The following is a 144,179-nucleotide window of genomic DNA, read 5'->3' on the forward strand; positions in this document are numbered from 1 at the left end:
CTGAGGAAGCCCCATATTTGGGAGAAACATGACAATCCAGACATACCTGATCCATATGTATCCAACCATGCTTTGACTGCATGAAATGGTCATAAAACATGTTGATTGTACCTTTTAATATGTTTTGATGCATATATTTTATTGACATTTTGTATAAATAAAACTTGTGGTTTTTTAATAATTTGTATTGATGTGGTACTCAGTGTGGCACTTAAAAATCCCCTTTTTCCACATTACCTCCTCCTACTGAGGAGATGTGTGGACCTTCTATTGTCTTCTTTACTACTTCATCCAGAATGCAGACACCCTAAGACAAGAAGTGTGTTAATGGCAGGACCACCAGGTGAAATAAAGGGGAAAAAAGCCTAAAAAACGAAAACTAATACAGCCACCACATCTAAGGATTGGTAAGCTGCAATATATTACATTTTTGTTTTGAGGTTTAAAATAGCTTTATTTTAAATATAATTTGCTCTGATAACCTTCTAAAACATACCAAAACATATCAACCCATAAAACTCATTTATGTAATCCACTTTACAAAAAAAATCTGTATTTTTATCAAGATCTGTCCAAAAAAACGAAAAAGGATGATTTAAATAGCTATTTAAGAATGGACCCTGGGTAAGGGAAAATATTTTTTTTTTTTTTTTTGCGTTTGTGTTCTCATGTAATAAAAAAGGAAATAAATACATTAAAATGAATTTTAGTGCAAACAAATACAATATTATACCCATTTTTTTTTTAGCAAAATATAAAAGATGGGGTTGGGTTGGGTTGTGTATAAATAGATACCAAACAAGTCAAGTCTTAAAGTGATTCACCTTGTAATACAACCCTATCGGTTAAAAATAGAAACGAAGGCAAACGTGTGTGTATAGATATAAAAAAAAAAACATTATAAATACATTGTTTTCCCCTTTCTTTATTAGTGATTACATTCCCTCTGTTCTCAGCTGCATAAGAGCTGGGGGGAGGAGAAGCAACAGCACACTGATCTTCCTAGTGAATGGCTGTGCAGGGGGGGGGGGTGTCAGAACAAGTCTGATCATTGGAGGAGAGCACCCTGAGTTCCCAGTGCAGCTAGAAAACTGACCAAAGTGAGCTCTCCTGCCTAGTGTGGTCAGTTTTTAACAGGAAAGCAGAGGGACTGGCAGGAAAACCAGAGATGTCATACAAAGGAAGCAATATAAATAGAGCAGGATACTTTTTCATACAAGTACATGGTACAGGAGTCACATATTAGGAATATGAAATGCTGGGGTAACAAAAACTTTAAATTTGTGCTTTCCTGTGTCATCACAAAAAAACCTATGGTATCCATAATTCTCCATAAGAAAAGCTCTAAAAGCCTTTACAGGTTATCATAGTGCAGTTAAACATGAACTATGGCCCTAGAATTATTGCTCTCACTCCAACGTTCACAACAATGCCTCACAAATGTCACCCAATTGCAGTTTACATATACATGCTCGCCCTGCGCTGCACTTTTTACATGGGGTAAGTGCAGGGGTGACAGGGGTGCTTTAGAAAAAAAATAGTTTTATGCATTTTATATAATTTTTTTACACTTTATTTTTTCTTTAACTTTTTGCTATCACAAGGTGATACAACCCCTGGCAAAAATTATGGAATCACCAGTCCCTGAGGATGTTCCTTCAGTTGTTTATTGTTGTAGAAAAAAAGCAGATCACAGACATGGCCAAAAACTAAAGGCATTTCAAATGGCAAATTCTGGCTTTAAGAAACACTAAAAGAAATCAAGAAAAATAATTGTGGTGGCCAGTAACAGTTAGATTTATAGAACAAGCACAGGGAATAAATTATGGAATCACTCAATTCTGAGGAAAAAATTATGGAATCGCCCTGTAAATTTTCATTACAAACACTAACACCTGCATCAGATTAAATCTGCTTGTTAGTATGTAGGTAAAGAGGGTAAATCATCACGCAGTGTTGCACAAGATGTTGGTTGTTCACAGTCGGCTGTGTCTAAAACATGGACCAAATACAAACAACATGGGAAGGTGGTTAAAGGCAAGCATACTGGTAGACCAAGGAAGACATCAAAGCGTCAAGACAGAAAACTTAAAGCAATATGCCTTGAAAACAGAAAATGTACAACAAAACAAATGAGGAACAAATGGGAGGAAACTGGAGTCAACATCTGTGACCGAACTGTAAGAAACCGCCTAAAGGAAAAGTGATTTACATACAGAAAAGCTAAAAGAAAGCCATCTATAACACCTAAACACAAAAAAACAAGGTTACAATGGGCTAAGGAAAGGCAATCGTGGACTGTGGATGATTGGATGAAAGTCATATTCAGTGATGAATCTCGAATCTGCATTGGGCAAGGTGATGATGCTGGAACTTGTTTTGGTGCCGTTCCAATGAGATTTATGCAGACTGTCTGAAGAAAACATGCAAATTTCCACAGTCAATTATGATATGGGGCTGCATGTCAGGTAAAGGCACTGGGGAGATGGCTGTCATTAAATCTTCAATAAATCACAGGTTGACATTGAAATTTTGGACACTTTTCTTCTCCCATCTATTGAAAGGATGTTTGGGGATGATGAAATCATTTATCAAGATGATAATGCATCTTGCCATAGAGCAAAAACTGTGAAAAAATTCCTTGAAGAAAGACACATAAGGTCAATGTCATGGCCTGCAAACAGTCCGGATCTCAATCCAATTGAAAATCTGTGGTGGAAGTTAAAGAAAATGGTCCATGACAAGGCTCCAACCTGCAAAGATGATTTGGCAACAGCAATCAGAGAAGGCTGGAGCCAGATTGATGAAGAGTACTGTTTATCACTCATTAAGTCAATGCCTCAGAGACTGCAAGCAGTTATAAAAGCCAGAGGTGGTGCAACAAAGTACTAGTGATGTGTTGGAGTGTTATTTTGTTTGTTTTTCATGATTCCATAATTTTTTCCTCAGAATTGAGTGATTCCATAATTTATTCCCTGTGCTTGTTCTATAAATCTAACTGTTACTGGCCACCACAATTATTTTTCTTGATTTCTTTAATGTTTCTTAAAGCCAGAAAGTTGCCATTTGAAATGCCTTTAGTTTTTGGCCATGTCTGTGATCTGCTTTTTTTCTACAACAATAAACAACTGAAGGAACATCCTCAGGGACTGGTGATTCCATCATTTTTGCCAGGGGTTGTAGCCTGGGCAGGTGACGGATACTCTTTATGGAGATATTGGACCCCCAATGTTTCCCTGCCAACACAGGTTGTGTTTGAATAGCAGCATCCCCGGCTTCACTAGTCGAGAAATGACAGCTGTGACACCAGACGCGATGTGTATTTTTACTCAAAGGAGGGTTCAGAGAACGGATGTTCCCATTGCCGGGACAAGGTCCTCTAGAGCCCAGGGCGAACATGCCAAATCGCGCCCCCCACCCAAAGATGTATGAGCATTATGTGTCGGCAAATACTCCTACCCCCCAAAAAATAAAATAAATTGAGGATCAAACTGAGTCTGCATGCTTATCCTCTGAGCAGAAATTCCCCCTCCTACCAGTACAATTCTGCCGCCCTGCTGAAATTCCCCCTCCCAGCACAAATCTTTGCCCCCCCATCCCCCCTCACCTCACATCCTCTGTCTCCCAGTATGACCCCAGCACAAATACCCCTCCCCCCCAAAAAAAGTCACCCCCTCCTAGCACAAATCCTCTACCCCTCAAATTTCCCCTTCGTGCAAAAATCCTCTCCCCAAACTCCAGATTCCCCCCCCTCCCTGGACAAATTTTACTTCCCCATCCTAGCACAATCCCCCAAACCCCCCCCCTCATAGCACCTATCCTCTTCCACCATCCCTCTTCCCAACACAAATCCCCCTAAATTACCACTCCTAGCACTCCTCTCCAAATCTTTCCTCCTAGAACAATTCTTACCCCCTGCTGCCCCCCAAATTCCCCCTCCCAACATAAATCCCCTCCCCCGAACTCCTTGTGGTGCCCCCCCATCTCACATGATCCCACAGTGCCAAGGGCAGCCGCCCCTCCAGCCCACCCCTTGTCCGGCCCTGGATGTTCCTCCAGATCCTCCTGCTCTCACTAGGGAAGCCATTTCCCATCGATGCCACTGGATCACTTTTATCAGATAACCCTTCACTGGTTCTTAAAGCCAGTGTAGCAGCAGTTGTCAACTTTAACCATTTGTCTACCATAACATTTATAAACGTACCTTGGTAGACAAGTGGTTAAATACACAAATGAATGCAATTTTGTATTTAGTAATAAATATAATTACATTTACTTGTTTAATGTAGGTACCTGAATTTGACTTGGTATTAGCTCTTGTAATTTTATAACATTCAGGCTGAGTGACAGAGGTGCAGGACTGGGAGCCAATTAGGTGTGCCACATGCAAATGATTTGACACATTGATAGGAGGGGAGAACCGAGTGAGGAGTGACCTCGTTACTCTGCTGCTGCTCCTTCACTGACCATTTAGCGGACTGGGTATGGAGAAAGGATACCACTGTATTCCTCAAACGTACATAAGGCCATCCACCTGACTCTGCTGTCTGGCAGGCTGTGTAAATCTTAGGACTGTATGGACAAAAATACAAATCCTTTGCCAGGTAAAACAACTCCCATATATATACGAGGGGTCTTCAAAAAGTTTCCCCACTTTTATATTTTCGTTTGAAAACAGTGAGCGGGGGAGGACCCAGATAGCAAGGATAATTTGTCACAAGTTTGTGATATCCCAGATAGCAAGCAATTGAGCTGCACGTTTGAAAATGACTTGCTAAGCTATTGCTAGACTTGTCAGGCTTCACAAGTTTGTTGCACAATTGCAGCAAGTCAGCAAGTCCACATTGCATGACTCCTGATCAACTTTCTTTGCAAACATTCTGCAAGTCTGCTGCAAGTTCTGGTTCAGTTATGTTGTGAAATAGTCATCCCACTACAGGGGTCACTGTGGCTGATTTTTATGCTATAGACTTGCAGAGCTCTTGCTGTAGACTCACAACTGCAACTTTGCCCTTGCTAGAGACTTGCCATGCAAATTTGCTACAAATTGGAAGTGTCAACTAGAACTTGTGCTTCAAGTGCTCTGCAAGTGCACAACTTGCCAGTGAAAATGTGCAGCAAGTTAACAACACTTACAATTCAACACTGTCACAAATTTGTGGCACGTTTTCTGGGATTGTTGAATTGTAAGTGTTGTTAACTTACTGCACATTTTCAATGGCAAGAGCACTTGAAGCACAAGTTCTAGTTGGCACTTTTCCAATTTGTAGCAAATTTGCAGGGCAAGTCTCTAGCAAGGGCAAAGTTGCAGTTATGAGTCTACAGCAAGAGCTCTGCAAGTCACAGTGACCCCTGTGGTGGGATGACTATTGCACAACAATTGTGCAACAAACGTGTGAAGCCTGGCAAGTCTAGCAATAGCTTAGCAAGTCATTTTTAAACTTGCAGCTCAATAGCTTGCTATCTGGGGAGTAGTAATTGGTTGTGTCTGAGAATATCATGTGACAAGTCTGTCTGGCAAGTTGGCTAACCTTAAAGTTTAGTATAATGCCCTGTACACACAGTCGGACATTGATCGGACATTCCGACAACAAAATCCATGGATTTTTTCCGACGGATGTTGGCTCAAACTTGTCTTGCATACACACGGTCACACAAAGTTGTCGGAAAATCCGATCATTCTGAACGCGGTGACGTAAAACACGTACGTCGGGACTATAAACCGGGCAGTGGCCAATAGCTTTCATCTCTTTATTTATTCTGAGCATGCGTGGCACTTTGTCCGTCGGATTTGTGTACACACGATCGGAATTTCCGACAACGGATTTTGTTGTCGGAAAATTTTATAGCAAGCTCTCAAACTTTGTGTGTCGGAAAATCCGATGGAAAATGTGTGATGGAGCCCACACACGGTCGGAATTTCCGACAACAAGGTCCTATCACACATTTTCCGTCGGAAAATCCGACCGTGTGTACAGGGCATAAGAGTTGTAATTTGTTTTTGATATTCTTAATTAAATTGTTTTTTAAAAAGTGTGGAAAATGTTTGAAAAACCCTTGTACTTAAAGCGTTACTAAACCCAGGACCCTGCATTCACTATATCTGGTCTCCCACAGTACACAGAACATGGAAATGCAATTATTTTAGTAAATATAAACTGCTAAATACCTTTTCTCATCAGCAGTATATAGCAATTTTATGACTTCTATTAGGTCCTAGTAAAGCTTGTAGGAGTTTTCATTCTCCCCTGATCCTGTGTCTGGACAATGCTGATTGGCCCTGTGCTGATCACATGCACTCTCTAGCAATACACACCAAACTGAGCATGTGCAGCTTGTCCCCAAGCGACGGTTCTGCCGGCCTGAGAACCTGTCGAGGTCGGAGGTAGAGGGGAAGCATTTCGCCACTAAGGGACCAACCACCTTTACTAGGGACCACAGTGAGTAGCTAAAGCAAGTACCAGAGCAAAATTCTTACCCGTTGGGGATGGTGAAGAATCTGGAAACTTTAGCAAGTGTCAAGCCAAGGACCCAACCAGCGGAGGTGACGCTTGCAGAGCAGCCTTGTGGGTCAAGCCAGGGACAGAGCAGGCCAGTGGGGTGAAGCTTGATAAATATCTGGAGTGCCAAGCCAGGGACCCAGCAGAGAAGCGGGGGTGACGCTTGAGAAAGATACTACAGTGAAGCTTGGAAGAGCTCAAAGGATTCAGTGGCTAGTGAATCATCTAGTCTAATGAGAGACTGGGAGCTCAGTGGGCTGAAGAACTACAAGAAGTGATTGTAGTGGAAGTGAAGGAACTGTTACACTTTGTTAGAAACTGTTAAAGACTATTGCCATAGGAGACAGCATTCCTACACATACAGATGTGGCGTCTTGCTGGATGCCTTTCCCTGCATGGCTGTGCTCCTGTAGAAGTCGCGGAGTCTGCTAATTGACATTGCAACTTCCCAAGGGTGTCCTGGCCTTAACCCTCTCTCCGAAAGTTCTGTTAAGAGAAATAAAATCTCTTTGCATTCAAGAAGTGTCTGGCGCCCATGAATCTACCTTACATTACACCCACTATGCGTTGCAACCCACCATATACAGAAGGATGTCAGCTATCTCTGGCACTGGAGGTCCTCATTAGACTGAAGGAGGCTTGGGACCTTGCTACGTATGCATTAAGGTGAAAAAACTTCTGTGCTGCAGCTGCCCCTAGAGCCTCCCCTTTTTCTTACCCGAACCTGTCCATTCCCGCGACAAGCATGAGCTGAGCAGCTCCAGCCGATATCTTGTCCTCATGGATAGATTGATAGTGGCAGGGGCCATTGGCTTCCGCTGCTGTCAATCAAATCCAGTGACACGAGAGAGGGAGGCGGGGCGAGTCCTGCTGTCTGTGTCAATGGACTGGTGAGCGCGCCCGCACAGGTGCCCCCATGGTAAAGGGGCTCTCCATGCGGGCACCCGATGGGGAGGAGCCAGGACCCCAGAAGAGGAGGATCAGGGCTGCTCTGTGCAAAACCCTTGCACAGAGCAGGTAAATATAACATGTTTGTTATTTAAAAAAAAAAAAAAAAAACCTTTACAATCGCTTTAATTCAAACCATTTAGTAAATTATACTTGCTATAATCTAAGGCCTCTATTGCTGTGGGGCAATAAAAACAGGCAGCTGAGCTGCAGCAAATTTAACGTGGCATGTTGAGTTGACAGGCGTCACTGCCTGTCAAACGTGACCATTCAAGTCAATGGGACTGCGCTGAAATGTTTGGCTCGCGCTTGTGGAGCATTACTCATATTAAAAATTGCCATATGTCAAAAAAAAAAAGCAAATAAATCAGGCATTCAGAAGATGGTAAGATTGCCACCTGAACGCCTGACTGCGTTTCAGAGAATGGGCAAGTGTGAACCTGTGTTTATTATATAAAGGTAAATGCACCTGTTATGATATAAAAATGGATGTATATTTCACTAATAGGCCCATTTATTCAAAAGTAAATAGTAAGCTCTGGTCCCCCATATATCTCGGTCGTGAGTGCTGCTGATTTGGAAAATTAGTCCAATTTGCTCTTCATTAAAGTCATTTGGGAAGCTGACATCAATTGTACCATTGTTGTTTCTCAGATCCATAGCTATTGAACACGACAGGCACTCAATAATAATGCAATTAGTCTCTAACCAGTGTATTATCCGCTATAGCCTGTCTCCACCAATCCAGGGAAAATGTTTTGCTTACAGTAAACAGACGTAATATTTTTTTTTTTTTTTTTAAGCCTATTTGAATTCATTCATTTTTCCAGCAGCCGAGGTGGAATTCGTGTTTATGTTGTGTCCTTGTTGTCTATCTTTTTCTCTGCTCAGTGAATTGCATGGCATAACTCGAATTGAAGCAGTACATCTCTTTAAACAATGCCTGCCTTATTCCATTTGTAATGGAGTTGGAGTGAGAAAATGTAATTGTGTGTTAAACACGAGGCAGCCATACATGAAGATAAGCAGAGCAGACTGACTGGATATGGTAATTCGCGGACTGAAATGCAAAATCTGGGGATAGTCCTGTGATGAATGATTTCTGGAGATAACACAAAGTAGAATAATAAAAAAAAAAAATAGTTTATTAATTTGAATTTTTATGCATCGCTGAGCAACTATTACAGAAGAAAAGGACTACAAACACTAACTTTGCTTATGACGTTATTCAGAATTTTATGCAATTAAAAAAAAAAAAAAAATGAGTCCAAGAAGAACACCAAGCAAATCTTGTGGGAAACATAAAAATGCCTGGCCTGCTTAGTCCTCATTCATAGATACATTAAATAATTGCTAAACACACACAGGGTATATATATATATATATATATATATATATATATATATATATATATACAGTATCTCACAAAAGTGAGTACACCCCTCACCTTTTTGTAAATATTTTATTCTATCTTTTGATGTGACAACACTGAAGAAATAACACTTTGCTACAATGTAAAGTAGTGAGTGTATAGCTTGTATAAAGGTGTAAATTTGCTGTCCCCTCAAAATAACTCAACACACAGCCATTAATGTCTAAACTGCTGGCAACAAAAGTGAGTACACCCCTACAGTGAAAGTTCAAATTGGGCCCAAAGTGTCAATATTTTGTGTGGCTATCATAATTTTCCAGCACTGTCTTAACCCTCTTGGGCATGGAGTTCACTAGAGCTTCACAGGTTGCCGCTGGAGTCCTCTTCCACTCCTCCATGATGACATCACAGAGCTGGATGTTAGAGACCTTGCACTCCTCCGCCTTCTGTTTGAGGATGCCCCACAGATACTTAAATAGGGTTTAGGTCTGGAGACATGCTTGGCCAGCCCATCACCTTTACCCTCAGCTTCTTTAGCAAGGCAGTGGTCGTCTTGGAAGTGTGTTTGGGGTCCTTATCATGTTGGAATACTACCCTGCGGCCCAGTCTCTGAAGGGAGGGGATCATGCTCTGCTTCAGTATGTCACAGTACATGTTGGCATTCATGGTTCCCTCAATGGACTATAGCTCCCCATTGCCGGCAGCACTCATGCAGCCCCAGACCATGACACTCCCACCACCATGATTGACTGTAGGCAAGACACACTTGTCTTTGTACTCCTTATCTGGTTGCCGCCACACATGATTGACACCATCTGAACCAAATAAGTTTATCTTGGTCTCATCAGACCACAGGACATGGTTCTAGTAATCTATGTCCTTAGCCTGCTTGTCTTCAGCAAATTGTTTGCAGGCTTTCTTGTGCATCATCTTTAGAAGAGGCCTCCTTCTGGGATGACAGCCATGCAGACCAATTTGATGCAGTGTGCGGCGTATGGTCTGAGCACTGACAGGTTGACCCCCCACCCCTTCAACCTTTGCAGTAATGCTGGCAACACTCATACCTCTATTTCCCAAAGACAACCTCTGAATATGAGGCTGAGCACATGCACTCAACTTCTTTGGTCGACCATGGCAAGGCCTGTTCTGAGTGGAACCTGTCCTGTTAAACCGCTGTATGGTCTTGGCCACCGTGCTGCAGCTCAGTTTCAGGGTCTTGGCAATCTTCTTATAGCCTAGGCCATCTTTATGTAGAGCAACAATTCTTTTTTTCAGATCCCCAAAGAGTTCTTTGCCATGAGGTGCCGTGTTGAACTTCCAGTGACCAGTATGAGAGAGTGAGAGCGATAACACCAAATTTAACACACCTGCTCCCCATTCACACCTGAGACCTTGTAACACTAACGAGTCACATGACGCCAGGGGAGGGAAAATGGCTACCCAATTTGGTCATTTTCACTTAGGGGTGTACTCACTTTTGTTGCCAGCGGTTTAGATATTAATGGCTGTGTGTTGAGTTATTTTGAGGGGACAGCAAATTTACACTGTTATACAAGCTGTACACTCACTACTTTACATTGTAGCAAAGTGTCATTTCTTCAGTGTTGTCACATGAAAAGATAGAATAATATATTTACAAAAATGTGAGGGGTGTACTCACTTTTGTGAGATACTGTACATACACTCACCGACCACTTTATTAGGTACACCTGGCTAGTATCGGGTTGGACCCACTTTTGCCTTCAGAACTGCCTTAATTCTTTGTGGCATAGGTTCTGAAAAATTTCCTCAGAGATTTTGGTCCATAGTGACATGATAGCATCACGCAGTTGCTGCAGATTTTTTGGCCGCACATCCATGATGCAAATCTCCTGTTCCACCACATCCCAAAGGTGCTCTTTTTGATTGAGATTTGGTGACTGTGGAGGACATTGGAGTACAGTGATCTCATTGTCATGTTCAAGAAACCAGTTTGAGAGGATTTGAGCTTTGTGACATGGTGCATTATCCTGCTGGAAGGAGCCATCAGAAGATGAGTACACTGTAGTCATAAAGGGATGGACATGGTCAGCAACAGTACTCAGGTAGGCCGTAGCATTTAAATGATGCTCAACTGGTACTAAGGGACCCAAAAGTGTGTCAGACAGAAAGGCAGAATAGATCCATGCTTTCATGTTGTTTACACAATATTCTGACCCTACTATCTGAATGTCGCAGCTGAAATTGAGACATCAGACCAGGCAACGTTTTTCCAATGTTCTATTGTGCAATTTTGGTGAGCCTGTGTGAATTGTAGCTTCAGTTTCCTGTTCTTAGCTGACAGGAGTGGCACCCGATGTGGTCTTCTGCTGCTGTAGCCCATCTGCTTCAAGGTTCCATGTTTTGTGTGTTCAGAGGTGGTATTCTGCATACCTTGGTTGTAACAAGTGGTTATTTGAGTTACTGTTGCCTTTCTATCATCTTGAACCAATCTGCCCATTCTACTCTGACCTCTGACAGCAACAAGGCATTTTCTTCCACATAACTGCCGCTCACTGGATATTTTCTCTTTTTCTAACTGTGCGTGAAAATCCCAGTAAATCAGCAGTTTTTTAAATACTCAGACCAGCCCATCTGGCATCAACAACCATGCCACGTTCAAAGTCTCTTAAATCTCCTTTCTTTCCCATTCTGATGCTCATTTTGAACCTCAGCAAGTTGTCTTCACCACATCTAGTTGCCTAAATGCTTCGAGCTGTTGCCATGTGATTGACTGATTAGCAATTTGTGTTATCAAGCAGTTGAACAGGTGTACCTAATAAAGTGGCCGGTGAGTGTATATTGTACTGTATATACTGTATATATCCCGTCTCTGCAAATGGTTGTAATCGATGCTGTGCTTCTTTTTAATGTATGCTGTGTTTCCTGCTTAGTAGCAGCACTGCACAGACATTGTGCTTCTCTTATCATATTAAAGTATATGTATGGACAATATAAATGTTCATATGTCGCAGAGCATGCCCAGGGTCTCTTTAGAGGCGACGGCGTGGACCTACTTTGCCGGAAGGACGTCAATAGACATCCTCCTGTGCCCGAACAGCCTGCGCACCCCCTGCAGGGCGCGTGCGGCGCGCTCTTTGATCAGCGAGCCTATGAGACTCGGCTGATCACAGATCGGAGTAAGGGGTCGATCCCTGTGATCATGTGATGTAAACAGAGCCGGTAATTGGCTATTTTTTCTCCTCGCGCTCACCGGCGGCTCGCAGAGGGACATTGGTCCCGATCAAGGTGAGCTGCCACCAGCTCATCTGTGCCCACCTGTGCCACCTGCCAGTGCCACCTAACAGTGCACAACAGTGCCACCTATCAGTGTCACCAATCAGTGCCTCATCAACAGTGCTGCCCATCAGTGTTACCTACCAGTGCCCATCAGTGCCACCTATCAGTGCCACCTATCAGTGCCCATCAGTGCAATCTATCAGTGGTACCTATCAGTAACACATATCAGTGCCCATCAGTGCCACCCATCAGTCGCCATCAGTGCCGCCTTCTCTGTCCCCATCAGTGCCTCCTTATCTGTGTCTATCAGTGCTGCCTTAACTGTGCCTATCAGTGCCCATCAGTGCAGCCTATCAGTGCCCACCAGTGCAGCCTATTAGTGCCCATCAGTGCTGCCTCATCAGCGCATATCCATGAAGGAGAAAAATTACCTGTTTGCAAAATTTTATAACAAATTATGAAACATGATTTTTTTTTCAAAATTTTCCTTTTTTTTTTTTTTTTTGTTTGTTTAGCAAAAAATAAAAACCCCAGCTGTGATTAATACCAGCAAAAGAAAGCTATATTTGTGTGAAAAAAATAATAAAAATTTCATTAGGATACAGTGCTGTATGACCGCGTATTTGTCATTCAAAGTGCGTCAGCGCTGAAAGCTGAAAATTGGTCTGGGTAGGAGGGGGGTTTAAGTGCCCAGTAAGCAAAAGGTTAAACTGACCTTAACATTTAACAGAAAGGAAATGTATAGTGGTTTTGGGTTAATTTCATTAGCATTTTTTATTGTTTAAACTGATCTTTTATATTTTTTGTAAGATATAAATAATCTTTGTTTTGCAAATCAACATTTGTAGGATGCAACCATAATACAGGATTCCCAGAGCACTATGGGTTTTCTAAAGCAAAAGCACAGCAGATAGTGTTTCCTTTAAGACACCCTTTCTCCAAATGAGTCTCTATAGGAAGCAATCTGAAGGGAGGAAGATGTGGATGAATCTTTGCTATGCCTCATTTATACTGTATGTTTTCTATATATTTTAGCCTTATATATTGAGCTCTGTGTTTTATTTTTCAACAGAGGAGATAAGCAGAGCTCCATCTGTTGGATGCATATAAAAATACAAAACATTTATATGCAATATTTCATATTTTAAACATTCTTTTTCCTCCTGATCATAATAAATAAATGTATATAAAACCAGTATCGCTTCCCAATAACCTTTGCCTAACACTAAATAAGACCCAAAGTACTTACCCTATCTGGTGGAACTATCTTTGTATGTCAAAATTTACTAGCCTTTCGCTGAGCTCTCTAGTTATTCATAGAATAAAATTTAAGTTGGCAGCAAGCATGTTTTTGTACGCATGCGTTTGAGGAGATTATGGCCTCATGAATATTAATGAGAATTCAGTTTAATCTAATTTTTTGGGATTTATAGTTTAATTACAGAAAAGGAAAAAAAATCTATGGTGAAGATTATACATAAAATATATTACCCCATGACCCCTATTACTATATATTTAAGGGTCATGGTGAAGCTGAAAGTATTTTACTATATGTAATCAAAAATATAACAGAATGTGAGGTTTATAAAGTAGTGAAAATTATTTTAATATGCATTTTTAAAAAAGGAAATATCTTGAAAATTATTGTCACAGCCAAACATAATTAAATCAAAGATGGTAATATTTTTAACATATTTTTCCGACACATTTAAAGGCCCTAAAAAAGACATTGATGGAAGAAAAACCAGTGCTTCTACCTCTAAGCTTGTTCCAGGTAAGTGACCCACTAAAGAATTTAAGATGACAGACCAAGAACATGTTCCACAAAAACAATTCAGCAATGATTCCCTTTCCTCCAAAATTTTCTTTAAAAAAATAGAAAACAAAAACCTGACCAATCCCAAAGAAGTTATCTGGCATAATATAATGGAAAAAAAGGCCAAATCCACACCCAAAAACACATGAGTGTCTGCGTTAAGCTAAACTCCAGGCAAAGAGCAGAAAATATAGATGAGAGCTGTTTTATCTGTCAAAATATTTGTGTTCCTGTTCACCCAGTCTTGTGACCCAGGCATCCCTACCAAACAGTATGGCCAGGTCAGTGGACTCACTTTGCTCTTTACTGTAGTTAAATCAGGGCTATACTTACTTTTTTGTCCAGTGATGTGCCATCCACAAGCTTGGTTACCAGCTCCAGCATCTTCAACCCATCATGTATCATCTTGATTGACCATTCCAGGATGGTGTAATGTCTGGCATACGCACAGGAGTTCATTTCTCCCAGCACCTGTCCCATGCTGGGATTGTCACTTTTTCTGTGAAAAGGAAGTATAGCTCTTCTGCAATAAAAAACCTTCCTGGTTTCAATTTGTTTTTAAAACAAGCTATAGTTTGCTTTATCCACTTGCAGACCATGCTATAGCCGAATGAGGCTACAGCGCGGTCGGCTAGTTCTGGGAGGCCGTCACATGATGGCGTGCGCTCTGTGATTACAGTGTCTGGAGGGCACTGCTGATCATAGATTGAGGTAAAGAGCCAACCAGCAGGTCTTTACTACATGATCAGCTCTGTCCAATCACAGCTGATTACAGTGTAAATATACTTGCCAGTTATCGGCACTCCTTTCCTCATGCTGACAGCATGAGGAGAGGAGAAGAGGGACGTTAATAGACTTCTCTAAAAAGGACATCTACACTGAGAATCAGTGCCCACCAGTGTTGCCTATCAGTGCCCACCAGTGTTGGCTATCAGTGCCCACCAGTGCTGCCAATCTGTGCCCACCAGTGCTACCAATTAGTGCCCACCAGTGCTGCCTATCAGTGTCCACTAGTGCTACCAATCAGTGCCCACCAGTGCTGGCAATCTTTGCCCACCCCTGTTACCAATAAGTGCCCACCAGTGCTGCCAATAAGTGCCCACCAGTACTACCAATAATTGGCTACCAGTGCTGCCAATAAGTGCCCATCAGTGCTGCCAATCAATGCCCATCAGTGCCTCATCAGTGTCACCTATCACTGCCGCCTATCAGTGCCCATCAGTGCTGCCTATCAGTGCCCATCAGTGCCACCTATCAGTGCCCACCAGTGCCGTCTCATCAGCGCCCATCAATGCCCATCAATGCTGCCTGGTCATAGCCCACCAGTGCAGCCTATCAGTGCCCATCAGTGCAGCCCCATCAGTGTACATGAGTGAAGGAGAAAAATTACCTGTTTGCAAAATTTTATAACAAACTATGAAAAAAGTCTATGGGACATGAACATGAAAAAACAAAAGAGCTCATTTTAAAAGCTTATATGCAAGTAATTGTCATAAAAAGTGTCTGTTGCTGGGTTTTTTGGGGGGGGGGTTTCGGTCCATCGGGTGGAGTGAGATGATCTACATTGCGGGACATTTTAATTTTTTTATTTTTTAATAAAGGGTTTGTCCCAAAGTGTCTCCTGTCAATTTGACTTTTTTTTGTGAATTGGTAGGGGTACAATGTACCTGTACCCATTACCAATTCAGATAATGGGGCCGGGATCTGGGGGTTCCCTTGTTAAAGGGGGCTTCCAGATTCCGATAAGCCCCCTGCCCATAGACCCCCACCACAACCACCGGGTAAGGGTTGTTGGGATGAGGCCTTTGTCCCCATCAACATGGGGACAAGGTGCTTTGGGGGTGACTCCAAAGCATCCCCCCCATGTTGAGGGCATGTGGCCTGGTACAGTTCTTTTCCTGCGGCCTGCCAGGTTGCGTGCTCGGATAAGGGTCTGGTATGGATTTTGGGGGGGACCCCTACGCCATTTTTAAAAAAATTTTGGTGCAGGGTTCCCCTTAATATCCATACCAGACCTGAAGAGCCTGGTATGGATTTTGGGGAGACCCCCACGCAATTTTTTTTTCTTTGTTTTGGGGTTTCCCTTAATATTCATACCAGACCCAAAGGGCCTGGTAATGGACTAGGGGGGAACCCATGCCGTTTTTTTCAATGAGTTTTATCTGTATTGCCGAGACCCGACAATTCACTACAGCCATGATCAGTTTTAAATGACTTTTTTCCTTTAGAAATGTCATTTTGCTGTGGTATTGTTCTAAACATGGGAAAAATGCGCCACTTTACAGGCATACTATAGACACACCCCCCAGGTACAATATTTAAAGGAATATTTCATTTTTATTGTTTCACTTTAAGCATTATTAAAATCACTGCTCCCGAAAAAAACGACCATTTTTAAAACTTTATTTTGCATTGATACATGTCCCCTGGGGCAGGACCCGGGTCCCCTAACACTTTTTATGGCAATAACTTGCATATAAGCCTTTAATATGAGCACTTCTGATTTTTATGTTCGTGTACCATAGACTTTAATGGTGTTTGTCCAAATTTTTTGCCTGTTCGCATGTTCTGGTGCGAACAGAACCGAGGGGTGTTCAGCTCATTCTTATCCAGGAGGGGAGGAAGCTGGCAGCACTATGCAATGTAGTACAACTTGGTTGGCTACTGCCCCTCCTGCTACCATTCTGAGTCTTACTGTGCAGGGGAACAACAGATTCAAGTATTTGTGATAGTTATATATAAAATTACATGTATTGATGTTTTTAAAGTACAACTAAAGGCTTCTGTATGACATCAGAGTTATTATATAATGGGCAAGCCTCATAAAGTAAACAAAAAGCTTCCTTTACCTTCCCTGGCTGAACCAAATACTCCTCTCTTTGTGTCTCATATTCTCTCCCTCCCAGACACTGCAGCTCACAGTTGGAGTTGTTTAGGAACAAAGTCAGTGCTGTCAATTCAGAAAGCAGTGGGCAGGACTAGGTGTGGCCAGGTGCCGATTGACAAGCTACAGGCTTGTGATTCAACAGTGACAATGCTAATAGTCACACCCCCTGCCACATTTTTATTCCACCGTCGTGCAAGCAGGTACAGCCTACATGGGAGTGGCAACTCTGCTCTGAATTTAGGAGCAGTGAAGTATCGTCACCACACCATCACAGGAAGTGGATTTCAGTGGCAGGATCAACAATTATTTGTGAGACTTTGTAGGGAGACTAATGCCATGTACACACGAGCTGACTTTTCAGCGTCAAAGGTCCGACAGTCTTTCCGACGGACTTTCAACGAAGTTCTGATGGAGTTCCGCTGAAACTGACTTGCCTACACACGATCACACCAAAGTCCGACCGTCTAGAACGCGGTGACGTACAACAGGTCTGATGGGACTATAAAACGGAAGTTCAATTGCAAGTGCGCTACCCCTTGGCCCCTTCTGCTAATCTCGTGTTTACCTTGTGTTACTAGAAGTTTGGTAAGAGACGTTTCGTACTTTTCAGACTGTTTTTTCAGATCGTTTAACTGTTGATCAGTTTGTGCTTGTAGGGTTTGTATCTGCTTTTCAGTGCGTGTAGTCAGTTCGCATTGGTTTATTCAGTGCGTTCTTGTCCGCTCATTGCTGATTTTCAGCTCGCTCTTCACAGGCCTTGCTGTTCTTCAGTGTGTTCTGTTTAAGTTCGTTCTGACCAGCCGACTGTTTTGAAGCCATGTTGCGTGTACGTACTCGTCGTAGAGTTCATGCTTTGCTTGGGCTTGGTGTTGTATTTAATTCTTCGACCCAAGCCCAGCCCATGAACAGGGTGGGGAGGAGTTCATGGACCAAGCATTGGTTGCTCCAGCGTGACCAATTCTCTCACATGTCTTTGCTTCGTGAGATCCATGAGAATAATCCTGACGATTTCAGGAACTTTCTCAGGATGACGGACCATGTTTTTCACCATTTGTTGGCTTTGCTGACCCCTTATATCAGCAGGCAGGATACCTGCATGAGGCAAGCCATCACACCGGAGCAGAGGCTAGTCGCTACGTTGCGGTACTTGGCGACTGGGAGAAGCCTGCAGGACCTCAAGTTCTCGACAGGCATCTCCTACCAGGCTCTGGGGATCATTATCCCAGAGACCTGTTCTGACATCATTCAGGTCCTGCAGAAGGACTATATTGAGGTAAGATTTATCCTTTAACATCACATTTTATTGTATTTAATGTTTGCTAATGTATTGTATTTCTTTCCTCAATCCCTAATTACCATGGTTGCTAAATGCTGTGAATGTCCCCTTTGTCCTCATGCATGCTGTAATCTTTTAATGCTCCTTTTTTGTCCTTCATGCATATTTGCCTTCACTAACCTCCCCAGCATGCAATGGGCCCATATCCACCTAGTCTAGTCACTTAACAATGTATTTTGTCAGCTCCATTTTAGTGCTTTACCCTAAACACCCCCTTAAAATGTTTCCAAATGGTATGTGTGTCCTTAAATTAATTTAGAAGCCCCCCTTATATTTTATTCTTTAAATAATAATTAAAATAAATGTTATACTGATGTTGGGCAAGAATGTTTTTTGTGTAATGTGCTTGCAATGTTATGTGCAAAAGTACTTATATTTTTTTTTTTGTTTCACTCCCCAGTTTCCTTCAGCGCCACAGGAATGGCAGACTGTGGCATCCAATTTTGCCACCCGTTGGGACTTTCCCAACTGTGGAGGGGCTATAGATGGGAAGAAGGTCCACATCGTGCCACCACGAAAATTCGGGGTCATACTATTTTAATTATAAGGGGTTTCATAGTATTGTGTTAATGGCGGTGGTGTCGGCACAATATGAATTTTTGTATGTGGACGTGGGGAAGAATAGCCGGATGTTGGATGGAGGAGTCTTCACCCAGACGGAGTTCTACCAGTGTCTCCAGAGTGGTGGCCTGGGATTGCCACCTGATGCGGATAACGTGGAAGGACGTTGCAGATGAAGCCTTCGGTCTGGGCGAGCACCTGATGAGGCCATTCCCCCAAAGGACCCTCACCCCAGAGAGGAGGGTTTTTAACTACCGGCTGACCAGAGCAAGAAGAGTTGTGGAGAATGCCTTTGGGATAATAGCCAGCCAGTTCCGCCTGTTTCTGACAGCAATCCATACTACATCCTGCACAATTTTTTAAGAAAAAATGCAAGAAATTATATTGCATCAGTTGGGCCTGAGGCCGGACTTACAGACAATCATCTGATGGCCTGGATACTGGCCGTACTGGCTTGGCCCCCCAAAGCGCCTGTGAAGTTAAGGAGAAATATGTTAATTATTTTACGGGTAGGGGGGCCATTGCAATGCCAGACAATGTCTGATTTTTATCAATAAAAAAATAATGATCAGATAAAATCTCGAAATGTATTTATTGCCTGCTTTTCTTTTTGTCTGTCTCCTAGGTCCTCCTAGTGCACTTGTAGTGCCAAGTGGATTTTCCTTTAGTAAATAAGCTCCACTGTCACTGTAAACACAAAATTACCTACAAAACTGGTATTGAGCATTGAAAGAAGAAGCCACACATTGTTGATTAGCAAACTTTTTAATCTGTGCACATTCACATGTGCGTTTATACATTTTTTTTAAATATATATTTCTTTTTTAACAATATATATATATATTTTTTTTAACAAACAGGCATGTTTTAAAACATAACATACACACAACTCTGGAACTTACAAAGTAAAATCAGATGGGGTGATGTCACTCCTGTAAAAGCCACATTTTGAAGATGCACAAAAATTGGGATTCCAAATGGGTAATGTCAACATGTGCTATCTCCCATCATGGGAGATCAATGGACGTGTTTTGTGGATGCAATCCCTTCCTCTCACCTACTAGCATTATGAGGAAGGGGTTGCACCCACAAAACACGTACATTGAGAACCCCTGATTGCAGATAGCACATATTGACACACGGTGTGCATCTTCAAAATTTGGCTTTTAAAAAACTTAAAATCCCAGAATGTGGGCATCTAAAAAGGAAATGAAGAACATGATCAATTTCGTTTTAGGGACAAAGGGATTAAATTCTCCCCAAAACATGATCATGTTCTTCATTTCCTGCTGCATGTTGTCCAGCTGATTGTGCATGATGTCCAGGCTGTTGCGCATGGCATCAATTCCCCATTCCAGGCCATGATCTGGCCAATCAGTCTTTGGGCGCTGTCGGTGGAAAATGGTTCCGCAGCTTCCCCTTCATTAACCAGCAGATCACCTAAAATTGATGAAAAAACGTGTATTAGAAATATGCAGGCATACACAGATTACCTGAAGCTGGGGTGTCAGACACTCACCTGGTGGGGTGCACCTCTCGCCCACTTCCTCCACCTCTCCTTCGTCCACATCCTCGGGTGGGGGGGGGGGGGGGGGGGGGGGGGGGGGGGGGGGCAGGGGCTTAGTTGCCATTCAGGCTGTCAAGGTCGGGAGTCCCTGGGATCCTGTTGTCTGAGTCTTTTCTCCTCTATGAGAATGAAACCAAAGGTATACTTAGCACACAGATATTTGAGTTCAGAAACAGGAAATATGAAACATTGCTTTGAAGTGGTGTACAATTGTCTTTTTGGGAAGAGATCTAAGTTGAAGACATGGTTAAAATTCCCTTTTTTACCAAGCTGGAATACTTACCTTTTTTGGCCAAGTTGGAGACACCCCAAGTATCCACTGGAACACTGTGTGGGTTACCCTAAAAAATGTACTCTTGTGTCCCACACTAGTGCTCCTGATTCCAGATGTGTAAATAGCTGCTGAGTGTCCTCTCCTTACATTCCACTGAATCAAGTTTGCAATTCATTCAAGTTTAAAGACATCTAGACAACAATGTCCTAAACTTCTTTTAATAAGACAAATTAGCAAGACCAAAATGTAGTTAAAACCCTGTATCAACTAAATACATCGTATATATTGTCAAACGATGCTCCTTCGAACGATGTTTCCTACTAACGATGTTTCCTACGAATGAATACTGTGTCCACGAACATGAAAGTAGCCATTTAAAACTGTACAACAGTAAAGAAAAGCACATGGAGCAGCATGCAAGTTAATAATCAGAATAGGAACACACGACAAGTACTTACTATTTTAAGCCCTTTCTTTATTCTTCTGTACTGATCCGGCTCCCTCAGTTTAAGGTCGGACCAGCGTTTATTGGTCTTTGGAGCGGCGTACCCCAAAATTCTGCTCCAGAGTCTTCACAACTTTGGACATGATTTTGACCTTGCGCAAATTTGCTGGGTGTACGGTCCATGCTTCCCATCATAATCGTTCCTCCACAAGATGTCCACCATCTCCACCATCTCTTCAAAGGCCATATTGGAGGCCTTAAATCTCCTCTTCCCAGATCGGGACGTTTCGGGCTCCGGGCTTTCTTCGCTACTGGAGTAAGTTCCAAACACCTGATGTGTCTCCGCCATGTTGCTCCTAACTGCGCACTGTAGAGAGAAGGGGCGGCGAATATTTGTAAAAAAAAGAATGTCAAGGACGGGCGACGCAGGCGGAGTTTCATGCATGCGCAGTGTATATAAAGCTAACACGAATGTGCCGTACGTACGTTCTGTGCGTAGAGGAAGGGCGGGGAATATTCGTGAAAAAGAACGTCAGGGGCAGGCGACGCAGGCGGAGTTTCATCGCATGCGCAGTGTATATAAAGCTAACACGAATGTGCCGTACGTACGTTCTGTGCGCGGGAGGAAAGAGGAACTGAAGTTGCGAGCGTCCGAAACGAAGGTAAATTTTATTAACTTTGGAACATCAGTGCCTATACTGCTTAAAGATTGAGGCCTATGTTGGGACAAAATTATAAGAGTTTAGGCTAACATAAGTGTTTTTGTCTTGTGTATTGTCTTACAAAAAAAAAATGAATAATGAGTTTAAGGACCCTGAATTCATGTCCAATTTTTTGACAAGTACAGGGAGATGAGGAATCTGTGGGAGGTCAAACACAATGCATTCTACAATAAACCAGTAAGGAAGGAAACGCTGAGAGACTTCTGGCATTTGTGCAGACTTTGATCCAGGAGCAACCATGAAGATTTTGGAATGTAAAATTGGGATCTTGAGGAATATGTATAGGAGGGAGCATAACAAGATCCAGGCTTCCCAGAGATCAGGAGCATCAGCAGATAAACGAAAAAATGGATATGGTGGGACTTCATATGAGGATAGGGGCCGTACAGATCCCATCCTCCATCCCGTTAAGTTTAAAGGAGAATTGGGGGCCGGGACTTTGAGTGAAGCACACGGATGCAATAGAGAAGTAAATTGGAAAATGTTTTTTTATTTGAGTCAATTCATAGAACAAAGGTTGGGGGTATACAATTCATTACATAATGTATATCGATACTTGAAGGTCAGTCATCACACATAAATACATTGTCCAACCAGAGTTTAAAACAGTATTTTACAAATATACCGGTCACGTAATAGCATGATTAATTGCATTGTAGGAAATACTCATAAAAATAGCTAGTGCATTAAAGCGTCAATGGAAATACTAGTTAAGGTAAGGTAAGTAGGAAAAATGATATAAAAACATACATCTTGACTCTATTAGGAAATATAAGGCAGTATTATACAGTTGCACAGGTCACATAAGTACGTGATTAATTGCAGTGTAAGTAATACTAAAAACGGAAATATGATGCATTATATCATCACTTGAGAATAAAGGTGAAAATAAGCATGGTAGAGAGGAACGGCCATAGTGAATTCATGAATATGTTGTTATAATGGTAGTTGTTAGCTCTACGCGTTTTGGGACCTTAAAGTAACTTGTCAGGAGTAAGACCGTAATAATCATCTAGAAATAGAGATAAGGACATATTGGTAATCTGAAAAATTAATGGGCAAATGCAGAAAATGTGAAAAACCCCCACACATCCATACATTTGTCCCACAAACTTACATGAGTGTGTCCGCACAAAGGGGAGAGCACAGCCGCGTGAGTCATACCGGCCAAAGATGCCACATCACGGAGCTGAGGGGGCATGTCCGGGCAGCACAAAACCATCAGGGGCAACATCCCAACAACATATTCATGAATTCACTATGGCCTTTCCTCTCTACCAAGCTTATTTTCTCCTTTATTCTCAAGTGATGCTTTAATGCATCATATCTCCGTTTTTAGTATTACTTACACTGCAATTAATCACGTACTTATGTGACCTGTGCAACTGTATAATACTGACTTATATTTCCTAATAGAGTCAAGATGTATGTTTTTATATCATTTTTCTTACTTATCTTACCTTAACTAGTATTTCTATTGACGCTTTAATGCGCTAGCTATTTTTATGAGTATTTCCTACAATGCAATTAATCATGTTATTACATGACCGGTGTATTTGTAAAATACTGTTTTAAACTCTGGTTGGACAATGTATTTATGTGTGATGACTGACCTTCAAGTATCGATATATATTATGTAATGAATTGTATACCCCCAACCTTTGTTCTATGAATTGACTCAAATAAAAAAACATTTTCCAATTTACTTCTCTATTGCATCCGTGTGCTTCACTCAAAGTCCAGCCCCCCAATTCTTCCTTAGAGCATCAGCAGATGATGTGTATGTACCCAGGCTGTGGTACTTCGAAAAACTGCATTTTCTTGACGACCAGACTGAAGCCAGGGAATCCCTTTCAACCCTTCCCTCCACTCTTCCCTGCAGTCTTCCCTCCACCCTCCCCTCCACCCCAGCAGAGGCTGACGAGGAACAAACTGGGCCTTCCATCCTAGAAGAACCGGATGTGTCCAGCTGGAGCCAGGTATATTATTTTTAGATATATTTAGTGTCCTAATATTTATGATGTTAACTAGATGTTATAATTGATTACCTATTAAGGATTTTATCCAAAAAAGTATGTATACATATCAATTGACAGTAGTGTCCAAAAATGTTTGTCACCAGCTTGAAAAAATGCTGGGGTCAGAATGATACTCTTTTATATGTATTAACATTGAATTTGCAAGTCATGAGCTGAAAATTGTGTGTGATTGATGAACCAAAAACTAAAACTATGTCCCTTTTTTTATACACAGGATGATCTCAGCCAGGTTGAGGGTCTGGAAAGTGGCAGGAAGGAAGAGGCCGAGCCCAGTGACAGCCAAGAGGTGGGCGGGCCCAGTGACAGCCAGGAGGTGGGCGGGCCCAGTGTCAGCCAGGAGGTGGCCGGGCCCAGTAGGAGCCTCACCCAATCGCAGGTGCCTCCCCTCCGCCTTCATACAAAAAGGCCCAGGAAGGGGACGGTGACAGAGGAGGCATCACTGTGCCTCATTAGAGAAGCTACGGATGTCCTCAGGAGCCCCCCGAAGCTGAAGCCTATGGCTGCTATATAGCCAGCAGGTTGCTCGAATTGGAGAAGGGCCAACGCCTCCTCTGTGAAAGAATTATTTGTGATGCCCTTCACAAGGGACTGAGGGGCGAGTTAACTGCCAACAGCCAAATATATGAGCAAGCCCCTCCTCCTCCTCCTGCCACAAGTCCACTACCAGAGCCACAGCCTCCAAGGAAGGCTGCAGGGAAGGCTGCAGGGCAGCGTGGAGGGAAGGCTGCAGGGCAGCGTGGAGGGAAGGCTGCAACGAATAGAAGAAAGTGATGACCTGGGTTCAGTCTGGTCTGACAGAAGATGCAGGCTGGTGTAGTACCACAGCCTGGGAACATATATGTCATCTGCTGCTGGTCTTGATCTCTGGGATTCCTGGACCAGATTGTGCTCCCTATTATATGGGCTCAAGATCCCAATTTTCTTTTCCACAGACTTGATGTGTGCCCTGGGGCCAAAAGGCTTCACAAATTCCAAAAGTTTCTCTAGCGTTGCCTTCATCTTTATTTTGTTAACCAGAATAAATGGATATGTTATTTTCTGAAAATACTTGCCTATGTGTTTTTATTCAAATAGATTTCTAAAAGACAATGTCAAATTAACAAGGGACACTAACCTCCTTGAGGTTCCACAAAAACCATAAATATAATGTTATTGTGTTAACTTGACACACAAAAAAATAAAACATTATTAATGTTATTGTGGTAACTTGACACACAAAAAAAAAAAAAAATATGGAGATCACTAGAAAATAATTTTTAAATAATCATAAAAAAAGATCTTGATGAAATCAAAAGTAATAAAAGATGACTCAAAAAATAAATTTGTAAACATTATTATGGAGATCGGGCTTTTAAAAAATACAATATCATTCATGAGATCAGGAGAAATAATCCAGAAATCTGTTTGTGAGAACTCTGTCTGAGTATGAGCAGCAAAACAACTTCGTTCTTCTAGCATTATAAAGAAGACAATAATGTGCTTAAACGATCACAGAATTTGCAGCGTGAGGATTGTGCTAGCTCCAATACGAACAATAGTTTTACCAGACCGAGCGCTTCCGTTGCGTACTTGCTGCAGAGCATGCGTCGTTTTTCGTCCGTCAGACCAGCATACAGACGAGCGGATTTCTCGATAGGAACTGGGTCCAGCGGAGTTCCGGCGGAAAGAGTTGAAACATGTTCCAAATCTAAAGTCCGTCTGATTTTCGTCAGAAAAGGTCTGCTGAAGGTCCAATGAAGCCACACACGGTCGGATTGTCCGACGGATTCGTTCCGTCGGACCAGTCCGGACGAAAATTCCGGTCGTGTGTACACAAAAAAATCACAAAGAGTACCGCGCTGTCAAAAAAAAACGTGAAAAAGCAGCCAACACAACAATGTAAATAAAATGGTAAAAAAAATTAAAAAAAAAGAGGGGGGGGTGCAGCGCTATAAACAAATAAATACCAAGAATGTAATTGTCAACAATGATGTCACAATAAAAGAAGTGAAATAATATGTGAACAGTGACATAAATATACAGTAAATAAAGTGACATGACCAGTATAAAGATCAATAAAAATAAATGTCCATATGTGATGAAAAGGGACCACATATAATAGTAAATCCCTGTGATGAGTGATCCAAAATAAGCATGTGACGATCATTAAAATCTTGAGCAGACATCAATTATCTCCTTTCCAAGCACTTGTATTCCTATTGGCAAATTTAAGTGTAATACTTATCATTCTATCTGGAATAAATATCCTATACAGTATTACGCTATGTGCCCTATCTCTTTCCTTTATCTATGGTTTGGCTCACTTGCATCTGCATGTAAGCTGTGTCTACTCTGCTGAATTCAACGGAACGTCCATCCAGTTGCTGTATTCCATACATTGAATTGGTGCCTCATTGGTTACCTTCCAAGCTTGATTGGCTTGTCAGGTATACACCTGTACAAGTCCAATCTTTCTGGTAAGAGACTAGTACTTTCGGTGGTGGTCTTTTCATGGTTATTCACCATTCACTTTGATGTCTGCTCAAGATTTTAATGATCGTCACATACTTGTTTTGGATCACTCACCACAGGGATTTACCATTATATGTGGTCCCTTTTCATCACATATGGACATTTATTTTTATTGGTCTTTATACTGGTCATGTCACTTTATTTACTGTATATTTATGTCACTGTTCACATATTATTTCACTTCTTTTATTGTGACATCATTGTCGACAATTACATTCTTGGTATTTATTTGTTTATAGCGCTGCACCCCCCTCCTTTTTTTTCGGTCGTGTGTACACGGCATTAGAGAAAACTATAAGAGCAGATGTACTTATAATGAAGTGCTGAAAATTCTACATTAATGAAATAATTGATGAAATAGCGTTTGTTCATTCCCGTCTGAAGTTTAATTTTAAACTTCACATTGTATTAAAACAATAGACACTTCCCCAGTAATCATTTTATTATTATTGTTTAAAATGACATCAGTATTTTATTGTTTTAGTATTTTACATTAACAAATAAATTTCGCATTGGTGTTCTTATGGTGGTGAGAAAAATTGGTCTTCAAACTTCCCTGAAGTTAGAATGCAGATTGAAATGCATATATAATCACCAGCACCTATTTTTCTATTCATGTAGAGGTCCCTGGTATATGTGCCGTGGTGTCAGTCAAACTGGGATAATTTGAAAAAGTGGGTGAAGGCAGAAGCATGCAGCATGTAAACCGTCAAAAGGAAGAAAGAAATGACATTTTAATGATCAGTCCACCAAAAGATAATAATTTAGTTCTAAAGCTTAAAATCTTCATATATTACGGAGTCTATTTATCAATGCTTTCACCCAAGATTCATACAACTCTTACCCAAGATTCACCCATTTTCACATTCGTAGAATTCATAGGATTCGATTTAACAAAATGGGTGAATGGGTGAAAGTTGTGTAAATATTGATAAATAGACCACCGTATATCTTAAAGTGGAGTTCCAGGCATTTTTTACTCTACAACCCCCCCCCCCCCCCCCGTTCATGATCAGTTTCTGACACCTATTTGGACTTTTTAACATTTTTTTTGCAGCAATGTAAATACCTTATATCTATGCTGAATTCTCCACTTCCGCTGTACCTCGCCACAGTCCATATGAGTGTCATCAATCCCAGGAGTCAATAGGCATCCGCCACTTGTAGCATCATGCTGCACTTTGTACTATATGCACATGCCCAAGATCTGGAGGCACATGCTGGGTAGCCAGCAGCGCTGTATCTAGGAAGGAGAAACAAATGGGCTTCAGATGCCCCAGTGAGCGTGCTCACTGGGGACAACAAAGTGATTTAAAATACATACATGTGATACATATACCATTATGAATAGCATTAGGTGCGACCATCACAGGGGTTATTTAAAAAAAAAAAAAAAACAAGCTGGAACTCCGCTTTAAAGGGGTTGTAAAGGTAAAAATTTTTTCACCTTAATGCATTCTATGCATTAAGGTGAAAAAACTTCTGACAATACCGCCGCCCCCAGCCCCCCCCCGTTTTACTTACCTGACGCCTCGAAAGTCAGCTTCTCGTTCCCGAATCTATTCCTCCGCTCACCCTGGCCGCTGATTGGCTACAGTGGATGGATTGGAAGCAGCGCAGCCATTGGCTCGCGCTGCTGTCAATCACATCCAATGACGCGGCGCGCTGGGGGGCGGGGCCGAGTGATACAGTGAGCGGCTATAGCTGCCGGCTGTATCACGGGAGCGCGCCCGCAAGCACTAACCACCATGCGAGGGAGCTCGCATTAAGGTGGTTAATGCTTGCGGGGAGGAGCTGAAACAGCCGCCGAGGGACCCCAGAAGACCAGGTTCGGGGCCATTCTGTGCAGAACGAGCTGCACAGTGAAGGTAAGTATAACATGTTTGTTATTTTTTAAAAAAAAAAATTTTACCTTTACAACCCCTTTAAATACTCCACAAGTAAGGTCTCGTTCAACTAATTCTGTTCCATTGTTCCCACCCTCTTTTGCATATACCAACACATTTTGCATTTTGTTAATCCTACAAAATAAATTAAAATAAAAATAACAACAAGGATAATGGGACCCATAATAAAGGCCACAACAAGTGTGCAGACCCCGAAATCCAAGGACAGATATTTTATATAGAGTTTTAGAGATCTAAGAAACTATATAGCGGCTTAACACTGTCATACCTAAAATTAAATATCACTTCTGGGTGAACTGAAATGTAAACATTTTAAGGTAAATATGGATTGCTCAATGAATGTGCTACAGATTGAAAATGTAAAAAAAAAAAAAAAAAAAAAGCTAAATGCAGGTTTTAACAGGGTTCTCCACTTTGGGTAATGCACAGCAGCAGGCAATCCTTCTTGATCAGTTATTGGGACTTCAGTAGCCCTGAAGCTCTTGAAGGATTGGGCTGATGTTATTATTCCTTGTTGCTGAAGAACTGGAAATCGTAAAAATAACAATAATTAAATATATTTACTGAAAACAGTATTTTCTGCATTTAAGGATCTGATTCAGTTCATCTGGGACCAAAGAGATTTCCACTCTCTATCTGCCTTATGAATATTTGCAAATGAGTCTGTTACCCGCAAAGCAGTAACAGGTTCTTGTGTTGTAGGAAATAAAAAGTGTCACAATATTTGTGCACTGCAACAAACACAGGGGAGCAGCAATCATTACTATAATTCACAGAGGAAAAATTACATACACTATAAAAATTAAGCTGTAAGGAAAGTAACGAAAACAGATGAGCAGATTTTTAAAAATCTGTTTTGCCCATTATGTTTTTGCGATCTGATAGAAGGGGTTGGACTCCACTGGCTTTTTTTTCCAGATTTTATATATTTTTTCCTTTTTTAGTAAAAAAATACAAGCCCACAACACCAAACATATGGGCAAGTATGGCCAAGGCAAGAGTGACCTAAAGAAACTCTGCTGTGAACTTTAAAGAATGAATTTCTCCACAGTACCTGCAGCTACAAAGTTCAGAGAAGACTTGTTTAAAATTTAATTATAAAATATGTGGCGCTACTCTATCAATCAGTACCAAACAGGCAATTAAAATCCTAGCCGTAATCATCTAAGACAAAGAATAAAGTTGACAAAGTTGACTCCAAGATACTGATTCCTACCAAGAAAAAATTATAATGAACTTGGGACTACTGACTCCACACAGGAGTCCATCAAAGAAAACATCAGTGCCAAAATATGAAAATAAATAAGTGAATATCAACCATTAAAGTGCCCAGTGTAAAGTGAAATAAATAATGTATAAGCCACCCCGCCTAAAAGGGAAGTGCCAATACTAAACGAAACTGTAAATAAGAAGTGATAACTTCCCAAGATGGCTAAAAAGCAAATAATCCCTGGTACTGAGAAAAATACCAAATAACTCTTAAGAGTGTATCACATAAAAGAGCAGCTAAAAATCAAATGATCCCTGGTGCTAATAAAATTACCAAATAAATCATACAAGTGAAACACATAAAAATATGTACAGCAGACTGTCATAATGTGCATAAAATATGATGCGTGCAGAGATTCTGTATCAATATGAATCCACAAAATCAAAATAAAATTCAAACAGTGATAATAGTGCAGTCATGTCATTATAAATGCACTAATGCGCTATAGATAAATAACTAGTAGATATAAGGACAGACAATCCCACAGCAGAGATGCCGTCCCAAAAGTGACAATAGTGCAATTCAGTCCATGTATAAAAATGTGCAACTGTGATGAGTGGTGTCCACAAGGAACGAACTTTGAATAAAGTGCAAAGTGTGCAGTGACTGGTGCTCTTCTTCTATAAAAGTTCTGGTGCACACAGCAAGTGTTTCCCCCAGCCTCTCACCTCCAGCAGCGGCCCCCAGTGGGCCAAGTAGAGCGGATAGATGATCTTGGAGAGGGTTTCTTAGAGCGATGTCAGATCTGTCTCTGTGAATCTCCTCCCGCCGCTCCCAGTAATCCCAGCAGTAGTAGTTAGGAACAAAGGAGAGGTCTCATGGTGTAGTAATTACGAACAACTTTTATTAGCAAACGTAGTAACTTACATGTAAAAACACAGCGATCAATAGATGTAGTGAGCTTCCGGGTCCGGCCGTCCCAGAGAAGCGTCGGCACCTGACTCCTCCTACCCTGACCTCAGGTGCCGACGCTTCTCGGGGACGGCCAAACCCGGAAGCTCACTACATCTATTGATCGCTGTGTTTTTACATGTAAGTTACTACGTTTGCTAATAAAAGTTGTTCGTAATTACTACACCATGAGACCTCTCCTTTGTTCCTAACTACTACTGCTGGGATTACTGGGAGCGGCGGGAGGAGATTCACAGAGACAGATCTGACATCGCTCTAAGAAACCCTCTCCAAGATCATCTATCCGCTCTACTTGGCCCACTGGGGGCCGCTGCTGGAGGTGAGAGGCTGGGGGAAACACTTGCTGTGTGCACCAGAACTTTTATAGAAGAAGAGCACCAGTCACTGCACACTTTGCACTTTATTCAAAGTTCGTTCCTTGTGGACACCACTCATCACAGTTGCACATTTTTATACATGGACTGAATTGCACTATTGTCACTTTTGGGACGGCATCTCTGCTGTGGGATTGTCTGTCCTTATATCTACTAGTTATTTATCTATAGCGCATTAGTGCATTTATAATGACATGACTGCACTATTATCACTGTTTGAATTTTATTTTGATTTTGTGGATTCATATTGATACAGAATCTCTGCACGCATCATATTTTATGCACATTATGACAGTCTGCTGTACATATTTTTATGTGTTTCACTTGTATGATTTATTTGGTAATTTTATTAGCACCAGGGATCATTTGATTTTTAGCTGCTCTTTTATGTGATACACTCTTAAGAGTTATTTGGTATTTTTCTCAGTACCAGGGATTATTTGCTTTTTAGCCATCTTGGGAAGTTATCACTTCTTATTTACAGTTTCGTTTAGTATTGGCACTTCCCTTTTAGGCGGGGTGGCTTATACATTATTTATTTCACTTTACACTGGGCACTTTAATGGTTGATATTCACTTATTTATTTTCATATTTTGGCACTGATGTTTTCTTTGATGGACTCCTGTGTGGAGTTAGTAGTCCCAAGTTCATTATAATTTTTTCTTGGTAGGAATCAGTATCTTGGAGTCAACTTTGTCAACTTTATTCTTTGTCTTAGATGATTACGGCTAGGATTTTAATTGCCTGTTTGGTACTGATTGATAGAGTAGCGCCACATATTTTATAATTATCTTTTGTCTTTCTGGGGGAACTGAGTGGACCTATCTATGTTGGCAGCTCTCTACCGGGTACCTCACTGATAGTTTCAGATTTTCGTGTATATTGTGGTTTTTTGCGCATTAGTCCTTACACATTTATTTTTGTTTAAAATTGCATTTGCTTCCTTGTTAGAGCTGAACTCCTGATATAATCTTAATTGCTAATCTACAAATTGCACCAATGTAAGTATACATATCTCATACCTGAGGGGCAGTTGGGGAAACTGATAATCACTGTCAGCTCTACTGCAATGATAGTTGCAAACTTCCATGGGTTGCTCGGTCGGCACCAGGGCCGGTGCTAGACTATTTTGCTCCCTAGGCAAGATCAGTTACTTGCACCCCCCCAAAAAAAAAACTGTACGCATCGCCTGCCTTCCTGCACATAATGCCACCCCTTGAATCCTATACCCCCCCTTCCTGTACACACTGTCCCCCTTTAACCCTACCCCCCTTCCTGTACACACTGTCCCCCTTTAACCCTACACCCCCTTCCTGTACACACTGCGCCCCCTTCATGCACACACTGGCTTCCTTTAATGCTACACCCCCCTTCTATACACACTACCCCCCTTTAATCCTATACTCCCTTCCTGTACACACTGTCCCCCTTTAACCTTACACCCCCCTTCCTGTACACACTGCGCCCCCTTCCTGCACACACTGGCCTCCTTTTATGCTACACCCCCGTTCCTATACACACTACCCCCTTTAACCTTGGGGGGGTAGTGTGTATACTGCCCTGTATAGACCAGTGTTTCTCAACTCCAGTCCTCAAGGTGCCCCAACAGGTCATGTTTTCAGGCTTCCCATTATTTTGCACAGGTGATTTGATCAGTTTCACTGCCTTAGTAATTACCACAGCCGTTTCATCTGAGGGAAATCCTGAAAACATGACCTGTTGTTGTACATACTGTACAGTAGCGTGCAAGTGGTTGATCAAATCCAAATCAAATCAAATGCAGGTACTTACACTGATTAATGATGTAATAATTATTACAGAATTATATTTTTCTATTGTTTGAGAGTATATTCTTTGTCTTGTTACATGATTGTTGGATGATTTCAATTTTGTTCAGGCACATATAAAATATCAATAGATGCAGTTTTAAGATTAAATATATCATTCAATGGCACCATGTACCATACATGGTGGACCTGCCCCAAAGTCCCGCAGTTCTGGATCAGAGTATTCACGCTTATCCACACTGTGACCAATGTCAATTTAACCAAGACTACCAAGGTAGCGCTCCCAAACGAGTTGGTCACAGATATACCCAAGCACATCTAGACTCTAATTTATTTTATGTTTCTGGCACCAAAAATGAAGATTGCCATGGTGGGGAAGAGCTCAGTGGTTCTACTGACTGCAGCCAAGAATAAACTCTCATGGATTATGATCAATGAGAAATTAGCTGGCATCTTTTTAGAGAAACAATCAAAATTTGAGAAGATCTGGGGACCTTGGCTTTGATACAGTAAAGGTGGCAGGACTTGAATCCCGGTCCTGAAGGAGGGTCCACCAACAGGGACACAGCTTCTCTACTCTAATTGCTTCTGCTCTTTCTCCCCTCCCACCCCCTGCCTTTTTTTTTTCTTTCCGTATCTTTCTCCTTGACTTCTGTTTTGAAGATTGTTTATAAGGTGCAGTTACACAACTCAAACTCGGGGCTGTAATCACCCATTCATACAGATGTTATAACACTTTATTTTTTGCTTACTTTATGGTGCTGCTATCAAAAACACAGTTTATGCCCCATTTGAGTGAACAAGACAAATGCAATGCTAGGGGCGGGGGCTTTGGAACTTTAGATTTCATACAATTTGCATAACTTGACATTGTATGACATTTTTACACATGTGACTCATGTGATTTAGTGCCTTACTCAGGACTATCTCTTCCTTATATGTTTGTGCTTTTCCAAAACAATACATGCATTTTTAAGCTTTTTTTTTTTTTTTTTCATTGAGCTTACATAATATTTGTTACAGGGTGCTCATATAAAATAAACCAAGATAACAGATAAGCAGTGTGAGCCTTTCTCAGCCAGGGTTCCATGGACTCTCAGGGTTCTTCTTGAGGTTGTTAGGGGTTCTTTGAACTGATAACTCACCTACATTGACCACCGATTCTTATTATTATTATTATTATACAGGATTTATATAGCGCCAACAGTTTACGTAGCGCTTTACAACTTGGGGGTAGACAGTACAAATATAATACACTTTAATACAGTAGGAATCAGATGGCCCCGCTCCTTAGAGCTTACAATCTAAGAGGGAAGGTCAAGAGATACAAGAGGTAATGATGTGCTGATTGAGAAGATAAATGTACAGTTGTTAGGTGGGGGCCAGATAGGCTTCTCTGAAGAATACCAATACAGAGGGGTATTTTTTCACCAATTTAAGGAGTGAATTCTACACAGACCACAAATGTTAGGGGACATTTCTTTTTAACATACCATAATTCACTTCATATCAAGTGATTTACCGAAAATATTTTGTCGTATACAGCAGGTGGTGTTAAAAAAAAATGATTTGCCCTGGATGTCAAATACTGTAGCTATACCACATTCTTTATTCTCTTGTTTAGAACGTTCTACGACTTACTGATTACACAAATGTACCAATGCTGTAGATATAATTGTTTTTAGCGGGGGGATTCCCCAAGATCTGAAAAATATTTCAAAACCATGTAATGCATTTTTAACTACAACAGAAACAAAAAATATCTGAATTTGTCTTGGTGTTTCTAAATGGTGGGATTGGTTGCTGTGGAACGCTGTATAGTCAAACCATTCTTTACCTTACTCTTTACTCACAGAGGTCAAACAAACTCAAATCTCCTACCTCTTTTATTTGTTTACTAATTTAATTTGCCTTATCACTGTGTGATTTTCTCAGTTATCGGGAAATTCCCTTTTAAATGGTCTCATGTTTTATTCATCTTGCGATTGTTCTCTTAGATATAGCCTTACTGCCGTGATGGCAGGCCTGTTAGCTTTTGTAATGTGTTGTTCTTCCTTTTTTCTTATCCTTTATTTGGAAAGATCACACCAGGTGACTGCTGCTACAATCAAGGCCGTTGATAGCCACCTTCAGGGTGGACCTTGCTGAGCTGTTCAAAACACGAATCAGGTTATTTTAGTTGATATGATTAATTATGTGTCTAATTAATCCCTTTGCTATTAGCCAGGCCTAGCTTTTCCTCTGGCTGCATTGTAAATAGCCTGGATCTTTGTTCAGGTCTTAGTGGTCAGCTCCCAGCTCAGGGGAGCAGAGGCATCTGATGCCTCTAATACCCAAGATCCACTAACAGGCCAGAAATCTAGAGGATATGCAGGTGGGATTATGTTTCTCTGACATTTGCTGGCCAATTTTCAAAGCTGCCATACCCACTGAGTCATGTTTAATTTGTATTACAGCACTCATTCAAATACTCTGATTGTATTGAAACTGATGTAGATCTTGGCATTTTGCTAGTCGTTTGAACCATGGTCTTATATTTAGTGTCTGCCCTGCCATTTTCCACTGGGAAAGAAGCCTTTGTCAGTCTTTGTTTGCATACCTTTGTTTGAGGTTTATTTTATACATGACAAGCTTTAAGCAAGTATAATTTTTTTCAGCATCATGGCATTTTCATGCCGCAGTGAATCCAGTCTTATGAAACATCTAATGCTCTAACTGGCTATTGAATAATCCAGCCTAATGAACATTCTAATGACCTGGTTGGCTGCAGATTCATTTAATCCAATAAATAGTCTTCTACTGTGATTGGCTGCACGCAAAGTTAGCCTACTGAACATTTAGCCTTGGTTCACACGGGTGCAGCTTTTAAATCACACTACTTCAGCGTGATTTTGAAGCTGCACATCAGTGTGATTTGCACTGGCGATTTCATTGCGGCTTCCGACTTGTGATTTTTTTTTTAAAATTATTTATTTATCATTTTTCATAACAATACATTTCCCGCAAGGGATATTTCATAATACGAATCCACATTGGTATATAAAAATAAAATGATTATCCCCCACACCCTCCTGACCCCCGCCCCCCCCTCCCCCCTACCCACCCCACCCTGTAGGACCCTGCTCACAGAGGGCACCTTCCATCCTGGTCTCTCAGCTATGCAAAAAAGTACCTGCCTAATTATGCCAGACTAATAATCTCCTTTTAGATAGCTCCAAGTCCTTTTAAACTTAATCCATACTGCCCATCCATTCCGACTTGTGATTTAAAGTGATTGTAAAGTTTTATTTTTTTTTTTTCTATAAAAATAACAAACATGTTATACTTACCGGCTCTGTTGCAGTGGATTTGCACAGAGCAGCCCAGATCCTCCTCTTCTCGTGTCCCTCTTCTGTACTCTGGGCCCCTCCCTCCTGTTTAGTGCCCCCACAGCAAGTAGCTTGCTGTGGGGGCACTGGAGTCGAGTCACAGCTCCCGGTGTCCATTCAGATAAGAAGCTGCGGTTCGGCCCTGCCCCCTCTCTCTCCTGATTGGCTAGTGGACTTTGAGTGACAGCAGCGGGAGCCAATGGTGCCATTGCTGTGTCTCAGCCAAACAGGAGGGAGAGTCCTGGACTGCCGAGACACTTGTGGACCAGATGGGGCTCTGGTAAGTATTAGGGGCGCCGAGGGGGGGAGGGTCTGCTGCACACAGAAGGCTTTTTATCCTAATGCATAGAATTAAGATAAAAAAAAACTTCTGACTTTACAACCTTTTTAACCACTTCAGCTCCAGAAGATTTACCCCCTTCATAACCAGGCCATTTTTTGTGATACGGCACTGCGCTACTTTAACTTACAATTGTGCAGTTATGCGACACTGTACACAAATAAAATGTATGTTTTTTTTTTTTCCACAAACAGAGCTTTCTTTTGGTGGTATTTAATCACCTCTGCGGTTTTTATTTTTTGCGCTATAAACCAAAAAAAAAACATTTTTTTACTGTTTGCTATAAAACATATCCAATAAAAAAAAAAAAAGAATGTAACAATTAAAATGTCTTCATCATTTTAGGCCAATATGTATTCTGCTACATATTTTTAACAAAAAAATCCCAATAAGCGTATATTGATTGGTTTGCACAAAACTTATAGCGCCTACAAACTATGGGATATATTTATGGAATGTTTGTTTATTTATTTATTTTTTACTAGTAATGGCGGCGGTCAGTGACTTAAATGAGGACTGTGATATTGCGGGGGACAAATCAGACACTAACTAACACTTTTGACACTTTTTTGTGACACTAATACAGTGATCAGTGCTAAAAATATGCACTGTCACTGTACTAATGACACTGACTGGGAAGGGGTTAGACATCGGGTGGTGTCAAATGGTTAACTGTGTGCCTAGCTAGTGTTGTAGTGTAGTGTGGGAGCTGCTTTTACTTGGGAAAGGCATAGATCCCTGTCTCTGCTTTGCAGGAACACAGGATCCATGCCTTTCTTTCTGACAGAATGGCAATCTGCCTTGTTTACATAGGCAGACTGCCATTCTGCCTGTGTAATGAATGATCAGCGGGTACATTGGGTCTGCGGGACCCGCTGGTCAGGCTCCTGCTGTGTATAATCACAGCGGGAGTGAGACGCCGGAGGTGCTCACTCTCGCCTGCTACCCGGGTGTGCAGGATCACGTATACAATGCTGTGAAAAAGTATTTGCCCCCTTTTTTTTTTTTTTTTTTTTACATATTTCTCACACTTAAATGACTCAGATCATCAAACAAATTTTATTATTACACAAAGATAACCCGAGTAAATACAAAATGCAGTTTTTAAATGATGGTTTCATTTATTAAGGCAAAAAAGCTGCCCAAACCTGCCTGGCTTTATGTGATAAAGTAATTGCCCCCTAAACCTAATAACTGGTTGTGCCACCCTTGGCGGCAACAACTGCAATCAAGTGTTTCCAATAACTGGCAATGAGTCTTTCACATTGCTGTGGAGCAATTTTGGCCCACTCTTTGCAGAATTGTTTTAATTCAGCCACATTGGAGGGTTTTCCAGCATGAACGGCCTGTGTAAGGTCATAATACAGCATCCCAATTGGATTTAAGTCCAGGCTTTGACTAGGCCACTCTAAAACCTACATTTTGCTTTGCTTAAAACATTTGGAGGTGGACTTGCTGTTGTGTTTCGGATCATTGTCCTGCCGCATAACCCAAGTGCACTTGAGCTTGAGGTCACGAACTGATGGCTGGACATTCTCCTTTAGGATTTTCTGTTAGAGCTCAGAATTCATGGTTCCATCAGTTATGGTAAGTCATCAAGGTCCTGAAGCTGCAAAGCAGCCTCAGATCATCACGTTACCACCACCATGTCTAACTGTTGGTATGATGTTCTTGTCATGAAATGCTGTATTAGTTTTATTATAAAAAGTGATCAAGTGTTGCGCAAAGAAACTTGATGATCCTCCACTGCGCTTATGTGTAAGTAATAACTGCAGCTGCCAACTTAAAAAAGAAATCAATATCACAATATTCCAAAATAAATAAATGAAATAGTGGCGCTATATATATACTCAAATAAATCTTAAACCTAAATAATAGTGATTAATAATGAAAAAACCATGTGATCAAAATGTCAACATTACATCAAAATTCCTCTATAAAATGAGAAACCATCTAGGTGACTGTATAAAACAAACAAAATAGAGTTCCATATAATCAAAACAAGTCAAATGAAACCCTGTGATAAAAAATATATATAAAGGGTCCAAAATTCAAAAGTAACAATTAATGAAATTCAAGCTGCAAGCAATTGATGAAAAAAAGAGTGCACACTGAAAAGGTGAATGTGCAACAAATCTCCAACTGCTATACAGGTACGCCTTCACCACACCGGTTGTGACTGTGGATCCCCCTAGTGAAGCCGCACTCACCAGATATTTATGCCTTGCATTGTCATGCGCGGCACATAAGCTTTATGTAGGGCCCCCCAAGGGGTGACACAAGCTGGAGCACGTTGGACTCAGGACAGAAGGACTTCCTTAACAAGCTAGGCTTTTCATCAGATAAGGTGATAATATCATGTAAAAGAGAAAATGCCTCCAATAGCGTAATACTGCTTAAAAACGTTTATTGGATACACCATGCAAAGTCTTCTCTCATTATACTCACATTAAACCAGATATATAAACGCAAGAGTAAGATATTCTGTGCAGTGAAAAGTAGCAGTGTACGAAGGGTCATGGCGGACCCGGGATGCTGTAAAAGGCTTCTCACCCCTCTTCTCGATGGATCCATGGCTTCACTAGGGGGATCCACAGTCACAACCGGTGTGGTGAAGGCGTACCTGTATAGCAGTTGGAGATTTGTTGCACATTCACCTTTTCAGTGTGCACTCTTTTTTTCATCAATTGCTCACAGCCTGAATTTCATTAATTGTTACTTTTGAGTTTCGGACTCTTTATATATATTTTTTATCACAGGGTTTAATATCATGTCATTTGACTTGTTTTGATTATATGGAACTCTATTTCTCATTTTATAGAGGAATTTTGATGTAATATTGACATTTTGATCACGTGGTTTTTTCATTATTAATCACTATTATTTAGGTTTAAGAATTATTTGAGTATATATATAGCGCCACTATTTCATTTATTTATTTTGGAATATTGTGATATATATTAGTTTTATGCCAGATGTAACGGGATGCACACCTTGCAAAAAGTTAAATCTTTGTCTCTTCAGTCCACAGAATATTTGCCTAAAAGTCTTGGGGATAATCAAGATACATTTTGGTAAATGTGAGATGAGCCTTTGTGTTCTTTTTGGTCAACAGTGGCTTTGGCCTTGGAACTCTCCCATGGATGCCATTTTTGCCCAGTCTCTTTCTTATTGTTGAATCATGAACGCTGATCTTACCTGAGGCAATCGAGGCCTGCAGTTCTTTAGATGTTGTTGTAGGTTCTTTTATGACCTCCTGGATAAGTCGCCGTTGTGCTCTTGGAGTAACTTTGGTTGCCACTCCTGATAAGGTTCACCACTGTTCCAAGTTATCTTCGTTTGTGGATAATGGCTTTCACCGTGGTTCGCTGGCGTCCCAAAGCCTTAGAAATGGCTTTGTAATTCTTTCCAGACTGATACATGTCAATGACTTTGTTTCTCATCTGTTCTTGAATTCCTTTAGATCACGGAATGATGTGTTGCTTTTTGAGATCTTTTAGCAGGCTTAACTTTGTCAGACGGCTTCTATTTAAGTAATTTTTTTCATTCGACAGGTCTGGCAGTAATCAGGCCTGAGTGTGGCAAGTGAAATTTAACTCAAGTTTCCAAAACAATGTGGTTAATCACAGTTCATTCATGACTCAGCATGGGAGGGGGCAATTACTTTTTCACATAGGGCCAGGCAGGTTTGAACAGCTTTTTTTCCCTTAATAAATGAAATAATCATTTAAAAACTGCATATTGGATTTACTCAGGTTATCGCTGTGTAATATTAAAATTTGTTTGATGTTCCGAATCATTTAAGTGTAAGAAATATGCAAAAAATAAAAAATAAAAATCAGGAAGGGGGCAAATACTTTTTCACAGCACTGTATAATATATATATATATATATATATATATATATATATATATATATATATATATATATATATATATATGTGATCCTGCGCAGCGCAGCTGGCCTGTAGCAGTAAAACTGCTAAAGGGCGCTCGGCAAGTGGTTAACAGAAGTCTATGCAAGTCACAATTAAATCATTAAAAAGTAGTGCAAGGACCTTTTTCATAATCGCTGCATTGCCGGCAGTAGGGCGAGGCTTGTCATGCGATTTGGAACTGTCAAATCGCATTTCAAGTCACACCAGTGTGAGTGGGGGCTTAGAGCTTTTGATTGGCTACAGATTGATTTGTGTATCACTTTGATGCCATCTGTAAGTAACATCATACTGGCTATGCAATGACACCATCAAAGAAGAATGAATTTATTTGATTAGCAAACTGTTATAAATAAGAGAAGTGCTCAGATCAGAGAGGTCATTATGACCCGCTCACATAGTCTAATAGGCATCTTAGAACATAATGCACGGACTCCATGCATGTTTTCATTAAATACAACTCTTACATTACATTAAAGGAAGCAAGCTCAAGAAAACACAACTCACTGAAAATTGAATTCGCTCAGATAGCTTTGAGAAAGGAACCACATATTTCATAGTGTTTTAAAAGTAATATTCTGTATTCTGGGGCCGTGAAATAGGGCACTACATTGACTTGAAAAGAAATAAAAAGCAATCTCTCGGTGGAGAAGTGGTGTTTTCAATTCATGTCCCGTATCACTCTTGTGTGATGACCACTAACAGTGTAATTGAACTGAATTGTCCTTTTTACAAGCTCCGAGATGTGTATTGTAGAAAGCTGGTGCAGGGAGGGATTAGATACATTGATCCTGGTGGAAATTGGTGAGTGTACGGAATCATCTTTATGGTGCCCAGGGGTTTTAGATTTATACCACAAAGCAAGGAAGGAGAGTATGGAATGCATGCATTGCTCTTATTGAAGGTTCTTATTAATTTTGTAAAAATTATGTTAGGTCCAACCTAGTACCATTACTTGCTTCATTACCTGTACATTTAAAGCAGAACTAAAGGCAAAACTTTTTTATTTTTATTTTGGATAGTGTAAAAGAAGGTTATAACCCTTGTCAGTTTATTTTTTGCCATCTGTGGGAGATTTACCTTCACTTCCTGTCCCATAGCCATAACAGGAAGTGAGAAAATCTCTGCCAACTAACTGCTTCCGGACCCCCTTCTAGCAGTTTTACTGCTAGAGGGTGGCACCTGTGCACCGGATCACACATATGCATGTGATCCGGCACTTCCAGGTATCTGGCAGGTCGCTTCCGCTGCCGTTATACACAGAGTAAGCCAATCATCAGGTGCATGGTACCCAATGTCCATCGGCGCCTGCCGATCATCAAGGAGAGAGACAGAACTGCAATCTGCCTATGTAAACAAGGCAGCTCGCCATTCTGACAGGGGGAAGAGATGGAATTTGTATCCCTGCAAAGCACAGATTAAATTCCATCTCTTCCCCTAGTAAAAGCACCTCTCACAGTTCCCATAAACACTGGTTAGGCACACAGTTAACCCTTTGATTGCCCCTGATGTTTAACCCCTTCCCAGCCAGTGTCATTAGTACAGTGATAGTGCATTTTTAGCACTGATCACTGTATTAGTATCACTGGTCCCCAAAAAGTGTCCAAAGTGTCAGTTAGTGTCAGAATGGCTGCTGCAATGTCGCAGTCCCGCTATAAGTTGCTGATCGCTGCCATAACTAGTAAAAAATAAATAAGAAATAGATAAAAATATTGCATAGTTTGTAGACAGTATAACTTTTGCGTAAACCAATCAATATATGGTTATTGGGATTTTTTTTACCAAAAATATGTAGCAGAATACATATTGACCTACATTTATGAAAAAATTGGATTTTTAAAATTTTTTATTGGATATGTTTTATAGCAGAAAGTAAAAAATATTGTTCTTTTTTTAAAATTGTTTTTTTTTTTTTGTTTATAGTGCAAAAAATAGAAACCACAGAGGTGATCAAATACCACCAAATGGAATCGAAGAAATACACAAACTGGAACAAAAACATAAACAAAATTAGGGTACAGATCAGGAATGTTTCCACCAACTGATAGTAAAGAGAGAGGAACTCAAAGATAGTATGGAACAAGACACTAGTAGATCTTTTAATGTATCTGCGAGAATGAGGTATCTCTGGGGTAACAAGTCTAGTAAGCACTTAGCTAGGATGTTGAAAAAGAGAAGAGAAGTGAACTTCATTGAAAAAATCCAAAATAAAAAGGGGGAATTAATTTTTACGGATAAGGGAATAGCGGAAGAGTTTAGGAAATACTATGAAGCCCTTTATGCAGTTAGACAGAAAGGACAAAAAAGTCAAGGAGAGGATGGGAAGATAGAAGAATTCCTGGATAAAGCAGGACTACCCAATCTGACTGAAAGCGATAGAGAAGTTTTGGATAGGCCTATTACCGAAGAGGAAATATTTACTGCACTAAAAGATTCTGCCCCAGGAAAAAGCCCGGGTCCAGACGGGTTTGTTATATATTACCTTAAAAAATTCAAAGAGTTCTTAGTTCTGAAGTTATGTCAGTAATGGAATGGCCTAGGCATTAAATGGGATATGGGTCGAGAAGCATTGCCGGCATCATTAACGTTGATTCTAAAAGAGGGTAAAAATAGAACGCTCTGCTCCAGTTATAGGCATATTGCCTTATTGAATGCAGATACTAAGTTGTACGCCAAGGTCTTAGCAAGAAGGCTGAAGAAAAAAAATACTACTCTGGTCCATCTGGACCAAGTGGGGTTTGTTCCTGGAAGAGACGGGAGGGATAACGGAGTTAGGGCATTGCTCCTAATGAAATCTATCATTTCTGAAGGGTCCCCAGGGTTATTCCTGTCAGTGGATGCTGAGAAAGCTTTCGACAGGGTAGACTGGGGACTCATGATAAAAACTTTGGAAAAATTTGGAATTGGTTCACAGTGGATTAAATGGGCAAATGTTCTATATAAGCACCCAACGGCGACCGCTAAAGTAAATTGGGTCGCGTCTCGACCATTTACCATGGAAAATGGAACTAGACAGGGGTGCCGTTGTTGCCCCTCTTGTTCGTACTGACTCTGGAACCCCTATTGGCCTATATCCGAAATAATCCGAATATCAGTGGGATACACATTGGGACTGAGGAGCACAAGCTTGGGGCGTTTGCGATGTCCTTTTCTTCATTACTAAACCAAAGATAACGATTCCAAATTTGCTTGAGACTTTAAAAAAATATGGTGAAATCTCAAATTTTAAAATCAATCTCAGCCAATCTGAAATCTTAAATGTGAACATAGCCAAATATACTGTATATATATGATATATATAATATGGGACAAGATTCACGAACAAAATAGTTGGGATTATAATTCACCCTTGATATATTTGAAGGACAATGAATTTTTTGAACCGGGGATAAGGGAGGTGGGAGGGAATTGGATAAAAAAAGGGAACGCACAACTGAAAGATATTATTAAGAAGGGCAAAATAATCACTTATCAAGATCTTAAAATGAACACAGATTTAATGACGATAGATGCATGGCGGTACATCCAGCTCACTCAATTTGTCGGAAAACTCCCAAAGCCAGTTAGAGGAGAAGAAGACTATAGGCCATTGGAGCAACTATGTATGGGAGAAAAATCAAGAAACAATATTTTGCGACTTTACAAATTACAATTGCATAGAGAGGGGCTGGATGTTCCGCCTTACGTCAAGAAATGGGAAAATGAACTGGGATTACACTGTAACAATCACATATTATTAAAAATTTGGAAATTGATACATTGTGTCTCAGTCGATTCTAAGATGACTGAGACAAATTATAAATGTTTAGCGAGGTGGTATGCAACTCCGGATAAGATAAGTAAGTTCCAACCGGACCAGTCAGAGGACTGTTGGAGAGGCTGCAAGGTTCCAGGAACTATGGACCACATATGATGGGATTGCCCCATAATTAAGGAATACTGGAAAGGAACTATACAGCTAATAAAAGAAATCACTAATAAAGAGATTTCGGAAGATCCGTGGACATGTTTGTTCCATGGGACAGCAGAATCAATCAAACAATATAAAACATCCATTGCCCCGATCTTGTTAAACGCAGCTCTAGGGCAGATACCAAAAAAATGCCAAGAAAAAGAAGGTCCCAAAATCCGGGACTGGATTTTTTGTGTGAATGATATATATAACATGGAGAGTTTGGACGATAGAGGTATAGAACCAGATGAAGAGCGTGAACGCAAGGATGAATGGGAGAACTGGCAAGCATTTAAAAGGAGTTAAGGAGATTACCAGTTAAGTGTAAGAGGGAGAAGAACAGGAACTAGAAAGGAAGAAACCTTTGCCTAGTCTAGTTTGTAAATTATAAGCGAGGTGAGGGAGGGGGATGGGTGTATTTTTCTCAAGGGGGGGATAAGTATGTGATAACATATTGATTTGTCTCTGATCTGTTTTTAGATTACTTGATTATTTTTGTATGTAAAAAATATAAAATAAAGATTAGAAGAAAAAAAAATACCTTCTCTTTGAGCTCTACACTGCCAGCTTCCTGTGGCAGTGATTGGATTCGCAAGGGAAGGATAGAAAGCACACTCCTAGCCTAAAGTTGCCCCTCGCATGAGGAGTGAATGGCGTGAATGGCTTCTGTGCAAGTTATTTAAGGGAGCAAAACAGTTTTAAGCAGGGTTTTATGAAAGGGTTCTGTTTATAGATATTTCACTAAACTTTGGGCTTAAGTCAGACATGCTTTTGACAGAATGACTTCAAAGTGTGGAGTGCTGCTTGTATGGTCCTCCACACACAAACTGAGATAAAGCAAATACTAAAACTTCTGGTACTTGGTAGCCACTTGGTTTAGAGTGTTTTTTGGGCAAAAATATATATGCAGTAAATCCCTGCAACACGTGGAGATGTTTCAGCGTTTTGCCTCTTTAAAACTGCTACAAGTACCATTTACGTAATGTTTTTTTTTGTGGGGGGGGGGGGGGGGGGACTGCTAGGTAATTTCTAGCAAAAATGAAGGATATCATGCTGAATTATTGATAAATGTCTGATTTATTCACTTCCTACGTTTTTGGATATTTCACTTATCTGGTTATGTCAATACATACCTCATGCTGAATTTTCTGCTGTATGGTATGTAAACTTTATTAAATACAAAATGTTTGGAAGTAGTGGTAAATACTTTCTACATGTAGCTCTATAACTTCAATTTCAGATTATTTCATACGGTTTTATTTCTTCTCACAATACCACCAAATTAAATCTCTATTTGTGGGAAAAAGGACATAAATGTTATTTAGGTACAGGGTCGCATGACTGCGCAATTGTCAGTTAAAGTAGCGCAGCACCATATCACAAAAAATGGTCTGGTCATGAAGGGGGGGTAAATCTCCCGGAGGTCAAGTGGTTAAAGGATATCTTTGGGGACTCCCAGGCCACCAGAACTAGTGTCCCCATTGGAAGATTTACCCTCTATTACTTTCCTGGGGACAACTAAAAATGTGGGGCTTCTTTTACTTTCACTTTCAATGATAATGCTAAACAGGACAAATAGAGATATGATATAGAGAGCGAATTTCCCTAACAGGGACACAAACTGCAATAAAAACTGACAGGTGTTCTAATCCTTCTGCACTTTTTCCAAAACAAAAAAAAGTTTTGCCTTTAGTTATACATTAAGCTCCACTTCATTGTATGTTATTTTTAAAATGATTGGTAATGTAACCATGTCACTACTGGCATAGGGCCAGGGCCATTTTTAATATTTATTTGACCCTGGGCAAACATTTTTTTGCCCCCCCAAGCCCCCACTCTGAGACATACAATAAATAGTAGCTAGGCTCAAAAACAGTTCACTGCAGCAGATCAGGCAGCAATTGATTGCCAGAGGTTAGGGCACACATTAAGGCTCAGTGATTAGTTGCTAGAGCACATCATTTCTGCTTGCTGATTGGTTGTTAGAGGTTACTGCATATTTTTACTGCTCTCTGGTTGCTAGAGGTTACTGCACATCCTTACCACTCACTGATTGGTAGCTAGAGGTTATTGCACATTATTACTGCTCACTGATTGGTTGCTAGAGGTTACTGGACATCATTACCACTCACCAATTGGTTGATAGAGGTTACTGCACATCATTACCCCTCACCAATTGGTTGCTAGAGGTTACTGCACATCATTATTGTTGCTCACTACTTGGGTGCTAGAAATTACAGTAGATCATTACTGTTCACTGATTTGTTTCTAAAGGTTCCTGCACATCTTTACCACTCACTGGTGCGCGAGGTTACAGCCCACTGGTTGGTTGCTGGAGGTTACAGCACATCATTACAGTGCAGGGTTGAGGGGTGAGCTGTGTACGGAGTGCAGGGTTGAGGGGTGCGCTATGTATGGGGTGCAGGGTTGAGGGGTGCGCTGTGTATGGAGTGTAGGGTTGAGGGGTGCACTGTGTATGGAGTGGAGGATTGAGGGGTGCGCTGTGTGTGGAGTGCAGGGTAGAGGGGTGCGCCGTGTATGGAGTGCAGGGTTGAGGGGTGTGCCACGTATGGAGTACAGGGGGGTTGTGCTGTGTGTGGAGTTCAGGGTTGAGGGGTGCGCTGTGTACTTCCCCCCCTCAAGTACAAAGCTCTCTTCCCCAGTTCAGAGACCCCCCCCAGTTCCTCTCCCACCACCTAGAAAATTTCAGAAGTTTCAGAGAGTGGAGCTGCAGAATAGTACTCAGTGTGTCCGTGCAGGCTGCCAGTCAGGAGGAGCTTCTCTCTGTGTAGAATTACCCACCCCCTCCCTCCTCTGCTCTCCTATAGGGTTTGGTGCTTGTGTAGATTCCCCACCCCATCCTCCTCTGCTCTCCTATAGGGTTTGGCGCTTGTGTAGATTCCTCGCCCCATCCTCCTCTGCTCTCCTATAGGGTTAGGTGCTTGTGTAGATTCCCCACCCCATCCTCCTCTGCTCTCCTATAGGGTTTGGCGCTTGTGTAGATTCCTCGCCCCATCCTCTTCTGCTCTCCTATAGAGTTTGGTGCTTGTGTAGATTCCCCACCCAATCCTCCTCTGCTCTCCTATAGAGTTTGGTGTTTGTGTATTTTCCCCACCCCATCCTCCTCTGCTCTCTTATAGGGTTTGGCGCTTGTGTAGATTCCTCGCCCCATCCTCTTCTGCTCTCCTATAGAGTTTGGTGCTTGTGTAGATTCCCCGCCCCATCCTCCTCTGCTCTCCTATAGAGTTTGGTGCTTGTGTAGATTCCCCGCCCCATCCTCCTCTGCTCTCCTATAGGGTTTGGCGCTTGTGTAGATTCCCCGCCCATCCTCCTCTGCTCTCCTATAAAGTTTGGTGCCTGTGTAGATTCCCCGCCCCATCCTCCTCTGCTCTCCTATAGGGTTTGGCACTTGTGTAGATTCCCCGCCCCATCCTCCTCTGCTCTCCTGTTGAGTTTGGCACTTGTGTGGATTTCCTGCCCCTTCCTCCTTTGCTCTCCTATAGAGATCGATGTATAGAGAAGGTAGGAGTTTGAGCGGCTGCTGGGAAAGGAGCGCTGTCACTTGTAAATACAGATACAGCGCTTCTGTATTTACGGAACTGAGCAGCGCCAGAGGTGGCTGAACTCCGGCTGAAATAAAACCATGGCGGGTACCGCGGGATCAAAGGACTGGGCCATGGGCAGCTGCCCCTTTTGCCCCGTGGTAAAGACTGCCCTGCACAGAGCCCAAGGAGTACCTGTAGTTTACTTATTTCTCCCATAAAGTGGTTTAAAATTAGCGGCCAGGCATAACCAGGTTGTGATCCTCAGGTCTACCAAACTGGAAACAGCTGATGACCAGCCAATCGAAGCACCAAAGTCAAGGGAGACAGGTATTATAATCAGATTGAGGCCAGAGATCAAGGTGAGCAAAAGAAAGGTGCTGTCAGGAATATCCAAGGGCAGGATGGCATGCAAAGAGTACCAATCAACATAAAAAACAACTTAAAGCGTTTGCTCAGGCTCTGATACAATACACAGAACAAACTTTAAATTAGCTGTTTGGGAGATGTGTCAGACATATTGACAACCTATTTGAATTAAATTGAAAAGGGGTATGGCGCTCCCTATGGGGTTGAATGGGTTAATGTATGGGGGGGGTTTAGGTTATGTTATATCCCCAGGTGATTTCCCCCACTATGATCCTAGTAGAAGTACCTAATACCAGCAGGAAAAATTAGTTACCAAAATTATAGGTCTATAATTATATATATATAAAACAGAAAAAGTAAATAAATGATTAGACAAGGAGCTGTCTTCAATGGTAGTTCGAACAAACCCTATAAGTAAGGGATGTGTGCTGAGGCCCCTACAGCTGTGATAGGTCTGCACCATATACCACTACAAAGTGAAGTGGCTATAACATATAAATGTAAAACATATATGTGCTCTACTAGTGCAAATAGTATCCAAAGCATATAATAAACTCTGCCTAAACAGTGCAAATAAATGTATAAATATAAATGTATTGCAAAGAAATACACATCATAATCAAAGTCCAGTGATCAAATAATTGCATCTCGAACTAGTTAGTGCAGAAAAGAATCAATTAAAAATTTTTTTGTGATTATAGTCCTTAGAGTGAAAAAACTGTTCAAACCCAGTATTCCAAGCAATTTTCTTAGCAAAAGAAAACCGTGACTTGAGTGCTCTCAGATAGTTCCTGTGACTTTTGTGCTCCCCCTTATGGGTCCCCACTCACCGAATCCAACAGCCCCAGAAGGGGCAACCAGCGTAGGGTATCTCAATCACGATCTCCTCTCCACACCAATCGTGTAGGGCATTCGGGATGGTTTCCGTGCTGTTGGTTTTCCCAATGGCTTCCCGGATCCACCAGCCCCAGACGGGGCAGACTGCATGGGGTATTACGATCCCAATCTCCTCTCCACCACAGTCCTACTGAGCATCCGGGTAATTTCCTTACTATTGAGTTAAGGTGTTCACAATGGCTCCCTCATAGAAAGAAAAAAAAACTGTTTAGGCAGAGTTTACTATATGCTTTGGATACTATTTGCACTAGTAGAGCACATATATGTTTTACATTTATATGTTATAGCCACTTCACTTTGTGGTGGTATATGGTGCAGACCTATCACAGCTGTAGGGGCCTCAGCACACATCCCTTACTTATAGGGTTTGTTCGAACTACCATTGAAGACAGTTCCTTGTCTAATCATTTATTTACTTTTGCTGTTATATATATATATATAATTATAGACCTATAATTTTGGTAACTAATTTTTCCTGCTGGTATTAGGTACCTCTACTAGGATCATAGTGGGGGAAATCACTTGGGGATATAACATAACCTAAACCCCCCCCATACATTAACCCATTCAACCCCATAGGGAGCGCCATACCCCTTTTCAATTTAATTCAAATAATCAGCAGAGAATCCTTAGGGAAGCTCCTTTAGGGGGGCAGCATACCTAAACGATTGTTCTAAGCGCAGCTTTCACATTTATTTTACTTTAGCTCTCACCTTAGGTGGGATCTTTTAGCTTGCAGCTATGGACATTTTCGGGTATATGGGAAATAGGAATATCGATCTGGGTGGCATTTTTAGTCAGGAGACAGTGACTAATACACAAGATATGAATAGTTTGATGAAGAAATTAAGACATACCATGGAGAAGCAGCTCAGAGTTTGGTGGGCCACCCTGGAAACCTATATTACAGCAAAAATGACACCAAGGAGACTAAGGTGGGACCTGGACCCCAATGATGGTATCAATGATCCAGCGTTGATGGATGAATGGTACACCTTCCTCAATGGGTGTGAAAATTAGCTTTTACACAAAATCCTAAAGAGAAGACATTTTAAACTTAAAGGGATTGAAGCTAACATTACTGATATCAAAAACCAACTATTACCCTTTACCAACCAGACTGAATATAAAAACAAAGAGAAGGAGCTCCAGGAAATAATAAAAAAATACGACACCCAAATACAAGTAAAAAAACAGAAAAAATATAAAAGGGACCTGATTGACTATCAGGGTATGAATGTTTACAAATGGCAAACCATGAGTGGTGACCCAGGTCTATTAGAGGAGGAATTGGAGGTGGATGATAGCCCCGACACATCGATGGAGATGGAGGGACCGATCAACAACACACCACAACAGATAGTAAGAACTAATGTAAAGTTCCCATATAGGTCACAACAAACCACACCATATGGACATACGGTAAGACCCAGAACTCACAGTGGCAACTATCAAGAAAGACATGAACACAGAGCCCCTCAAACACCTGGATATAGCATACCCACGAGAAACAGATACTCCCCATTAAGGGAAAATGTGAGGGCCCAATATAGAAACAACTATGAAGACACCCCAGGACCGCAATATAGAAGGGACCGAGGACCCCATAGGGATTTTCCCAGGCCCTGGGGAAGAGACAAACCACCAGGGAGATGGAGGGCAAGGCCTCCCTACAGTTTACCGAGTGGAGAGGACCACATATGGAGCGAGGAGACCCCCGAGAAGATCAAGACAGAATGAGGGAAGAGAACCAAACATACAGGGAACAGGAACACCCCAGGAGGTACGGAGGAGACATAAGACACGGGATGGGACTCGAAGAAAGAAGAAGACGACCAGAGGAAACAGAGGAGGGAAGAAGAAAGCGAAGACGAGAATATTAGGGAAGGGTATTTTTAACCTTAGTGATGTCCAATTCTCTGAAGATGAGATGAAAATTCTTGACTTAGGACTCAAATTCGCCCCTGAAAAACATTTGGATAAATTCGAAACATATATTGATTTGAAAAAGTTTATAAGGAAACTCAACCTCAAAAAACATTTCCTCACAAAAATAGACACAAGAACGAGGAGAGAAGTAATATATGAGCAAACAAGGTTGAAAAACAACTCCACCTTTAAACCTAAAACATCTGGGAATCAATGTATGGAAGCATTCCAAAAAATGGTGGAAGATGACTTGAGAAAGCTAGAAAAACGGAGCAACCACAAAACAAGAAATGTCTGGAAAACAATAAAGTCTCTGAGTAAAAGAAAGGAGGTGGTTATAAGACCTGCAGATAAAGGGGGAGGGCTAGTAATATTAAATAAGAAAGATTATGAGGAGGAGATGGGGAACCTGCTTCAGGTAGAGAACACCTATAACAAACTTAGGAAGAACCCTAAACGTGCATATCAAAAGAAACTTAGAACCTACGTGAATAAAGGAAAACAGATTGGGATTCTAAACACCAAAGAAGCAGAATACCTGGTTTCAAGCTCCACGAAAACTCCAGGGATTTATTATACACCTAAAATTCACAAAAGATTACACAAGCCACCCGGGAGACATATAATTAGTGGCATTAATTCAGTGTTCTCTAGGCTGGGAGAATATCTCGATATATTCCTCAAACCACTAGTTAAGATGGGTAAATCCTATTTACGTGATAGTGCCCAACTCTTAGAAGAACTACAGCAAATAGATGGAGCACAAAACTATCTGCTAGCCACCATTGACGTAAACTCGCTATACACTAGCATTGTGCAACAGGATGGTCTGTTGGGTGTGGAAAAAGCCCTTCATGAGCTCACCAGCATGAGACAAGAACAGATCGAATTCATACTTGAAGGCCTTGAGTTAGTGATGTCCTGTAACTATTTTTGGTACGACCAAAATTACTACGTTCAAACTAAGGGAGTCGCTATGGGCGCAAGGTATGCACCAAGCGTGGCCAACTTACTTATGAACATGTGGGAAGAGGAATACATCTACGCTAGGGATATACCACAAGTGAAACTATACCGTAGGTACATAGACGACTTAATTATATTCTGGGAAGGAACACCTGAGACCTTCGAAAGCTTTCTGCAAGAGCTGAATAACAACAGATATGGATTAACCTTTACAGGAAAATGGGATTCCCAAAGGATTGAATATCTTGACCTTGAAATATTCAAGAAGAATGATGGCCTGTATACAAAAACCTTCTTCAAGGCAACAGATAGAAATGGGTATATCCCTATCACTAGTTGTCATCACCCCAGTGGAAGGGTAATATCCCCAAAGGTCAGTTAACGAGACTACGGAGGAACTGCGTAACCACGGAAGATTATCTAGAACAAGCTGACATCTTAGTAGAGCGGTTCCATGAAAAAGGATATAATCTAGATTTGCTGAATAAGTTGAAGAGGGATATAGCAAACGTAGATCGGAAGAATTTACTAACAAAACCCAAAAAGAAGAAAAAGAATGCAGAACTGATGTTCATCACAGGGTTCAACTCCCAATATAAAGAGCTCAAGCAGATCCTGAAGAAATATTGGCCTATCCTAAAAGAGGACAGAACACTAGCAGGTATATTACCCAAGAAGCCTAGGATAGTATATCGAAAAGCGCCCACTCTGCGACACCTCTTAGTGCACAATGTTATTAACCCCCCCAAAGATGACTCGGATTTTTCCAGACATGAAAGGGTTCTATAAGTGCCAAAAATGCCTACCATGTAGGGTCAGTAAAAGGCAGCCCCGGAAAAGGGAAACTTTTAAATCAAGAACAGACCACAAACAATATCAGATCAGGGAACTTATCACCTGTCAAAGCACGCACGTGACTTATGTCATCGAGCGCCCGTGCCAAATGCAATACGTGGGCAGAACCACCCGACCCCTATATGTGAGAATACGTGAACATATTAAAAACATTAGAAAAGGGTTCCCAAAACACCATCTTTCTCGCCATTTCGATGCAGTACACAACCGGGACCCTACGGGACTGATCTTTTATGGGATTGACTGCGTGAGGGACCATTGGCGAGGGGGTAACAAAACCACACTTATATCACAGAATGAAACCGCATGGATATACAGGCTGGGGTCCCTTGCTCCAAGGGGCCTCAACCTGGATATCGACTTAAACTGCTTTCTGGCTAACCCTTGAGGTGCATGGATATATATACTTTAAAGCGGGGGTGTGTTAGCATGGCAACACCCCCATCTATTTCCCTTCTCCCATGGATATAAGGTGCAAGGTAATGCACACACAGCCTCTTACCTACCTCCATCCAGATTATAGGGGTAACCCCAACCCTTTTACCAGAGTTTTTCGGACATAATGCCCACACCCTAAGTTGCTTTATACCTCCTAATATTTGCATTACACATAACCTTTGTATATCTCTACTAATTTTATAAATTCACCCTAGAATTATTGTTGCTGGCAGTGACCCGTAACAATATGGGTGACACCATCCCTCCATTAGAGATCTGAAACAGAACCTATATAGGGGCTTTTTTAGGATATAGAAACTGGGATTCCATATTAGCCCATGTGTACATAAACTGCTTATGACCTATATATGGCAATCCCCTATAAGGGTACCAATTGAGAAACCGCCCAAGCTCTCTGATGAACCATAGTTGGGGACCCATCAGGGGAAAAAAATCTCCCCCCCAGTAGGATTTATAACAGGATAACTCCCAATGCTGCACTACTGTTTTAAGACCTAGAGTCCTAACCGTCTGTAGATTATCATAAAGTACAGAAACTTATAGCAAATGGGGCCAGTGGGGGAGTACAGAAGGGGCTTGAGAGGAAGGTCTAATGCGGTCCTATTTATGTCTATGTAATTTTTTTATTTTTTTATATAATTTTATATATATTTTTTATATATTTTTCTATTTTTTTCTATTTTTTATATATTTTTCATATATATTTTTTCTATTTTTTATTTTATTTTTAATTGATTTAGGAATAACGGATTTATTATTGTGGTGGCAATATAGCCTTTTAACCATAAGCTGGGCTCACAATACAAGCCATACGGTGTCTGTAAGAAATGTTGATGGAATCACCTCTGCTGACACTTCAGATAAGGTGGGAGTGCCACTCCGCCTCGTCACGAGATGATTGGACACCTTAGGTAAAGGGGGTGTGACTAGATCGGCGGCTCCCTACTAATGGACGTAGCGCGTGGCGTGCTGGCACCGTCGCTGAAGACGTCAATGACGAAACGCGTACGACGGTGCCACGCACGCTACGTCACTTCCGGGTACGGACCCTGTTTGGAACGCAGGTGGAGCGCAAACAGCTCCAACCAGCGGTACGCATCTATTCCATTACGGGCCTGTTCTCAGGCACATATCTGTACCCTGTGGTAGCAAACTGCTGCATTTTTTAATCTATTTAGTTTATCTTTTGTTTTTAATGTTAACTCCTTTGAATGCTGATGGAGTTTTTTTTAATAAAAAGTTCTTATACTTACTACACCATGGGAGCCTCCTATTTTTTCTTTCTATGAGGGAGCCATTGTGAACACCTTAACTCAATAGTAAGGAAAATACCCGGATGCTCAGTAGGACTGTGGTGGAGAGGAGATTGGGATAGTAATACCCCATGCAGTCTGCCCCGTCTGGGGCTGGTGGATCCGGGAAGCCATTGGGAAAACCAACAGCACGGAAACCATCCCAAATGCCCTACATGATTGGTGTGGAGAGGAGATCGTGATTGAGATACCCTACGCTGGTTGCCCCTTCTGGGGCTGTTGGATTCGGTGAGTGGGGACCCATAAGGGGGAGCACAAAAGTCACAGGAACTATCTGAGAGCACTCAAGTCACGGTTTTCTTTTGCTAAGAAAATTGCTTGGAACACTGGGTTTGAACAGTTTTTTCACTCTAAGGACTATAATCACAAAAAATTTTTAATTGATTCTTTTCTGCACTAACTAGTTCGAGATGCAATTATTTGATCACTGGACTTTGATTATGATGTGTATTTCTTTGCAATACATTTATATTTATACATTTATTTGCACTGTTTAGGCAGAGTTTATTATATGCTTTGGGTACTATTTGCACTAGTAGAGCACATATATGTTTTACATTTATATGTTATAGCCACTTCACTTTGTGGTGGTATATGGTGCAGACCTATCACAGCTGTAGGGGCCTCAGCACACATCCCTTACTTATAGGGTTTGTTCGAACTACCATTGAAGACAGCTCCTTGTCTAATCATTTATTTACTTTTGCTGTTATATATATATAATTATAGAGCTATAATTTTGGTAACTAATTTTTCCTGCTGGTATTAGGTACCTCTACTAGGATCATAGTGGGGGAAATCACCTGGGGATATAACATAACCTAAACCCCCCCCATACATTAACCCATTCAACCCCATAGGGAGCGCCATACCCCTTTTCAATTTAATTCAAATAATCAGCGGAGAATCCTTAGGGAAGCTCCTTTAGGGGGGCAGCATACCTAAACGATTGTTCTAAGCGCAGCTTTCACATTTATTTTATATTGACAACCTACCTGCATGCAATGTATTCACCCAGTTCCAGTTTCCTAGGAAAGGGGACCAGAGAAGAAACAGGGGAACTATCATTTTCCTACAAAAGATACGTGGGAGCTGCAAACTTATTACATTGATATTCTGAAGGGAAGAGGAACATATTACATAGAAAACTGAAGAAAGGAATGAATGGTAATACAGCAATTCTCCTAACATATAAACAAACCTCACACCAGGTTGTCTTTTTGAAATTCTTTGCTGCATCTGTGAGGGTGGATATGGCAGAGATTATTTCAATCTGGCAGGGGTTACCATATGAAAGCATAGTCAAGAGTATCGAACTTTTTCTTTTAAATAAAGTAGGGAATGCATACAATTCTTGTCATATATTCATAAATATCGGTGGAAAAAGTCATTTGATCGTTACAAAATTCCCAAAAAGTGCTATTCCACCACAGTGCGAAGAAATGTCAGTGTTCTAATGCTCTCCTCCACCAGTGTGCTCTGGCCACTCACCTCACATTACGACCCCTGTTTCACCAGCGGGTCATAATCAGCTGTTTCCCTCAGGGAAAAATATAGGATTTGTATAACGTGCTGTCCCTCCCTATCTCCTGCTGCCTCCTGCTGGCTCCCTAAACTTCAGGTGCACTCGGAGATATATGATATATAAAGAGGAACAAAATACAGGATCTAGTGCGCTCTGTTTGATAAAAGGTTTAATTTCAATAATGGTATAGGAGTGCACGCACAAATAGATCACTTAAGCAGTGCTAGCTTTAAAACACATGTCATAAAATCCTCACTTATCAAGATGGCCGCGGGATGAAGTCAGACAAGCAGGCTTCACCTCCTATACGCATTACATTTCTGGGCGTAGACTTTGTAAAACCCTACTGATGAAGTCTACGCCCAGAGACGTAACGTGTATAGGGGGTGAAGCATGCACTTATCGAGATGACTGCGGGAGGACAGCAGACAAGCAGGCTTTGCCCCCTATACATGTTACATTTCTGGGCGTAGACTTCATAGACCCCTACTGATGAAGTCTACGCATATAGGAGCGAAGCCTGCTTGTCTGACATTATCCCGTGGCTATCTCGGAAAGTCAGGATTTTATGATATGTGTTTTAAAGCCAGCACTGCTCAAGTGAGCTATGTGTAAGTGTTCTCTTATACCCTTCTTATTGAAATTAAACCTTTTATCAAACGGAGAGCGCTAGATCCTGTATTTTGTTCCTCTTTATATATTATATAATATCCCTGCGTGCACCTGAGGTTCAGGGAGTCGGCAGGAAGCAGTAGGAGATACTGAGGAACAGCACATTATACAGATCCTATATTTTTCCCCGAGGGGAACAACTGATTATGACCTGCTGGTGAAACAGGGGTCGTAATGTTAGGTGTGCGGCCAGAGCACACTGGTGGAGGAGTGCACTAGAACACTGTGGATTTCATTTCTTCACATTGTGGTGGAATAGCACTTTATGGGAATTTTGTAAAGATCAAAGGACTTTTTCCACTGATATTTATGAATATATGAACATTTTGTAGTTTTTTTTATTACTTATTATATTGGCATATCACCAATGTCACAGGATTCGGTACTTTATAATATATTGATTAATTGTATATTATTATATTATTATTATTATTATTATTATTATACAGGATTTATATAGCCCCAACAGTTTATGCAGCGCTTTACAATATAAAAGGGAGACAATACAGTTATAATACAATAAAATACAAGAGGCTTAAGATGGCCCTGTTCAGAAGAGCTTACAATCTAATAGGGTGGGGCAGGTGGTACAAAAGGTTGTAACTGTGGGGAATGAGCTGTTGGAAGTGGTAAGAGATTAGTTGGAGACGTGATAGGCTTTCCTGAAGAGATGAGTTTTCAGGGATCGCCTGAAGGTAGCAAGAGTAGGGGATACCTGGATAGATGGAGGTAGGGAGTTCCAGAGGATGGGAGAGGCTCTGGAAAAATCCTGGAGATGAGCATGGGAGGAGGAGATGAGAGAGCTTGAAAGCAGGTCTTAAGAAGAGCGGAGAGGTCGATTTGGGTGATATTTGGAGACAAGATTGGTGATGTAACTCAGGGCAGAGTTGTGAATGGCTTTGTATGTTGTGGTTAGTATTTTGAATTTAATTCGCTGGATGATTGGGAGCCAGTGTAGGGATTGGAGTAGAGGATTGGCAGACACTGAGCGGTTGGTGAGGTGGATAAGTCTGGCAGCAGCATTCATGATAGACTGAAGAGGGGATAGCCTATGGAGAGGTAGGCCACTGAGAAGGGAGTTGCAATAGTCAAGGCGAGACTATATAATCCTGCACTGTATGTAGATAGTTTATTAATGCACAGATATACATTGTAGGCAGTTAAGTAGCGCAGCACCAGTTTTTGGGGTTTTAGTTTCAAGTAAGGGTAGTAAAAGCACTTTTTGCAGTGGCAGCAGCAACTTTAGTTTAGTATAGTGTAGTGGCGCTGATTGAAATTTGATTATTGATTCATTATCTAATAATATTTAATTAACCGCTTGCCAAACAGCCGCTGCAGTTATACTGTGGCAGGATGGCTTGGCTGTGCAAATCGCCATAGGTGTATGTCGGGCTCGTACACGGCGATCTGTGTGTGCGCGAGCTCCCATTGACTAGCGGGGGAGCCATTCAGCGAGCGTTCCCCGCAGTGACAGAACGGGGATCTGCCTGTGTAAACAAGGCAAATCTCCATTCTGGCAGGGGAGATCACACAGATCCTGTCTTTCTGCTATGCTGAGCCCTTCCCCTATGCAGTTAGAACACACAGTGAGGGAACACAGTTAACCCCTTGATCGCCCCTGATGTTAACCACTTCCCTGCCACTGTCATTACTACAATAACAGTGCATATTTTTTAGCACTGATTACTGTAGTAATGTCACTGGTTCCCAAAAAAGTGTCCAAAATGTCCATTAGGTGTCCGATCTGTTCACCGCAATGTCACAGTCCTGCTAAAAATCCCTGATCACCGCCATTATTAGTAAAAGAGAAATAAATAATAAAAATGCCATAAATCTATCCCCTATTTTGTAGACGCTATAAATTTTGCGCAAACTAATCAATATACACTTATTGGGATTTTTTATCAAAAATATGTAGAAGAATACATATTGGTCTAAATTGATGAATATGTTTTTTTTTTTTTTTTTTGTTTTTTGTTTTTGGAAATGTTTTATAGCAGATAGTGGAAAAAAAACATTTTTTTTTTCAAAATTGTCGCTCCTTTTTTGTTTATATATAAAAAAAAAAAAACGCAGAGGTGATCAAATACCAACAAAAGAAAGATCTATCTGTGGGAAAAAAAGGACATCCATTTTGTTTGGGTACAGCGTCGCACGACTGCGCAATTGTCTGTTAAAGCGGCGCAGTTCTGTATCGCAAAAAATGGCCTGGTCATTAAGGGGGTAAATCCTTCCTGGGCTGAAGTGGTTAAAAGAGCTAATTCTGCACATTTTGTGAAGCTCACCTGTAGGTCGGTGCAGTCTTCTTTTTCCACTGTAGGTGGAGGTCAATCGTAGCGACATTGCAGAGGGAGAGGAAGTCAAGAGGAACTGTTTGGATGCTGGCATCACATGCAGCTCTGGCAGCCATCTTGGGTCAGACAGAGACTATTTAAGATGCTGGCAGCCAGGCTTGGAACGCATTTTGCATCTGGCTGGAGTAGGGACAGGTTATTTGTCTGGCAGGGAAAGTGCTTAGCATCAAGGAGAGGCTCCAGAGGATTGGGGAAAGTGCAGAGACTAGCCAACCTATCTGGAAGCCTCTGAGGCTATCTGAGACCTACTTCTATGGACACATCGCTGTTACATGCGAGTGCTCCCAGTTGGGTTGCCTTCCCACCAGGCCTGTTCTGTACTGACGAATTTCAGTTATAATAGATTTCTGTTTCTCTGCACTGGGAGTGTTTTCTGCAGCTGCACTACACTGCACCTACCCACACACAGTGCTGGTCTAACTCTTTCTTGAAATTTTTATTTTAGCCCAGTGGATGCTGTAGTGCTAGTGACTAGGCATGGTTGGATTGTTTGGTGTGCATTCCTACAATCTAAAAAACAGGGGTTCTAACCCATCCCCATGCTATCCAAAATAAAGATTTGTTTTAGATACACTTTTATATTTGGCTGAACTCAAAAGTGCCAGCTCCAGAATTTATTTATTTACAGAACATATAAGGAATATATGGACCAGAGCATAGCACTAGTAACTCTAATTTGTAATTATAATATGCTAGGGAGCTGGACAGAGGCCAGAGGAGGCAGCAACTTGGATGCCTGTGTGACATCGAGCGCTCATCGACGCACTGCAGCAGGAATGATCCCACTGGCGTCTGTTGGGGTTTTCCCCCTGTTCCTGGCATTTCTGATGTTTTCATTCGGGTGACTCCAGTGTGCGGATTTTGGACATCTCTGAGTGCCCCCCCCCCAGCTACTTCAGGCATGGAGAGGTGAGACATGGATTCACCCACTTATCAATCCTGCATCCTTTTTTGCTTTTTTGCTTATTTGTTTCTACACCTGTATTCATCTGACTAAATATAAATGAATGTGCAATTTATCATGGATTTGAATGAATCATCATTATTTATTTATTTGTGTACTTATGGTGGAGTTTTTTGTTTTGGATACTTTGGATATAGGGTTATGACATGGATTTTGTTGTTTTTACATTAGTGCGGAAAAAAAAAAAAAAATATATATATATATACTGTATATATATATATATATATATATATATATATATATATTGGTTTCTATGGAGAAGTGAGCCTGATTTTGCACTTTTCAGCTTTAGTAAATAAACCCCATTGTGTACTTAAAAGTGGGGTATGCCTCTATATATATATATATATATATATATATATATATATATATATATATAATTAAATTTCTTATTAATAGTTACTAATCAGCAATTTTTTGCATAAGCAGTTTCACGGTGATACAAAATAATTTTTTTTTAGTTTGTTTTCCCACCCCTTTGAGGGCGTGGCTTTTTGGCATGCAATTTTCAATTCTACCATTCCCTATAAAAGCACTTGCCCATGGTGTACGAGACTAGCCTAGCTCTGAGGAAGGGGGTTCACCCCCCCCCCCCCCAAGCGTGTTAGCTGTACCCCATATTCTGTGCATATCCATGCACTGTGTTTATGGCCTTTTGTCAGTTGCATTTTGTGAGTCGCCACTTTTATGCAAAAATTTCTTATTATTAAATTATCTCTGATAATGCACTAGGTGCGCACGCCTTCCATTTCAGTTTTTCTTGCACTCTGCATCATGTGCAAGGAAAATAAAAATAAAAAAACAGCATTTTTGCCTGCACACAATTGAATAATTAAAGTTAGCAAATCTTCTGCTCATTTACTAAGCTCTGGAGCAACTGCACTTTGCAAAGTGCACAGTCTGCTTGCCTTTAGTAAATCAACCCCATAAGCTTTTGGCAGCATTTAGTGGCAGGAGAGTTTTGAGGCAGAAAAAAAAAAACACAGCCAGTGCGTCCAGAAGCAGCAGCAGAGTTTTGGCAAAAAAAAAACACTTATCGCTGCTAAACGCACCTAAACTCACCTAAACGCTAGGCGCGTTTAGCACGTCATCGTTTATTCATTTTAAAAGCCAGAATAAATTAGAATTCTGGCCAAAGAAATAAATAAACTCGCAAACACTGCTAAACTCTGCTAGTTTGAAAAAACACAAGTTAGTTGAGTTTTTAACTCTGATTTTCCCCTTTCAGGAGAAACAGCATTTTACAATAAACCACTGTCAATGAGACTTTAAAGATATTTATGGCTGATTGAGAAAAAAAATCAGTCGGCATTGTTAACATTCCTAGTGGCTTATGGTATCGCTGTAGCATCCAGTCCAAAAATGATCACTAGAAATGATTACCGTACATTATGTTTAAAGCCTATGGCTAATAAATGCCAAGATCTCTTTTAATTATCGGGAAAATGTCACTTGTTTCAATGACAGTGCATTTCCTTTAACACTACTTATTCTCACCTAATGAATTCTAGTGAAGGTATTGAAGTTTTAACTATAAAAATGCAACATATTTAACTGCTTCAGCCCCGGAAGATTTTACCCCCTTCTTGACCACAGCACTTTTTGCGATTCGGCACTGCGTCGCTTTAACTGACAATTGCGCGGTCGTGCAACGTTGCACCCAAACAAAATTGACGTCCCTTTTTTCCCACAAATAGAGCTTTCTTTTGGTGGTATTTGATCACCTCTGTGGTTTTTATTTTTTGGGCTATAAACAAAAAAAAGAGTGACAATTTTAAATAAAAAGCAATGTTTTTTACTTTTTGCTATAATAAATATCCCCCAAAAATATATAAAAAATCTATTTTTTTCCTCAGTTTAGGCCGATATGTATTCTTCTACATATTTTTGGTAAAAAAATCGCAATAAGCGTATATTGATTGGTTTGCGCAAAAGTTAGAGCGTCTACAAAATAGGGGATAGTTTGATGGCATTTTTATAAAAAAAATTTTTATTAGTAATGGCGGCAATCTGCGATTTTTATCATGACTACGACATTATGACGGACACATCGGACACTTTTGACACTATTTTGGGAGTATTGTAATTTAAAAATGCACTGATTACTGTGCCATTGACACTGGCAGAGAAGGGGTTAACCACTAGGGGGCAATCAAGCGGTTAAGTGTGTCCTAGGGAGTGATTCTAACTGTGGGGGGGATGGGCTTCAACTCACATGACAGCGATCACTGCTCCCGATGACAGGGAGCAGTGATCTCTGTCAAGTCACAAGGCAGAACGGGGAAATGCTTTGTTTACATAGGCACTTTCCCATTCTGCAGCTCCATGACACAATCGCCGGGAGATGCTGCGCCCGCTAGCCCCACCATTTAAAGGGGACGTACAGGTACACCCATTTTTGTAAATATTTTATTCTATCTTTTCATGTGACAACAGTGGAGAAATGACACTTTGCTACAATGTAAAATAGTGAGTGTACAGATTGTATAACAATGTAAATTTGCTGTCTTCTCAAAATAACTCAACACACAGCCATTAATGTCTAAACTGCTGGCAACAAAAGTGAGTACACCCCTAAGTAAAAATGTCCAAATTGGACCCAATTAGCCATTTTCCCTCCTCGGTGTCATGTGACTCGTTAGTGTTACAAGTTCTCAGGTGTGAATGGGGAGCGGGTGTGTTAAATTTGGTGTTATTGCTCTCACTCTCTCATACTGGTCACTGGAAGTTCAACATGGCACCTCATGGCGAAGAACTCTCTCAGGATCTGAAAACAATAATTGTTGCTCTACATAAAGATGGCCTAGGCTACAAGAAGATTGCCAAGACCCTGAAACTGAGCTGCAGCACAGCGGCCAAGACCATGCAGTGTGAGCTTGGCAGAAGAAAAGGTCACGTACCTGAAGTTCTGTTAGCTAGATGGGACACCCTGCTACATAAGCCCCTCATGTGTATGGTATAGAGTGGAAACACTTACAGAATAGCCAAGTAATCACCACAATTGACTGATGACAAAAAAGGTCCTAACTCTGTGCTAAAAGCTAACTACTATAATGGCAGTTCATCTGCTAAGTGGAACACACAGCACCACTCCTCCCTAGACCTTCTTTCCCAAAATTACATAGTATAGAAATAAAAATATATATATGTACTGTGTGTGTGTGTGTGTGTGTGTGTGTGTGTGTGTATATATATATATATATATATATATATCATGTGACATGTGTCATGTGATCGCTCTTACTCTTCATACTGGTCACTGGAAGTTCAACATGGCACCTCATGGCAAAAAAACGCTCTGACAATCTGAAAAAAAAGAATTGTTGCTCTACAGAAAGATGGCCTAGGCTATAAGAAGACTGCCAAGACCCTGAAACTGAGCTGCAGCACGGTGGCCAAGACCATACAGCGGTTTAACAGGACAGGTTCCACTCAGAACAGGCCTTGTCATGGTCGACCAAAGAAGTTGAGTGCACGTGCTCAGCATCATATCCAGAGGTTGTCTTTGGGAAATAGACCTATGAGTGTTGCAAGCATTGCTGCAGAGGTTAAAGGGGTGGGGGGGATCAGCCTGTCAGTGCTCAGACCACTGCATCAAATTGGTCTGCATGGCTGTTGTCCCAGAAGGAAGCCTCTTCTAAAGATGATGCACAAGAAAGGCTGCAAACAGTTTGCTGAAGAAAAGCAGACTAAGGACACAAATTACTGGAACGGTGTCCGTGAACCTGTGGTCTGATGAGACCAAGATAAACTTTTTTGGTTCAGATAGTGTCAAGCGTGTGTGGCCGCAACCAAGCGAGGAGTACAAAGACAAGTGTGTCTTGCCTACAGTCAAGCATGGTGGTGCGAGTGTCATAGTCTGGGGCTGCATGAGTGCTGTTGGCAATGGGGAGCTACACTTCATTGAGGGAACCATGAATGCCAACATGCACTGTGACATACTGAAGTAAAGCATGATCCCCTCCCTTCAGGGCAGTATTCCAACATGATAACGACCCCAAACACACCTCCAAGATGACTACTGCCTTGCTTAAGAAGATGAGGGTAAAGGTGATGGACTGGCCAAGCATGTCTCCAGACCTAAACCCTATTGAGCATCTGTGGGGCATCCTCAAACAGAAAATGGAGGAGTGAAAGGTCTCTAACATCCACCAGCTCTGTGATGTCGTCATGGGGGAGTGGAAGAGGATTCCATTGGCAACCTGTGAAGCTCTGGTGAACGCCATGCCCAAGAGGGTTAAGGCAGTGCTGGAAAATAGTGGTGGCCACACAAAATGGCCTGTCTGTCCATCCTGCTTTGCACATGGGGACAATGAAGTCCTGCTGCCCATAAACAGGGAGCAGGTGAAAGTGTATAGGGTCTGCTAATTCCTTACCCCATAGGCTAACTGAGTGAATAAACTCCCTCAAACCCCACCCCCCATCCTTTCCTTTCTCTCTTATTTGTATCTTGGTTTCTCTTCAAACCACATATTTACCCCCACAGTGAATCCGGCCTTTTCCTGCAGTAATCTGTTGTTTGGCAGCATACAGCAGGTCCTGTTCCACCATCTTGGTCCTCTTCAGCTGGCTGCCTTCTCCGACAGCAGGTAGCTAGCTCCAGTGACACATCTGGCACATCCTCCCCACCAACACCACTTCAGCCTCCTGGGAGAAGTACTGTAAGTATTTGAGGAGGCTGCAGGCTGAACACGTCATTCTAGGCAAGGCAGCAATGGTGGCACAGGGCAGGGCAAAAAATAGATGGCAAAAAAAAATTATCCACAATTCTGCTTGCAGTGGAAGGGGTATTTAAACAGAACAAATTTTGGGGGGTTAAGCTCCACTTTAACCTTTGCTGTGTTGTACTTGTAAAGGCTTCTGTAATATTGAGACTGCTAGTTTCCATCCTGACGGAGAGGAAACCTTTCTTGCTCCAGTCACAAAGTGTGCTTGTTTGTGGTAAAGTGTATGTCCTGGCAAAACTTTTTTTTTTTAACTTTGGATTAATTAGAGAAAGGTTAGAATCCATGTCAGGTTTATACTCGTGTCTAAGAGTATATTATATAGATTTCCCCTCAATTCTTATCCTTTCACTAGACAGTAGGTGAGGCCAATTCTGCAACAGGGACCCATCCAGCAATAAAAAGCTTAGAGGGGTGTTAGCCATTTGTTTATGTCTTTGATACTGCTGCAAATTTAACATCAGTTCTTGGCTTGTGAAACTGTTTTTATCAGAACAGGAAGTGGAAAAAACTTCTTTAATGACAGGTGTTCCCCTCTCTATTTAATACCAAAAAAATATAAAAAATAAAAAATAAAAATTGCCGCATGTACACTTTAGGTGCAGTAATTTTGAACAGACGTAGAGCATTCATCTTTTGCTGACCTAAGGACTTTAAACTGAAATCTGATTGGCTTTTATTAGGTTACTGCACTCTGCCCTGCTTTATTATATCAGCCTAAATATGGTTAAATTTGAACTCCCATATGAATGATCTTTGGTGTTTTTGTATAGGCCATGGAAGAATGATGATATGGATTTTGAAACTAGATTCTGTTTTATTATGCCGTAAATAGATTGCATTTAGATAGATCTTTAGCAGTGCATGTTTTTTTTTCCTTGTATATAATTGTAAGAAATCAGTCAATACTTTACTAAATACAATACACACAACGGCATTGTGTATACATGAGCTGATTTTGAAAAAAGGTAGGGTCAAAGCAGTAATTGATAATGATTATCGATCACTAAGTAATGTCAAGGGCTTTTACCAACATCCATAGTCCTTTACTTCCTTGTATAAAAAATAAGGAGTAAATTGAAATAAGTTCTGTCCAGGGATGGTTTAAGTCATTGATGGTAATAGGCAGAATGTGCACCATTATTTGCACAGGCTGGACCGATGGACAGACAACAAAATAAAACTTAAGTCTGGGCACCATCATTTTATTAGCTTTATAGAGGATATTATCTATTTACCTTTGCCGAGTAGTTACTGCATGCTGGCTTTCCACATACAGCCATACAGGATGGCTTTTATATACTTTGGATAGTACAGTTTTCCCTGTACTTTTGCCTCCCATGCTGACTTCAGAGCTGAAGGTATGAAAGACATGGTGTTATATACCTGCCCATCTACTCTTAATCTTTCACAAAGCACATGCCTACTGTGTGATGTGAATACCTCGCTCTATCTTACCCCCCCCCATAGGGATGTGTAAGTAGTTTTAAATAGACAGAGTAAATCAGAAACCATGTCGCTCTGGGAATCCTTTGTCATGTAGGATACAAAGCATATATATATATATATATACTATATTGTCAAAAGTATTGGGCCGCCTGCCTTTACACGCACATGAATTTTAATGGCATCCCAGACTTAGACCGTAGGGTTCAATATTGAGTTGGCCCATCCTTTGCAGCTACAACAGCTTCAACTCCTCTGGAAAGGCTCTCCACAAGGTTTAGGAGTGTGTTTATGGGAATGTTTGACCAGAAGCGCATTTGTGAGATCAGGCACTGATTTTGGACGAGAAGGCCTGGCTCGCAGTCTCTGCTCTAATTCATCCCAAAGGTGTTCTATCGGGTTGAGGTCAGAACTCTGTGCAGACTAGTCAAGTTCCTCCACCCCAAACTCCATCCATCCATGTCTTTATGGATCTTGATTTTTGCACATGTGTGCCGTCATGTTGGAACAGGAAGAGGCCATCGCCAAACTGTTCCCACAAAGTTGGGAGCATAAAATTGTCCAAAATGTCATGGTATGCTGACGCTGTAATACCCCGTACACACGATCGGACATTGATTGGACATTCCGACAACAAAATCCATGGATTTTTTCTGACGAATGTTGGCTCAAACTTGTTTTGCATACACACTGTCGCACAAAGTTGTCGGAATTTCCGATCGCCAAGAACACGGTCAAGTACACCACGTACGACGAGACTATAAAAGGGCAGTTCAGAACCAAGCGCAGCACCCTTTGGGCTCCTTTTGCTAATCTCGTGTTAGTAAAAGTTTGGTGAGAGACGATTCGCGTTTTTTCAGACTCGTGGTTTTCAGATCGTTTTCTGCTGTTCAGTTTGTGCTTGTGGGTTTGTATCTTTTCTTCAGTGCGTGCAGCGAGTACAATTGACCTGTCATTGTGTTCGTTCGTTGATTTTCAGGCCGCTCTTCACAGGCCTTGCTGTTCTTCAGTGCGTTCTGTTACTTCGTTCTGAGCAGCCGACCGTTTTCTAGCCATGTTGCGTATACGTACTCCTCATAGAGTTCGTGCTGTGCGGGGGCTTGGTGTTGGGGTCCTTACCTTGACACAAGTCCAGTCCATGAACAGGGTGGGGAGGAGTTCATGGACCAAGAATTGGTTGCTCCAGCGTGACCAGTTCTGTCATATGCCTTTGCTCCGTGAGATCCGTGAGAATAATCCTGATGATTTCAGGAACTTTCTCCAGATGACGGACCCCGTATTTCACCGTTTGTTGGCTTTGCTGACCCCCTATATCAGCAGGCAGGATACCTGCATGAGGCAAGCCATCACTCCGGAGCAGAGGTTCGTCGCCACCCTGTGGTATTTCGACGGGGAGAAGCCTGCAGGACCTTAAGTTCTCGACAGGCATCTCCCCCCAGGCTCTGGGGATCATTATCCCAGAGACCTGTTCTGCCATCATTCAGGTCCTGCAGAAGGAGTATATTAAGGTAAGATTTTTATCCTTTACCATCACATTTTATTGTATAGAATGTTTGTTAATATATTGTATTTCTTTCCTCATTCCCTAATTACCATGATTGTAATATGCTGTGAATGTCCCCTTTGTCTTCATGCATGCTGGATTTTTATGTAATTTTTTTTTGTCCTTCATACATATTTTCCTTCACTTACCTCCCCAGCATGCTCTCCTGGCCCTATATTCACCTCGTGTAGTCACTTAACAATGTATTTTGTCAGATCCATAGTAGTGCTTTACCCTAAACACCCCCTAAAATGTATACATTTGTGATGTGTGCTTCAAATTCAGGCAGAGTGCCATAGGCTTTTTTTTTGGTCTCCCAAAATAATTTGGAACCCTCCCTCCCCCCAACTGCTTACTCAGCTGATACCAATCCTCTATCTGCTGACTTTGCCAAACCCATACACACTATACCCACCTCTTTTGTGGTCAGATTTATGAATGAATTCCCCAAAGCATATAGTGCAAGGGCCTGCCTGAATACTTTCAAATGGTACTGTTTAAAGTTTTTGTATCCTATTATTATCTTGATAGGTAATAACAGAATGTAAAAATGTGCTCAAATGTGTACAGTGTGTATTTATATATTTGTATTATGACACTTCTTACCTGTCCAGTGGGCTGCCAATAGTGTAAAGTAAGGAGGGGCTGGCCAAAGTAATTGTCAGAGAGGATCATGGTACAGGACGATTGCTGGGCACTCTGGAGTGTGCAAACGCGCGCCTGGGCGCGTCGGCGCGCGCGTGCACGCGATGTTTGGCGCCGGTCACTCTATTTAAGGTGCTGGGATTCTGTGCTCCGTGCTGTCCGATCATCAGCTTCCTGTTCCCGTACTTCCTGTTTGCCTGTGTGCTAGACTGATCTCTCTGTGACCCGGCTTGTTTACTGGACTCTTCCCTGCTATCCGCCTGCATCTGACCCCGGCCTGCCTCCGACTTTGAACCTGCCTGACCCCTTGTACCGTGCCGACCGCCTGCTGCCAAACCTGCCTGTGACCTGGACTTTGAATCTGCCTGCTCCTCTTGTACCGTGCTGACCGCCTGCTGCCAACTTTGCTAGTGACCGGATCTGCCTGCTCTGCTCCTGCTCTGTACCTGTTAGCTGATCTTCAGACTACCAATTATCTCCTACCAGCTTGCATCAGGATTTTGGGCCTTATCCCTGCAAATTACCCGCCAGGCTCTCATACCACTCTGTGCTCCCGTGCCTTCTGTTTGCTCTATCAGGGGCCGGGAACCAGATACGTACGGGAGGCCTTCCCCTGCTATATCGGGTTCGTCAGTCAGGTATGTGTAAGTCTGACAGTATCGGACAGCCATGTCTGAGCCCGAGCAGGGGACCTCTCCCATGGAGGAACTATGCAGACACCTGGCGGGCCTCACACAGGCTGTGAAGAGCCTTCAAGAGGGTTATACCAGACTGGAGGAACGAGTTCAGGTGTTGTCCTCACCAGCTAACCCGCAAGTTGTTTCCGCTGCTGGACTCTCATCCGCACCCTCAGTGGTTATGTTACCCCCCGAACCCAGGGTCCCTACACCCGAAAGGTTTACCGGCGAACGCAATAAATATCGAGCATTTTGCAACGCCTGCAAACTTTACTTTGCCTTGCAACCACGCACCTTTTCCTTAGAAGCAACCAAGGTGGGTTTTGTCATCTCCCTTCTATCTGGAGAACCACAGACCTGGGCCCACCGCCTTCTGGAGCAAAAATCAACCTTTTTGGATAGCTTGGATACTTTCTTTACCGCAATGTCTCAATTGTATGAGGATCCTAAGTTAAAAGCCACTGCTGAATCCGCTTTACACGCCTTACAACAAGGGCACAGGCCCGCAGAAGACTATGTTCTGGAATTTAGGCGTTGGAGTTCGGATACGGACTGGAATGATGCGGCCCTGCGTTATCAATTCCGTTTGGGGTTATCCGATTCACTCAAAGACGAACTGGCACAGGTTGGTGTACCCCAAACTCTGGAAGACCTTATTAACCTGTCTGTGCAGATTGATCGGCACTTGAGAGAGCGTCGTTCTGAGAGGTCTGTCAACCAGTTCCGTCCCACTTGGGTCCTCCCCAAGGTCCCTAGTGCTACCAGCTCTGTAGGCCAAAGTCTTCATGCACCAGCTACCTCAGCCATTGATACTCTGAACTGATGCAACTGGGGCTTCTCCGCCCATCCCTCACCCCCGAAGAACGACAGCGCCGACGAGTCAATATTTTATGCATGTATTGCGGAGAATCGGGTCACTACGTGAGATCTTGCCCAAATAAGACACGTAAGTCTCTTTCAGCTACTTCTAAGTTTGCACCTGCCTTGCCTAACCTTGCTAACCATCTGGCTCTCTCCATTATCCTCCAGCTTCCAGGACAGGATCTGCCCACCTCGGTCATTATTGATTCATGAGCTTGCAGTTGCTTCATTGATCTCACCTTTGCGGCCCATCACCGCATCCCTCTCTGATCAAAGTCGCAGGGACTTGCTGTCCACCTCGCTGATGGTTCCACCCTTAGCTCTGGTCCGGTCACCCAGGAAACCATCCCACTGCTGGCTATCATGAACACCTGTCATCAGGAATTTCTCCGACTGGACGCCATTTCTTCACCACTCTTCCCTATTATTCTAGGAATGCCTTGGTTGCAGGCTCATAACCCTAGCATTGATTGGGTTTCTGGGGAAATCAAGTTCCTTTCCAGTTACTGCCAACAGCACTGTTTGTACAGCACTCCTGCGAAACCCAGTCAACTCTTGTGTCTGGACACCGACATGGAATCGCAGCAGGCGATTCCCGCTCCTTACCGGGACTTCTCCGATGTCTTTAGTAAAAAAGGGGCAGAGACTCTTCCCCCCCATAGACCTTACGACTGTCCTATAGAGCTGTTGCCTGGATCTGAAGTTCCCTTAAGGAGAATATTCCCTTTAACAGAGCAGGAGCTGGATACCCTCAAGGTGTATATCGATGAAAATCTTAAGAGAGGCTTTATCCGTCCTTCCACATCACCAGCCGGAGCCGGCATCTTCTTTGTCGAGAAAAAGGATCACTCGCTACGACCCTGCATCGATTACAGAGAACTCAATAAAGTGACCATCAAAAATCGCTATCCTTTACCTCTCGTGCCAGAGCTGTTTCAAAGGTTGGGTCCAACGCTTTGTCGGCTTCGCCAATTTTTATCGGAAATTTATAAGGGGTTTTTCTGCTATAATCGCCCCCATCACAGAACTGACGAAACAAGGGAATCAATTCTGTTGGTCCCCTCAGGCACAATCGGCCTTTGAAAAGCTCAAGGAACTTTTTACCTCCGCTTCTATCCTGAAGCACCCAGACCCTGCCTTACCGTTTGTCCTTGAAGTGGATGCATCGGAGGTCGCGGTAGGGGCAGTACTTTCTCAGCGGCAAGGCGCCAAGGCTCTCCTTCACCCCGTAGCCTTCTTCTCACGAAAACTCTCCAATGCGGAATAAAATTATGATGTAGGAGATCGGGAGCTGTTGGCCATTAAAGCTGCACTTGAAGAGTGGCGCTACTTATTGGAGGGGGCCGCTCACCCCATTTTAGTCTACACGGACCATAAAAATCTAGAGTATCTGAGAACGACCAAGAGATTGAGACCACGGCAGGCAAGGTGGGCCCTGTTCTTCTCTAGATTTCAATTCCACATTACGTATAGACCAGGCACCAAGAACATCAAACCGGATGCATTATCCCGTATGTTTCATGACTCCAGGGAGTCTTTGCCTCCAGACACCATTCTCCCTGCTGGAAATTTCCTCCTTCTTCAGGGGGATCTCATATCCCGGATTAAACAGGCCTCAAGGAGTTGGTCCCCTTCTGTGGAAGTCAATGTAAGCTTGCAAGACGGCCTGTTCTGATACAAGGACAAAATCATGGTCCCAGAGGACCTGAGAATTGCAGTACTGGAACTCTGCCACGACCACAAGTTGGCTGGGCATTTTGGTGTTTTGAAGACAACAGAGCTGGTACAACGTACCTTTTGGTGGCACCAGCTGGTAAGCGATTGCAAGAGTTTTGTGGAGTCTTGTACCACCTGTGCTCGGAGCAAGAATAGCCGAGCGAAGGCCTGGGGCCTATTAAAACCCTTACCCGTGCCGGAAAGGCCATGGAAAATGATTTTGATGGACTTCATCGTTGAGCTCCCGCTGGCAGAAGGCTACTCTACCATCTTCGTCATTGTAGACAGACTGTCCAAAATGGCCCACTTCCTACCCATGAAGGGTACCCCTTCAGCTTTGGAGACTGCAAAAATATTCATTAAGTAAATTGTGCATCTACACAGAGTTCCCTCAAGTATAGTATCTGATCGTGGGGTTCAGTTTACTTCCAGGTTTTGGAAAGCTCTCTGTAGGTCTCTTGAGATAGAATTGGCCTTCTCGTCTGCCTATCATCCCCAGACGAATGGGCAGACGGAGAGAACTAATCAGACTCTATAACAGTACCTTCAATGCTTTTCTGCTTTCTCACAAAACGACTGGGTCTCTCTTCTGCCTATTGCCGAGTTTGCCTACAACAACTCTGTGCACCTCGGCCATCAAACAAACACCATTTTTTGCAAACTATGGTTTTCATCCATCCTTTTTGACCGGCTCCTTACCTGAATGTGCGATTCCCGCAGTCTCCGAAACTATGAACTTCTTCATCAACAACAACAAATTATTGCAGGAAACCATGGCTAGAACCCAGGAATACAATAAAAGGATGTATGACAGGAAGAATGGAGGAGAACTGTTGTTAGAACCTGGCAATCAGGTCTGGCTGTCTACCAGTAACTTAAGGATGGCTTGTCCCTCGAGGAAGTTGGGTCCTAGGTTCATGGGTCCCTTTTCAGTCAAGAGGAAGATCAATGATGTGACCTATGAGCTGGACTTACCTAATTCACTGAAGATCCATCCGGTCTTTCATGTGTCCCTGCTTAAACCCGTTACCCCTAATTCCTTTTTGGGTCGCAATACTGGCCCGCCTGAACCCGTAATTATCAACAACGAGGAAGAGTTTGAGGTGGAGGCAATTTTGGATTGCAGGAAGAGACACAACCAAATCCAATACTTAATCAAGTGGAGGGGGTATGGACCAGAAGATAATTCTTGGGAACCAGAAGTTAACTTGCACGCTGAAGAACTCTTAAGGGATTTTCGGAGCACTCATGCGGATAGGCTGGCCTGGCTGGGCATCCGGAGGCTGCCCTTAAGGAGGGGGCACTGTCAGAGAGGATCTCAGTACAGGACGATTGCTGGGCACTCTGGAATGCGCGGGCGCGTGCCTGGGCGTGTCGGCGCGCGCGTGCACACAATGTTTGGCACCGGTCGCTCTATTTAAGGTGCTGGGATTCTGTGCTCGGTGCTGTCCGATCATCAGCTTCTTGTTCCCGTACTTCCTGTTTGCCTGGTTGCTAGTCTGATCTCTCTGTGACCCGGCTTGTTTACTGGACTCTTCCCTGCTATCCGCCTGCATCTGACCCCAGCCTGCTTCCGACTTTGAACCTGCCTGACCCCTTATACCATGCCGACCGCCTGCTGCCAAACCTGCCTATGACCTGGACTTTGAATCTGCCTGCTCCTTTTGTACCGTGCTGACCGCCTGCTGCCAACTTTGCTAGTGAGCGGATCTGCCTGCTCTGCTCCTGCTCTGCACCTGTTAGCTGATCTTCAGTCTACCAATTATCTCCTACCAGCTTGCATCAGGATCTTGGGCCTTATCCCTGCAAATCACCCGGCAGGCTCTCATACCACTCTGTGCTCCCGTGCCTTCTGTTTGCTCTATCAGGGGCCGGGAAAAAGATATGTACGGGAGGCCTTCCCCTGCTATATCGGGTTCGTCAGTCAGGTACGTGTAAGTCTGACAGTAATACACATTATTTAGGCATTCATCTTTCAATGAAGTGGAGAGGGTTACCTGTCCAAAACATTTCCGTTCCCCCCATACAATTTATAAAATGGCCCATGAGGGGGGGAGGAATCTGATAGGTGGACCTTATACCTTTGTCTTTAAATACTCGCTAAAATAAATGTTATACTGATGTTGGCCAATAATGTTTGTGTCTAATCTGCTTTCCATGTTTATGTGCAAAATGATAAATTTTTTTTTCTGGTTTTACTCCACAGTCTCCTTCCAACCCACAGGAATGGCAGACTGTGGCCTCCCACTTTGCCCAGCGGTGGGACTTTCCTAACTGCAGAGGGGCAATTGATGGGAAACACGTCCACATCGTCCCACCACCCAACTCGGGGTCATACTATTATAATTATAGGGGGTTCAATAGTATTGTGATGTTGGCGGTGGTGTCGGCTACTTATGAGTTCCTGTATGTGGACGTGGGGAAGAATGGCCGGATGTCAGATGGTGGAGTCATCGCCCAGACGGAGTTCTACAGGAGTCTCCAGAATAGCAGCTTGGACTTGCCACCTCCAGAAGACAATGTGGAAGGACTCCCATTCGTCTTCGTTGTGGATGAAGCATTTGCGCTGGGGGACTATCTTATGCGGCCATTCCCGATGAGGACCCTCACCCCAGACCAAAGGGTTTTTAATTACCGGCTGGCCAGAGCCAGAAGATTGGTGGAGAACACATTTGGAATCATGGCCAGCCGGTTCCGCCTATCTCTTACACTCATACACATGGTGGAGTATAAACTGAATCATATCATCCTGGCATGCTGTGTTCTCCACAACTTTTTAAGGTGAAATTCTGCCAACTATGCTGCCTCAGTTGGGCCTGAGGCCGGAATTCCTGTAAATGAACCAAACCTGACGGCGCTTGAGGCTGGGCGTCCTGGCTTGCCCCTCCTGAGTGCCCGCGAGGTCCATCTAAGATACCTTGAATACTTTGTGGGTAGGGGGGTCATCAATATGCTAGACAATGTCTGAGCATTTTTTTAAATAAAAAAAATTAGTTTACCTATTAAAATATTTGCTGACATTTACTGCTTGTGTTTCTTTTAGCTGACCCTGACTGAAATGTGTGTAGTCCTGAAAATGGCGTGATTGCATAACATTAGAAAGCACTGTTGTGTGTTATTTACTAAAGGAAAATACACTTTGCACTACAAGTGCACTTGAGACTGCACTGAAACTGCACTTGTAGTGCAAAGTGGATTTGCCCTTAGGAAATAACACCTATTGTCACAGAAAACACCAGTTTTTCCACAAAAAAAGTTTTGGAGCATTGAAAGAAGAATCCACACATTCTTGATTATCAATCTTTTTAATACAAGCACAGTCACATGTGCATTTATAAAAGGTTTTTAAAAAAAACCAACATGTTTGTTGTATAACAATTTTTTGGGTCACATTAATAAAAGTAAAAATGTCCATTTAAGGTAAAACAGGCATGTTTAAAACCAACAAGAAATACACAAATCTGGAACTTACAAAGTTCAACTTTGATAGAAATGGAAGGCAATATCAGACATGAGTATTTATAAACTGTATTTGATATTGCGTTCAGATGGGGTGAATTCACCCCTGGAAAAGCCAAATTTTGAAGATGCGCACAAATTGCAGAATGTCAACATGTGCTAGCTGCCATCATGGGGGATCAAGGGACGTGTTTTGGGGGTGCAACCCCTTCCTCTCAGCTACTTTATTATTGAGGAAGGGGTTGCACCCACAAAACACGTCCATTGATCTCTCGTGATGGAAGAGAGCACATGTTGACACACTGTGTGCATCTTCAAAATTTGGCTTTTCGAGAATATGTCAAAAAAGGTGCAAAAAAATGTTTCAATTAAAAAAAAAAAAAAAGTCAGGGATTTGGAGGTGTTTTAAACTCTCCCTAAAACATCAATGATCTTCTTCATTTTGTTTTGAACATCATTGATGTTTTTCTGGATGTTTTCCAAGTCCCTATTACACCCCATGATCTCCCCGATCAGGATCTGGGCACTCTCACTGGTGAAATGTCCTTCATCCACAACATCACCTAAAAATATAGAAACAAAAACACACCATGTATTATAAATATGCCGGCATCCATCTCTTACCTCAGCCTGTAGTCACAGACACTCACCTGTTGTGGTGACTATTTTGATTACGTCTCCCTCCTCCTCCTCCTGTTGGCTTTGGGGAATTTCTCCTTCTTCATGAGGTGGGGGTCTGTTGTCTCTTCTGATGAGTGGTGTCCTCTGAGTCTTTTCTCCCCTATTTAAAAAAAAATAGGTATGCTTAGCACACAGATATTTGATGGCACAAATAGGAATATGAAACATTGCTTGAAAGTGGGGTACAATTGTCTATTTTGGCAGAGTTCCAAGATGAAGAATTATTTTTTCCTTTGTCAAGCTTGAATACTTACCTGTTTTGTACAAGCTTCACAGATGTAGACAAAATGGATGGCTTCAATGACCACAACTTCCTCCCCCTGTTCATAGACAAATACAGGGAGCTGCCCTGTCTGTGGCAGATCAAACACCCCCAACACAACAATAAATAAAAGAGGCAGGCAGCTCTGGAGAAACTGCTGGCATTGGTGAAGCCGGTGGTCCCCACGGCAATCATCCTCTATTTAAAAGCCAAAATTGGTGGCCTGAGGAGCACTTATCTTAGGGAGCGCAAGAAGGTCCAGGTTTCCCAGAGATCAGGAGCTGCAGCAGATGACGTTTATGTCCCCAGGCTGTGGTACTATGAGAGACTGCAATTTCTGTCAGACCACACTGAAGTCAGGGAATCCATCTCAACCCTTCCTTCCACTCTTCCTTCCACCCTATCTTCCACCCCAGCTGAGGCTTCCGATGTCCAACCTGGGACTTCCAGCCAGGAAGAAGTGGAGGAGCCCAGCTGGAGCCAGGTATAGCATTCTTCTACAGATGTCTGGTCAATAAATAAATGATGTTTACTAGATGTTATTATTGATCACTAATTGCTGATTTAATAAAGTGTTTTACATATCAATAGACAGTAGTGGGCAAAAATAATTAAAATAAAATAAATAAATAAATAATTGGGACAAGAATGAAAAATGCTGGGCTCAGAATGATAGTCTGTTATATTTCTTAACAATCAATTTGCAATAGTCATGATATGAAAATTGTGTGTGATTGATGAAGAAAACTAAAACGATGTCCCTTTTTCATACACCGGAAGACCTCAGCCAGGAGGTGGCTGTGGAATGTGGCACACAGGAGGAGGCTGTGGAATGTGGCAGCCAGGAGGAGGTGGGGGTTAGTGGCTGCTAGGAGGAGGCGGGGCTAAGTGGCAGCCAGGAGAAGGCCGGGCCCAGTAGGAGCCTGACAGAATTGCAGGTCCCTCCCCTCCGCCTTCCAGACAAAAAACCCAGGAAGGGGAGTAACGTGCAGGATTCAGCACTCAGGCTGATTCAGGAGGCTTCTACGTCCCTGAGAGCCCCCCCCCCACTCCTGAAGAGGCCTTTGCCTGCATGGCTGCCACAAAACTGCAGGCATGCAGGAGGGTCAACGTCTCATGTGTGAGGACATTCCTTATAAAGCCTTAACTAAGGGGGTGAGGGGCGAAATCACACCCAATACCCACCTGTGTGAGTTGGACCATCCTCCTCCTCCTGCCACAACTCCACCACCAGAGCCACAGCATGGAAGGAAGCGTCCAAGGAAGACCAGAGAGTGATGACCTGGGTTCAGTCTGGTCTGACAAAAGATGCAGGCTCTTGTATGACCACAGCCTGAGGACATACATGTCATCTGCTGCTGTTCATGATTCTCTTGGACTTCTGGACCAGATTGAACTCCCTTAGATATGGACTCCTCAGGCCACCAATTTTGGCAGGAAATAATTGATGTGTGCCCTGGGGGCCAAAGGCTTCACCAATTTCGGATGTTTCTTCAGCGTTGCCTCCCTCTTTGTTTGTTTCGGATCCCTTAATAAAGGTTTTTTGGTTTCAATTATACTCGCCTATGTGTTTTTTCCTTCAAAAAGGACAGTTTGTTTGTGAGGAGGCAGGTACATTTCAAAAATACAATGTGAAATTAACAAGGGACACCAACACCAAGCAATCTCCTTAAGATTAAATAATACAAGATTATAATGGTGTTGTGGTAACTTGACACACAAAACGCACCCAAAAATATTTGGGAGTAAAAACAAAAAAAAAATCAGGCTTGAAAAAAATACAAACCAAAAAAAATAAAACATATATCTTTTTTTGTCAGATGTGACAAATCAAAATATATTGATGAAATCCTGCTAAATAATAAAGAAAGAAGTTTGTGATAACTCTGTGTGAATATGAGCAGCAAAACTACTTCATTCTTCTCGCATTATAAAGAAAAACAGAGTGCGCTGCATTAATTAATTAATTTAAAACATTGCAGCCTGACGAAAGTGCTATATCCATTCCGAACGCTAAGTTTACCAGACCGAGCAGTTCCATCTTGGAATTTCTTCTGAGCATGCATTGTGCGTCGGAATTGTCCACACACGGTCGGAATTGACGCGATCGGATTTTGTTGTCGGAAAATTTTATAGCTTGCTCTCAAACTTTGTGTGTCGGAAAATCCGATGGAAAAAGTCCGATGGAGCCCACACACGGTCGGACTTTCCGACAACACGATCCGATCGGACATTTTCCGTCGGAAAATCCGACTGTGTGTACAGGGCATAAGAGTTCCCTTCATTGGAACTAAGGGGCCAAGCCCAACCCCTGAAAAACAACCCCACACCATAATTACCCCTCCACCAAATGATTTGGACAAATGTACAAACAGTTACTAGAGGAAAAGCCAACCAATCAACATAGCATGATACTTTGGTACTTTTTAAAGTGCAAAACCTAAACTCCTTCCTACCACCTCACCAATTCATTATTTTTAAATACCTACTGAGGAACTTCTACACCCACCTAAGTCCACCGACCATGTTGCTCACAGGCACTGCTTCCTCAGACACCTCAGAGTTTATGGTTGAGCTTGAAGCCACAGATGTCACAGAGTGCACGCTTTCCACAAGTCAAATGATGAACTCTTCTGTATCTTGAATACCATGACAGGACAATAGAAGAACATAGGATGCCCAGCAGAACCTACCATGAGTCCAAGGCGGCTTGATTGTGTGCCCTTAGGGGATTGCATAATGCTGAGCAACAGCAACATTCAACTTAGAAGACCAGCAACCGGTGGGAGCAGTTGCTCTTTGGGGGACAGCATTTATTACATTTTTAAGTGAATTTTGGACTTATTGTTTAATTTTGAATTTATTTGATATTATCTGAAATGCAGCAGAAACTATGGCAGCGGGATCTCGCTGCTTGAGAGCACTTATAATGAAAATACCACTTTTAGGTAGACTAAGAGCTCATTTACACCAGCTCCATTGAGCAGCATTGCTTAAAGCAGTCCCAACACTAAGACAAGACAAAAAGCCATGTTATGTATAGGACTTGATCACAACAACATGCTGCGTTTTGTGTGCATTGTGATAAAATATTGCAGGTATCATTTCATCACAGGACTTTACAATGTGCAGCAATGTGTCAAATTACGCTGTATCATATAGAGTTAACATAGAAGGGAAAAAAAGAAAAAGTGAGTACTTCAATGTTGTTATACCAACACATTGCAGCGCATGTTCGCATCTCACACCAGCTTACATACGTTATGTGCCATGCATTATGCGCTATGTGGTATAAACAAGCCCTGACCCTTCAAGTTAATCTAAGGATTAGGTAACATTTTAGTGGTTAGTTTAGAGGAGAGTATACTGGAAGGATCAACATTAGAATCAGGTTAGGTCAGGTAGATTTAGACTTTTTTTAAGCTTTTGTCCCTCAATAAAAAACTTTCAAATTAAAAACTACATTTTGCCAGATTCATAGTTCCTGAAATAGGCACCAGAAGAAAAACACAATGGGGTTGATTTACCAAAGGAATAGAGCATTTTCACTTTGTAAAATTGAATTTTCATTTATCTTAGCAAATGAGTTAAATCTAAGAGAAAATTCACTTTTCAAAGGATACCCATCATATGCAAGGAAAATATACATTTTTGCTGATTTTAAATAACAGACATTTAAAGTCAGCAGAACTTCACCTCATTCACTAAGCTAAGTGCAAATTTACTTTGAAAAGTGAATATTCTTTATGACTTTTTTAAATCAACTTCAATGTCATTAGTAATATATGTGACTATTATAAGCAATCTGATAATTGAAGATACATAGTGCTGGCACTCACATGACAAATATGTAAGAACTAAGCAGACAGTTTATTAAAATGAGCATACATATAAATAGACATAAAAATGGGTATAAATAAGTGTGGAACATGCAGAAGAGAACAATTTAATTGTTTGATAAGAAGTCACAGTTTTGGGCCTTTCATCTTATATGATTTATGTAACTGTAGAGTACATTTATATGGAAGCAAAATCTTTTGCCATAAATTTCCCTCAACCAGGACCCCAGGCTCCACTGTACTAGCAATTGCAGGAAATCAGGCAAAAGCATCATCGTTTCTTCTTTATTTTTTTTGGTGAATGAGTAGAGGTACAGTGTACTCCATACTCATTCATATAGGAAGGGACCAGGATTCCGATCAGCTCCCCACCCGCAGACCCCTACAACCACTGGCCAGAATTGTGGGGAAGAGACCCTTGTCCTTATCAACATGGGGACAAGGTGCTTGGGGGGGTGCAGAGCCCCCTGCCCCAAAGCACCCCCCCACGTTGAGGGCATGTTGCCTGGTATGGTTCAAAAGGGGGGGCTCACTCGTACCCCCCTTTTCAGGCCTGTAGGCTGCATGCTGGATAAGGGTCTGGTATGGGTTTTGCGGGGGACCCCACAACATTTTTTTTTCTTTGGTGTGTAAAAAAAAATCTGTACGAGAACTGAAATGCCTGGTATGGATTGGGGGGACTTTCATGCAGATTTTTTTTTTTTTAAGGTTTTTTTGATGCCGGCATTCTTTTGTTTACATTCAGTAAATGATGAGTCATTGGTCATAAGGACGTGAAGACCGCCCGCTCTTTAACAACTGGCTATTCACAGTTTGTTAAAGAGGAAAAAAAATGCGAAACACATGCAAAAATGCATCAAAAGCATGTGTTCAATAGCGCAAAATGCACCCGAAAACCGCAACCACATAGATGTGAACCTAGCCTTACTGTTATTAAATGTAAACTTTTAAAGTTTGTGTTTGTTCGTTCATTCGCTTCATAGCACCAAATTAAAAAGCTTTGTACCAGAAAAATTATTATAGTGTCTTTACAAAAGGAACAAATTGCAGAATAAATGTTGCACTGTTAATGAGTTATATGAGCTTTTAATGAGCTTTTTTAGTTCCCAAAAGGAAGAACATATTTTGCTTATAATAATTTTATTGAAAACCTGATTCTGTCTTAACATGCTTATTAAGACTAAATTACACTGGTTTAATCATCCAGTTTGGTTTTCTATGAACCAAAATATGGTAACCCTAAGACCTGTGAACAATGACTGTAATTTCTGCACACTATGCCAGCCACTGTATGTGTGGATGTACAATCTCAATCTTTCCCAGCTTTAGGTATGCACTTTGGCACTACCTTGGGTTCCAGGAGACCTTGTCCTGCATTAATAATGAGCACCCATAAAGGGTGCTGGCATGTTGGCATGTTTCTTTTCTACATGGACAATGGGAGGATTTGGTGCCACTGCTACCAGCAAGGAGCAAGGTGAGTGTAATGCAAAAGGGGTTACTTTACTGTTACACTGTAAAATCCAATTAGTAAAGCTTACATTAAAACAGCATGCAAACCAATTGCCTCAAAAAAAAAAAAAAAAAAAGTAAACTAGAATAGAAATTGTATTTTCTACTTACAAATGCTCATTGAGTGTGGTGCACTTACACTTTAGTATAAACAACTAACAAAAAAATAGTGTATAGTACTTGGAAATTTTAATTTAGGTGAACGCTTAACTCAGCATGGAGTACTCAGATTTGCCATTTCAAATAACAAAATCATTTCAAGTTAAGTTTACTTTGTATTGTATTCCAAATGGCACATTTACTTGGGTTGGGCTAACTAATGTGATATTTTCTGCAACTCTGAGCCCGGGTTCACACCACAACGGGCTGCGGATCGCACAGGAGCGCTGTGCGTCCCTGTTCACCGTTTCAGGGACGAATCAGGGCCGATTCTATGCCTGAATTCGGCCCTGAAACGCAGCCAAAGACGCACAGCGTTTTTGTGCAGTGCGCACCGCAGCCGCCCCGGAGATATGTGAACTGGCTCCATAGGGAACCAGAAGTGACTAAATCCTCATCACTTACGGTTTCTGATGTCAGAGAAGAGAGAAAGGAACTTGACGCATTGGTTCTGGGATGGAAGGGCCCAGGAAAGGTGGTGGCAGTGGGGGGGGTCCCTTTTGCCACCTGTTAAAGTGATTGAGGGTAGTATGCACATTCAAATCACTTTTACATTGTGGATAATCTTTTGCTGAAAAAAAAACAGTACAGGGATCATGGTTGTAGCTGCAACCATGACCCCAGTATAACAACCTCAATACAAGGTCATATATATACGTATGGTGATATTGGGGTGGTTAAGGCCTCATGCACACAGGATGTTTCTTTTCCCCCCCTGGACACCTTTGCTCCTGGCAGAAAAAAATGCTTAAAAAATGTGCCTAAAGCCATGTTTTGCCCTTCTGTTTGGGCATGCAAAGCATTTGGCCGTTTATTGATTTCATTGGCCAGAATATTCATTTATTCCAGTCATTGTAATAAATGCATGCTCAAGCATGCTCATGTTTAGGCTCCATTCACACCTGAGCTTATCGATTTACTGGCGTTTTCGGGCATTTTTTAAAGCTTTTTTTCAGCTTTTTACAAGCCTTTTTAAAGTATTTTAAAAGCGTATTACAGGCGTTTTACAGCTCCTTGCATTTTTGTTTAACCAATAGAAAAGCACTAGGGGGAGGAGTGGGAGAGGTGGAGAGCTGCTTTTTGAGCAGAAAACGAGTGACAAAATGCTCGTAAAATGCTCAAGTCAGGCGTTTCTATTGAAGTCTATGGGGTCAAAAACAGCTATAATCTGCCAAAAAGAAGTTTTTTTAAGAAACCAGCATTTTGCGACAGAACGCTCAAATATGAACAGGGGCCACTGAAATGAATGTGGTTTGGCTTGTTGAGTGTTTTAGAGCTTCAAGCAGAAAATCGCTCAGGTGTGCCTAAAAGTTCCTCTCGTGAATGCACAAGTGATGGTTTTTTTCAGCCTCTAAGGCTGGATTCACACCTATGCAGTTTTAGTGCTTTTTGCATTTTGCAGATTTGCACTACAGTCCATCCAACATGGTTTTCTATGGAACACGTTCTGTAGTGCAAATCTGCAAAATGCAAAAAGCACTAAAAATGTATAGGTGTGAATCCAGCCTTAACGCTTCTTTTTTAATATGCCCTTAATTTCCAATGTGTGCATGGCCACCTAGGCTAATATAGAGATGTGTTTACAGGATGAAAAAAAAAATCTGTAAATATGGCGTTTTTAAGTGTGAATGAGGCCTAAGGGTTAAGGCTGAGGTTAGGTTTTGAGAGGTTAAGTCTTCATTTTTGAGCAGAGAGCTATGAGTTGAGAGGAGAATCCAACAACGTCCAGTATTCTCCATTGGAGAACCAAAGTACTATGGGGTTGATTTACTAAAACTGGGGGGTGAAAAAAATGGTGCAGCTGTGCATGGTAGCCAATCGGATTCTAACTTCAGCTTATTCAATTAAGCTTCAACAAAAAAAATGGAAGCTGATTGGTTTCTATGTAGAGCTGCACCAGATTTTGTTTTAGTAAATCAACCCCTATGTCTTTCCAATGCTTTTTTAGATTAAAAAAAATAGCTGGATTTAAATATTTTTACCACTGTGTATTTATGTTTTTTAAACCACTATGTATAATCTGTAATAATATAGAGTATGTACATAGGTATATGGAGGGAACCATATTTTCCCATTACATACTCCAGCTCTGCTTCCTGCATTGCAACACAACTGCTTTACTGCTCTTTTTTACAATGCAAATCTTTGAATCAGCTAACCTAATGAAAACCATGCACTACTTTTGTATCTTAGGTTGTACCGAAACAACTGCTAAGCAGAGAGGAAGAATGACTAAACTAATTACCTCTAGCAGCCACTTGATGAAGCTCCAAGGCTGTAATTCTTATCTTTCCAATTGGGAATGAATTTATATATGAAGCAGTGACAAGAAACTCTACACCTTCAGAAACAATTTAACAGTGGGATAGGCTCTATCCTGATAGGTTCTATTTAGGTCTACATTTGTCCCAGACTTCAAGCATATTATTCACCATACCTTTGTCAAAAATTTGCCAAAGATAGACTTGATTTGCATTTGCCAATATTCACAATCTGAAACATTTATGGGACAGCTTTATAAATCTGGTGAATGTGAATGCATCTATTGTAGCAAATGTGCTCAGAAACACCCATCTTTTTTAATCAGAACCAAGGGTTTGTGTAGACAGGAAAAAAGAGTAGTATGAAATTAGATGCATTTGTTCCCTCTGAGGAGCTTCTAAACCCGTTTTTTTCCGCTGATTTTAAACCCTATAGATTTACATGGGGAGCAATTCTGATTCAAACAAATGCTATAGTACAATAGTACAGCTTCTATGAATAGAAAGGGGGGGGGCATATTTGGTACTCTTGACAAGTGCATATGAAAGGTCCAGTGGCTATATAAACCCAAAGAGCACTGGAAAATGACAGTTGTGGGGATATAGGGGAGAAGCAGACTTCAGATTTCAATTAGGACAGCCAGCACAAGGGACATTTCTCATTAAATGTAAGTACTGTCCCTTGTGCTGATTTCACACAAATTTTAGGTAGGGGCTTGCTGCTAAGGCAAATACAAAAGGAATCAACCCATCCAGTTTCTATCCTAAAGCAATTAAGAGTTGAGATCACAGTGGTCTCACAAGAGAAACAATTCATGTGGGAATTATGAAGATTTTTTTTTTCAGCTCCATTTACATGATACACAAATAACATAAAATTACAGATTAAAAAAAAAGACAATGATGAGACACAGACCTAATTTTTAAATAGGGAAAATACAGTATCTAAATATGTGAGCATAATTGAGACGTCTGTGTGAGACACATCTGTCTTGAAGGTGGAGATATTTTAAAATGGTTTGCATGTAGAAACGTTGCTCTGTTCATAAGCAAATATAACCACATTCCAGATCACAGGTAGTAGATATAGTAGTAGATATGATATTCTGTAAATGAGCCTAATTGTAAGTGTGTTTTTCTTGTTTGTACCATGGTTCACTGCGTTTTTCAACATACAGTACATGCCAGCAATTTCCCATTTCTTCTATAAATACATAGATGAAGAGACATCTTCGCTGTCTAGCCAGAGGTGGGAAAAAACACTCTAATTTGTTTAGATGCTTACTTTGGTAAACACAAGGCGAAAATAGCAGTAATAATTACAACAGGAAACCTTGAGAACACTCAGTGTAGCATTTCTCATCTTGTATAATATGAAGAGGAAAGGGCATTTATTTTTATTGTCAGTGTTAGTCAAGGATTCTTGCACACATCAAGTTTTACGCCCTCGCTGAGCATGCACCACCTCCCTCCCTCCTGTCCTACTTAGTGTTCCACTCCTCTTTTCTCCGCTCTTTTTAAATATTACACCCTCTTCTGGGTGACCCCTTCTCTCTGCTCTCCAAATTGCATACCTCCACTGTGGTCCCTTCTCTTCAACGCTGCTTTTTTGCTTGTCCACTCTACCTCTTAGTGTCTCTGCTACCTTGTTTTTTGGCCATTCTTCTCCAGACTTATTTTATCACACTTGTTCATAAAGTGAGAGTAAACTCCCATGTGTGATTTTTACCTATAGGCATAAAAAGGCTTACCTATAGGTACTATAAATATCTCCTAAATCAGCACCGTTTAGGAGATATTTACTTTACTTTACTTAGATGCAGCCAGTGACGTCACCAGCGCATACCCGTGCCGTTCCTTCAAGGCCATGCCATAAACAGTGACTCCCATGCACATGCACAGGACTGACATAATTGCCAGCCCGGCCAATCAGATAGCTGAAGCCTGCAAACCCAGAAAGAAGACTGGGTGAAGATGGAAGCGCCTTCAGCAGTGACAGCGTGCCACTGGTGGGCTTAGTTTCCAGGTAAGTCTGTCATAATGTAATAGTATTCGATGCAAACTAGCACATTACGACTTAAACTGCCAGGGCCAGATTTTTTTTTTTTTTTCGATGCGGTTTACGAACACTTTAATATACTCGCTCTCCTGTTCTGTATCTGTTCTTTGTAACATCCCTTATAATCTCTTCACTTTCCACCTCACTGTCACTGGCCACTCAGAGCTCTCCTTTTATGTATCCCCTATTCCCTTTCTACCAATGTTTTCTGCACCCCGTGTTCCTTCTCTCCAAAATTCCTAGTGCCTGTGCTCTGTTTCTTGGTATCCATGAATTCTCTCCTCGTCCACTGCTCTCCTTATTCATCCCATGTAGGAGGCAGGTCTTCTGACCAAGACTTTTAGTAAATGAGGATGCTGACGGCACAGGTATATGAAGGAAGTGTCATAAGAGGCTTCATTAATGTCAGAGGCAATGCACAGCTCATCTACAGAAGCCTCTTATCACTATAGTGGAGCTAGACCATTAAAGACAAAAGAAATATCATCCGACATATCCATGTGTTGGAGTTCACTTAGTGCTAAACTCTGTCCATTACTGTTAAACCCCATGCATAATTACCAATTATAGTTTGGCTTGTGCAAAAAGCATTCATACAAGTAGAAAAATGGTATGAACTTTTGTTCTTGCACACAAGAGAGAGGAACGGTTGTTTTACATAATGCTCTCCTGCACACACCATCAGGTCTTGCCTCCCATGGAACTTCACCCTCAGTTCTTATTCTCCACTCACCATTAATTCCCATATCCCCCTTAACTACTGTCACCCATGTATCTACCCTATCAACTCCCAGTCCTGCTTCCCCTCAGCTCCCTTTCTATGCACCACCATGAAAAAGCTCTTCACAGCTAGACTCTCTTTTGTTATATAGACTATGCTATGCAGTCACATGTTACCCTTGATTAAGCCACATAGACATTGCTGTGAAGAGGCCATGTTTCTGCAACTTTCATATTTTTGTGCAGCTTTCATTATTTGTTTTGCATGATTGCTGTTAACTTTGCACCTGTTCAGTAAACTGCAAGTTACAGTTACTCTGTGGCTGATCCTTCCGCTGATTACCTATTCTGTTAAACCACTAGCTAATTCACTTTTTTTTTCTCTGGACACCCCCTGCATGTGGTTTTTAACTGGGAAAGTCCTGATGTGAAAACTTCAGTTGAGAGAGAGAGAGAGCATCAGTGTAGCAACCTCTTTGCAGGAAGCAAATTCTGCCTTTTTGTAAATACAGAGTATTAATATGTTGATGCAATCTGTAAATATAACTTTTTAAAGTGAACCAAGCATCTAGCTATATTTTCCCATGATACGTGCATGCATGCTCTGTAATGTATAGGTAGAACATAAGAGATTACAGTACTTACTGACAATGCCCTTATCTGCTTCTCTCTCCAGAAGAATGCAGCCATCTTTCATCAGGAATCATGAGGATCAGCATCTACTACTTGGACTGAGCTGCTGCCAAGGAGGATACACTACCATTTACACCCTACTGCCTCTGCAATTCACAAACATCTGATCAAGATCAGTCCCCTGCTACTTTTCTTTTAATGTGAGCCATAGTAGTATAAACACTTAGATGGATATTCCAATTCCTAGCAGGTAAATGTGAGTTTCCAAGGAGGGCATTATTTAAACCTAGTACAAAATAGCAGCAGTGGCCGGTACATAAGGGGCGCCGCCCCCCTAATTTCCATGCGGAGTGCCGGACTCATAGTTTTTTGGTTTTTTTTGGATGCAAATGATTAGAGACTGAGGCTCTAATTGGCTTCAAAAAGGTTGGGATCGGGACACAGAGCACTGCGCCCAAAACCCACCCACGTGACATTAGTAAATCAATATTCGCTATTGTCTTCCGGCTTCTCCTCCAAGCCAATCAGGACAGAAGACTGACCTTAAGACCGGATTAGCCAGGAAAAGAAGCCGGGGAAGCCACGACCATGGATGAGGTAAATGCGGACCTGGCGGGGGTTTTGTTTGGCGCCCCCTATAAAATTGAGCACCAACCACCACTGCACACTAGTAGTTTTTTTTCTTTCATATAACCCAGCAGGGCTGAACCAAAGAAAAACTGACAGCTCAGAAGTAACCGCTGTACTAACTCTGACGTTAGTACATCGATCTCCCCTGCTGTTCTATTTTTTTTTTTTTTTTTTTACAGGATGACGCCCCCCAGTCAGAATACTTTGGTCAGTGACTGAGAGTGCTGATTGGGAGCCAATTGGCAGACCTTTTTTGGTCAAGCCCCTTCGACAGAAGCCGGCCGAACACACGACTACTTGACCGTACGACCGACTGCAGTACACATGGGCCAAATGTCAGCCGGTTTCTATTGAATCGGCTGATGCCGTCCAACATTCGGCCCGTGTGTACTAGGCTTTAGACAGAGATGGGCTAGACTGCTGGAACAAAAGCCCCGTACACATGGGTAGAATGTCGGGAGACATTTGCCAGTACAAAAAATACCAACCGACATTCTGCCTGTGTGTATGTCGGTCTGTCGGATGAGCATGCAGGAAAACCACTCTGAGCGCTGATCAGAGTGTTCTGGCTGGGGGGGGGTGTCCTCCTGTCAGAACACAACAGCTTAGCGGGGAAGATTGCTGAACTAACCTTGCATGGTTAGTACAGCGGCTCCCGACCGGAGCTGTCACTTTTTTCGTGCAACATTCGGGGTTGAACGGAAAAAAAAACTGTAGTGTGTACTGGGCTGCAGACCACAGTAGGTGAATACATTGCTCCCTTCAAATAAACTATTACAGTTCTACTTAGTTTTTTTTTTTTGCTATCTGCAGAGACAATAGCAGATAAAGCTGTACTCATAGTAGAGGTATTTGTAAAGCCCAGTACAAACTACAGTTTTTTTTTTTCGTGCAACCTACTGTGGTCTGCAGCCCCCAGGCTTCTGTTTACTTCCCGCTTTGCCCCAAAAGCTCCCTGTGCAGTTTTCCTTTAAATGCAGAGTGTGCAATGGTTAGTAAAAGCAACAACATTTTGGCATTGGCTTTAGTTCCTTCCGTCCAAGATTTTTCAAACATTTTTATTTTCTGAAGAGTGTGTGCAAAAAGTGGATCTGGTTAAAAAGTGATTCACATGCACTGAACTTTGAGTTTTGCTTACCGTATTCTGTTAATGGACCACTAAACCTAAAACCTTCTTACACAAATAAGAAAGAACTTGCAAATCTCTAGATAAAATATGGCCATATAATAATGGTGCGGAAAGCTGTGGAAAAGTAAAATGTTTTACAACAATAACCCAAATTAATACTTACCAAAACTATCCATTTTTTCCCTTTCCCCATTTTATAGTCTGCAATTGCAAATAATATTAGATCTTTAGCCTATGGGCATCAAGAATTTATGGTAGAATGCGTCATCATATTTCTGACGACAGATCAATTTTGCAGCAGAGAAAAAAGTATCTTTGTGAACTTGTGCATGTGATTTTTTTTTTTTTTTTTAGCCTGTCTCCATTTCTGCTATAAAATCCTTCCTCCAGATTTCCTTGTCTGCCAATTGATAGAAAGGTTAAGTGAAAAACAGACACGTTGGCCTCAGAATTAATAAATGTATGTTTTTTAATCCATCTTTGTTTTGACCTTTAGAGCTCTTTATGGTATTTGTGTGTAAGAAAAAAAACAATTATATTTTTGATTGTTTTTTTTCAAAAATGGTTTAGAGATAAACCTGCCATTCTTAGATTTTATTTTTCTAATCTTCTATAAAAATTCAGTCATATGCAAGACAGTTTACATTCAGCCAAGTGGTAACTACTTCAATACCGGGCATTTTCACCCCCTTCCTGCTCAGGCCAATTTTCAGATCTCAGCGCTGTCATGCTTTGAATGACAATTGCGTGGTCAAATTTTTTTTCATTTATTTCACACAAAGAGAGTTTTGTTTTGGTGGTATTTAATTACCACTGTTTTTTTTATTTCTTGCTAAATCATTTTAAAAAGTACCAAAAAATTTGAATAAAAGCGTTTTTCTTTGTTTATGTTATAACAACTTGCAAGTAAATAATCTGTATTCATAATTTTAGGCCAGAATATATTCTGCTACACTTCTTTAGTAAAAATAACCCAAATCAGTTTATATTATTTAGTCTGTAGGAATGTTATAGAGTCCACAAACTATGGTATATACTGTATATCTGAAAATCGATCAATCCTGATGTGCTGACACATCTCAATTCCTGAGGCCCAAAAATGCCAGGACAGTACAAATATCCCCCAAATTACCCCTTTTTGAGAAGTAGACAGTCCAAGGTATTTCGTAAGAGGCATGTTTTGAAGTTGTAACTTTTTCAAAAAAAAATGTTTTTTTCAAATTATTTTTTTTTTCATACTGTCAAAATTGCATTACAGCGTCATCATATAACTGGTGTGACTGTGATCAGGGAACCTGACTATGTAATCTACGTGATCAGGGACACAGTATGTAAAAAAAAAAAAGATATAGATATAGATATAATTTTTGTTCAATTGTTTTCTTTTTTTTTCATTTTTTTTGTTTACATTTTTTTTACATACTGTGACCAGAGCAATACAGTGTTCTTAGTAACACTGAACTGCTCTGGGGAGGTGATCAGGATTTATTTTTTCTTTACACACTATGATTGATTGTTTTAAGCAACCGTTTTTTTCTGAATGAAATCCATTCATCATGATTGGCCCTGTCTGTACCATGGGATCACTGTGACCAATCATAGAGATCAACACAATAGTACACAATGACGGACATGAATGGAAGCCATGCATTGTATACCATTGCCATGTGATCTGATGTGATTGGTCACAGTGATTACATGATACCGGCAGTGGCCGGGTACACTGAACTGTTATCCTATGTGTCCAGTGGACACAGTAGGTGACAAATTGCTCCACATCGCGGCCTGCGGGGTGCATGCGAAGCGCAAACCTTGCATGACGTTGTATGACGTCCACCCAGAACGAGAGAGCTCCCGTCTGGACGTCATTTTACTATAGTGTGGGCAGAAAGTGGTTAATAGGGGTTGTAAAACTGTTTGAATTTTACATGTAATGAACGGGCAATGATAGCATTTTTTGCTGTATTACTTAAAGCATATCTAAACCCAAGAAACCAACAATTTTGGTTGTCACCCTAGGACAGGAAGCGTGTTTGGCATACAAAACACCTCCTTTTCTTTTATCTACAACAAAGGAAGAAGGTGTTTTATAGTCATCACAGAGAGCACTGGGAAAAAAAATAATAGTCAGCAGAGAGTACAAAAGTTTGAGCTCACCAGATTTCTGCCAGCATCAGTGGGTATTTTTACACTTATTGAACAGATATAACAAATCACTTTCAATAGCATACAGTATTTAACAGACCAAAATGAAGCAAATAGGGGAAGTTCATTGTTAGAGTTTGTGTATACTTTTATCAACAAAGACCTATCTACTCTGGGAAGCCCATCCTCTATAGCTACAAGAGTACTTCAGTTCCAGGAGGATGGCCACCATGTGTACTTCGGCCTTGGACCCTTCTAGCTGTTCACCTGTGTTACCAGAGCTACACTGAACATTATTGAGAGGCTCTCTGCTTTATTGGGATAATCTGTCTGCAAAAATAGAGCATGCATGGACATGACTCCATCAGGTGGCGACTCTGTTAAGTGGTTTTTCAGTTCTGAGTCGTGTAACTTAAAACCAGTGTTAATTTTGGCAACAAATTTCGATATTTTTGGCCAACAAAACAGTGGAATTTTGTCTGAAGGGCATTGGCCCAAATTTGTCTTTCATACACACGGCAAACAATTACGAATGTAGTGACGTACTAGACGTACTACGTGGTTTTTCAGCTCTTTAGCGCCACCCTATGGGCTCCTTCTGCTAATTTTGTGTTAGAAGAAGTTGGTGTGGATTCACGCTTTTCATTTCGCACTTTTCAGTTCGCGCTTTTCAGTTCGTTTCTGATCGGCCGTTCGTCAACCAGACATGTTGCAGAATCGGAAGAGATTACATGTTATATATTATTGGCCTTGGAGTTATTGCTTTGATATTATTTTTTTGGTTGAATAATTATTTTATTTGGTATATTTTCTATATTTTTGGATACATAGAAAGCACTTTTTGGTTAAGTTCTATTGGCAGATAGCATGTCTAATTTTATTTATTTTATTTTTTAATTCACAATCAAAAAATTGTGGAGAATAATACTTGGCTATGTGTTTTACTTCAAATAACAGTTTGGGAGTAGGCAGTTACATTTTAAAAAATACAATGTAAAATGAACAAGGGACACCAACATAATTGTACCTTTGATCTTAAAAACTACGGGATAATGGTGTTGTGGTAACTTGCCCAAATAAAAAAAAAAAAAGCATAATAATATTATTCTTGATATCACTAGAAAAAAAAAAGTATTTGAAAATTCGTTTGCAATAACGCCATCAGTATCACCATCAAAGCAGCTTCATTATTATCCCATTAAAGAAGAGAATTGTGCGCTGCATTTCGAGATTTCATAATTTGCAGCGTCACAAATGTTAATTCGCCATTACAAACGCTAGTTTACAAGACCGACCGCTTCTGTCTCCTCCTTGCTTCCGAGCATGCGTGTTTGTACTTTGGACTTTTGTCCGACGGACTTGTGTACACACACTCGGACAATCCGACAATACACATTTGTCCACGGAAAATTTTAAAACCTGTTAGCCAACATTTGTCCGCAGAAAATCTGACAACAATTGTCTGATGGAGCGTACACACGGTCGGATTTTCCGCCAACAGCCTGTCATCACACAATTCCCGTCGGAAAGTCCGATCGTGTGTACACGGCTTTAGTCTTAGGACTAAAATGGCATTTTAGTTTTAGTCCCATTTTAATCTTCTGCAAGTGTTTTAGTTTTAGTCGTATTTAGTCAACTAAATCTCCAGTACATTTTAGTCGACTAAAAAGCCAGCACATTTTAGTTGGCTAAAATCATCTTAGTCTACTAAAATCTAATGGGTGTAGTTACATGTAATGCATTATTTAAGCATTTCTCTGCAATTTCCAAACTCCTTATATACTCCTGGAGTGAAAAATCAAATAGGTTATTATTTATGGTATTAAGGTTTGAACATGCACTACAAACACAGATTTAGCCGTTATATAAGGTCTTTAAGGTAAACCAAGTTTTGTTACAAGAATATTGCTTTTTCGGCAGAAGTGTAATGTTATAATAAAAAAATTAAAATAAAAACTCTTTTGCGTGATGATGTCACCATGCAGTGCACTTATACATGAACTTGTCTGCTTTAAGAAGATATATAATGTTGGGGGGGGGTTATATAATCTTTAGGCCTAAATTCATTTTTTAAGCATAGGTGCAAAAACAGCTCTGGTAGTGGTCAAGCTGTGTAGCCTGTTGACAAGGAGCAGGCCTCCTTCAGGCGGCCTCTATATATCAGTATTAGTCGTGAGTGTGTGGCAGACAGAGTATGAGAGGGTTAACTACACAGCCAAGCCCCCACCATCCTAATAGAACATCCCCCTTCAGGTTGCAGATAACAGAAATTGATAGTCTAAGCTTCCGCGGACAGCCTCCTATCTACAAATGTCGGGCTCCATCCAGAGGAAGTAGGAGCTCCGTGGAAACCAGAAGTTCTAAGAGTAAACTCACATTTCATTTAATTTTCGTTCGTTAACGAAAACGGAATTGATTTTCGTCATAGATTTCGTCAGTGGATGAAAATGTGGTGTACTTTTCGTTTTGTTTTCGTCATTGTAAAAATGCAGCTGCTGAAAATTATGACAAAAACATTTTTGTTGACAAAATGAACACTGCTTGAAAGGCATTTTAGGTCACATGCCCAGCAGCAACAATGCATTGTGGGTGTTATTTACTTTGACTGATTCGACCCACTGCTGTCAGTGCCCCGGTCACTGCCTATACAGCGTTAGGTCATATTGAGATCAAATAGCTCATAACTACAGTGTGAAATGACACACACACTTTGTAATCTCATTCTCTACCATCACTACCTCTCTAATGCCTGCCCATGTATAGCATAACTAAAGTAACAATTGAGTTCTATTTTAAAGAACCATTACAATTGAAATAAACTCAGCTAAAACAATATAATCAATTAAGCTACTTTACGAGGCTTCCTCTCCAATTAACCATCAAAGCCGCCATTTGAGTAGGGCTAAGCATGCAACCCCCTTCTCCCCCACCAAACCCCAACGTCATAGTCTTTGGATGTAGTGATTGGTTGCTGAGGAAAGGAGCACTGCATTTTGGGAGGCAGCATGTAGTGCACTGCTGAGTTTTTCCCATGGCTCCGGTGGTTGGGGAAGGGTGATTCTGGGAAACTAAGAGCAAATATTTTGCAGGGGATACAGATTGTGTTCTCCCTGTGATGTTTACATTGTAAGCTATTATTAACAAGGTTTTCTGATCCCTTTTGTATTGAGTTGTATTGTAACTGTACAGTCTATCTCCATTTTGTAAAGTGCTGTGCAAAGTGTTGGCAATATATAACATAGCTCCTAACTGTCCCTGATTTCGAGGGGCTGTCCCTGATTTGGAGTAATGTCTCTTTGTCCCTCTTTCCTCCTCATGTGTCCCTCATGTTGGTCTGATCTCTATACTTGTATATAAAATGCACTATTTATATCTCAAAAAGTGATTCCCAGTGCTAAACCTTTCATCCAATTTCTAAATTGCTGCATTTGTAAATGTCAAAAGCCAATATAAAAGAATAGTAGTGGTAAAAAAGCACTTGTGGATATAATTAACCTTTTTTTTTGTTACTTCTCCTTTAAGGGGTGTGTCAGGGGGCGTGTCCTATGCCTACATACGTTTGCTAGTAGGTGTCCCTCATTCCCATCTCAAAATGTTGGGACATATGATATAATGATAATGATAATAATAATACGCAATGTATATGTAAACCTTAAAAACTAACAACTCTTCTTTGATTCATTTGGTCCATAAAATATACAGTTGAAAGTGTTTTGTTGTATCTGTTCAATAAGTACAATAAAATACCTATTGATCCTGCCTGAAATTAGCTGACAACTTCCTGTGCTGTCCAGCTCTGCTGCACTGTATCATTGTTCCTAATTTTATTTGTGGACTACAGAACAACTGCCCTCTATGTTATGGATAAAATGAGAGGGGGAGGCGTTCTGTATTCCTTACACACTTCCTGTCCTGGGGGACAATGCTACTCTCCTAATAGATGCAGTGCACTGAGTGAGTGCTGTTCTGGGACAGAAATTGCGTTACTGGCAGGATCACCAGGTGAAAACAAAGGAAAAAGGCCTAAAATAAACCTAATGCAGGTAGCCTAAGGACTAGTAAACTATAATATATCACATTTTTGTTCCTGGGTTTAAATGCACTTTATGTTTGCCACATGCACATTTCTTTTTAGTATTGTGTATTTATTCTATCTTTCCAACTGTTTGGAAGTATTTTTTATGCCTTGCTACATGTTTTTGGATTTGCTTCAATTTTGTTCAAAATAAATACATTTTTCATTTAACTAATTTTTTATTCCTTAAAGAATGAATAATAAAAAATAAAAAATAGCAATATGGGTAGGTGACAATGACAAGAAAAAGGCACCAACATCCCTGTAAGCAAATGTGAAAGAGGGAGATTTTTGGCGGGGTTTTAAGGGTGCCAACAAAGGAAAAACAAGTAATTTCAATCCATAATAGGTGTAAAAAGTTAGAAGATTTTTATTGTTACATACAGAACATGATAAAAGGTTTGGTATAAGTTATGTGCACATGTACAAAGATACATCTAGAATTCAAAACAGATGACAAAATATAATCACTCAGAGATAGCATTGAAGTGATTGTCCCGACATGTTTCGCCACTCTGGGCTCATCAGGGGATGTTTTAAGGACAATTAGATGTAACACTGCATAAAACCTAAACAAAATTATAACCATTGTATGGACTAGGAGTAAAGTACAGAAAATTGAAATAAAAATGATAATGGTACAATGGAATAAGCTGTCGACTACCATGCCCATTACCTGGGTGAGCGATCGATGATGGGCATGGTAGTCGATTGCTTATTCCATTGTACCATTATAATTTTTCTTTCAATTTTCTGTACTGTACCCCTAGTCCATACAATGGTTTTAATTTTGTTTTGATTTTATGCAGTGTTACATCTAATTGTCCTTAAAACATCCCCTGATGAGCCCAGAGTGGCGAAACATGTCGGGACAATCACTCCAATGCTATCTCTGAGTGATTATATTTTGTCATCTGTTTTGAATTCTAGATGTATCTTTGTACTTGTGCACATAACTTATACCAAACCTTTTATCATGTTCTGTATGTAACAATAAAAATCTTCTATTTTTTTTACACTTATTATGGATTGAAATTACTTGTTTCTCCCTTGTTGGCACCCTTAAAATCCCGCCAAAAATCTCCCTCTTTTACAAATCTTAAGAAGTTGTAGCTTCATGTTGAATTTGACCTCAGAAAAATTGGTAAAAGTGATGTAGTCATGTTCATAGAGCTTCTATATTTTGCAGCTTGAGTCAGTCTCAGGAACATGATGCCAGCCGATTTAATGATGATTAGGTTAATGTTCAGGCACATAATTATGCGCACATTTCCAAGGGCATAAAAGATGGACTGCACATCCATTATTTTGACCACATGTTGGCTTGCATGCGCATTTACTGCCGCCAAGTGGGCTATTTAAACCTGAACTCCGAGCTAGTTCTTTGCTGAATGCTCTTCAGTCTTGATCCATGTAATCCAGTTCCTGATACGCATCTTGATGCTGTTACTGACCAGGCTTCTCCTCTGACCTTGTTTTGGACTATCCTTGTCTCTTCATTTTCACTGCCACTGCTACTGACCTTGGACTACTGACTACGCTTTTGCCTAATAAATCTGTACCTTGCTGTTCAATAGTTGCCAACTTCAGCCTGTTCCTGACTCTGATTCTGCTTACGTCCTGGTGACCTTCCACCCAGCCATCATTCGATCAGGTTTGGAACCTGACTCCAACTTTAACTGGACTTGGCATATCCACAGTGCAGCGCTAGCTCTACTTCTGATCATCAGATACTAGCGCTCCCAGCTTCCTGCTCACAATGTCTACAGCTTGACACTTGTGTCTTTCCTTCGCCCCTTCAGACACCGTCTCAATGTCCAGAGGGGCTAGGATGGGATGGAAACTATGCAAGAAGCCACCCTCCTCATCTCAGGTTCTGCATACAAGTATGTGACAGTCATACTGAAAAACACTACTTCAGTAAAACAGTTCAGAAAACAGCTACTTGCAATTATCCTAATAAATAGTGCCCCTCTCAGTGAAGTCCAGAGTAGCTCTGGTAACACAGATGAACAACTAAAGGGATCCAAGGCCCAAGGAAACATGGCGGCCACCCTACTGGAACTGAAGTAGTGTGGTAGCAATTATGGATGGGCTCCCCACAGTAGCTGGGTCTTACAGAAAAGCAGCATGCTATTAAGCTTCTGCTCATCTGCCCAAACATAAGCCTTGACATTGGAGGGCCTCTCCCCTGGCTTAAGAATCCTTGTCTAGCTATCTCTGCCTTATCAGGTGTGGCCACTCTGAATGCTGAGGTAGGGAAGATGAGGAATAATTTCTAGATAAATAGGCTTGCATCTGCATCTATATGTGGTAAGTAAATAGGCACTTGACTACAGTGATACCGTGAAAACATGATGTTCTCAGATTATTCTGAAACTATCCTAAGTCTCAAGTAATGACAAGGAAGAAGCCCATTGAAAGCAGCAGACATTTGCCACCCAATCAACAGTGTGCAGAAAGAAAGTAGGACGCAAAGAGGACTTCTCGCAAGAAATAGTGGCCAGTGGGCAGCATGTGCTAGAAACATTTCATGGAGCAGCATTTTGATCCTCTTGTGGGAACACCCATCCTTAACCACGCAGGTCTCCTTTTCTTGCCCACCTGGACTTGGATGATGCCTGGAGATCACCATGTGAGTGCTATTGTGATGCCCTGGGCATTCTCCAAAATCCAATATTAGCTGCATGGAATAAGGAGTGACATTTATTACATAGACTTCATTCTGCTCTGCTGTTTCTTCTGATCCATGCAAACATTAAGGAAAGATTAAGTTCCATATATATGCCCCAACTATTTACACTATTTCCTAGGTGCGGTGTCTAATGCGGAAAGAGTTACAATTCTATTATCTGGTGAGATTCATTGGGTTTCATATCTACTGTAAAGAATTCTTTGGGAGGAGGCTTAGGTCCCCTATGGGCAGAACCAAGGGCACCAAGAGCTGGCATAGTCACTCTTGTGGCCTCCCTATGTCAGGCCACCCTGACATAGGAATTGTGGTAGTGCAAAGGCAGCATTTTGGAGTACCTGACAGTGATTGGAGAGGCTGAAGAGTGGGAGATCCTTTGTAAATGAAGATAGTACAGAGTTAAACTCATATCCACTGTATCTTGTTTTGTGTGCTACAAACAGACTTTCTATGTGGCTGAGTTTTTCTTAGCACTAATCACCTTTCCAGAACCACAGATGCCCCATTTATGCTAACCCCTAGCATTATAAATAGTGGGTTTAACTGGCCCTAGACACTCATCATAAAACCTTGTGATCTCTTAAAAATAAAATCCAGGCAGATATTAGAAAAACAATTGTTGTTGTAATGTATTTAGTTTTAGAATGCATGGTAGCCAATCAGCTTCTAATTTCAGCTTTTTCAATTAAGCCTTGACAAAAAAAAAATAAACCTGAAAGCTGATTGGTTTCTATGCAGAGCTGCACCAGATTTTGCACGATTCAGTTTTAGTAAATCGGCTCTAATAAATTGTTAAAAAAATTTGTTTTAAATGCAAGTAGTGTCAATATTTGAATTTGATTTGGTATCAGCCTCTTGCAGCCCCTGTACAGCAGAGTTCAGAGAGGGGGAGCGAAAACCAGCACTGGAGCATGCTGACAGAATAAAAGAACAGAGAGAGAGAGAAAGATGAGCCCTTAATGTGCTGCTTCTCCTTTCATTGTCCAGTCAAAGGGTGGGGGTGAGAAGGAGAGCTGTAAGTGAAAGTGGAACTGCAGCAGAGAAAGATCACTTCCTCTCCCCTTTCAGGCAGAACTGTGTAGTGTGGCAGGGCTTTGTAAATCTCTAGATAAACAATATTACAAATACATTGGCGCTTGACAGGTAAAAAAAAAAAAAAAAAAAAAAAAAAAAAAGCTCCCTAATCTGTATATCATTTGTATATTTACAGTAGCTGTTTGTTTGCTGGAAGTGTATATTTGACTATTCTAGAGCAAAATAAAAAAAGATATAGCATGTGTTACCATTGACCAAATAAAAAAATCGTTACTAACTACATTCTATAGACTATTAAATACTATTTTTGTTTTTCTATGAACCTATTTTTTTTCCTTTCAATAACTCCAAGTTGAAATAGTATGGTGAGTTGGGAGCTGAAATTACAAATGAACTACTTAAATCTGACTTAATCGAAGTAGCCTTTATCTGACATGCCCGTATGCGGAATTTTAATATCTTAAATGTTTAAAAGGGTATATTCTGTTCTTACACTGGGTGAAATTAAAAAGAAACCGTAAAATCACCAAGATGAAGTGCATTCTGGTTAATAAATTTCAAATGAACAATGACTGCCTTGCTGCAAAGCAATATTATTTCTTACCTTGGGGCATTAATAAAGACTGGTGGTTTTGAGGAGGGGAAAAACAATATTATCTATTAAAATTCTCAGCCGTGTTTCAATATTAAAAGGATGTGTGATGAATTTCTAGTGTTAGTTAGACAGGGTCATGGATTAATTTCATTTTTTTTTTCTTGGTCAGCATTCTGTCGATAATTAATCAAAAGCAGAATTTCTTAATGAAACACTTCTCATAAGGTGATAATTAGTAGGAAGGAGACACCCTACAGATAGTAACTGCTAGCTGTCTGATTACTAGAATGGAATCTGATTTTTTCTTTTTTTTTTTTTTGGTCGAGGGAATTAGTTAAAGAAGCGACTTTTGTTTTGGAAATAGATCTTGCGTGTGTGTCTCGTATCTAATCACATCGCTATCAGAAATAGCAGCAGGAGCCAGCCTAAGTCCATTCCATGAAATTACACTAATGACTGAGCATGGCTGCTAAACACAGAGTGCGTCTCGCCAGTTTGTTTTGGCCGAGGGAAAGGGGGAAAAACACAAATATGTGTAAAGCTGGTCATATACAACTCAATATTAGCAAGAGATGCAACCAACGGAACTCATGTTTTTTTATACTTGGTCTAACTTTCAAGAATATCAAAATTAAGATTAAAAGAGCACCCATTTACCCACCATGCTCAGTTGCAGGGCCAGAGCCCTTTAACTCCGTTTCTCACAACTCTCTTGGTTCCTAAACACACCCTGGGAAGATACGTTTCTCTGCTTCCTTCCTTCAGGAACTCTGATGAGCTTTGCAGATGAGGCAAAGGTAGTTGGACAGTGATCTGCAATTGATGGGAGGCTCTCAACTGTCGGAGTCGGCGTGCAGACAGCCAGACCAGAGTCTAATAGCAAGTAGTCTCTCTGGAAGACCCAGTTACCATGGAGAAGACATCCCTGGTTGCTACCAGAGTAATGGAATTCCAGTGGGGAGGCAAATTTTCTTTGGGTCTCAGGTACCTGAAATTTACACATAGGGTAGCACCCTGTACACGCGATCGGACATTGATCGGATATTCCGACAACAAAATCCATGGATGTTGGCTCAAACTTGTTTTGCATACACATGGTGGCACAAAGTTGTCGGAAAATCCGATCGTTCTGAACGCGGTGACGTAAAACACGTACGTCGGGACTATAAACGAGGAAGTAGCTTTTGTCTCTTAATTTATTCTGAGCACGCGTGGCACTTTGTGCGTCGGAATTGTCCACACACGTTCGGAATTTACGCAAACGGATTTTGTTGTCGGAAAATCTTATAGCCTGCTCTCAAACTTTGTGTGTCGGAAACTCCGATGGAAAAAGTCTGATGGAGCCCACACACGGTCAGAATTTCCGACAACAAGCTCCGATCGCACAAATTCCGTCGGAGAGTCCGACCGTGTGTACAGGGCAAAACTATGAAAACCTCCAAATATGTGTGTTAGTTAATGGTACCTTCTCTCCGGGTGCCAGGTTCAGATGACCTCCCACTCGTCACAAACTCTGCACATGGATATATAGAAAGAACCCGCACTCTGGAATCCGTCCAAATTCTTTATTCAATAATCACCAAGTACAGAGTAACTGCTAACATGTTTCGGCAAAGAGCCTTGTCACAGAATAGTTACCCACATAACCAGCACCAACATATATACAAAAAGAGACTCAAACCACTCCCATTCATTAGTCAATGCAATTAGCTATAGATGAGAATCACCATTGTATAGAGACTCTCTGAAGGTAAAAAACTTTTTTTGCATAGATTTAAAACGCATTTATACATTCACACAATAAACAAGAACAAGCAATGATAATAATTATCATAGATTATCGTACATGAATTCTGTGATTTAAAAATCTGAATAAAAACCAACTATTTGTGGGTCAAAACTAATATTTCAGGAAAATAACTGATTCATAGTGAGAGATATTGTGGGGAAATTAGGGCATATAAAAATAGATGCAAAAATGATGCATCCAACCTATTAGATGTGGTTATTAACGTAAATATACATCAACATCATATCAAAAATTCATGTCGGCATTGTCGTTTTTAAGTTAAAAATCCACCAAACTTCTCTCTCTAATAGCTTGCGGTGGATGTCTCCCCCTCTAGGTGGATTTTTTACTCTCTCTAGGTCATAAAAGGTGAAGAAGGACATATTACCATGGTGCACATATTTAAAATGTTTAGATACATTCGATAAACACTTATCATTCTGATATGAAGCTCCATGAAAGTGATTGTGCAGCCCACTTACTGCAGACTGCACAAAGTGCACTCTATTGCATAAACTACATTGGAGGAACCACAGTTTATGTAGTCCTGCAGAAAAAAACTCCTTCCCTGTAGCACGATTGTACTGTCTTCGATTTTGTTGGTATGTTTGTGAAAGAAACAACATGTGTGCCACAGGCATATGATCCATTGGCACTTAACCATGTCCTCTCCACACCTTTGGACAAAAACAAGCTGGGTGATAGCATTCCTCCCAAAGTTTTAGCCTGATGGCTAGAAAATCTACACCCTCTCTTTAGGAATAGAGAAAGATCACTATCCATGGACAAGATAGGTAGATGTTTTTTAATGATATCCTTAATTTGATTAAACTCTCTTGAATAGGTTGTAACAAAAGTAAGAATATCTTGGCCATCAGATTTGCCTTTTTTATGGGATGTGTGTTTTAATAACGTCTCAGGTACTTCCAACTGTTTGTCTGTGTTACCAGAGCTACCTTGGCCTTCACTGTAACACTGTTCAAGAAGAAGATCACAAGGAGTTGTGTTCTGTGCTGTTTTACTGAAGTGGCGATTTTAAGCATGACTCTACATATATAGTCTTAAAGCAACTATACTATGCAGCCATACAGTATATTGCCTTGGTTGAGTCTGTTTTTGTTATTCTGCAGTGTATGCATGCTCTTTGCTATTGTGACCTTATTTTGCATTTTTGATTCTAACTTTGCAACCTGTTTAATAAACTGCAGGTTACATTTACTCTCTGTCTTATCATTCAGACAATTACCCATTCTGTTACACATAGGGGTTGATTTACTGAAGCCAAATAGACTGTGCACTTTGTAAAGTGCAGTTGCACCTTGCAAGAGCAGTTGCCTAGAGCTTAGTAAATGAGGTAAAGCTTCACTTTGCAAACAAGACTTAATCACGTGCAAGGGAAATAAAAAAAACATAATTTTTGCTTGCACATGATTGGATGATGGAAGTCAACAGAGCTTATGCTCATTTACTAAGCTCTGGAGCAACTGCTCTTGCAGAGTGCAACTGCACTTGCAAAGTGCACAGTCTATTTGCCTTTAGTAAATCAACCCCCAGAGTCTAAAAACAGGATGAGCCATGTGAGACAATAGTGATGGGTGTGGTGTGACAGTGGTGCCCGGTAGTACTACTCCAGATGAAAACAGAAGAAAACCTACTGCCTCTGCATTAATGACCCCTTATTCCTGCTGGATTCTTGCCACAACTATTGCCTGTGTACCCAGGGCCAGGTCGGACTTGAGTAATTGGGTTAAAAGATTGTGGGGCCTGATTTGATCAAATGGGATCCTGCCCACTCAGCAGGCAGAACTAGCCATTAATGCCTTAGAGGGTGATTGCACCACCCAGCAGAAGACCAGGATTCCATTGACAAGATAGTTAACCACTTAGAAGTGGTGGAAAGTAAAGACCAACATTGGGGGACCTTAGGGCCCATTTCATTGCTAGAAAACAGAGAGTAGAAGAATCTATTCAGAAATCTGCAGGCCCAGACCCCTTTAACTCTTTTTCCCACAACTCCCTGGTTTCCTGGAGAGGCCTAGAGAAGATACATTTCTCTGCTTCCCTCTCTTAGCAGTTCAGAGAGGCCAACCTGATAAGACAGAGTTAGCTGGACAAGGGATCTGAGCCAGATGGGAGGCCCTCCACTGTCAAAACTTACATGCAGGCCAGAGCTTAATAACATGCAGCACCTTCCAAAGACCGTACTGTGTACTATCTCTGATCCTTACCAAAGTACTGCTGTGGGATTGATAGCACTTCATCCAGGAGCCTTGGATCTTTTGGATAGCCTTTCACCTGTGTTATCAAAGCTTCCCTGAGTCTCATTATGAGGGACATTGTTTATGAGGACAGTTGTGGGTAGCTGTGATGTATGGTATTTTACTGTAGTAGTGTTTGGAAGGCATTACTTTCCTTCTACAGTGTAACCCACCCTGTAAGCAGATAGAGTTTTTGCCCAATTTTAAGGCATGTGAGTGTGTGAAACTGGCCTTCAGCAGGAAATAATTCAATATGTAGAAGAAGGCTGTGAGTGTATTGTCCCCTTTGGGGGAGAGGCCTAGTCTGAAGTTGTTACTTTGACCCTGCAATGGGAACTAAGGAGAAGCTGAGGAAATGTAATGGTAATTGTGAGTGCCACATTGTCCCCTTCTTCCACTTTGGTGGACATTGTTAGAGAACCACCGTTGTTTGGGATCACGTGTCATTCTTCAAATTTGTGATTGCATAGGCTCTATGCAATCAGGCAAATTTACTGAACTTCAAAGCTGAATAATGAAAAATGCAACCTAGATCAGACCCTCTGTCTGTTTTTTTTTTTGTTTTTCATTCTGTATCCCCACCGGGAAGACCAGGAATCTTTGTCTTGGTGACCAATGGCTCCAGGACTGAAAGTGGGAGAAAATTCTAAATGTTTGCATTTTTATTAGAACAGCACTAGAGGAGAAATCTTCTAATGGTGGGTCATGTTTTGGTGGTAACTAGAGAGGGTAAGAATACATCCTTTCACTTTGGAGAGATTTTCTCTCACTTTTTGTTGTATGTACCAAACAGAGAGTGAAGGGAAATCATCAATTGCAGACAGACAACAAAAAAACTAAAATAAAGACCAACTCTAAACAGAATGAAAAAAAAAGATATACCTTGAATATACAATGATCAAAATTATAAACGCAACACTTTTGTGTTTGCCCCTATTTATCATGAGCTGAACGCAAAGATCTACGACTTTTTCCATGTACACAAAAGGCCTTTTTCTCTCAAATATTGTTCAACAAAACAGCTCCCCCACACATAAAGAATTATTTAGTCTCCCAGTATTCCCTGCCCACACCACTCAGACGCAAGTAAGTGATAATAGTGTGGAAAGGGCTAAGTGGTCCTCCAGTTACATCTTTTTTATGGATCTCATTGGATTTAGGCTCCATTTGCACGGGCATTTTGCGCCACTACGAATCCCAGCTACAAGCCAGTAGTTTCCTGCAGTGATCACGGCTGCATACAGCTGTCAAGCCCAGCTGCAGGAATCAGTAGATTCTTGCTGATGGAATTTTCATAGTGGAAAAACACCCATGCGAATGGATGGCAGGAGATTCAACCTGAACCCAACTCAGAAATGGCAGTTTTGGATGGACTTAGCCATGAAAAAAATGTATAGGTCAAGATATATTGCTGTTCTATTACCAGTGGTGGCAGCCCCACCCGGTCGGTTGGTCACCAGCCCCACACTTACCGCATCTAGGTCACCTGCTGCGCTTCCTCCGGGCGATGACCGGCAGCTTTCCCTGTGTCTCCTTCTCAGCATCACGGAGGCTTCTGCCGTGCGTCTCCTCCCTCCCACTCCTAGGCGGCCAATAGGATCACTTTTCCTCTTGGCCAATCGGGTGCCGGGTTTCAGGACCCGCTTCCTGATTGACCGGGAGGAGAATCAGGAAGACAATAGCCAATAGCCCCTGGCTCTAATCACGTGCTTCAAAAAAAAAAAAATCCAATTGGAATCCATGCTTCCGGTGCCCCACAAGTAGATTAGGGGGCCAGACGCATGGAAAGGGGGGGCAGCTCCCCTGAGCCCTGCATTACGGGCCACCACTGGCTAGTATGCATTTTGGAGACTAATATAATTCACCAAGAAGTTGTGATAACATTAAGAAATTTCAGAAGCCACTAGTAGAGATAGGCAAGTTGGGTGTAATATCCACAAAAAATGCAACCAGTTTATTGACAAAGAACACTTAACAATATTTATGTGAAAATTTTGGTTAAGTTGAAAAAAGAATATATACAAAGATAGCAATGCAACTTTATGTTTTACTTCATTCTCTGCTACTAAACAATTGACACGGTGTTTAGGACTATTGCCCTGCAGTGTAATGCTGGCCATGCATTGATAGTTTTTTTTTTTTTGATCAGCCAGGAGGCTGATCGGAAAAAAAGGAAGGATTTCCCCATTTACACAAACAAGGTGGAAGTGGCGTCACTAGGGTTGGTGTCACCCGGTGCCGAAAAAATTGGTGTCACCCCCTCCTCCACCAACTACCTCAGTACAGACCCCCCCCCACTAACTACAGACCCCACTCCATCAATATAGCCCCCCTCCCTCAGTACAGACCCCCTTCCATCAATATAGACCCCCTCTCAGTGCAGACCCCCTTTCCTCAGTATAGACCCCCCACTAAGTACTGACCCCCTCCCTCAGTACAGACTCCCCTCCCTTATTGCAGACCCCCATCAGTTCAGACACCCTCCCTCAGTGCAGAGTCTGCAGACCCCCCTCCATCAGTATCAACCTCCCACCTCAGTGCAGACCCCCCCATCAGTACATACACCCCCCCTCAGTGCTGACCCCCATCAGTATGGAATCCCCCTCTCAGTGTAGACCCCTGCCCATTAGCATAGAATCCCCCCTCAGTGCAGAGCCCCATTAGTATAGAATCCCCCCCCAGTGCAGAGCCCCCATTAGTATAGAATCCCCCCTCAGTGCAGAGCCCCCATTAGTATAGAATCCCCCCTCAGGGCAGAGCCCCCATTAGTATAGACACCCCCCCTCAGTGCAGAGCCCCCATTAGTATAGACACCCCCCCTCAGTGCAGAGCCCCCATTAGTATAGACACCCCCCCTCAATGCAGAGCCCCCATTAGTATAGACACCCCCCTCAGTGCAGAGCCCCCATTAGTATCGACACCCCCTCAGTGCAGAGCCCCCCATTAGTATAGAATTCCCCCTCAGTGCAGAGCCCCCCATTAGTATAGAATCCCCCCTCAGTGCAGAGCCCCCCATTAGTATAGACATCCCCCTCAGTGCAGAGCCCCCCATTAATATTGACACCCCCCCTCAGTGCAGAGCCCCCCTTAGTATAGACACCCCCCTCAGTGCAGAGCCCCCATTAGTATAGACACCCCCCCTCAGTGCAGAGCCCCCCTTAGTATAGACACCCCCCCTCAGTGCAGAGCCCCCATTAGTATAGACACACCCCCTCAGTGCAGAGCCCCCCTTAGTATAGACACCCCCTGCACCCACATATACATAAAGTTTACAAACCTCAGAACAGCGCGGACAGATGCACACAGCCGTGTGTGTCCCTCGGGCTCCTCCTCCTCTTGTGTGGATGTAAACAGAGAGGAGGGGGAGGCGGCTTCAGTCCTCTGCGCTGAGGGACACAGCGCAAGACCTGAGCGGGCAGTGTTAGCAGTGCGTGCCGCTACCTACGGGTGTCACCCCTCTGGCGGGTGTCACCCGGGTGCGGCCCGCACCCACCTAACAACGCCACTGATGGAAGAATCCTCCTTAAGTTGCTATTAAATTTTGACAGTGGGGATTCCTCCACTGTCACAATATACTGATCTGTGCTGCACCTCCACCTCTTCAAACCCCTTACAAAGCTATAGCAGAGATTATTTGATCACTTATGTAGCACCCTGAAGTGTGCTGCTAGCGGTCGTGAAGGAAAATTCTAGTCTGACCCAAGGCTAAGCCTGAGACGTGGAATCTGGGTCAGGGTTACTATAATTTAGGGCTGGATGACTCATCCTGGCAGCTCTCTGGTGCCTCCCCCTGGTTCTAGAATATTCAAGAATATTCTAGAAATTAGTGGATGGACACTAGGAGGGTTGTCTTGCATATTTAGGGGCCCTTAAGCAATCCCCAGAAAGTGGGCCTGGCAGGGAGCTAAGGAGTCCTAAATAGACATGAGCCATGTCAGCAGGAGAGACAGGGTGAGTGGATCAGTGTGGTGGGGGGACAGACACGGGAAAAGACTGCCAGCTGTGGCAGGTCTCTCTTGAGGATAGCAGTGTGTTTATCTATGGACATTACATTGTATAGCACTTATCGTTAATATCTACACCATAACACATACCATTCAGCACAACACACTCACCAACATGCCTCATGCAAAGTCCCGCCTCTATCCTCTAATTTCTTTTTATTCATTGGGATGGAGGCATGTTGGTACTCTCCGCAAAACCAGTGTGGATAGGTCACAACCCTTTTAGATATACGATAACCAGGGTGGTAGACATCCGTTTGTTGTGACCTGATCAATCCACCTATTTATGTTTACACATACTTATCATGATTTGCCCCTTATTTATTTCCAGTTACCTTGCTCTACTTTTTATTCCACTGACTTCCAATCTTTTATGCTGACCTCTTTTGTCATTTTTCTTTTTCTTGCTGCATTATGATTAATTTGTTAGAGACCTATGGTCCCCCTCTTGCCCATTGAGCTATTTCAATACAAGAGTCGCATATATAGTCTTGTGCATATATATTTCTATTCTTTACAATCGTTTTTGCTTATTGGTGAGTGAGCGCGCCCCTGACCCGCAGCTACAAATGGCGGTCTCTGGCCGGGCGCCTTGAGATCTCGTCATGCATTTGGGACATCTTGTTTGGCTCGGCACCCACCACACAGGTAATTTCTATACACACTGTCATCTTGGTTTATCCACATCAGCAATGGCTTCTCGGTTGCATGTACCCTCAATTCTACCAATATACTCCCACTCTTCTTATATCTTTCAGCTCCTCTCCACACACTCACAGCTTAGCCTTGCTGTTCTCACTCATCTCATATTCATCACAATTAGATGTTAGCTCACACACTTTCTCCCATTTTTTCACAGTTTCTTCCACACTCTCCAGCCCTGCCAGTTGTCCCTGCCTGGCGGCCTTCGCGGGTGCCTGTGTCAATCAGGCTACCGTGGCTTGCGGTTTCTTGGGGTGTGCTCTCTGCCTCAACCCCGGGGGAGACTCTATGGACCCAGACCAATACTGCATTTTACATATAGATCATCATTTATGCATTATTTGTGAGTATTTAGCAATATACATTTTCAGTGTACCTCTCCTATAAATATCCATTCATATATTAATAGATACCTCATTGTCTCAATACAGCCAAATTGCATCGGACTCCTGATGATTGGTTTCAAGCCAAGAAACGCGTTGAGTTAATAACTATTGATGCACTCATTCACTGTACAATGTACTTTGTATTTTGTTTTTTTTATTGTAATTGTACTACCAGTATTGGAACTTTGTCTGCTAATATACTGTTGTAAACATGCTCAACTATGGTCTAAGATGTGTACTTCTATGATTTTATCTGGCTTAAGTACCTATGCCATTAAACTTTTATACCATGATTATCCTACAATACTATCTATGGACATTACATTGTATAGCACTTATCGTTAATATCTACACCATAACACATACCATTCAGCACAACACACTCACCAACATGCCTCATGCAAAGTCCCGCCTCTATCCTCTAATTTCTTTGTGTGTTTAAAGTGTTACCAAACCCAGATTCTGCATTCACTATCTGGTCTCAGACAGAACACAGAACATGGGAATGCAACAGTTTTTAGTACATATAAAATGCTAAATACCTTTTCTCATCAGCAGTATATATAGGAGTCTTGTGACTTGTATCACTGTCTGCTTAAACTTGTGGGAGGAGTTTTCATTCTCCCCTGATCCTCTGTCTGGATAGTGCTGATTGGCCCTGTGTTGATCACATGCACTCTCCCAAGAAAACAGAAAAAAAAAAAACTCTCTAGCAATACACACCAAACTGAGCATGTGCAGCCTGACTCCTAATGCTCTGTTCTAATGAGAGATGGGTTGGAGTCAGAGGAGAAGAGAGAAGACAGGATCACACAGCCTTTATATACAATGTAGAGGATTAACCCCTTAGATTCCACAGTGAGTATAACAAGCATGCTTTACTGCATATATTGACTGATTTTACTATTGTGGGTTTAGTAACACTTTAAGTCTTCATTGAACCTTGCCCTGGGAGGTCTCCAGTGTGTGTCAGACTGGGAAGAAGAGGCAGCCAGGTGGGCCGGTGAAGTGACAGCCTGGTGCGCTAGCATTTTCTGCAGAGGTGGAGCAGGGATCAGTATCCACAGGGGAGCGGAGGGAGTTGCAGGATGCAGTTCACTCCATGTGTGCTGCTTTTCCAGGGAACTGAGAATTCCTTGCCTGTGATGGGCTGTTGCTGAGCTGACAAAAAGACTGTTAGCTCCTAAAGGAGCGAGCCCCAGCAGAGCTGTACAAAGGAGCAAGATTTGTGCAGGAGGAGGAAGTGAAAGCTGTAGATGGGGAGAAAGTTGTTCCTGGGTTTATTGTTGTTTGTCAGGTTGGGCATTCCATGATCCCTACCCCATCCGGGTTGTCATCTCCTAATGGAACAAAAAAAGCAAAACAGAGGATTTTTTTCTGTCTCTGATAGCAGGAAGGGAGCGATGTGTGACTGGCTGTGCAGCAGTGGGGAACCCTGACATTTGAAACTCCTACAGGGTAGTGCTACACTTATAAAGGAAAAAGAAAAAAGTATATATAATTTTTATATTTATATATAATCAAATGTTTTGCCTTGCATATTTTAAACTAAATGGTTTGTTTTAGAAGGTATTGGTTCACAGACTATTGTCCTCAAGGACAATACAATTCTTTCCCAGCACTCTACACCTATACAGCTTATAAAAGATCACAACAGATCATTGTAAACAATGGATGGCTTCCTTTCATGCCATTTATTGTATACAATTGTGTTGCTAGCTGTGATTGGCCACAGTGATCACATGGTATAGACAGGACCAATCACAGCCCATCTGTATCATGTGATTAGTTTTGGCCAATCACAGCTAATCACAACAAAAGACACTGAATAATTCCGTTTCATTTTGAAATTCATTGATTACTTTCCCTACTATGGTAACATTGGTCACAGTGTCTTAAAGCGGAGTTCCACCCAAAAGTGGAACTTTAGCTTTAAGCACTCCTTACCCCCTTACGTGCCACATTTGGCATGTCATTTCTTTTGGGGGGGGGGGTGGCTGACTAGTTTTGAGTGGGACTTCCTGTCCCACTTCCTACTTCTGACTACGGGCCACCTAGGCGACTCTCCCTCTCCCCCTAGGCAACCCCTCCCTCTCGCCAATCTTCTGGGACACGTCACAAGGCCCAGAAGATTGCCTGTCCACTCGGAGAGTGCAGCGCGACTCGCGCATGCGCAGTGCGCACCCGGCCGTGAAGCCACAAGCTGTCACGGCCGAGTGCCCACAGTTTCAATGGGGGGAGCCGCGGAGAGGAGGGGGAGAGGAGCGAGGCTCCATGCGGCCGCATCGCTGGACCGTGGGACAGGTGAGGGTCTGTTTATTAAAAGTCAGGATCTACACTTTTTGTAGCTGCTGACTTTTAATAAACGAAAAAAGCCTGGAACTCCACTTTTAAAAAAATCGTAGAAAAAAGAAAAAAAAATGTACTAAAATGAAAAAAAAGATAAATAATTGAAATGTATTTATTTTTATTTTTTTTTGCTTTACATACTGTCGCCAGTCAGTTTTCATAATCACCACCACACCAGTTACATGATGATGTATTTTTTTTGTTTGTTTTGTTTATTAATTTTCCCAAAAATTGTGACAAAAAAATTAAAACTTCAAAAAAACTCGCCATGCCTCTTATTAAATATCTTGGACTGTCTACTTTCCAAAAAGGGGTCATGTTGGGGTCTTTGTACTGTCCTGGCGTTTTCGGGCCTCAAGAAATGAGATCAGTACCTCAGAATTGATCGATTTTCAGATATACAGTATACCAGTTTATGGATTCTATAGCTTTCCTACAGACTAATTAATAAACAGTGATTTGTGTTATTTTATTCAAGGAAATGTAGCAGAATACATTTTGACCCAAATTTATGAAGAAAGGTTAATTATTTGCAATATTTTGTAACTTTTTCAAATTTTTCAGTCTTTTTTTTTTGTTTATTTAGCAAAAAAAAAAAACTAGTGGTGATTAAATACCACCAAAAGAAAGCTCTATTTGTGTGAAAAAAATGATAACAGTTTTTTTTTCTTTGTTCTTCAATAGTGACTACATAGTCCACGAAATAAAGAGAAGTGTCCCATATTTCCACAAGTGACAGAATTATTTCCACTATGGACCTACAGTATATCCAGAGATTGAACGAGCACTCACCCATTCCAAGACCCCTCTTGTTAAAGATAGGTGGCAATCCTCTTTTCTGAGTATTCAGCCCTAAGCTGGCCATACATTGGTAGAATTTAATTAGAACATTTTCCTTTTAGATCATTTATTCACGTTTCTAACGATTAGCGAGGTCAAATTGACATAGATTTTCAAACACAGTAATAATAAACCTCAAAAGGAGCTGCATGGAAAATGTTATCCGAAAGAATGAATTTCTAACAGTAAATGTGATTTTCATTTGGAAAAATCTAAACTCTCCAAGTGCTTCAAAGTCATCAAATGTACTGATGAAGATTTTCGCACAAATGTTCACACAAGAGTTTTTGTGAAAATCTACTGGCTGTATGGCCAGCTTTACTCTCCAGAGACTGCCCAAACTACCCTCATGGGGTTTAACCACTTCCTGCCCGGCCTATAGCAGAATGACAGCCGGGTGGTGGTTCAGTTATCCTGACTGGACGTCATATAACGTCTTTCAGGATAACAGCCGGCGCACACCCGTGGAGGCGCGCAACGCAGCAATCGGTGGTGTGGCGTGTCAATCTGACACACCGCAAGACACAGATCTCAGTGAAGAGCCTGTGACAGAGACTCTTTACCACGTGATCAGCCGTGTCCAATCACAGCTGATTACAGTGTAAACAGGAAAAGCCATGTATCGGCTCTTCCTCACTTGTGTCTGACAGACGTGAGTAGAGGAGAGCCGATCGGCGGCCCTCCTGACAGGGGGGGGCTGCGCTGATTGATTATCAGCGCAGCCCCCACCGCAGATGCCCACACTGAATCACCAGAGTTGGCAACAATGGATGGCCACCAAGTATGCCACCCTGGACCACCAGGGATGACAGTCAGTGCCCAGACAGATGCCAATCAGTGCCCAGACAGATATCAATCAGTGTTCATCAGCAATCCCTGCCAGTGCCATCAGTGATGCCTATCAGTGCCATCTATCAGTGTCCATCAGTGCCACCCATCAGTGTCCATCAGTGCCAGCTATCAGTGCCCATTCATACCCATCAGTGCCCACATATTAGTGCCTATCAGTGCCACCCATAAGTACCCATCAGTGCAGCATTTCAGTGCTGCCTATCAGTGCCCATCAGTGCCGCCTATCAATGCCCATCAGTGCTGCATACCAGTGCCACCTATCAGTGCCCATCAGTGCTGCATATTAGTGACCATCATCAGTGTTTATCAGTGCCACCTCATTGTTGCCACCTCATGAGTGCCGCCTTATCAGTGCCCATCAGTAAAGGAGAAAACTTACTTACTTGCAAAATTTTATAACAGAAACAAAGAAAAAACATTTTTTCAAAATTTTCAGTCTTTTTTTATTTGTTGCACAAAAAATAAAAACCCCAGCAGTGATCAAATACCACCAAAATAAAGCTCTATTTGTGGGAACAAAATGATAAAAAATGTGTTTGGGTACAGTGTAGCATGAGCGTGCAATTGTCATTCAAATTGCGACAGCGCTGAAAGCTGAAAATTGTCCTGGGCAGGAAGGGGGGAAAGTGTCTGGTATTGAAGTGGTTAAAGTATAACTAAACCCACAACAGTAAAATCAGTCTGTGTATGCAGTAAAGCATACTATTCACTGTGGAACCTAAGGGGTTAATCCTCTGCATTGTGTAAAAAAGGTTTAATCTTGTCTTCTCTGATTCTTCCCTACTTTTACTGTCCCCAATCCATCTGCAGATAATACAGAGCCTTGGGGGCACTCTGCAGATGTTCAGTTTGACGTGTATTGCTAGAGGGTTTTTTTTTTTTGAAGGGTGCATGTGATCAGCACAGAGCCAATCAGCAGTGTCCAGACAGATGGTCAGGGGTCATGCAGCCTCATAGGACAGTCAGAGGAGAATGAAAACTACTTCTACAAGCTTTAACTAGTGCTCGGCCAGACACTGATAGAAGTCACAAGACTGCTATATACTGCTGATGAGAAAAAATATTTAGCAGTTTATATTTACTAAAATAGTTGCATATCCATGCTCTGTGTACTGTGGGAGACCAGATATAGTGAATGCAGGGTCCTGGGTTTAGTACCACTTTCAAATTTCACATGTTGGTAGAGTAACTCTTCCTCTATAGTAACTCTTCTTCTTTTTCATTGCAGGTAAATAATGGATTCTCAGCAGAAGCAACAAGCTGTCATTGAGTTCTTGACGAAGGAGGGGTACAGGCTGCCTGACACAGAAGGCTACAGAATGTTTTTGGAGATGACACCACTGACAAGAGCAAAGTACACTGTGAAGAAGCTTAAATGGTCTAAATCTCTGCAAACATTCTGTAGCCTTCTGTGGAAATAGCCTGCGCCCTTCCTTCATCAAGAACTCAATGTGCAGTGTATAGCACAGTAGATATTGGATTGACGCATTTCGCCCGAGTAGAGGGCTTCCTCGGGAGCCACTTTGCGTTATTGGTAGATTTATTATCTCAAATTGTGACCACAACAGTATTGCAAATATGTCTTTGCCTGATGCATTAGTATTCTGTAGACTGGTATATATCCCGATATGTATCAATAACCATTGGAGAAAAGATCGCCAACCCATACTGGTCATCGTACAGGCTTAGAATGTGCTGGATAAGGTGCTATTAGTAAATCTTCTAAGAAAGTTTGTATGGTATACCAAATAGAGAACAAAAGTGTATGTGATCAACGGTGAAAGTCCAAATATGAAAGGATATATCATGGCAAACAAAAAGCCGAAATCAGCAAATATTGGTTCCTATGCAGTAAGAGTATCAATATCCCACCAGCATGTTAGCTGGGCATGTGTGCAGCCAGTGAATTGTGGCGCCAAAAAATAAACTGTTTCCATCATTTAGATTTTAAAAACTGAGTTGTTCCTCATTCTCCTTCAGGAACTCTTGCATGTTCTTTTTGTATTTCACTGGGGTTTGTGTGAGTGGCCCAGTCTCTTTCCACATTCCAAAAACGTACTATTAGTTTATTTTATAGTATTATTTAATTATATCACTATTTAATTATATAATATATATAGATTGTGGAAATTAGCACATTACTCTCTGCTGTACTTCAGCTTCATTACCAAAGCTATCTCCTGTGCTTTTTCTAGGCATTTAAAAAAAAAGCATAACTGAGAAATGAAAAGTGTTGAAAATTTAAAGTAGATGTAAACCTAACTTAATGATATTTTTGTCACCCTGTATTAGGAAGTGGCTGATCTGGTGATCCTTTATGGCAGGATCATCAGATATTCTGAAAGCTGCAAATTTAGCAATATTGAAAATTATTGATGCAGTGTGGCTTTATCTGTCACCTTTCTCCATAGTAGTCGGCTTCTGATTAGCCACATAACACCTGCAGCCAGCCTCAACAGCAGCCAGGGCAGTCCCCATGTCCTCAGAATTCATAATTACAAGCAGTAGTAGAATTTGTAACGGTTTGTGCCTAACCTCCGAGGGAAATCAAATTCTGTCACACAAGTGGCTATCTCAATGTACCCAAAATAGAGGCATAAGAGTGATTTTAATTATGTCACACTCTACCGTTCTACCGTAACCTTAGGAAAATAGAATTCATAAAACATTTTTACTTTTGCAATTTTCTTTGCAAAGGTTCACTTCACAGTTTTATAAATAGGAGAAACCTTCACTGATATTCAACTTCACAAGACCAAAGTATTATAGACAATGTCAGTGGCTATTTAAAGTTGAAGAACTGCGGGAAACCAGCATGCCATGTTCCAGGAAAACAGTGCAAATGGTCTGAAAACTAACTTTTATTTTATATATATATATATATATATATATATATATATATATATATACACTATATTACCAAAAGTAGGAATACCTTTATATATATATATATATATATATATATATATATATATATAAATAAAAAATAAAAGTTAGTTTTTAGACCATTTGCACTGTTTTCCTGGAACATGGCATGCTGGTTTCCCGCAGTTCTTCAACTTTAAATAGCCACTGACATTGTCTATAATACTTTGGTCTTGTGAAGTTGAATATCAGTGAAGGTTTCTCCTATTTATAAAACTGTGAAGTGAACCTTTGCAAAGAAAATTGCAAAAGTAAAAATGTTTTATGAATTCTATTTTCCTAAGGTTACGGTAGAACGGTAGAGTGTGACATAATTAAAATCACTCTTATGCCTCTATTTTGGGTACATTGAGATAGCCACTTGTGTGACAGAATTTGATATATACACTATATTACCAAAAGTAGGAATACCTTTGTATATATATATATATATATATATATATATATATATATATATATATATATATATATATATACCGTATATATACCGTATATATATATATACTAAATTACCACAAGTATTGGGGTGCTTGCCTTTACACGCATGTGAACTTTAATGGCACCCCAGTCTTAGTCCATAGGGTTCAATATTGAGTTGGCCCACCCTTTGCAGCTATAACAGCTTCAACTCTTCTTGGAAGGCTGTCCACAAGGTTTAGGAATGTGTCTTTGGGAATGTTTGACCATTCTTCCAGAAGCGCATTTATGAGGTCAGGCACTGATGTGGAAAAGAAGGCCTGGCTCTCAGTCTCCACTCAAATTCATCCCAAAGGTGTTCTATCAGGTTGAGATCAGGACTCCATGCAGGCCAGTCAAGTACCTCCACCCCAAGCTCGCTCATCCATGTCTTTATGGACCTTGCTTTGTGCACTAGTCCAAATCAATTGGTGGAAGAGGGATTATGGTATGGGGTTGTTTTTCAGGGGTTGGGCTTGGCCCCTTAGTTTCAGTGAGGGGAATACTTAAGGCATCAGCATACCAAGACATTTTGGCCAATTTCATGCTCCCAACTTTGTGGGAACAGTTTGGGGATGGCCCCTTCCTGTTCCAACATGACTGCACACCAGTACACAAATCAAGGCAGTTCCACAAAGCACAAAGCAAGGTCCATAAAGACATGGATGAGCGAGTTTGGGGTGGAGGAACTTGACTGGCCTGCACAGAGTCCTGACCTGAACTTGATAGAAAACCTTTGGGATGAATTAGAGCGGAGACTGAAAGTCAGGCCTTCTCACCAACATTAATGCCCAAACTAACAAATGCGCTTCTGGAAGAATGGTCAAACATTCCCATAGACACACTTCTAAACCTTGCAGACAGCCTTCCTAGAAGAGTTGAAGCTGTTATAGCTGCAAAGGGTGGGCCAACTCAATATTGAACCCTACGGCCTAAGACTGGAATTTCATTAAAGTTCATGTCTGTGTAAAACCAGGCATCCCAATACTTTTGGTAATATATTGTGTGTGTGTATATATATATATATATATATATATATATATATATATATATATATATATATATATATATATATACATATATAGTAATATTTGATTTTAAAGAGGATCTTCACACTAGAAACAAAAAATGAAAAGTCAGCAGCTACAAATACTGTACAAATACTGGAGCTGCTAACTTTTAATAAAAGGACACTTGCCTCTCTAAGGATCCGGTGCCATCCTCACCTGGGCTGGTTCTTCACCGGTCTTTGGGCCCCCAGCACCGACATCTTTAGCGTGGGCAGTTGGCTGTGACTCCTTGCAGCTTCAACACTTAAAAGCAAGTCACAAGGTAAAAAAAGGCTGCAGAAGGGGGCTGATCTGTGCCAGACATTTGTGAGCACAGTCAAGAACTGCACAGGCAGTTTTGTGTCATTTCTAAACCAACACGGTCCAGGAAAGAAGATTTGGACCCTGGATAATGCCTAAAGATAATGCTGTCCTTCAGAAAAAATAAATAAAGAATGAAAACTACATTCTCAGGGGGGGTACTGTGATCTCTGAGAGATAACAATACCTGTTAGTGTTTACTTGCATATTGCCCAGTGTGTGCATATACTGTGAAAAAAATAGGTCTACTAGAACTATATAGATTTATTATAAATTTAAAGTTATTATAAAGTTTTATAGGAGAAAGTCTGATGGCACTATACAAATTATAAATAAAAATATACACATACTCCAAAGTTTTAAGAGAGAAATTCCATTACCATAATATATTTTATTACAGAATTTCTATAGGATTTAAAATATCACATTTAAAAAAAAAAACATGAAATCATCTTTGTACAAGGCTAGGATTATATGTATGTGTATGTATTACCAAGACAGACAAGTGAAACCATTTTTTCATTTAACCACAGATATATTAATCAAGATATAAAGTGTGTATTATACAAGTGACATAGATTAATATCCATATCAAATAATAACACCTGATATGTCATCTATGTCTGATTTACATAAGCACAAGCCTTATTCAAATCTAGTCAGTTAATAATGTTATAGGCCCAGATAGCATTCATTATATTTTTTTTTAAATAACCCTTAAGGTTACCAATGACAGACTATACAATAAAAACAATATCTTAATACATCTCTAACACTTCATAACAAATAAAGAGAGACTGTCTTGTGCTATATGAACATTTGCATTTTATCGTCTCTTGAATGACAGGTAGATTTTTTTTTTTTTTTTTTTTTGTCTTTCAAGGTTGTCGGTTTTATTATGAAATCCTCCAGAAAGGCTCCAAACTTTTCAGATAAAGCCTGTAGGCAGGAGGCTTTTGTGTAGATGAGATTATTGATAGTTATTGAAAGTATCTAAATGGGATTTACAAATCGGACTGCTGTTCCTTTAATAGAATTCTAGATAATCTTTTATCACAACAAGACACCCATAGAATTATTTAAACAGATTGGACCGAGGCAGCTGCAAATTTCAATTATTCTAAAAAGCTTTAATACGTGCGCAGGACGTGTGGGATGGATGCAAGTCCTTTAATCCAGATGTCCGCACACATTGCACACCACCTGCATTTCTTACAGGAGGCTTACAGGTTTTATGCTTGTGTGTGAGTGTGTGTTTTGTATATACTGTATATATCATTTTTTATTTTTTTTTTTGCTTTTTTGTTTTTTAAATCCATATTTATGTACACATATATGATTAATATGATGAAGGAAATTGTTTTATCTTCTATCATGGTGAGCCTGATTTTGCATTTTACTAAAGTTTTTGTCCAATGGATTTTGGAAACAATAAACATACCCCAGCTCAACCGCTTGTGTCTCAAGTGAAAATGCTGAAGACTGGTGTCCGGCTGGGGTGTCCGTGACCCCATGCAATAAAGTCCACTGTAGACAGAAGCCAGAAACTTGGTGCTCCTCTTATTAATCTTTATTTTCTATATAGCATGGATACAGTGCTAACGCATTTCAGTCATTGCAGCTTTCTGCATAGCATTTGCTATGAGGAAAGGTTGCAATGGTCAAAACGCGTTAGTACCGTGTCCATGCTATATAGCTAATAAAGGTTAATAAGAGTTGCTGGCTTATTTCTACAATGGATTTTGGACCTATTACAAGATATATCCTGTACATACAAAATATGTATGCATACACATAAATAAGGTATACCTGTAGCTACCATGATCGGCCATAGCATTGATCATTGACCACTGACAGGTAAAGTAGATTATTTCATTACAATGGCACCTGAAAGTAGATGGGATCCATTAGGCAGCAAATGAACATGTTGCCCTCAAAGTTGATGTGTTGAAAGCTGAAAAAATGGTCAGGAGCATAGGTATCGCCAGGGGGTGGTTATTGAGGCTGTAGCCCCGAATCTGGAGCCCATAGCCCCAAGTCTCTTGCCGCAGGGTCCCTACCTAACCATCGGGTCACGGCTGCAGCAGGCGGGCTGCATTAGAGGTGGATGAGAGGAGAGAGACGAGCGAGTGGACGAGCAGAGATGACATCTTCTCTCTCCACCCGCTCCACGTCACCACTCTTCTGCCCTCACAGCCTAGCCACTTCAATGTGGGAGAGATGTACGGCGGGGAGCAGAGAGATAACATCTCTCACTGCCCGCCACACATCAGCGCTCTTCCGATCTCACAGCACAGGTGCTCTTTTTGTCAGAACATAGACCTCTTCAATGTCGGAGGTGTGGCGGGGAGCAGAGAGATTACATCATCTCTCACGGACTGCCCCGCATCTCTGCTCTCCTGCCCTCACTAAATGGACCAGTGCTGCCAGCCTGCCACCAGTGCAGCAACAATGCACATTTGGTGGCACTGGCTGGCATGGCAAGTGACAATCCACATCAGTTGGCAAGTGAAAACCCACATCTAGTGGCAGGTGACGTGGAAAGTGACAATCTGCTAATGGGGGCAGGTGACATGGCAAGTGACAGTCTACAAATGGTGGCAGGTAACGTGGCAAGTGACAGTCTGCAAAAGGCGGCAGGTGAGGTGGCAAATGACAGTCTGCAAATGGTGGCAAGTGACGTGGCAAGTGACAATCCGCATCAGGTGGCAGGTGACGTGGCAAGTGACGATCTGCAAATGGTGGCAGGTGATGTAGCAAGTGACAATCCGCAAATGGTGGCAAGTGAGGTGGCAAGTGACAATCCGCATCAGGTGGCAGGTGATATGGCAAGTGACAATCTGAAAATGGTGGCAGGTGATGTGGCAATCTGCAAATGGTGGCAGGTGATGTGGCAAGTGACAATCCAGATCTGGTGGCAGGGGACATGGCAAGTGACAACCCACATCTAGTGGCAGGTGATGGTGGCGAATGACATGCTGCATCTGGTGATAGGTGACGGTGACAGGTGAATTGCTGCATCTGGTGGCAGGAGATGTGGCAAGTGACACGCCCAGGGCTCCCTCTGATTCTGCATTATGGTGAGTTGAACCATTCAATTATATAATAGAATGTAACAATAGAAACAATGTGCTTCGATCACCCTGACACCATATCAACCATGTGCCATGATGATTGAAACGCGGGAGGGAAGGCTGGCATGTGCAGTCCAATCCAATAGAAGGACTCTTAATGCTGATTCTGAAAGGAATCAGAACAAAGTGCATTCCAGTGCATTACAAAGACCAGTCCAGGTGCCCATGCGGACCATGTCTACGGTACAGGCAAAAGTGCCAACAATGGACATGTAAGCATCAGAACTTGACCATGGGGCAATGGAAGAAGGTGGCTTGGTTATTTTCTTTCACATCGTGTGGATGACTAGGTGTGTCACTTAACTGCTAAGGAGATGGCACCAGGATGCAGTTTGGGAAGAAGGCAAGCCAGCGGTAGCAGTGATTTGCTACTGATAACTTAGTGCCAGGTAACATAGCATACCTTCATAGGTCTAGACTCTAGACTCTAGAGGAATTCATGCCTCAATGTATCACGTCTGTTTTAGTGGAAAAAGGGGGACCTACTCAATATTATATGGGTGGCCGTGTTATGGTGGGTGTCCATAATGTTACGGCTGATCGGTGTAAGTCTTTGTCACTGGCATTAATATTTCAGAAATTTTACATAGGGGATACTGTCAATACTGATATTTAAAAGAAACCTGTGCAAAGAGATATGCAGTATGTTATCTTTTTTTTTATTTATGTTAGCATTGCCTGGAGGTTATGTTGGCCCATTGAAGTTCATTTATTAAAGACTTCTTTTTGGGAAGTGTCCTTTACTAAAGAAATAGAGGCTGTTCACTTAGCAAAGTAAAAAGTCCAGCTGCTCAGGGCAAGGACACAGGGCAATGGATGCTCAGGGCAGGACACAGAGAAAACTATTTTTTTCTGTGTGGCCTGTTCACTCTATACAGGTGAGTTGGTGTACACTGCCTGGAAATGTAGTATGTCTGCATGTGCTACAATGCACTGTAGTGTGCTGCATCAAGCTGTTATGTATAGAGTTGAATGAAATGTCATTTTTTGAAATTTCAATAAAGTTAAACACCAAAAGTAAAAATGTGTTGCAATAATGTATCGCATTGCCACCACACAATGCACACCAGCATGCACCTTATAACTAGTAAACAAGGTGGAAACGTGTGGCTAAATAATCATGTGCAAAGAAAAATAATATAAAATCAACAGTACTTTAGTTTACACGATTGGATGATTGAAGTGAACCAGTCTTTACTTCACTTCTGTTGCCTTGTGTTTGATTCACAATTTTTTGTAACTATAACTTAAGGCATATCTTTTTTTTGTTTTTTGGGGATTTTTTTTGGTGCAAGTGGAGGAGAGGATGGTGGGTTAGAAGAAGTCTATGTCAGGTTTTGGTTATGTTGGCACTGCGATTGGGGTCAAACCCAGGCCCAGCAGAAATAATTTATGAATCAGACTTATTACAGCTAAGCTGTACAGAGAGGAAAATGGAGGCAGCAGTTACAGCAGCATTACCACCACTTATTGTATAAATATTTTCTCCCATCATAGACAAAGACCTGGCAGCGTGCTGCAAATAATCTTTTGAATCCACCAGAGATTGTGGAAATCATCTGAGATCCAAGCCTGGTTCATTTTTCTAAAAGCCAGGTAGTTCACATTACCTGTGGACAGTCAGATGTGTCTGTTGGTCACCCCCAAGCTGAGCTGAACACCAATTCTGTTTAGACAGTTGCAAAAGGGCAGGCAAGCACCTTTTGTGCATGTTCTGCAAGCTCTAGATGCTGGTCCATCTTGTACACCCAGTAATCCATGCGATTTTAACCTTTGAGGTTGTAGGTATCCAAGCTGGAGCTGACATATTCATTGACCATCATGGACAAGTGGTGCCTGTGAGTGCTACCTGGGGCTAGGTCTGGCTTTTGTGGCCTGAGAAAATATTGCAACAACTCTGTTAGATGTCTATTGTTGGTGGCGATGCAACTACTGCTTCCTGCCTGTCTGTCATGGTTCGCAGAGCTGCAACAGGTAGCAGATACATATCTATTGCCATCAGGAAAGGCTCTACAGAATCACCTCAAAAGTACTTCCTTATAGTGATACATTTTGTCTTCCACCTACTTTGGTGAGTTCTGCCATTTTAACCTTGTAGCATGGATTCAACGGGTGGGGAATACCCAGTAATGATCATGCAACCTCTCTAACTATCCATCCCCTCTCTCTGATCACCACCTTATTAGTTTCACTCTCTCCCTCTCCTTCACCTCCTCTCCCTCCAACCACCCTAAAGTTACCCGCAGAAACCTACGTCATCTCAACCCTTCTCTTCTCTACTCTGCCATCAACGACCTCCACGACAAAATCTCTCCCCTATCCTGCACCAACCTAGCCACTTCTGTGTACAACGCTTCACTTCTAGCCTCACTGAACTCACTTGCCCCCCTCACTACACACAGAATCAAGCCCAGACCCCTTCAACCTTGGCAAACAGATGATACTAGAAGTCTGAAAAAACGTAGTCGTGCTCTGGAGCGCCTGTGGCGTAAGACTAAGTCCCAGAGAGATTTCTACCAATATAAATCTGCCCTCCAAAAATACAACTCCAGCCTCCTCTCTGCCAAGCAGACCTATTTTACCACTCTCATTAGCAACTTATCATCCTGTCCCCGTCAACCCTTCTCCACCTTCAACTCTCTACTTCGTCCTCCACCGCCTCCACCCGCCAACTCACTCACTGCACAGGAGATCGCCAATCACTTCAAACAGAAGATTGATACTATTCGCGCTGAGATCTCTACTGTGCCGACACCCTCCATGCTTTACACTTCATGCCCACAGGCACAATCATTATTTCCCTCTTTCAACCCCACCACTACAGACGAAGTTGCTAAACTACTTGCTAATGTCCACCTTACCACCTGCCCTCTGGATCCTGTTCCCTCACAAATGCTACGTTCACCCTTTGGCCCTATACTACACTCTCTAACCCATATCTTCAATCTCTCCCTCTCTTCTGGCATCTTCCCTAACTCTCTAAAACATGCACTTGTCAGACCCATACTTAAAAAGCCCTCACTGGACCCATCCAATCTTAACAACCTACGCCCCATCTCCTTGCTCCCCTTCTTATCCAAACTCCTCGAACGTCTGGTCTACAACCGACTGAGCGTCCACCTCGCTGATAATGGCCTTCTCGATCCCCTTCAGTCTGGATTTCGTCCTCAACACTCCACAGAAAATGCTCTCCTAAAACTAACAAACGATCTACTAACGGCCAAAACCAATCGACACTATTCTGTACTCCTACTCCTGGACCTCTCTGCTGCCTTTGATACGGTTGACCACCCCCTCCTCCTCAAAAAACTACACGCCTTTGGTCTCCGTGACTGTACACTTCGCTGGTTCTCTTCCTACTTATCCAACCGCACCTTTAGCGTTTCTTATAACTCTACTTCCTCCTCTCCTCTTCCTTTCTCTGTTGGGTTCCCTCAGGGTTCTGTTCTTGGACCTCTACTATTTTCAATCTACACTACCTCCCTGGGTCAACTGATAGCCTCCCATGGCTTCCAATACCACCTCTACGCTGATGACACCCAAATCTATTTCTCTACCCCTCAGCTCACTCCCTCTGTCTCCTCACGTATCAGTAATTTACTCTCAGATATATCAGTCTGGATGTCTCACCACTTCCTTAAACTCAATCTAGCCAAAACCGAACTTCTAATTTCCCCCCCCCCTATGCCTCTTCCCCTGATCTCTCTGTCAAAATCGATGGCACAACTATAAGCCCATCCCCACATGCCAAGGTTCTAGGTGTAGTCCTAGACTCTGAACTCTCCTTCAAGCAACACATCCAATCACTGTCCAAATCCTGCCGCCTCAACCTCCGCAACATCTCCAAAATACGCCCCTTTCTAACCAATGACACAACAAAGCTCTTAATTCACTCGCTGGTCATCTCTCACCTTGACTACTGCAACTCCCTTCTCATTGGCTTACCTCTACATAGTCTATCACCTCTTCAATCCATTATGAGTGCTGCTGCCAGACTCATCCACCTTACCAATTGCTCTGTGTCTGCCACTCCTCTCTGTCAATCCCTCCACTGGCTTCCGCTCGGCCAAAGAATTAAATTCAAAATTCTAACAACTACGTGCAAAGCCATCCACAATTTCGCCCCCAGCTACATCACTTGCTTAGTCTCTAAATACCAACCTACTCGCTCTCTTCGTTCCTCTCAAGACCTCCTGCTCTCTAGCTCCCTTGTCACCTCCTCCCATGCTCGCCTCCAGGCCTTTTCCAAAGCCTCTCCAATCCTATGGAACTCCTTACCCCAATCTGTCCGCTTATCTCCTACTTTATTAGCTTTCAGAAGATCCCTGAAAACCCTTCTCTTCAGAGAAGCCTATCCTACCCACACCTAACAACTGTACTTTTTTTTTTTTTTTTTCCATCAGCTCACCCCCCACAGTTATTACCTTTTGTCTCCACTTGACCCTCCCTTCTAGATTGTAAGCTCTAACGAGCAGGGCCCTCTGATCCCTCCTGTATTGATTTGTATTGTAAGTGTACTGTCTGCCCCATGTTGTAAAGCGCTGCGCAAACTGTTGGCGCTATATAAATCCTGTATAATAATAATAATAATAATAATGTCTTTGATGTGATCAGTGCAAGGGTCAGTCAGTAAACACAGTGGTATGAAGTAACTCAAGTACCTCAAAGTGCCTACCATTAAAGAGCCACACTCCTGAGGGTCTGGCAGCACACATACTGCCTTCGTCCTCTTCTCCTATACTAGCACCCCACTCTTCCTCCACTTGGTCCCCTGACTCCACTGAGCCTAAACGTGTCTATTACAGCAGGCAGACAATAGGGACAGTGTCACTGATGACTGCCTGATAATGACTGACCATTTTTGTCGCTTCCTTACAGGGGGCTAAAAGGACACATATTCTGGATCTCTAGTCACCAATGAGAGGTGAAAAATCCAAGAGCCGCAGAGTGTCTGCACTCTACCGATTTTCCCTGTCCCCTTCTACCCCCACATCAACCACCACTGCCCCTTCCTTTTGGTCTGCCTCAAAAAGACAAGTTGTTTGTAAAGTACACCCTTCCATGCAAAATATTAAAATCCCCTGTAACTTGCAACTCTGCATGCATGTTCTATTCATTGCTAAAAGAGATTTAGATACTTACCTTTAAGCTTTAGTACTCGTCCTGGACTCCTGGTTTTCCAAGGCACTAGTGATGTAGCCAGGGCCTTACAGCTGCCCCTTGGGAGGGTTATGTCACCAGTGCCTCCTAGGGACATCTTGACTCTAAAATGTGAGATTGTGTGATGTTTTGCAGAATCTCACAAGATCTTGGGGAAAATGGGTTTTCCCCTCAGATGATTTAATCCAGGTAGAATGCTGAATGTACAGGCGCAGGAACTTCCTATGTGTCAGTGGAGGGGATGGCAACAAATTCCAGGAACTACAAATGACAGCCAGGATCATGCAGTAAAGAGCCAATCACCAATCTATTTAGGAAGGCAAAGCCTAGAGTTCAAAGTAAATAATTTGCATGGTTGGTTTAAGTGTTGAATAAGTTCATTTATTCTGGCCATTGAAATGAATTAGCACTCAAGTAGAGCTGCATGATTAATCGTATAAGAATCGCAATCTCGATTCACACAATACCCCCCCCCCCACGTGATCTCCATCCTAGATCACTGCGATTTTTCAGGTCTTCCTGGGATGTAGGCTGGACTGGAGGAGAAGCCATCGGAACCAGCGTGGAAGACAAATGGCGCCGATACCGGAACTGACGTCAGCAACCGGAACTGACGTCAGCAGAGAGCGTGATGAGCCGCAGTGGATGCCTGGGCATGGGTGGTACCACGTTTCTCGGCCGGGAAACACTGCAGTGACGGAGTGCGCACCAGCATTGATCCGATGTCCGATGGCAGGCATTTTTCCAACACAAATGTGAGCTTATATATATTATGACTGCTTGACTGCTGCAGTGCTTGGACTTGGTATCCAGAAAGCCTTTGACATAGGAGGGGGTAATCTCAGTTTTTTTTTTTTTTTTTTTTTTTCTTGTTGAGTTTAACTTTGATATAGATTTTCCTTTTTTTAAATTAACCATTTTAAAATGTAGATCTATGTCTACTGATCAACTTCTGTTCAACCACCCTGTTGGTATTCTTTTGCTTGATTAGCTCTTCAAGCTATAAACTGAAGCTCTGATCTGTTTATTCTGGGGAAGTCTCCCCACTATCAGAATACAATGACCCAGCAGGAAGGATTCTTTCATCCACACCAAGTGTGTGGATGGGGGGAATCGTTTCATTATTTTTTTTTCATTAAACTCACTGGTTAAATAAAAAGACTGCGCCATGTTTCCATGTATGGTCAACTTAAATTGTGTACTTTTTTTCTTTTTTTTACAACAGTAACAATAATTATACATCAGGCACAAAAGAAATTACAGACCCCCTTTATAACTGAATGGACTATGTGACTACAAGTGTACACACACTACAGTCAAGGCACGCATGTTTTATTCAAGCTTGCCGCCCTGTATCTATGCCCAGTAGACCCACTTGGCAATCTGAACAGATGCTTACATACTAACTAGGAGGACCATAAGTTCAAAGTTGTCAGTTTTGGTCATCATTGCTCCTTTATTTCAAGTTAGTTGTGGACACAACGGTGTATTGCAGGTGTACAATAATCAATAATGGTGGATGCTTTCAATAAATAATCCTAATGTTTGATGTTTTTATCTTGGATTTATGGGTGGTTTATGAGAGTGAAATACCAACTGTCCTGCCATATTTTGGTTGTGAGAAATTTTGCTTTATGGAAACCTATGTCACATGAATTTGTTCTGGATCTAAACCTTAAAGTGTATTTCCACTTTTGCAGTCACATTTTAGAAAACCCTGCAATATGTTTGCTATGTATTCCAACTCATGCAGCATAGCTAGAAAAACATTTGATAAAATTTTAATTATTTCTTACCTTTTAGATAATTCTACGGAGAAGGTATTATGGCTAATTCTAAAGCCTCGTACACATGATCGGATTGTTGGCCAACAAAACCATGGAATTTTGTCCAAAGGGCATTGACCCAAACTTGTCTTGCATACACACGGTCACACAATTGTTTGCCAACAATTACCAACTTAGTGACGTACTACGTGGTTTTTCAACTCTTTAGCGCCACACTTTGGGCTCCTTCTGCTAATTTCGTGTTAGTAGAAGTTTGGTGAGTGTTGATTTGCGCTTTTCATTTCATACTTTTCATTTCGCGCTTTTCAGTTCGTTTCTGAACGGCCGTTCGTCAACCAGACATGTTGCTGAATCGGAGGAGATAACGTGTTATTTATTATTGGCCTTGGAGTTATTGCTTTGACGTTTTTTTTTTTGGTTCAATAATGATTTGATTTGTTATATTTTCTATATTTTTGGATGCATAGAATGCACTTTTTGGTTAAGTTCTATTGGCAGATAGCATGTCTAATTTTATTTGTTTTATTTTTTTTAATGCACAATAAAAAAATGTGTAGAATAATACTTGGCTATGTGTTTTACTTCAAATGACAGTTTGGGAGTAGGCAGTTACATTTTAAAAAATACAATGTAAAATTGACAAGGGACACCAACATAGTTGTATGTTTGATCTTAAAAACTACGGCATAATGGTGTTGTGGTAACTTGCACAAATAAACAAAAAAAAAAAACATAATAATATTATTCTTGATATCACTAGGAAAAAAAAGCCTTTGAAAATTTGTTTGCAAAAACTCCATCAGTATCACCAGCAAAGCAGCTTCATTATTATCCCATTAATGAAGAAGAGAATGTGAGCTACATTTGGAGATTTCATAATCTGCCACGTCACGAATGTTCCTTCTCCATTCCAAATGCTAGTTTACCTTTCCGACCGCTTCTGCTGCCAAGCATGCGTGTTTGTACTTTGAACGTTTGTCCGACTGACTTGTGTACACACGATCGGAAAGTCCGACAACAGACATTTGTTGGTGGAAAATTTGAGAACCCGCTAGCCAAAAGGAAAGTCCGCCAACAAATGTCCGATGGAGCATACACAGGGTGGTTTCATAGAGACATTTTCTTTCCTGCAACCATGGATTGAAAGAAAGAAAATCGCTAGATTTCTCCATCAACACAGTCAGTGTTGATAGGGGAATCCCTCCCACAGAGCCATTGTGTTTTCCCGGGAGAGGAGATGGGCTAAGCTGGGAGAACACAGTGATTTTTGCTAGCGGCTATAACAGCCACTAGCAATAATCGCATGTAAAATCCTACAGACTGGTTATACCAAGTTGATTGCTCACTCAACTTGGGTACAATCAGCCTGCCCATACACTGTTCGAATACATTGTCCCAATTTGGCTGCAAAAGTGAAAATACACTTTAAGGATTAACTCATGTACTTTATACCCTATAAAAAGCTATATACATGAGTTAAACTTATAAGGACATTTGCTTTTGAAGTTGACTCTAATACAAGAGTCTCCAAACTTTTTAAACAAAGGGCCATTTTACTGTCTGTCACGGGCATGGCCAGAACAGAGGCTGTTGGAGAGGACTGTGTGCAAGCCTGTTGCCCACCGATTATGGGCCCTAGCATTTGAGGTGAATGAGAAATCCAGTCTGAACTGTATTAATCGGACTCAGTCATGTATATATTGTATGGGGACTCCTTACTGTATATTTGTGTCCCTGAAGAGGGAGGGGGGATTCCTCCAGCAGCCCCCTGCTGATAAGACTGATTCATTCTGCTGGGACACATCCTGTGAGGAGATGCTGGTGTTATCAACATGTGTTTATGTTAATTGAGAGAGCTGATCACATTAGCCACCAGCCCTGGCTAATAGACGAATGGTCTAGGCTGAGGAGGGGGGAGATTGTTGTTTGTATTGTTAATTGTATTAATGTGTGAAGCTCGGTGCCCACAAGACTGTCATCTGGTCTGGGTACATTTTGTAGTAAATTAGGTCATGTTAATTAGGTTAGCTTTGAGTCATCCCTGCTGTATAAAGGTCTGTGAGATCTCAAAATAAAGGTAGTTCTGATGTACTCCAAGACTGGTGTTGTCTAGTTCTTGGGGTTCCTATGGCCAGATCCATTGGACTCGTGTTCCAGAACTTAGGAAGCGGTATATGACGGAAGCACTCAAGCGGAGTGTGGGACGTTCCGTGACACTGTCCTTCAAAATTTAGAGGGTCTGGACTCTAGTCAGTGGCAGCAGAAAATGTCCTGGCGTCAGTGGGAGTAAACCATGCCCCATCTTTGGTATTAGGGGGAGGAACAGTGCCCCATTGTTGGTGTCAGTGGGAGGAATGGTGCCCCATCAGTGGTGTCAGTGGGAGGAATAGTGCCCCATCAAGGGTGTCAGTGGGAGAAATAGTGCCTCATCAGTGGTGTCAGTGGGAGGAACAGTGCCTCATCAGTGGTGTCAGTGGGAGGAACAGTGCCTCATCAGTGGTGTCAGTGGGAGGAACAGTGGTGTCAGTGGGAGGAACAGTGCCCCATTGTCTGTGTCAGTGGGAGGAATAATGCCCCAAGAGCAGTATAAAAGCAAGCATATTTTTTCTTTTGTTTTTATGTATAAAATGTTCTTACACTTGATGATATATCAGCACTAATTATACATTTTGAGATACATATATATGCATAATATAGTAGTACAAAAGGCCTTATTCTCTTTTCCCCTATCATAAGTATTGAAAGGACTCTTGCACATAAAAGTCTAAAAACACCACATTTTTAGGCATTTTTTTTTTACTGATTCAAATGCAGCCCATTGTTTTTTATGGTTCTGTATACAAAGGTGCTGCGTATAGATCAGTAAAAAAAAATACAAAAATCTGCATTGCTGGTCAGCATTTTTATGCACAAATATGCATGTATGCCACACACCCTTGATTAAAAAAAGCTAGTAGAATTTTTACAAATGTGTACGCTTACATACAAATGCGCATAAGTGCTGTACGGCCCATCCTCACACTTTTTATGTTGGGGTGGGGGGATATCTAAAGTTCATAATCAGTCCTGTGTTGGCAAGATCCTGTTGGGAAATATTGTTTTTGTTTAAATAAAATCTAGTTAGTCTGGTTGAAAAAAAAAAAACACATTAGGGCATTCACATTGTATGACATTTATATGTACAGTTTTTTGTTTTGTCTTTCATTTGATACTATTTGTGCATCTTTGTCATATGCAGATTTTACATGTTTTTTATTAAAGATTATATTTTAATTATTTGAGTGGGTTGTCTGTTAAAGTCCCATTTGAGGGGGATACCTTCTTTGTTCCTAAAAAAAAACACAAGTCCATCTAGTTCAACCAAAAAAGTGGGAAAAATAATAATATCCTAAAAAAAAATCTTTATTTTTTGTTGATGTTGTCTTCCAAAGCTGAAAAGTTGGGGTTTAATAAATATTACGGAAATGTGAGTTACATAAAAGAATTAGTGCTTTGAATTTAGATTGTGGCTTATTCATTATTTTTATCAGGGCTTTTTTTCAGTGGGAACATGAGGGAACGCAGTTCCAGCACCTCCAGCACTGAATGTATGTAATGTAATGCTTAGGGGTGCTGGAGTGTGCTGGAGGGTTTATTGATGCTGGCTGCTAGGGTGTCTATTGTTGCTAGGAGGTCTATTGCTGTTAGTGGGGATCTATTGTTGCGGGGGGGATTTTATGTTGCTGGGAGGTCAATTGTCGATGAGAGAGATTTATTGTTGAGGGTGGGGTATATTGTTGCTGGCTGCTGGGAGATCTATTTTGCTGGGGGGTATTTTGTCATGGGGGTCTATTGTTAATGAGGATCTGTTGTTGCTGGGGGAGGGGTGGTCTATTGTTGCTGGGGGGATCTATTGTTGCTGGAGGACCTATTGTTGTTGGGTGATTTATAGTTGCTGGGAGGGATCTATTGTTGCTGGGAGGATTCTATAGTTGTTGGGGGGTCTATGGATGCTGGAAAGGTCTTTTACTGCTGCTGTTGACGAGCGGGATCTATTGTTGCTGAGGGGATCTATTGTTGCTGGGGTATCTATTATGCTGGCTACAGGTAATCGTTTACTGCCTTTCATTAGCAAATTCCATACACATTATATGATACTTGGTTCTGTATTCTCTAAAAGGAGAGGTATAGGGAGGCAGGTAGAAGGTGGAACCAAGGGACATTGCTCACAGGTGGGTATAGGTGGAGACCAGGGATGACTTGGAAGGGAGGAGTACCTGCACCTATTCTCTGATTATAAATATTATTGTAATATGCTTCTATGCAACCTCCCTCTCATGCTGCAGTGTTTGTGGGTCAGGCTGGTTCAGAGGTTTGTGCAGGTAAAGATAATCAGAGATATTTTCACAAGTCCAGATTCTGTTCCTTTTTGAGTATACTGCCAGCTAAAAATGCTGCATAAGATGAATTTCAAATTGAAGAGTAAAAAGCATACACCGGTAAAAATTAAAAACTGAGCCTTGAGAGGCATATAGGAAAAACAGCCTACCTGCTCCAGGCATATCTGGAGTGCACCAGTCCATCTCTCTCCATTTTGTAAGCAATCGGGTGATCTAGGAATTCTTTTGACCTGTTTGAAATGCAGGAGAGCAAATCCCAAAGCACCCACTGTGATGTCCTTTCTGTATCTCATATACTTCTTTTGTATCAGTGTTAGAAGTAGAATGTTTCTCACAGCCACTAATTAGATTTAAATTCACCTTGGCAATTTGATGTGACTGTTGATAACAAAAGCAGAAAAAGAAGAGCACAAGCTTCAGGAAGCAGATACACACATACCACGTATGGAGCTCTTTGAAATATGCCCCTTCTAAGTTTAGTACAGTGGCAGTTTTGCTAGAGAGGATTACCAGTTCACTGACTGGATTCACTGGAAATTGCTATTTAATGTCATTCAGTGGGTCCATTGAGTGATCGTTGAAGTTTTATGTTTGACTGGAGTTTCACATCTGCAGTATACATGTTATCATTGGAAACATGCATCACGCATGTGTTTTGGGGGAATCCTATTAATTTCTAATGGGCCCCCAATGCATTTTAATGGAATTAATAACACACCTGACTCTTCAATGCACCAAAACACATAAAAGTGAATATGAATGTAGCATTATCTAGTGTTAATTGTTAGTGCAGGAAAATTTGGCTTGGCTGAGAGCCAGGCCTGGGTTAAATCTGGGTCAGGGCTGAGTGACTCAGGGAGGCTCGATGACTCATCAAGCAGCAACTCTGGTGACTCCCCCTGCTTTTCTGGAACCTTTGAGAAGCTTCCAGAAGCAGAGGGTGGAGTCCAGGAGGAACTGCTTGGAGTATTTATGAGGGCCCCAGCCAATCCCCAGCACGCTGGACTGGCAGGAGGTGGGCCACCTCATAAATACTCTTGAATCATGCCAGCAGGAGCAGTCAGGTGGAAGATAGAGAAGGAGTTCTGAGAAGGCTGTCGGTGGCCCTTGAGGGTGCCCCCTGCTCTGGGGGGGCGATCTCAGGCCTGGTGCTGGAAGGACCCTCCACAACACACGGAGGAAATCCTTCCTGGAGGCACGGGAGCAAGGAGAGGTCAGCACATCCAGGAGTTCTCCAAAGGAGTCAGCCAGGTGGGCTGGTGAGTCTGGGAGGACTGTGGAGAAGTAACCAGGAGGTCCAGTGAGAGGGGCAGCTGCAGCTAGGTGGGCTGGCAGTGCCTGAAGAGGTGGTGCTGGGATCAGTAGCCACAGGGATGTAAGGTAGACATTGGACTTTGCTACACAACCAAGAGTCCCTGAAGTGTTTTCTGAAATCAATATCCCCATCCAAGTTCTAATCCCTCAATAAAACAAAATAAACAAAGCACTGGACTGTTTTCGGACTCTGGGAGACTGTGAAAATTTGGTGTGCCTGGCTGTGCAGGACGGGGGATCCCTTTCTACTTGCGGATCCTTAGGGGGCATGCTACATGAATTTGTTTGAAGAGACACTTTGTAGGCAGATTGGGATAACACCTACTTTAAATTTGTTACATGTTCCTATTAACACAGCATAACTTAAAAATAAATATTTAGAACTTGCTGGTTACCTTTTTACGTCCTTTTTACTTACTTAAAAATCTTTACATGCTTTCCTTACTTTGTAATGTTTAGGAGCGGCTGTTGAGTAATGTTTAAAATAATAAATATGGCTGTACAGTGTTTGCAGTTCTACATTATCAGCTGTAAACTGGATATGAGCACTGTCTATCCTAATAAAGGATTAAAAATATAGCAACCACCCTCCTGCACTATGGTTATTAAGGTATAGCTCACTCTGCTTGGGGACAAGATACAGCAAGGCAGCCCATACATTAGTCAGAAAAAAACTGACCCAGTTCTCCTATCCACCCTTTCTAAGGTGGATAGGGGAATCCTCCCCGCTGAGCTATTGTATCCTGACAGTGGAGAGACTTCCCCACCTTCGGAATGCACTGATCAGCTCTGCAGGCTATAGCTGCAGTGCTGATTCTGGCGCGGGAAGATCTGACAGGGTGGTTGTACAGAAGTCAATCCGTAGATCAATTTCTGTACAACCACAGTGCCCATACATACATCAAAATATGTCCAGTCCATGTTGAACTGGCCAAATTTAGAACCATGTATGGCCAACTTAAGACTGTCCAGAAATTCTTAGAATCAGTCATGACACCTTCTCCTTAGAAACATCTAAAAAGAAATATATGTTTTTTTTATTGTTTTAGATATGCTATGTAAATGGGAACACCTAACAAACATATAGTGGAGTTTTCTTAAATTTGACTTTAAAAGTGTAAATACTCTTTAAGAAGAGACACTGGGGTTGATTTACTAAAACTGGAGAGGACAAAATCTGTATCAGCTGTGAATGGTAGCCAATGATATTTGAACTTCAGCTTCTTCAATTAAGTTTTGACAATAAAATCTGGAAGCTGATTGGTTTCTATGCAGAGCTGCCCTCGATTTTGCACTCTCCAGTTTTAGTAAAACAACCCTACTGGAGTGGATTTACTTAAACCGGTGTATACAGAATCTGGTGCAGCTGTGCCTAGTAACCAATCAGCTTCTAGGTTTTAGCCCCTGTTCACATCGGCGGGATTTGACATGTCAAATCGCATGCCAAATTGTAGCCTATTGCCGGCAACGGCACTGTCCCAATTGATGTGACGCCGACTTTTCGGCGCCACACCGATTTCCAAAAGTAGTTCCTGCACTACTTTTGGCAACGTTGGGGTGATTTCAACTGCATCTGTGCGTGAACCCGCACAGATGTCTTTCAAATCGCCCCTGAACTCGCACTGAAATGCTTGCCCGTTTACGGTAAAGTGACATTTTCTTTATGAAGCCTGCATGGGCAAGGTGACAGTGTCTCTTTAAGGAGGACACGTTTTGTTCAGCACAGTCACCCCCAATGAGTATTACTGCATATAACAGAAGAAATATATTCACTTAGACCACATAATCGGCATTTACTTCAAATGTTCAACAATTTGCAGTGGAAAGAAAGAAAAATTCCCCTGTTGCTGGATGTTTGAAGCAAAGACAGCTTCAATGAGCAAAGTGAAAAAATGATTCCATTAGTAAATCAACCCCTTGGTATTTAAAATAATACACTGTGAATTATTATAGTAAAGATCAGCTACATTAAAGAAATGCAGCAATGCAATGATTGGAACAGAGTTGGGACTCTTGAATGATGTTGACAGTCTGGCTGTCTGACAGTTGTCAAGGATAGGTGAATTTTAATACAACGTTCGCAGCCAATGTATACGTACCAATGCTCTGAGAGCAGTCACAGTGACATGGGATCCGTTACTTGAAAAGTCATTCTTAAAGCTGAAACCAAGGCATATAGTTAAATATTCAGTTGAAACACATACATGTGAACTGTTTAATCTGCAAAGGATATGTAATTCTGTTCAGCCACTGCTGTGATTCAGGCACTCCTGACATACAGCATAGCCAGATCAATTATATCACTTTTCTCCACTGCAGTTAACCAAACTCCTTTGGTCACCAACTCATGTTCAGCCTGTGATATAATAATTAAATATATGCCAAGATGGCTATAGCAGCTAATGTTGTATCATATTTTATCGCAGAACCCCTCAGAGTTGAGTACTCTTTTCTGAATAGTTTAAAATCCTGGTGGAGTGGGTCCTTCAGATCCCCAAAAAATGTGTTGGCTTCTGTTAGAGATATTTCTGATCAATAATTTGATTTGGACTTTCAATAACTGGTCTGGCACTCAATTCTTCTCATACCTCACCTTGGTTGAGGTACCAACTACTGGCCTTTTTCATATCTGAAAGCAACCACACCAGAGTTACTATTCTCCAAGATTAACTGTAAATTCCACAGACTTCTCACTGTGGGACTGAACCTATATAGGATCCCACATTCCTGATATACATGTTTCCTTAAAGCAATGGGATGCATTACATCAAAGTTAGGCTCTCACTGAAGGATAGATCTCCCACCTAAGAAAATAGCTTGTGGAACATATGCCTGTCCTTGATTTTGCTATTGGGTCCTACCTCAATGTTCCCCCCAACTAGACCAGTATATACAGTAGATGGAGAGCATATTTGCTCCCCTTTTTCCCAGTAAAGGAAATAATCGCCCCTGGAAATCTTGGTGTGAAGTAATAAGGTTGAATTGTTAAAGGAGAAGAGAACTTGGCCACTTGACTTAGTGAATATGATGATTCTTTGTTCACTTTAAATATCCTATCCTGTGCAAGGGATTGGTTGATTGTATTGAAAACAACTTTAGCTAATACACTAAGGTAAGTGTAAGGTAAAAGGTAAGTCCCTAATAAACCAACCTCACAAAAGTGGTTCTAAGAGCCTCCAGCTCTGAAATCTCAACAGAGCCCAACCATCACATGCAATGCTTGAAATTAGGCACATCGAATCCCAACCACGACACTACCTGCCTGGAGTTTGCATGTTCTCCCTGTGCCTGCGTGGGTTTCCTCCGGGTACTCCGGTTTCCTCCCACACTCCAAAGACATGCTGGTAGGTTAACTGGATTCTGTCTAAATTGTCCCTAATATGTATGAATGCGAGTTAGGGACCTTAGATTGTAAGCTCCTTGAGGGTAGGGACTGATGTGAAAGTACAATGTATATGTAAAGCAGTGCGTAAATTGACAGCGCTATATAAGTACCTGAAATAAATAAATAAAATAAAATAAAATCATTAGCCGGGGGGAGGGGGGGTGGATGACCTGCCATCCATCTCCCGTGGGGGGGGGTGTTGGTTGTGAATAATAGTGAGCACCAGCCGCCACTGTTTCCCATCACCTCCAGTTCTGGTGACAACCCTAAAATTTTGGATTTCCCATCAGTTTCTGTCTCACTGCAAACTTCACCTGGACAAAAAAGAAAAACGTAAAGTATATGTAAACCCTCACCTTGTAAAATTATTGTAAAACAACCCATTCAGTTAAAAAAAAGGGATGAAAGGCAAAACATTAGTGTATAGATATTAAAAAAAAATGTTTCCCCTTTTTTTATAAGTGATCACATTCCCTCTGTTCTCAGCTGCATAAGAGCTGTGGGGAGGAGAAGCAGCAGCACACTGGTTTGATAGCTGTGCAGGGGTGGGGGGGGGGGTGTCAAGACAAGTCTGATCATTGAAGGAGAGAAAGGTTGAGTTCCCAGCATAGCTAGAGAACTGACCACACTGTTCTACCATGCCTAGAAAGCAGAGAACACCAGGTATTTCACACAAAGGAAGCAATACAAAGATAACAGGATACTTTTTTATACAAGTACATGGTACAGCAGGTATTAATCAGGAATATGAAAAGTTGGGTTTACATTTCAGGCACTAATATGTCATTAAAAAAAGAAAATGTTTTGGCTCTAAATACTTCATAATCTTGAACTTCCATAGTTCAGTGTAAAAAATGCAGCCTAAGAAATAGAATAAGGAAAATGATAGGTGTTTTTGGGATAAGGGTTAGTATATATATATATATATATATATATATATATATATATATATATACTGAGCAAAATTATAAATGCAACACTTTTTATTCTGTTTATCATGAGCTGAACGTAAAGATCTATGACTTTTTCTATGTACACAAAAGGCCTCTCAAACATTGTTAACAACTCTGTCTAAATCAGTGATAATCCATCCACCTTCTAGGTGTGGCATATCAAGATGCTGATTAGACAGCATGATTATTGCACAGGTGTGCCTTAGGCTGGCCACAATAAAAGGCCACTCTAAAATGTGCAGTTATATCACACAGCACAATACTATCAGAAACTGTCTCAGGGAAGTTCATCAGCATGCTCATTGTCCTCATCGGGGTCTCGACCTGACTTCAGTTTGTCTTTGTAACCGACTTGAGTGGGCAAATACTCACATTCGATGGCGTCTGGAGAGGTGCTCTCTTCACAGATGAATCCCAGTTTTTACTGTACAGGGCAGATGGCAGACAGCGTGTATGGCGTTATGTGGGTGAGCGATTTGCTGATGTCAATGTTGTGGATCGAGTGGCCCATGGTGGCGGTGGGGTCATGGTATGGGCAGGCGTATGCTATAGACAACAAACACAGGTACATTTTATTGATGGCATTTTGAATGCACAGAGATACCGTGACGAGATCCTGAGGCCCATTGTTGTGCCATTCATCCACGACCATCACCTCATTTTGCAGCATGATAATACACAGCCCCATGTTGCAAGGATCTGTACACAATTCCTGGAAGCTGAAAACATCCCAGTTCTTGCATGGCCCGCATACTCACCGGACATGTCACTCATTGAGCATGTTTGGGATGCTCTGCTCTCCTATCAATATCCAGCAACTTTGCACAGCCATTCAAGAAGAATGGACCAACATTCCACAGGCCACAATCAACAACCTGATCAACTCTATGAGAAGGAGATGTGCTGCACTGCGTGAGGCAAATGGTAGTCACACCCGATACTGACTAGTTTTCGGACCCCCCAGTACAGTAAGACTGCACATTTTAGAGTGGCCTTTTATTGTGGCCAGCCTAAGGCACACCTGTGCAATAATCATGCTGTCTAATCAGCATCTTGATATGTCACACCTGTGAGGTGGATGGATTATCTCGGCAAAGGAGAAGTGCTCACCAACACAGATTTAGACAGATTTGTGAGAATAATATTTGAGAGAAATAGGCCTTTTGTGTAGAGAAAGTTGTAGATCTTTGCGTTCAGCTCATGATAAATAGGGGCAAACACAACGCAAAACGCAAAAAGTGTAGCGTTTATAATTTTGCCTAATGTATATACATGCATAGTATGGGCAGCACAGTGGTGTAGTGGGTAGCACTTTCACCTAGCAGCAAAAAGGGTCGCTGGTTTGAATCCCGAGCACGACACCATCTGCCTGGAGTTTGGAGTTTGCATGTTCTCCTTGTGCCTGCGTGGGTTTCCTCCGGGTACTCCAGTTTCCTCCCACATTCTAAAGACATGCTGGTAGGTAAATCAGATCCTGTCTAAATTGGCCCTAGTATGTATGAATGTGTGTTAGGGACCTTAGGTTGTAAGCTCCTTGAGGGCAGGGACTGATGTGAATGTACAATTTATATGTAAATTGACAGCCTTATATAAGTACCTGAAATAAATTATATATATATATATTATTGTATTTATAACCTAAATACATATAACAATTTAAACACCCCTGACAAATGTATTTCTAATCCATGGTCCTATCCTGTGATAAATGTGTTCATATGATTTCCATCCGTTAACACGAATATTAATCCTCTATGGTCCCCCACATGGGGAGGGTAAGTCATAATGATATCTTACCCCTATCTACGGCAGAGTCACACACTGAGGGGCCAGCCTGTGCACATTAAAAACACAAACACAACCTTGAAATCCACTTTTGCTCATTTGGCAGTAGTAATAATAGATGTCATTTAAAGGCCTCTTCAGACTGGGCTATATTTTAAGTTGCACTATTTAATCAGCGCCAATGACACACGTTATTTGCTTACAAGCTGTGTTCTGCAGTGTCGGGATATAGACAGCACAGAGATAAGCCCTTAGGGGATTGCATAGCAGTTATTAAACAGTTCAGTTTGTTAATATTTCAGCCTCACCCTGAAAGCAGCACAAAAGGCAGTAAAGTGTATATGTAGCCACCTTCACAGACAATGCACACAAAAGGCAGAAGATCCACAATTCTGACACATAAACCAGATTTATATAAACGGGGATTGTAATCAGGCTTAGAAAAATGTGCAAAATGCAGTGGCCCATAACAACCAATCAGCAATCAGCTTTCATTTTGTCTGCCTTTCACTGGGTAAAAACAGAATGGATTTTCTAGGTTTGTGAATTTTCAACCACAAAATTTGCTGTTTAAAAGACAGTGTTAAAGATGCAAATATTGTCTAAATATATGGAGCATGCAGGGGCAGATTAATGCACAGGCTGGTCTAGGCTGCAGCCTAGGGCCCCACGTGTGCAAGGGCCCCCGATTGGCCATGATATTTTTATTAATTTATATATATTTATGTATATGTAGAATAAAAACAATGCCTGCATGTTATACAAATACACCAATAAATGTTTTTTTACCAACAGGGGGTGGGGATCGGGCAGTCCACCCCGGGTGCCACCCATTGGGGGGGTGTCAGGCCAGCTGTACCGCCTCTCCTGGCCCTGGAACAGCGCTGCCAGCATACTTTAAAGTTGAGAAAACATTACTGCCAGCCCTTTCTCATGCACAGCTCCTCGTGTGTCACTCTCAATGTAAATGGAAGTCTCTTAATACCTCAATTAAAGCCGCTCTGTCTGGCCGCTCTCCTCCTCCCGCTCCACCTCCTTCCCGAGTGTAGCCTTTGATTGCAGGAGGAGAGCGGTCATGTGACCGTCAATGAAACAGCATTCTTTCCCAGAAGACTGGGGGTCTCCTGGGAGTGCAGGGGGCTTTATAATGAAAGAGGCCCGTGTGATATGCAGGCAAAGGGGTCTGTGTACTATGCAGATGTCTATGTACTGTGCAGGGAAAGGGGTCTGTGTACTGTGCAGGGAAAGGGGGCTGTGTTATGTGCAGGGGGGCTGTGTACTGTGCAGGGCAAGGGGTCTGTGTACTGTGCAGGGGGTCTGTGTACTGTGCAGGGAAAGGGGGCTGTGTACTGTTCAGGAAAAGGGGGATGTGTTATGTGCAGGGGGTCTGTGTACTGTGCAGAGGGTTGTGTACTGTGCAGGGAAAGGGGGCTGTGTACTGTGCAGGGGGCTGTGGGAGGTTTTTTTTCCTGAAACTTCCCTCTTAATGTTAGGGTGCGTGTTATATGCACTCTGAAAATGAAACAAAGACGCCACTCTCAGTGCAGTAAAAAACATGGAGTTTAATAAAACTGTAAAAAGGTACTCACAAAGGTACATAGTGAACAAGCATGTTGGCAAAAGCTGCCGGATATCCTGGGAGTAAGTCTGGTCCGTTTCCTGGATTGCAGTGGTGTCTGATGGACAGGCTGTGCCAATGGATGCTGGCACTTCCTGCCCTTGGAACGTATGATTGTTCTGCTGTTGATTATTGCTTGCTTTTATGTGCTGCTGCTGCTGCTGCTGTTTATGGTATTTGTATGGCTTTTATTTTATTGGAATATTACACAGCGTTTTGATTGGTCTCTGTCAGGATGTTGTGATTTTGCCTCAGTTAAACAGGAGCTGTTGCAGACATTTTTGGCCTAACTGTTGGTTTAGAAAGGTAAAATCTGTTACCAGCTTGCAGGTGTATTTTGAATGCTTTTTTTCTGTGGCTTTGCTGTTTATAGTAGGCTCATGTCTGAATGTGTTTGGGCTGTAGACCTGAGAGTTGCACTTGAGGCGTGTAATATAGGTCTACCCTTTTACACGTGGCACTAAATGATTTATTTTCTGGTAAAGCATGCTTAGGAGGGGGCCACACAAAAAGTAGCCTAGGGGCCCATGACCACCTTAATCCTCCACTGGGGGCATGTGTATTCTTACTTGGATCTTTGTGTGGGTTGTTTACTGTTTCCAGATCTTTGTGGTAATCCAGCATGAAAATTTTCTGACTGGTCACTGCTGCTCATTCTCCTTGTGCAGGGTGACTGGTCTGGTCTCCGCCCCTCTGGTAGTTTTCTACAGGCAGTCTGTAGTGGGCAGGGCCTGTTGGGTCCCTCCCACAGCTCTTGCACAGGCTATGTACAGCACAGTGATGATGTCACTGCTACTTTTTCAAGACAGTAACTGGGTTTGAAAAGGTATTTGGTGCAAATAAAGTGGATTTATAGTCTGTGTGGCCAATGAAGAATACATACGAGCTTAGGTTTGGCTTGGTTTCAGTCAGAACCCTTATTCGACTCAACCTGGCAAGAAATTGTCCAACAATGTACACTAAGATGCCATGTGGCCACATTAGGTCAATGATACAAACAAATGGCCACTGCCCCCACCTATAACTGGCTTATGCAGCAAGTAGCACTGGAAGGGCAACGCATATCGAACAAAACCAGAGAAATTTCCAAGCTCAACTTACCGACCAGCCTGCAACCAACTGAATTCACCTGTCTAACAGTATGTGTTAAAAACAGGGATTTTAGGTCAATGAAGTCATAAACACCCCCAAGCCTTTGTATTCATGCAGCTGTGTGGGAGGTAATTGCCTGACAGCAGCTGGTTTGGCCTGTCACTCACTGAGGGTTTGGACCAAACCCAAGCTCATCCTTAATGAGGAACATACTGTACATTGTATTTGGATGAATGTCTTTGTGCCTGGTGCCTAAAGCTGAACCTAAATTAGGTATAAAATCAGTCATGTATTAATTACACAGTCAGTACAGGTATTTTTAAACATGGCTTGTATCTAAGTTGTGCCTTTGTTGTAGCTTCCTGTAATCTCTGTAATGGAGAGAGAATTGCCCATTCTTATCCTCCAGTTGAGGGTCTTGCTTTGTATAGTGGTGTTAGTCTTAAGCTGGCCATAGATGGATCCAAATTCGGCCGGTTCAGTAGGGATGGGCTGAATTTCGGTCCTTCTATAGCCGTTCCCATTCATGAGAAGGCAATATAGCTTCTCACGAACAGACCTGTTGGAAAAATCGGCTGCAACGCTGATCAGTGTATTCTAACAGGAAAGTCTCATGCCGCGTACACACGGTCGGACTTTTCGTCTACAAAAGTCCAACGGACGCTGACGGACTAAAGCTGGCTGGTAATCCGATCGTGTGTGGGCTTCTCCGGACTTTCAACGGACTTTTTTAGCCTAAAATCCGACGGACTTTAGATTTGAAGCATGCTTCAAATCTTTACGTCGTAAGTACGACGGACCCCGAAGTCCGCTCGTCTGTATGCTAGTCTGACGGACAAAAACCCATGCTAGGGCAGCTATTGGCTACCGGCTATGAACTTCCTTATTTTAGTCCGGTGTACGTCATCACGTACGAATCCGTCGGACTTTTGTGTGGTCGTGTGTAGGCAAGTCCGTTCGTTAGAAAGTCTGCTGCAAGTCCGCTGAAAGTCCGCCGGAAGTCTGTCGGACAGGCTGTCGGACTTTTGTAGACGAAAAGTCCGACCGTGTGTACGCGGCATTACTGTCAGAATACAGTGAGACTTTCCAGAGGGGAGGATTCCCGCATTCACTTTTAATTGACAGAGGTGGGAATTGGTTCAGTTTTTTTGCGTTCAGTCTGCTGGCTGAATGGCGAGCAGAAGAGGAGTGCAGCGGGATGACCTCACCACTGTACTGATGCTCACTCACTGTCCAATCAGCAAGCTGGGTATGGGTACTAGAAAAGCTAAACTTTTTAACTACACTGGAAGTTAGAAATATGACTTTGCTGTCAGGCAGTGGTACCTGGATCACAAGACTGACTGTACAGAATCACAAATCTTTTGACAGGCAAAATAGTTCATAGAATATATTTCAGCTGTGTATTTAGCTGTTTGCCTGGCTTACAGCTTTATATGCACTGAAGAACTTTGCATCACATCAAACACACGGTAATCCAATTGTTTTGATCCTAATATTCAGATGCCTAAACATTCTGTTTATTGGACTTGCACACCCAATAGTTCATGCACATCTGGCAATTTTCCTGCACTGGCCTGTCAGTGAGTTATTTGGAGTGACCAATCACCTCTGTTGCTCTTGATAGAGAGGAATGGACTGGACTAAAAAATCCCAACACATCCAATCACTAGCACCGCCAACTTAAGTCCACAAACACCATAAAAAAGACAATTGCTCCGTATCTAATATACTACTGAATTTGAAGCTGGGATCAGTTTCACTGATAGCAAAACAGGAACACTTGCATAATTCTGACCACTATCTACACATCCAGTCATTCAACATCAACCATTTCACAGAGATTTATAATTGAGGAAGTAGTAAACACTTAACTTTTTTTTTTTGTTTGACTGGAGTAATTGTGCAAATCTTATTAGCAATATGCATATTTACTGTAGTGATATCCATAGCTAAATGGGTTTTAAATGATATAATTACTGCCATGTATTCCTAAATGGATATTTTAGAGCAGGTTTGAAATTGTTTAGTTTGGTGATTTTGTTTGATGTGATTCACTGGTAATTCTGCTTCTGAGGCTACTGAGATGTAAAGAGGTTCTGGGAGGGGTGTATTCTCTACGACTGTTCCCTACAGTTTACTTACAACTGGCCCAAAAAAATGTAGCATGAGATAAATGTCAACATCATATGTCTGCATGTATGTAAGTGTTTCTAT

Source organism: Aquarana catesbeiana, linkage group LG06 (genome assembly GCF_042186555.1).
Source record: "Aquarana catesbeiana isolate 2022-GZ linkage group LG06, ASM4218655v1, whole genome shotgun sequence".
In the NCBI taxonomy this organism is placed as follows: domain Eukaryota; kingdom Metazoa; phylum Chordata; class Amphibia; order Anura; family Ranidae; genus Aquarana; species Aquarana catesbeiana.